The sequence below is a fragment of the Cynocephalus volans genome, chromosome 2 (assembly GCF_027409185.1).
Source record: "Cynocephalus volans isolate mCynVol1 chromosome 2, mCynVol1.pri, whole genome shotgun sequence".
NCBI lineage: Eukaryota > Metazoa > Chordata > Mammalia > Dermoptera > Cynocephalidae > Cynocephalus > Cynocephalus volans.
This window is the reverse complement of record NC_084461.1, coordinates 37,183,420-37,327,598: the sequence shown is the minus strand read 5'-3', so window position 1 is coordinate 37,327,598 and position 144,179 is coordinate 37,183,420. Positions and strand designations below refer to the sequence as shown.

At 37.1% G+C, this 144,179-nt stretch overlaps 1 protein-coding gene across 1 annotated transcript; it reads left to right on the top strand.

Moving 5' to 3' along the window:
* The first annotated feature begins 63,284 nt into the window (after window positions 1-63,284).
* On the top strand, window positions 63,285-120,949 carry C6 (complement C6). Its single transcript, XM_063087514.1, has 17 exons — window positions 63,285-63,427; window positions 65,034-65,187; window positions 66,416-66,560; window positions 70,714-70,855; window positions 77,390-77,528; window positions 83,707-83,907; window positions 89,946-90,186; window positions 96,797-96,919; window positions 105,700-105,866; window positions 107,193-107,418; window positions 108,471-108,642; window positions 108,942-109,053; window positions 111,118-111,250; window positions 112,080-112,268; window positions 112,979-113,069; window positions 115,457-115,698; window positions 120,768-120,949. The coding sequence occupies exons 1-17, from the start codon at window positions 63,285-63,287 to the stop codon at window positions 120,947-120,949; spliced, it is 2,802 nt and encodes a 933-aa protein (XP_062943584.1).
* The last annotated feature ends 23,230 nt before the right edge of the window (window positions 120,950-144,179 follow it).

Here is a 144,179-nt window from a genome sequence, read left to right as displayed (position 1 = left end):
ATTTATTCCCCATCCCAGACATCCAGCGAGTTACCTAAAAAGTTTTTTTTCCTCCTTCTTACATTAAGAAAAAAGTAGCTACTTTTTTCTGCCTTCATTTCCTTTTATAGAGAATCCCACTACCTTTGCCTGATTGACTCTGGGGACTATTACATTTAAAATGGCATTTTAAATGAAACATTAGTCATAAATATCAGGAAAGAGCTGCCTTTCTTTTTAAGTGATACTCTATTTTGAGTGAATGCCAGAGATAGTGAATCTAGAATATGGGATAAAGTCTATTATAATAATCTTCAAAAAATAGAAAATATTGCTGCTTAATAGGATTTATGAATGTATCATTTTTATAGATCTCATTCACAAAGAAAACAAATTAACTTGTTGCTTTCCTTTTAAAGAGCACTGGGAGGTATTTTTTTTTTTATCAGAATTTAGTCTGCTTCTAGAAAATTAGGGACAAAGTAACTGTATCACTAAACTGGATCTGGTATATTTAATTTTTAAACCTCTTAAGAGAAGATTTAGTAGGGAGTTTATATACAATGGCTTTAACCATTATTTACACTATGTTTTGTGTATTTCATATCTTGTCTCTCCAAATATACTACGTGCTCTTTGAGGAAGGGAGTAAATCTTTTTAATTCACAGCATCTGTCTCAGTGTCTAACATATAATAAATCTTAGGGAAATAATTGTTAAATAACTTGAGAAACTACAGAGAGGCAGCAATACGTGGCCTGGAGGAGAACCATTAGGCCCATATGAATAAGGCACTTTCAGTTAAGGATTAGTATCATTAAAAGTGAAATCAACTGAGTGTAAAAAATAATTTAAAAAGACTTGCTTTATTTACAGAGGAAAATATCAAATCTACAGACCTTAAAAAATGAAAATAGTCATTTATTAAATATGTGTAATAAATTCTAAGGCAAAGTAAACTACTCAAATCATAATCAATTAAAGCAAGGGATCTAAAGAGGCAGAAGAATAAAAAGGTTAGATGAGAAGGGGAAATAAAGGAGGGCAGGTTAAAGGAGCAAATTAATGAAGGGAGTAACAGGTGGGGTGTGCAGGGCAGAAGGGAAGATAGAAAGGGGTAGAGGCTTCCCAGATGCTGACTAGATGTACATTTGTATTGTTCATTTGGGTTGTGGAGATCAGAGTAAATTATCATTGATCAGCTTAGTCAGCTATTTGACATTTTAAAAGATAGTTATGGGCAGGCCCTGTGGCTCACTCGGGAGAGTGCGGCACTGGTAGTGCCAAGGCCGTGGGTTCGGATCCTATATAGGGATGGCCGGTGGGCTCACTGGCTGAGCATGGTGCGGACCACACCGTGCAAGGGTTGTGATCCCCTTACTGGTCAGAAAAAAAAAAAAAAAGAAGATAGTTACTACCTTTCCTTCCTGCTGAATGAGTTAGTTGACCACTGCTCAATACTCAACTGCTTGACTTGTCAGTGGTTAGCTGCTGCATTCCGCTACCAAATTACAGTAACACAGAACCAGCAGTCCAGTGTCCCTATGAAATCACCTCAAGAACTGACCGATGCCGAGAACTAGCTGGCCATTATCCCTGACTTAGTCTCATTCTGCAAATTCAGATTCGTGTTAAAACTATTATGCACCAGAACAATAGAAAAACTCAACCTTTTCTTCTCAATGGGAAAAGCAGTATCAATTAAGGTTGCTTAGTAACATGACTACCACGTACTTCTTTGAAGGCGTAGTGATTTGTCTTTTACATTCATCATCCCACTTCATCCTCCCAAGGGCTTTCGTTTTCACTGCTACAATCCCAAAGTCAGAGCATAGGTCAAAGAGAGCCTGATGGAGGTATGGCATCCATAACTTCTGCCCTGTTTGATCATAACTTCTGTCAAGCTGAGTAGGTCGATGCACCCTGAACATGCAAAGGGGTAAGAGTCAAAGAGAACTTCATTATGCTATAGCTGAGAGCAGAAAAGTCAGCGAGGCTGTTTGGGGCTGAGAAAGGATTAGCAGAAGTAGAAATGGGAATGAAGCTACCAAGAAAATCTCCCCAGTGATGTTGTGGCTAAGGGACTTTTCATCCCAAAGAAGCCTACTGTTTAATTTAAATTTGTTCATGTGTATGAGTCGACTTCTCTACTCTGATGTATTTCTGGAAAGTCTTTGGTCCACACAAAATTACCTTGCATGAGAGTTTTCTGGCTTTGTTTTTTTTGGTTTGCATTTGTTTGTGTGTGTGTGTGTGTGTGTGTGTGTGTGTGTGGGTGTGTGTGTGGGTGTGTGTGTGGGTGTGTGTAAAATAAGAAAAATATCCAAGTCCCACCTCAGGGATGACACAGTATGGAAGAGGAAAAACATGAGCAAGTGGATCCATCAAAACAGAGCCAACTGGTGGAAACAGGTGTCAACAGCCAGAGGCAAACATGAGAACACAAGTCCGTCTGAAGCACATGGAAATCTTGGAAGGGGCTCTGGTCTTCCACAGTCCAGGGAATGGGGCTGAGATCAATACTCTTTAGATCTAAAGGGCTCAGGAGAACTCCTAAGGTCTGGATTACGTATTTACTCTGACAAAGCTCTTTCCTTACAATTAATTTATCACAGAAACCACAGGCAAAAGTTTTGTGTGTCTATCGCCTGTTAGAAGGCGAAAGGAATATAGGACCATGCATCAATTCAATCTCCTGAATAAGGACTAGATTTATGGGCTGGCTGGTTAGATCATTTGGTTGGAGTGTGGTGTTGGTAACACTGAGGTCAAGGGTTTGGATCACCATATTGGTCAGTTGCCAAAAGAAAAACCCTTTGAGCTTGGTGATACAAGGTACTGCTATAACCAACTGCACTAACTGGCCAGCCTGGAATTTCATTTTTTAAAAGTAGGTTGGTCCCTAGAGAAACAAACTAGAGCTAATATGTTAAACATGTAAATATTCCTTGGAGCTTCAGCATTCACTTTTCTTGGAGAAAGTCACGAGACTTGAGCTATGGTAACATAGATGCACCAATATTTTTAGACACAGAACTTTTTCCTCTTGCTTCAGATAACACATTTCTATAAAAGCTATATTTGAATTTTCTGTAAAACAGTCACTGAAGAAATTGTCTGTTTTGTTATTCCCTATTTGTGAAAGAGACTGCTAGGTGCCTATCAAACATTTTTAGTGGTATACATTTCTACCCAGAAAAAGACTACATTTCCCAGCCAACCCCCTACACCCTTACATAGTGTGGCCATGTAACTAAATTCTAGACAATAAAATAGATGAAGAAGTGTTGCATAAGGGTCCTGGAAAGTTTTCTTAAATGGTAAGGGAGAAATAATTTTTGGAGTTTCTTCCTGTTTGCTGCAGCATGAAACTCAGATGTGACAGCTGGAGTTCCAGCAGCCATCTTAGACTACAAGATACTTTGGGGATAAAGCCACAAATCCTGATGATGATGCATCAGAAAATAGGAACCTGGGTCTTTGATGACACCATGAAGATTTCTCAAGCAATCTTTTACATGAGAGAGAAATAGCTAATTTGTTTAAACCATTTTTCTTTGGGATTTTCTGTTACATGCAGCAAATTTAACATGTTTGTCTCCTATATAAGGATATGTATTATAAGTTTCTTGTAGATTTTAGTACCAGGAAAGAGAACCTCTTCCCTAATAGGCCTACTTCATATCTCACTGTCTTTGGTTTTTTTTGGCTTTGTCTACTACGAAGACCAGAGTTAAATTTAGTGGTTGGTTGCAGTAATGATTCTTGTGCTAATCTGCAAGTATAATGTTTTCCATCCCTTACCTCTATCTCCAGCCTGACCCATTCACACATCTTCTGATAGTTTACTTCCATTTGATAATCCAGTTGCATTTTTATGAGTTTTGGAATCATGTTTTTAAAAAGTACAATCACAGTATTCTGTATGATTTACTGGTTAAGTGACCTACTAAATTTCAGAAAGGAAAAATACAGGAAAAGCAAACTGTGACTTCAATCACCGATATTTAAATCCTAAAATGATTTCATCTCCCTTAGCTGAATGATGTTTCCTTTCTGCCCACCAAACCAAACAAAGCCCAACAAGACTTACACATATTTACAAAAAAATTCCGATTATAAATAAATAAGTATAGTTCTTCTGCTGTTGCTTCCTTTGTATACACAGAACTCAGGAACCCAAGACATGGCTTTTTACAGGTACTAAATTGATTGGTGTTGGATAATAAATTTCCATCATAACAAGCAGGAAGAGGCAGAGCCGGGATCCAAACCCAGTCTATGTACATCCAAAGCCTCTGTTCTCTGTCCAGCACTGACTCTTCCACGCAGAAAATAATTATTTATAAAGCATAATTTCAAACAAAAACAAAAACAAACTAAAAAGATAATCTGCTATACAGCCACCATCTCCTTCTTTCTTCAAAAATTTTTTTTTTTAAATTAGAAGGATAGATAACAGAAATAAGCCTATGCGTATTCCACAGTTGCGCCTCTGCATCTGGTCTGAGATCCTGGCATCTTGAAACCACTGACCTCACATCCACACAAATCACCTCTTCCCTCTTCTCTTCCAGCTTCCTCCACGATAGCAGGAAACATCTCAGATCCACAGGGACTTGCTACAGGTAGAAATACATAGGAGAGAAGTGTGGGGCAATTTTCACCACATTATACAAATAAATGCAGAAAATAGAAACCTCATTTTTTCTAGAACATAGGTACAATTCTGATCCCTTTTGTGGATGTGTAAAGTTGTGCTCACAACAGATGATTTTGGTATATCTGCTGTCAATAGGAGGATAAACTTATATTACCTTCTGGCAATATTCTACTTAAACATGAACATTTTCTTAAGCAGATTATTCGGAAAACATAACTCCATAGAGCAATGTATGGGTATTTTTTCCCAAAGAAATATACCTGAAATAACTTTTTAAAAGCCTAGAATGTAAAAAGGTCATGCTAATTAAAACGTCAAAGGGATTCAGTAGGCTGGCGTGAATGGCCGTCTTTCATAAGACCTGGTCTCATCACTCAGCACCCAGGGCTTAAACACTGACTCCCTTTACATAGCAAAAATAAGGCACGAGTGTTTGTTAATCAGTTATTCTAATTAAGAAAACCTAATCTAATTATTCTAATTAGTTCCTATAAGGACTGCCAATTTCCAAGGAATTTCAATGTAATAAAATATATTAAACAACAAAAAAACCTCACTGTACATATATTTTTTCGAAATCCAGAAAGTATTTCAGAATTGCAGGTGGAGCATTTTGCACAACCCTGGAACATACTAAGTTCTTAATTTATGTGAAATCACTTTCTATATATATATATATATATTTTTTTTTTTTTTTGACCGGTAAGGGGATCGCAACCCTCAGCAGGTGTGGTCTGCACCACGCTCAGCCAGAGCTGCACTCTCCCGAGTGAGCCACGGGGCCAGCCCTCACTTTCTATATTATAACAGGATTTTTATGTTCAGACATGCCAGTAAATGAAGAGTATACATAATAGAGAAGTTATTATATTGAAAATTGGTTTTGATGTCATCTTCAAATGAGATTGGATGCAAAAAAAAAAAAATGTTATAATATGAAAGAGCCAGGCTGAGGAATAATTGACAAAGGCATGACTAGGTAGATCTATTTTTAAGGAACTTCTTTCAATAACATGACATCTGGATTCTACCTTAAAAAATCTTGAGCAATAAGCTACTTATAAAAAAACAGTAAATTAACAATATAAGGCAAAAAATAAAAGCAAAATCACAGGAACAGCCACAAATCTCTTTATTGGTCAGAGGCAGGAGAGGTTTCTTCTCAAAGCAAAGCTCACAGGTCAACTAGGAAGGTTAAATCATTCTACCTCACTGAAGCAAAAGCGTCTAGAAGTCAGTCTGTCCTCTGCCTCAGGTTCCAGGTCCTACTCCATCCTCAAATCCCACCTCACTCCCTTGCTCCTCTTACTGACCAAAACATACTAAATCTCCCAAGTTTACAATCCAGAACTCAGTGGATATCAGTAAGCCAAGACATATCTGAGACTAAATTTGCAGGCTAGTAGAGAGACTTGTGTGGCGGAATCAGGGATGGAGATTAACACACAGGAAGTTTATTAGGGAGTATTCCTAGGATCAACACCTGTGGGGAGGAAGAAGAAAGAAATATTAGACAGAGGGAGAATGTGGGCTTTTGTGTGTTTCAATCTCGGCCCCACAGGAAGCTCCAAATTTAGCTGGGAATCCTCAAGAATTATTCCAAGTTGGGTCAAGAGGCCCAGGCTGTTACTTCTCAAGTCAACAAGTCAGTGGAGCAAGCTGCCCTGAGAAAAGCGTGTGACCATAGGTGAGGTTGGCTTTCTTCAGCTGAGCAATCCTGAAAGGTGGACAGCAAGAATCAATCTTTCAGTGCTGGAGGGGAATCAGAGTGACAATGACCAGCAGTCCCACAGTTTACATATTTTTTCCACTTAAGTTTTCCAAAGTCAGGTGGTATTTTTAGAATTGATTTTACTTACTATATATACATACTCAATATATTGATGTCTCCTGATTAGCATTATAATTACCAATTTTAAGTAATAAATGTACCATAACTTTGTAGATGACAAAACTTGAAAGCATATCCTCTTTTTTTCAAACAGGATAGATCTCTCTTCTTTCTTGCCTGGCTGTTGTCAAGTAATTGACAGTTCACAAAAGGCTAACAGGGGTATAAACAATGCACAGATGTCTCCCTAATTTTCATTACTGTGTTCCTCTGGGAGGTGTTATGGAAATTACTCCTTTGCCAGAGTTTGCGGAGGAGGTTGATGATAATGGAAACGTACTCGTGTGCACAAGCAAAGAGCAGTCCTACTCTTCCTACTGGAGGAGATGATTGGAGTTGCTATGTCAAGATGCCACTCATCAATTGGACTTCTGGAAAATTGTTTCATAGAGAATTTAACTGGGACACAAAAGAAACCATTTGCATCACAGAGCAAGCAGAAATATAACAGCAGCTGGCTGAGTTTCTCACTTAATAACTTCTGTCGATTCACCAACAAATTTAGAGATAGAGCAATGAACACAACTGATACAGCTCGTTTTCATGGAGACTACAGAATAATGGAGTAAGGCAACATTTTAAACAAAAAAATACAATAAAATGCAAAGTGTCACAAAAGCATGAAGCAGCCTTCTAATTTAAACTAAGGGATTCTTACAGTTTTCCCAAAAAAGTGACATTTAACCTGAGACCTTATAAATGAGTGGGATTTATACTTTCGAAGAGGTCAGGGAAAAAGAATATAACCAAAGAGAATGGTATGTGCAGAGGTCTAGAGAAAAAAAGAGATAATGGGGTACTTGAGAAAATAATCAAAAGATCGTTGTATGTTCAAGAAATAGTAAGAAGGAAGGAGTGGAAGGTCAAGAAGTGAGGTGGAGGAACCAAATCATGAAGGACACTGTAAACCAAGCTAAAGAACTTGGACTTTACTGTGATGACATAGGAAAGTCATAGCAAGATTTAAAACATAGAAAAGATAGTACTATAATTTAATTGTATAAACAATGACTTTGGCAGCAGTGTGGAGAATAGACTGTAGAGAGGAGATGGGAGGGCAGAGAAAGACTGTGGGCAGAATCCAGGAAGGAGCAAAGGGATGATGATTGAGAAATGGACACGGAGAGAAATCGTTAGATTTAAGAGATATTTAGTGACTAGAATCATCAGGGCTTAATGATTAATTGGATCATAAGGGCAAAGGTAGGAGGAGTCAGGGAGCACTGTTGGGTCTCTGATTTGGGCAGTTTGGTGAGGATCAGTGCATTCACTGTGTCAGGGAAGTCTGGAAGGAGAGAAGATTCAGGGTGGCGCTAAAGAGTTTACTTTTGCACATTGAGGTTAACATACATTCGAGATATTAAAGGGGTAGAGTTTCCGTAGCAATTAGACTTTGCTTTGGGGGCTTTCTGGGCTGCAGATGTGCATTAACGCCATGTGAAAGAATAAGATTGCCCAGGGAATGTTTGAAGACCAAAAAGAGTAGGAGACTCAGGATAGAGCCATGAGGAAAATCAATGTTTTAGGGTTGGGTAGAGAACAAAAATTCACAGATACATCTAATATAGAGCATGAAAAGAGATAGGAACAAAACATGGAGAATTTTGGGGGGGCTGAAATTGTTAGCTGAGCACCAACCTGCTTGTTTTTCTTCCTAGACCGCATTTCCCAGCTTCCCAGGTAGTTAGGTGTTGCTAGAGTTTGTGAGCTCTGACTAATGGAATGTGAGCATCACTGATAAAGGCCACCTTCAAAGGTAATGCATAAAAATCTCCCACAAGAATTTGTCTTTTCTCCATCTAGTAGCTCTCTGTTGATGCCCAGAGGAAGCCAGAACCCTTCCTCATCCCCAGAAAGCACTATTGGACTTGCATGAGTGAGTAATACACTTTTCTTTTGTTAAGTCACCAAAATTTGGGCTTATGTAATGCAGCAGAAGCATTACCTTCACTTATACAGTGTGGAATCACAGAGGCCAAAAGAAGAAATTATTCCCAAAAGGAGGCGGTGTTCACCAATGTCAAAAGGCTACTGAGAAGTCAAGCAGGACTCTGAAAAGGGTCTCTTAGATAGAGCAACACATAAGTCCTGAGTGGCCTGCATGTATGAATATTTAATTCAGAAGTTTCCTTTCCTGAAACTGAAGATTTGGGGATAAACCTAAACCTATTTGTGATCTTGATAGAGGTGGTTGTTTTATGGCCATGTCTGCACTCATAAATCAATGCAACTATCTTGACAGACTTCGTGTATTGGTTGTTTTAAATGTCATTTTTCAGGTAAACAAGACTTCTGGGACTGGTTTCACAACTGGATTTTGATTTATTGACTTGGTCCTCAGTCTTCGACGGAACAAGTAGATTATTTGACTCTCTTGACTCAAATTGGATGAAGAAACAAAACCTATCCTATCTGTCAGAGAAAAACCTGGGATCTATAGTAGTCAATCAATGGCTGTTTTGCTTGGCAGCAACAACTACACCGATGGTGAATTTTCTGAATTTTTCTAAATCAGTGACTTAAACCTGAATAAAAACCTTAAGCCATAAGAACCTGGTTAAAAATGTAGAAGCCTAGATTCTCACATCCAAATATTTTAATTTAGTATAGGTCTGGGGCCCCAGAATTCATGTTTTTAACAAGCACTTCAGGTAATTCTGATAGATATGGCCCTTAGCCCATATTTTGCTCAACACCAATCTGCATCTACTGGAATGCTTTAAAATCTAAATTTGTTCTCAAAACAGGAGCTATAACTAACCCTCAGGCATTTGGCACCAAAAAAAAATTTTTTTAAATCCAAAAAGTATTATTTTTACAAAAGAATGGAAGGAAGAATTATAGAAGGCAATGTTATATTTTTTTCCTTATAAATTTACAAGTATTATTTTCCAATTTTTCATACATTCTCTCTTCACTACAAAATTTCAAATAAAATGGTAATTTAATAATGAAATTTTCTCTTCCAGAGCCCCAGAATATAATCAGTGGGTAATGTGGCAAGCTCTTGTAGTACTTTGTCGCATTATGAACTCATTATGGAAACAAGAATGGTTTTCACTAATCTTCAGTTTCACAGAAAGGCAGCTGACGATAATATCACCTACTACATTCTGCTGGGGCCTGAATCCTGTGCCATAGACAGCTCACACGCAGTGCCTGATTACCATTAAAATTTCATTTACTCTCATTAAATCAATTTCTGTATTACTGGCCAGTTATACAGACCAGTAATTTCATATATAGAAATTACTGAGTCTTCTAGAATCTTCTATACAAGGTTTATAGAGTCTCCATATTCCAAGCCTTGCCTGACTTTGTGCTGAACTAATCACAGTAATTAATCTAACTTGGGGGAAAAGGAAGGAAGGAAGGAAGGAAGGAAGGAAGGAAGGAAGGAAGGAAGGAAGGAAGGAAGGAAGGAAGGAAGGAAGGAAGGAAGGAAGGAAGGAAGGAAAGAAGGAAGGAAGGAAGGAAAGAAGGAAGGAAGGAAGACAGGCAGTTGCAGTTTATCAACTCCAAGTACCAGAATAGCAGTTTTAGTGATATAAGCCTGTGCAACGACTATAGTCCACCATACACAGCTTTGCTCCATATGCCACATCTATTGACAACTTGATTAAAAGCTTAAAAAGAGTTGCATGCACCTCGCTGAGTTAAAAAGGAAATTGGTCATGCATTTAACATGTGAGGCAAAGCTTGAAAACCAGTTGTAATCAAGTAAGGTCTTATGCTACCTTCTACATGATAGCTTCAGTCTAATGGAAAGTCACCTTTTAAAAATAGCCCTTCCACGGGTATAACTTAAAGAATAGCACTTCCTCCTCTCACCCCATCCAGATTCATATCCCCTTAAAACACTCATTCTTCTGCTGTTCATTTATTCTCTCCAGTCCTCCATTCCTTCATTTGTAAAAAGGAAATAACAATAGATCCAACCTCATCAACCCGTTCTGAGGATAAATGAGTTGATGTCTGTAAAAGGTTTAGAAAGAAAGCATTTAGTAAGTAATATAAAAATGTTTAAGAAAAATACTAGGCATAGGTATTTCTGCTATAACATTATATATATTCCTTCTCATAATTTGTAAAATCATATACTAAACATTACAGGGCTCATGGGCAAAACAGGGTTAAGAACAGATTTCTCAAAACATATGGCACTTTTCAACCAGGGCCCTGACAAAAGCAATAACAATTTCCTAAAGCTAAAACTGGCAGAGTTAAAGCTCTTCTGACCTTTGCCCCTAGAATCTGTCAATTTACCCTTTGATGTCTCAAATCCTGGAACTACAGCTTTCTCTTTGGAGATGCAGGTCTTTAAAAACAGTCTTTTTAATACAGACCAGTTATATCCAAAATAATGTGATTCAGGAGTTTATTCTTCTGCTGTTGTTTTAACATGAGAGTATGTCTTTCCAGGTTCTAACCTACACTTAGGTTTCCCCAGGTAGTTTAGCACCATGGACAGTACAGTGGGTCTTAGGGACATTAACCAGCCGCTTTCTTGAACTAAACAGAAGACATTTGGAGACCTTTCAGCTTAAAAAAAAAAAAGGAAAAGAAAAGAAAAAGAAATCTGTTGCTTTGCTTCCCACAGATTTGTCACCCCTTTACTCAAAGCCCATCTCTTCTGAGCAGCGAGATGCCCTGAAAAGGGATTAATCTCCCAGAACCAACCCTCAAAAGAAAGGTTAATTCCATTTGGGTAATTAACCATGAATTGGGGTTCTCTTCCTTCATTTATTCTCCAGACCAGGAAGTTCCAGGAAGAAACATAGGTGGGGTTTTTGCTAAGTACAGTTTAACAAGTTTAACAATAGAAGCTAGTAACATTCAGTAAGAAAAGCAAGGTGCCATTCTATAATGCAATTAAGTCAATCCACTAACAAAACTTGATTTTGGCAAACATTCTCTTCTTACAGCAATTTCCCAGTTTCTTTACATATCAATCAGTAACCTGTCAGTCTTTGAGCCAGTGACCTTCCTGTGTTACATTTCTTTACCTTACAACAGAGACTATATAGCCTGGGGAAAATTTCCTGTCCTTTGCAAGGTCAATATTTGAAACTGCAAGGTTTTGGAAAACCAGGCCATGTGAAGTACATTTGTTTTATGCATACTTCACAGAAATCTGCAATATTTAACTGTGGAAAATCTTACCCTTGATTGCTTCAAACCATGAACCCACTGGGAAAAATCATGTTTGGTTCAATCTATCTTCTATGTTATGCTGACATCATTCCCTTAATTACTAACTACATATGAGTCAATTTGCATTAAAAAAAAAATACATGTGGTAGAAGAAAAGACTATAGTTATAATTTTTTTAAAACCCAGAGGATTCTAAAATTGATAAACAGTGCTTTATGGGTTCAAACTACCCAAAATAGTCTTCTCAGAAGTGACTTGAGCCCAATTAAGGGCTAACAAACTGATCTGTTAGTGTGGAATAGTCTGGGCGCTGGCGCACCCTGGTGGTAAGCAAAAAGAGTTGGACTGGATGTATTCGGCTGACACCCTAACCAGGGAAGGCAGCTCTATTAAGTGCCTTTATATCTCAGTGATAACAAACACACACCTAAAACTCAACTCCGAACTTCTCAGAGGACACTCTTTTATTACTGCTGTTGTTTTCCTTCCTTTGGCTATTGCTCATCGCCCACTTTTCTCTTTCCTCATGTCTTCTTCTAAACTGCAGTAGAAAATAAGTAAACATTTCTGCTGTTGTTCTAAAGACAAAAACTGTTTTTCTAAAAGATTTTAGGCCTTGGACCCTTTGAGGGGAACTAATGGGAATGTGGTATGACAACAAGCAGCAGTTCTCAAACAGCTTGTGGACTCCCTTAAAGTCAACTCATGCTCCTACATCTATATGTCACACACAGTCTTCCTGCTCTTCAATATCGCCAGATGAAAGGCACACCAGGGACTGCTGTGGGTAAGGCATCAACTGCTGTGCCAACAAAAAGAAATAGTCTCATTATGCTTTAGGCATTTGTTTGGCTAGATGTGTGAGTACAACCTCAGGAACAGCACTGCATCCCAAGGGTAGAAAAATCACAATGTAAAACCTAGCTTACTTTGCTCCATCTTTGCATAGTCCCATGCTACACCAGGTTCTTTGGTCTTGCATCCAATCTTTTGATATATGAACAATAGGAAAACTAAGTGAGGATTTGCTGAGCTATTACTAGATAAAGTCAATGGAATGTTACCAGCATTAGTTGTGATCATTAATAAGAGAGAAAACAACAAACATCAGAAGAATGGAGAGCTCAACTCATTCCAGAAATTAGGAGAAATTGAATAAAGGAAAGGGAAGACCATCCCACCATAACACACTTAGAGAGAGGTGGCCTGTTTGAGCATGTTTGAAGTTCCTCATCCTCGCAGCCACTTCCCATGGCCTCAGTAACAATTATGTCGTTCACCTTACTTCACAGACACTCCGTGTAGACTCAGAACTCCTAATAATAGTGTCTCAACTCTGGCCACAAATCCCCTGAGAAGCATTCTTTCTAAAGCCAGTAATGATCATCAGATCCAACAGACAAATCCAAGTCCCCATCTGCTGATATCTCTGCTACATTTGGCTGATTGTCTAATTCCACACCCTCCTAGCGGAAATGGTCTTCTTCCCATGGCTTTTTTAATGGGTCTCTGTCTACTTCTCTCTCTCATTTTAACTCTGATTGCATGGTCCTTCATTTCCACACTTCTCAGCATGTCAGCTCCATGTTCCTACTCACAGACTCTGCAAGGCCTGTCTCATTTCTGCTACCCTGTGTCATTAGCTTCCTTGTAGCTTTGGCTTGTCATGAAGCCAGAACTTACCCTGTGTCTACATGACCATTTGATCCTGCGTACACTACTGTACAGCCAGGCATAGTCACTGACCATATCTTTCAAGGCAAATGTTTGAGATAGAGACTCTGCTTGGTGACAATCAAGACAAAAGATGGCCTGGTTGTGGGCCAGGGATTGTGGATGGCAGTGAGCATGCTACCCAATCAGTAGGCACTGCAGGGAGCATAGGGCAGAGGTTAATTGACTGTCAGTTCAGGGCATGAGAGTTCTTCACTCTGTGCTCCCAACCCATCTCCACCATAATCCATTATTTATTTCTCATTATCCCTTTGCCCTCCCCTTCAATCCTTTTCTATATCCACAATGGAAGTTTTGCTATTTTTGCTTTTTCATGCTTCTGCAGATGTCATTCTCTCTACCTGAAATGAACTCTGTCATTTCCTTGTCTGCAAAATTTATCTTTTAAGATCCAATTTCACCTTCTCTGGGATAACTTTCTCTGCTTTTTTAGGAACTGTTCCTCTTCTCTAAGTTCCTATTTACCTTCATATTTACTTGCATTTTAGTACTTATTGTACCTTGTGGACCCTGTTTGTCAATATATTTGTCTTCTCTCAGGGAATGCATGTTCCTAGAGGAGCATGTTTACCTCTTAGTCATTAAAGCCCCTTTGCCAGTGCCTGGGACTACCTTGAGAATGCAGTGGGGATTCAATCAATAAAAGTTTTCCATAAGAATCCATACATAAGTGAATGAGGGGTTTGAAGCAAAAATTCCTCCATGAAAATAGTAAATTGGGAATTAGGAAAAGGAGAAGAAAGACAATGACAGGACTCAGTCTGCATACGACAGTCACTCTCTCAGGATTCTTTCTACCAAACACACCTGTGCTAGGCAAATTTTTACTGCTTTAGTTGACTGGGCTATACTTACAGGAAAAGAAATTGATGACTGTAGCTTACATACCCCAAATCACATTAAAATGAACTTCTTTTCTATAAAATAAAGGAGTTAGCAGTAGCTTTCCTTAATGTTGGTATCCCAGGCAAAGTCTCAACACAGCAAAGCTTGAAATTTGTCAGCACTGTTAAATCTCTATAACTTGTATTCATCAGAGTTAAGAGTAGAAGGTCAGAAAAGATTTTGTTTATGAAAAATGTAAAATTATGTATTTTTCAAATAAGGAAGTGTTTCAGTTATTTATTGCTGCATAATAAACTATCCCGAAATGAAGTGGCCTGAAATAGCAACCTTTTATTATATCTCAAGATTTTATCTGCCACAAATTCAAGCATGGCTCAACTGTGTGATTCTTCTACTCCATGTGGCATCTACTGTGGTCACTTTGTGATGTCTGGCTACACAACGAGCTGCTCTGAAGGGTTCAAGACAGCTTTCTTCACATGCTTGGGGCCTGGGTGGGGATGTCTGGGCTCCTCTCAAGACCAAGGCAAAAGCTGCTCTACTCCTAACGATTAGGACCAGAACTGATGCAGTGTCACTCTTGCTGTCCCCTGTTGGTCAAAGCAGTGACAGGCTGAGCTAGATTTAAGGGTGTGGAGAAAAAGACTTCATCTCCAGATAGTGGAGTGGCATATGATACAGCAGACAAATAAAGGCAGCCATCTTGGGGACAGCCACCAGAGAAAATAATTTTATTACTTTTAGAAAGATTGAGGAATTTGATTCAGGTTGAAATCAATCAATGGATAGTTATTGGATTTTTATGTATGCCTTCCTCTTTGCTCAGTTCTATTTGGCCTGCTGTTAAGTCCTTAGAAGACCTGTTTTCATGAATAGATGCCATTGCTGATGATACTTTTTGAAAAAACAATCTCAATTTGGCCTTAAGAAAGAACTAGCCCTCCCTGGGTTGGGTCTCAGCAGAGGAAGATCCTCCACTCTAGCTACCTGTGTGACTGAGCAGTTTAGCAGGCCTTTTCAGGTTTCTGGTTTTTTATCTGCAAAATCTATTGAACTCATCTTTATTTAATACCTGCTCTATGTCTGTACTGACCTATGCATTGATGATACAAAGAAATGCAAGGCTGTTTATTCCCTCAACGAACTCTTGAGGAAAGGGGCATATTCACAAATAATCATGATGTACAGTGATGTGACAGTTGAACACTGATTGCTAAGGTCTCTTTCATGTCTAAAGTTATATGACTCTCTAAGTTCTAATTAACATAAATAATTTATATGTAAAGGTGTGTCTTTGAAGAACTTACTCCAGAATTTAAAATATGCATCTGGACAATTTGTTTACATTATTAATTTGTAATTAACTTCCTTTTAATCTGTTCTTACTGAGTCAGAAAGCTCTAAAACTGAAAGTGGCTAGGAAGGCATCCATTTCAATACCTGCTTTGATAGACAGGGAAACTGGGATAGAGAGGATAAGGGACTTGCTTACATCACACAGCTCATTATGGCAAAGCTGGACAGACCAGCATGTTTTGCATTTCACAAACGTGCTTGCCTGTAAAGACATTTTGGTCCAGTAACTCTTTCTCACTAGGGTGCTAGAATCCAGAGCCTTGTAAATTTTATTACGTTCTGTTTACCTTCTCCATAATTCTTGCGTTGTTTTGATGAAGATAACTTTAATCCCTCTACTTCCCAACTTTTGGAAACTATGTTGTGATATGTTGAAACATACTACTTTGACCACAGAGAAGGTCTCTAACTATGTACACACTAAGAAATACCACCATGAATTCTATTTCTATTTCCTCTGTAATTCCTAACTGGAGATTAGCTTAGAAAATACAGTTGTTCAGAAGTCCGAAAATTCCTCCATGAAACCACAGTATTATCCTTAGTTTTTATTACCCATAATCAGCAGGACATGTACTAAAGACAAGGCTTGTATATCCCTTTCTTTTCTTTCTTTGATGTGTCAGAAAGAAGCATAGATTGCCAGAATGTTGGCACTGAAAGGGATCTTAGAATAGTTCTAAGTCAATGTCCATGTTTTTCAGATGTGGAGGCTGAAGCCAAGGCATTAGCAATCTTTTCTAAGGTCCCAAAGACAGCTACCGTAGCTCAAATCAGAGTCCAACTTTTTGATATCCAGGTAGTGACCATGTCTAAATGAAAGAGCTTTGCTAGAGCATCTTAAGAAAATTGTGTTCTCATTTTGAATAAATGCAAGAATGCAATTAAAGTTATTCTCCTCTAAAGAGAAGATGTGCTAGTATTTGCTATATATCAGAGAAAAGCTTTCAAAACCCTCCTGCCCTCTCATTTACAGAGACATTGTCTTCTCAAGTGATTCAATTGGTCTATATGGATATGCCCTGGATAATATGTAAACATCCAATTTGTCCTAAGGAAAGTAAGACAGAGGGAAAGCAACTTTCATGTTTGACTCAATGATTTATTACTGATATCAGAATGGTTTGCTCTGAAATTTTCTTGTGTCATTCTTTTCTGCTCACAGATGGTTTCTTCAAATTTTTTCCAAATTAAGGAATTATTGATATTATGATTTAAGTATAAATGTTTGTGCAAACCAGATTTTCCTTTAACTTCAGTCAAGACTAAAGTGGACATGCTATAAACTAGAGCAGAAACTAGGGGGAGATAGCCACTCCTTGGAGGGGTTGTGAGAACTTTTGTGCTGATGGTGGTTATCAGTCTTCTTGCTATTTTTCTTCATTTGGTGCCAAGAGACCATTAAGTATTTCTGTCTAAGTCTTCTCTTGTTCACTTTTCTTTCTAAACATCTACTCCTTATCTTATTGTGGTCTTTCTCGTATTTTTTTTTTCTTGCAGGTATCAGTACAAATCTATCCAAAGACAAAACAATATAAGCATTTACATCATATAAGCAAATCATACGAGAAAAAGGGGTGACTATTTTACTTTTATTCTCTATGTAGTGATGTTACGTAGATATAGCCTGACCCCAACTGTACTTTGAGTTGAATAGAAAGGTTTTGGTTTTCTAAAAATAGGCTCCCAGTGAATAGAGCTGATCTCTTTTGACTTAATTATGAAGAAAACACCTACACCTTAAAAAAAAAAAATCCTGATTCTGACTCCCAGACAAAAATGCTATTGAATTAAATCTGACCACTGGGGCACGAACCTCAGAGCCTATCACTCATTCTTCTCAATGAGATTTGCTGATATTTTCCTCTGTTAATGGTGTAGCCTCAAGTCTCATCTTTAAGACAGCTTTTAAAAAATTAGAGAGTGAAAGCACAAAGCTAGTCTCAAGAACATAGGCACACAGAGGCCAGACCCATCCCTTTTGCAGGTTGAGAATTCTCTATTTAGTTGTGGCAGCAGGCCCAGTGAGAAGAAAGCCATTGATTAAATAAACAAAACATTGCCATCTGATCAGGGGAAGAAATATAGGTGGCAGCACTTAAGCCAACTCCTAACCCTTTCTAGGACAGAATTACACAAGTTCTAAGGAGCTGGTTTGGTTCAACCTACCGTGGACACTTTCTGAGAAAGAACTTCAGGGTATATGCTCCTGAATCGTTAAGTTCATCCTGCATTTTGGCTTTACCTTAGAGCCTAGAGTTTACTGTAACATCTTGGTTGCATCCTATTTTTCCAGAGTAGCATGAAGACATACTGAAAGACGGAACTACTCCAATGTCTAGGTTTTTGAGGGTACCTAACCTAACCTAACAATTCTCTTGGGCCTTTGCTTAGATGACTTTTCTTGCCAGCTTTCATACCTCCCTGGTGCCTGATGACCAGCCCAGGGAAGTTGGGACCAACTCACTATAGATCCTGTGTTCTATCAACTATACTTTTCATGGTGGAGACAGATGATGTGAACAGCCTTGATTGCTGTTCTTTCTTGATTATCTGGTCCCTAGCACAGCTGTGGTACCTCACTGGACTCTGGCCTAATGGTTTTTATGGAGTCAGATAATTATTCATGGGACTTATCTTCACTGAACACATGCTGGGGAGAAAAATAATAGCAGGATACAGGAAACAATATCTGCCTCAGATTCAAAATTGGATTCCAACTATTTTATCCCGGTTCATGTTATGAAAGGGAAATGAATAGTCTGCTTTTTGTTGCTAAACATGCTTTTCCTGAGCCCCTACCCCATAACTTCACAATCATACATCAGAAAAAGCAGGTGTTTCATGCTGTTTTCCAGTGATGGGAGGGATAATAGAACCATCTATATTGCCTCTGTTGGTTCTTGTTGAGACTGATGGCACGCATTTGTGCCATGATATTGAGGGAGGGGAGTCCAGTCTGTATTTGAGCTTATGTGCTCTGGCTCCAGATGAGATCTGTGAAAACATAAGAATGTTACCTAGAAGGTATAGGACCTCAATGAGCACTTTAACAGGTATGGGTAACATTAGGTGGCCTGAATCCAAAGCCATATAGAGAGGCAAGATTTTATGACAGAGGAGAAAACAAAGACAGATTTCTTAATAGTTAGATCTTTGTAGGTTGTAAAAAAAAAAAGACATTATTCACCCAGGAGCTGTCATGCAGGCTCTGAGTGTCTAGGCAATGTTTAGAAAGAAACAATTCAGAAGTCCAGGAGGAGGGGACCATAGGAAAGGTTGGGAGGAATGAAGGTGATGTGTGAGAAGACATGGCCACTGACAAATCTTGGCAGATGCTCACCCTTGATTTGAATTTGAACTTTGATGAAATCAGATGACCTTAAAGAGTAAACATTGTGCAGATAAGTTACTTGAAATTTGTAGATTTTTTTTAAAAGTCAAAAAATCTTAAAGGCAGCAAGTATCTTGCAGCCAATTTATCTGAAGTTTTGATCCATCCTTCTCATATGAAACAGTGGATTAAGGCCTATGAATTATCAGCACATGCTCACCTGTTCTATTGGTCACTGTCAGAATTGTCAGTACTTCCTGTGGTAAATGTTGGGTAGCCACCTCCATGAAATAGACTCCTGCTCCATGGTTTATTTTTCATTTTGGTCACTTTTCACCCTTGTTACTGACTTCATGCTTTAATCCAATCCCAATTACAAAAGCAAAGACAAAATACCACTGAGTTACATAGTCCAGCATTTCATATTGCAATAACTTTCTTCTTTAGGTTGGCAACAAAGAAAAGATGAAAACACTTTAGCCAAAATAAAAAATAAAACTAATTATTTGAATGCATGGTCCATGAGTAAATGATCAAGTACATAGAAGATCCCTCTGTCTGAAGAAATGTTTTTCAGGTAGTGGGTAAAACTGGTTTGTTCGGCAGCCTATACCTGTGTGTTGAATGTTCAAACTTAGTACCTAGCTAATTAAGTCTTTTCACGATATAATAAAGCTTCTTCTTAGAGTAATTCCAAACAGCAGTCACATGTGAAGTTCTGTCATAACCAAATGGGTCACAGCACACAGAAAAGTAAAATTTTTAATATTTAATTTCTCAATTTTCCTAAATCAAGGAATGCCTTCCAATTTTTACTAAGAATGGAAACACAAGAAAAGGTTCAATTTCACCCCAAAATTCGGAAATGAGTTATGTAGACTTTAGACTCTATCCACACACATGCACACACTCTTGAAAATGGTCTTTTAAATCATCCCAGAAGACATAAACTTCCTGCTCACAGTGCACAGCAGAGATCCTTGAAGAGAGCAAAGTAGTGGAAGCAGGAAACGGTAGCAAGATGTAGACTGGGAAGGCAGAATGGTCTCAGGTAGTGATTTCCTCCCTGATCTTCAGGCCACAGTGCAAACCTGAGCTCCTGCTCCATTTTACATTGCTTCAAGCAGCTTCAACCATCTTGTAGTGTGACTGTAGACTTTATAAATTTTGTTTGCTACAATTTTATTCCTCTTTATTTTGTGTTTATACTTTCTTTCTCCTCCCTGCCCATCTTAGTTCTTCAATTCCAGTTTTGTAAAACATACCTTAGGAAAAGTGGATTTTGAAAGGAAGGAAGGAAGGGAGGATAGAGAGAAAGAAAGAAAAAGAGAGGGGAAAAAAAAAGAATTTCCTTTCTCCCTTTTCATATATAGACAAGATTTTCTTTTTCTTTTGCTAGCAGTTTTTTCCCCCAAAGGAATGTGTCTTGCTTATTACAGTATTTAGTATATTTCATTTAATACAATGTTTTTTATTCAATTTCTGTGTATTCCAAAAACCTTTCAGAAACATACAGTTTGAAAAGTACATTGAAAGCAGAAAAAAATCACCAACTTCTGGTGTAGTGCCTTTGTTATTTAAAAAAAAAAAAGTCTCATTAAAAATGAAATGAGATGTTATTAATTTTGGATTGGTTAGTGACCATTAAACAATTTTAAACCTACTGTTTTTGCCAGTTGAAAATTTTAATTGTAAGATAGATTTTAAATATTTAGAAGCAACTCCAATTCAAGCCAACTTCTGAATTCAGGATTTTAAAACATTTAAGTGGAAAGTTTTTTTTCATGTTTAATTTGTATTTGTTTCCAAAAAAAGGCAACACCAAAAAATAAAAATAAACAGGAGGTGGAGGGGAGAAGATGAAACAGAACAACGCAGTGTGTTTCTATTTGCATTGCTAATTTCTTTTAAAGAGAAAACTTAAAAGTGTTGACATTTTTAATCAAGTCTATAGAATACAGGCATTTCTCCCTATAATATATTCAAGTCTCTCTTGGTTTTATATATCTTCAACTTAACATTTACTAAATTTTATTCTGAAACTGAGTTTTAAAAACTGGAACACTTTTGAAGAGAAATGCTTCTGCCTAGACATTTCAGTAATAATGAGATTCCTGATGAAAACCCATAATGAGGAATGTGAAACTAGTCACTCTCGGCTTGGCTACTGCTGTCCGGAAGTATCTGCTGGTATTAAGTGATACATAGATGGTTAAATTTTCCACTTTTTTCTTCTTCTTCTTTTTTTTTTTTAACTGGTGGGCATGCATGTGAGGTTTGTGTTTCTTCAAACAGCTGGTTAAAAAAAAAGATTTCCAAGTGAAAGTTTACTAAGGCAGTAGTTCAGTCTTATAGAACATATTTTTTAGTACATTAGTAATGGCTTTTTATAATATGTGATTGCTAGGTGACAATGTCTGGGAGGGGAATAGATTTCTTTTACACATTTGGAAAGCAAACCTTTGCTAAGTATCTCGTCATGACTAATGGAAGGGCAACCTCGTCAAATTTAACTTACTCATGTTTTCATTTATTCATTCTGTTTCTCATTTGCATTGGTGATTTGTAGCACTGGTGTTTAAGAGAAGTTGTAGATATTTGTTTACCGAACAATTCTGGATTTACTGAAGGGGGGAGTCAGAAATCATTGATTAAGAATTTTGATATTATGTGTTTGAAACTGACTGCCTCAAATATCACAGTATATTCTTTTCCTGAACAAAGTTGTGTAACTGAGTCACAAAGCTCGTGTGTGTGCCAGGTCATGTTACCACTTGGTCCCCACTTCATTTGTCGAGGCACTGAGAATTTGAAAAGCATTCAACTTGTATTTTATAGCTTATAAAAAGCTCGTGGTAGAAGAAAAACAAAATATTAGCCTGAATTACTTTGGAAAAAAAAATTAAATATAGAGAACTTTGGCTGTAACTTATAAATAATTTAGAAATCATTCTCTGTAAGTGGATAATAAATAGATATACTAAAAAAATTCCTCCTCAGAGGTTTAGAGTTCCAGCTTGGAGTGGAACTGGTTCCCTAGCGGACATTTGGGAATGTGTGGAGGAGTTTTCTGATTGTCATAATGACTGAGGACAGCCCCAGGCTTATAGTGGGTTCAGGCCAGAGATGTCAAATAACCCTCGATTCCTATGAGACATTCTGGCTTAATGAAGAACTGTCATATCACAATGCAAATAGCACCCCTATTGAGAACTGATGGTGTCCCTATTCTTAATAGGTATGACATATGGGCGATATTAGAGAAGTAGAATGGATGATTTTCTTCTTGTTCTTTTTTTTGTATTGAAGCCTCAGGCCAATAAAATAAACTAATTAGGAAACAGAAACCTCCTCTTCCTAAAATTAGAGTTAATGCCCACTTATAAGCAATAAGTGATTTAAAATTTCAATATTTGTGCTAAGAGGTGTGCTGGTTTTATGTAAGGTAGTAATGTGCTGGAAACTGTTTAAATCTTGTAGGAAAATAGTGCTATTATCTCAGAAAACAAAAGATTTTCTGTAATTTCGAGTGATCAAAATTGGGACAACTACAGAGTTTTTAATGGCATTGAACTTGACCTGAAAATAGAATTGAAAATCAAAGTTAACCCTGTCCAGGGCCAGGTTTACATCGACAATAATATATATATATCAAGGAACAGAAGTTAAATTAAGCCATGTATTTAGTTCATTCTTAGCCAGTTAAAAAATTTTTACCCTTTGTTTTCTCCGTTAAGAAGAACTAAGGTTGAATTCATATCTTGTTTTAAAATTTCAAATGTTAAGGATTTTTAAGTTGACTAAGTAAATATTTTCAACTCCATTAGAGCAAGATCCCCTAAAGGCAACACCAATTTATTACATTCTTTTTTAAAAAGCGTTTAAAATGCAATTTCTCATCTGTGACAGTAACCCTGCTCTCAGACACTTCATTCACACAAAAGTGTAATAATCACTAAAGGTTTTGAGTATTACTCTCTGCCAGGCTTCATTTAAATGGCAGAAAGTCCAGCTCATTCAGACGACAACAGAGAGCCAAGGTGGACTTGAGGGTGGGGTGGGGGTGGCTCTTGGAACCTCCCACTGATACTGCATCGTGAGCAATTGTTCCTTTACTCATTTGTAAAACCCGTTCCATTTTATCAAGGACAAGTGCTTTAATTAGAGGTTCGACCTGCTCATCAGGTACAGAACTTCAAGAGAAAAGAAGGTTGGCTTTGAATATACTGAGAAAGATTGAGGAAACCCCTGCATGATACAAAGATTAGCTGCTGCCAAACCGCAAAATTTCCTCCTCAGTGGGGCCCTGTGATTTTAAGTCACTGAAGGAGTGGAGTTGGGGGAAGCCTAGCAGTCTGGATTTTGCAGATCAGAGTGAGGTCTGCAGAATCTAGGATTCTTCACCTCGAATCACAATGCATAGCAACCTCATGATAGTAACTTTTCAAATTGATACTGTAATTTACTCCCCTTTCTGTTAACACATCTCCATTCACAGATGATTAGACATCTTTTCACAAAGATGTTTTCCTTCTCTGGGAACTGCTCTCTCTGCAGAAGCTAACCCATAAACATGGGCTGTTTACAGTAATATAATCTCCCCATTGGACCGTGGGTGAACTCCTGAGCAAGCTAGGCATGAATATTCCCTCCTCTGGGAATTAAGAATTGACACCGCCAATTTCTCTCTACCGTTGATAGACCTATAGCATGTACATTTCGTTGTGGAACACTGTCTTCCCTTCGTGGACTACATACAGGGAAAGCCTGTCAAGCAAGTCGGTGGAGGCGCGGGACTGCACATGGCAGACAGAGAGAAGTGGAAATGTGCTTCACGGTTTTCCGTCTCCCGATCAGAGCTCCCTCCCAAGGCTGGGCTCCATGGCTGCCATGGCTTCCGTGAGACACTCTCGTATCACTTACACAGTTAAAAGCCACTGTTTCTGTTACTTACAGCCAGAGTCCAATTTCCCTCTGCCAAACAGTATGAAATAATGAAAGTGGATCCTGTGTGTGGCACCATCTCAAGATATTGATCCTTTTTTAATTCTGATTTTTTAATTCTTTTGTAATTTCTGGTTGGATCCTCAAAGCATTCACTCTCTTGGAAAATGATGTGGAGAACCAGGATCAAACACGTGCAGATGTGGATTGAACTCTGGTCTTCCCCAATTTCCTGAAAAGTTTGAAGCAACCCACCCAATCTTTCTAGACCTGTCTACTCATTTGTAAAATTATTCTAGGAGACTAATATGCTATCACCGAGACCCACAGTAGCAAAAACAACATAAACCCATGACAGGACTAGTTACCACGTGCTCGCTACAAATCTCTTTCTAGATGCAGCTGTTCTTCAGCCAAAAATTCAACAAAATTAAACATTACAGAATTGATTAAAATTTATTCTAACACTGTGTAATGATATCCTTAACTAAAGGGAAGTTCGTAACCTGCACATTGAAGTAAAATACACAGTGATAATTTCTGATCCATCAGATTATGATTAAAATAATTCCAAAAGTGCTGTGAATAGAGAAATTAAGCTTCTCTCATAGCTATGTGATAAGGCAGGTTGATATGATCTATAGGTAATATGTTAATTAAACTTAAGAAGTGGAGGCTATAGATTTAAGTACTTCTGCCGAAACTGTTTTACTAGCTGAGGGAAAGACAAAGATAATACGGCTATTATTTCTATTCTGTATAATACATGTTTCATGTATATTACAAGCAGAGACTTTCTTTCATACATACAGCATCCCAAGAAACGTGCTAAATAAAGCCAACTGTGTGAAATCTACCCATATTTGCAACTTATAAGGGGGGATATACTTAGGAAACTAAAAACGTTATAAAATCCTAAATTACACATTGCCTTTGGCATAATCAATTATATTTTTTCATTGCTGCATACAATGTACTTTCATAACTCTAAAGTGCCATCAGAAAGCACTATCTGCTTAATTACAGCTTTGGAAAAACAATAATAATACTACCATATTTTTAAAAATACAGTGTTTGTTGATGTTCTTATAGACAATAGCATAAATTATTCTTACAATTACATGCTGCTTTGGGCCAAGAGAGGAACCACCCAGAATAGCTTAAAAACAAATTAAATGAAACCATGGTTTTTCAGACATTGTATCCCAGGCAACATAGGACAGTGACTCCTGAGAGAGGGAAAACAAATGAGGTGGGCCTTGCAATTGCCCCAGCTAACAGCCTGGATACAAGTTTCTAGGCCTCAAGATAGGAAGAATAAACACAAGTGGAGCCTGGGAGTCTCCCAACTTTGAGGAAACAGTTAGGAGTCCAAGAACATCACACCAGCTGGAGTTCACAGGGCAGCGTACAAAAGAGGAGAGAAAGATCTCACCCCGCAGCCTGCCAAGGGCCCTCCTCCTGTCTTTTCCTCAAACAGACAAGCTGAGCATTGATCAGCTCATCTGTGTGAGGAAACTACCTGAGGCCAAGCGAAGAACCATCTAGGAGGATAAGAGGGTGCAATCCACAGAGCTCAGACAAGGCTGGAAATATTTGTATTCCTACCAGTTGGAGAGGAAAAACCCCCAGCACAAGATAAAGAAAAGTACAGCAAGGTACTTCATAATCAAATACAATCACATATAACTCTTAGCATATAATGATGTTTCAACCTGAGTCCATGCCTTCTTCCGTTGCAAAATTCCTGTCAGCCAAGTGAAGTTCACACATTCCTTTGAATACCCAGTGATCATGCTTTCCAGTACTTTAGGGATGGAAAGCTGGTTGGTTAGCTCAGCTGGTTAGAGCACAATGTTATAACACCAAATTCCAGGGTTCAGATCCCTGGACCGGCTAGCCATCCCCCCACCCCCTCCAAATGACCAATACTTTAAGGATGTCCATTTATAAAATATAAAGGAGGGCTAAATTTGAAAGTCAACCACAGGATATTTGAAAATTGCCTTTAGCAAATCTCTTTGCACACACACATGTGGCATCTAGAAAACGCTGCTACACTATAAAATCATTTGCCTTAAGGTTTACTTAGGATATGATGTAGCCTCTTGACTCTCTCCTTGAATTTGATGACTTTAGATAGTCTCCTTACTTCCCAAAGCTCATCTCTCTCTTCGCAGAGACTTCACTTGCCTTTTGCTTCATGTTTCTAACCAGAGGTGAAATTTGCATCTCCCATAACCAGTCTTGCTCCAGGGATTCCACCCATGGTAAGAGCCCTGGTCTGCCTAGAATCCCAGCAGAAAAGGAATGCTTACACAGCTTAGTCTGTCTTACATTGCAGCTTTAAGGAGAACATTTACAAAAATACCTGTATTTGATGTTTGTCTAGCATTTGTCATATTTTAGATCTGTAGCATTAGAACCTTTTTCTTATTTGGGAGAAATTCTCTATGTAGGCATAAAGCTGAAAATGCTGGGACCTAAGCACTGCCCCAGACTTTGCTTCTGGAGCAAGGGACACAAGGAGGAGGAGGAATTCTCAATGGAGAATTCTCTTTGGTCATGGCTGCTGGGTTGGTAGCAACAAGGTCAAGTTTTCGAGGACAGTGTACCAGTAGTCTGGTAACAGCAGTAGCATTCAATGCCCAGTGCCAGTGGTGCCAGTGGTCCAACCAACTGCGTCTGGTGCTTGGTAGAAAAACCATGGTTCTGGGGTGATTTGTTGTACTGTTTCAGGCTGCTCCCAGCCTGGTTCTTCAGCCTGTCCATTGCTTACTTGAGCTACTCAACATGTTTTTTAAATAAATTTCTTTTGGCCTAAATGAGCTATTGTCAGTTCCTCTAAGAGCCTACATGTAAAAGCCTGCTTCGATACATAATAATCAAAATACTTATACCAGAGGTAGGAGAATAATATGTAAGATGAACCCAAAGTTTGGATTCAAAACTCAGAGGTCCTAGATTTGAATCATGGCTCTTCCCATTCGGTTTGGGTGATTTGAGGGAAGTCATAAATCCTTTTCGAGTGTCAAGTTCTTCAGATATAAAATGGAGAAAACAGCCTGGTAGAATGATTGGGGGAATTAAATAAAATAATGTTACAGAAAACCAGCCCAAATTAAGATCTTTAAAGGCTTTAAAAATGGACTCTTTTCACATTACATTAAAATTATTTGTGGGAAGATGTATTCTTTCCTAGATTGTAAGATACTATACTAGTCACCTTCTGATGCAGCAAGAAACAACCAAAAAATCTCAGTGGCTTACAACAGCAAATATTTGTTTCTCGTTCCCAGGTCTGAGGGCTGACTGGCTTGGCTGAGCTCACCTGGGGTCATCTGGTTCCAGGCTCAGGTACACTATGTGTGTTCACATTCTCGGGCCCAGCTAGAGGGCCAGTGGCTCTTGAGGGCAGGCTCTTTGCATCCTGGGTGACAAGAGTGCAAGAAGCCAAGTCAAACCTTGCCAGGACATTTGAACCTGCTTAGATTCACACGCCATTGTCCTGGCCCAACAGGAATGAGACAGGGAAGTATCTCCCTCACACAAAGTGGGTGCAGGGAAAAGTGGATATTTGCTGAACAGTAACACTATCTACCACAGCTAACAGTAGGCATATACAATACCTTGTTTTTTCATTTCAGAGTCTAAAACATAATTTAGCACAAATTAAGTGTTTAAAGGGTGATTGATAAGTGGAGTCATGAATTCCAGGGCCAAAACTGATAGACAATAGCTCTAAAAGAATTCTTAGATATCACCCAATCTTTCCGGGTAATTTTAAAGGATGAAAAGCTGAGACCCATAAAGTTATATGGGAATTTAATATATGCATGTTTCCAGCTAGTCTAATGCCTGTGTTGGTGGTCTTTCTATCCGGTAGCATAACTTCAAGTTCCCCTCAAGTCTGGAGTGTTGATAGGAGAGGAAACCTTCCATTCTGAAATGCACAGTCAACTCTGTTAAACATGGCATAATGCTGAAAAAGCCAGAGCCATGTATTAATTCCCTCTATTACTATTAACTATGGATAATTAGCCCCTGGTTGAAAGCTGTTAACCACAAGGTAAGAGAGATCTGCTCTGTGCATGTAGCTGACAAAGTGTAAATCCACCGCCTCTTAAAGAATTGGAGCATACAATTTTCTCCATTTAAGAGGGTAATTGCATGACTCATTGAAAGCTGTCCATCCATGTTTTCCTTTCTTCTTTCTTTTTTTAAATGTGACTCTCTGAAATACATTTTTGTGAGTTTTCTTAAAGGTACCATACTACAGTTGAATCTCAGATGAGCCCATTTGCTCTAAGAGCTCAGAGTTAACCAGGAATGATCAACACACATGTCTCCACTCAGTTCTGACTCCTGGCTCTCAGATAGAATATACTTTTTTCTCACATGTAAAACTTCAGCCCATTAGCAAGGGAGAGCTCAAATAAAGGGCATGATAGATCGAGCTATGAAAACAATTTAGCTGGGATTCAAAATGCACCTGGCTAATCTCTAATTACTAATTTCTCTTGTACTTTGCTAAAGATTATAGCAGAAAGATTAGTGATAAAAAAATCTCTGTGGCTCTCAAAATTACAGTTTTAAAATGCAAGTTGATTTACTATAGCAAAGCAAAGTAGAAGTTGGATATATATATATATATATATATATATATATATATATATATATATATATATATGAGCAAATATGAATGTGATCCTTCTATCTTAAAAGTGTTTACAAGTTTTTTTTTTATTTTTTAACTATTTTAGCATTATTTTAACTATTAGGAAAAAAGAAAGGAAATATTCAGATATTATTATTTTGTTTTTTAAAAAAACTTGAATTGACTTCTTTAGAGTGGAAGAACCAGCTTAATCTGTGACTCATAGCCTAGTCATATTATTTTGTATGACATGCAAGCACCAAGGGAAAGACAAGTTTACTCACATTCTAAGTAAAGATTAGAGTACAATATCTAACCAACATCTTTATTATCAATCCTTAACTGATATCCATCATTATTTCATGGATGTAAACTCTTTCTGAATCTGATTATAAGACTATTTTGTTACCTCTAGAGGTAAATTATTTCATTGAATTGTAAATATGTACAAGTATTGCTTTTATTTACTCCAAATTTTCCTTCTTAAGCTCAAACATATAGCCATCATTTCAGTTCTCATCAAGTAAGTTTGTTTGTCCTAGCCTCTTCTGAACCAAATAGAATTGCAGTTAGCTGCTGGGAAAAGAGATGCAATCACAGCAGCTTAAATGCTTAAGGGTTTCTTTCACTAAGGATCAGCTGAGATTTAGTCAGCTCAGGACTGGTTTAGGGGCTCCCCAGTGTCCCCAGGCTCCTTTATAAACTCTTAGATAGAAGCAGCCTAAGCCAGGAAGCCATCTGTGACAGAGCTGTCAATCTGATACAGTTGATATTGCTTTAAGAGGTATGACTAAGTTGTTTGCACCTGAAAATGACTTTGGACACTCTCTGCCTGCACATATGGCAGAAAGGCTTTTATCAGATCAGTGCTCCCACCAAGAATAATTTAAATACCTGGATGCAATTTCAAAAACATCTGTGCAAAAGCATCAGCAAAGATGTGAAAGACCAAGATCCCAGAGAGAAGCTGTATTAGTTCCGTTTCTGTTGCTTATAAGAGAATACCTGAAACTGGGTAATTAATAAAGAAAAGAGGTTTATTTGGCTCACAATTCTGGGACAGCTACATCTGGTACAGGCCTCAGGCTGCTCTTACACACGGCAGAAAACGGTAGGCAGCTGGCAGTGGGTACAAGCAGATAACGTGGTGAGAGGAAGCAAGAGAGAGAGAGAGGGGAGGTGCCAGGGTCTTTTAAACAACCAGCTCTCATGGGAACTAATAGAGCAAGAACTCACTCACTCCCCCCACCCCCACCCTGGGCATTCATCTACTCATGAGGTATCTGTCCCCATAATCCAAACCACTCCCAACACTGCTAAGTTGGGGATCAGATTTTAACACGAGCTTTGGGGGGACAACACATCCAAACTGTATCAGAAGCAAAGTGCAGAAACGAGCCCAGCATTTGGCCCAACATTAGCCTGGAGGCATTTGTTGGTTTATAAGCAGTGGCCTAAAAACCAAGGACCTAACAGCAAAGAAGCCAAGAAACATGGAAGCCAAAAGCAAAGTAGCACCAAGAGCCCGAGATGCTCAGCAGACCTTTAAACTGGGGGCAAAATTTAGAGTTCATGACTTGCCAAGAAGGAGGGACTTGGTAAATATCATAGGAGGCAGCCCTAGTCTTGCCAAAGATTAATCCTTCCAATCATCTCTACCTTCCAGAGGACCAAGATGAGGACCCACCTTCCAGAAGGAAAGGAAGCCTTCTTCAGGAGGAATGCTTCCCCATTCCTTTTAGGAAGCCAGCATAATCCTGACATCAAAATTAAGAGAACATTACCCCCCCTTTCCCCCCAAAAAAGGAAAACCATAGGACAATCTCTTTCATGAACAAAAATGCAAAACTCTGGAACAAAGTATCATCAAACTAGGGCCTGAAATAAGTAAAAAAGATAGTACCTCACAACTAAACCATGTTTACTTCAGGTTTTCAAGCTTGGTGTAGTATTTTTAGCAAATCAAACACTATAATTTGCCACATTAATAGAATCAGAAGGAAAATATATAATTATCTCAACTGATGAAAAAAAGTACTTGATAGAATAATAACTGATTGTAATTAAAACAATCTCTTTGCAAATTAATCTCTTTGAGAATTATGCTACAAAAATTGAATTCTTAACTAAAAACCTACCCATAGGAAAACAACCTCCCATGGCACAAGAGAAAACACTCTTGGATAACCTTTACAGTGAGGCTTTGCTAGATTTAGAATTTGATCTTCTTCCCTTGTTATTAATTTTCAGCCTTATCCAATATCTCTAATTGAAAGGGGTATAGTTCCAATAACTGTTAAAAAATTCCTTTTAGAGCTGAGAGAATACCTCTTTTGTCAGTTTTTTAGTTTTGGGTCAAGATTTAGCCTCTCTATTAGCTAAATACATGTTTAAAGCCATGAGTTATAATGTAAGAGATTAAAAGTCAGATTTGCCCAGCTTCCATGCTTTTTCTCACACTCGGGGTGCTAAGCAGAATTGGAAGCTACTAAGACATGCTCAGGAAAGCTTCAAAAGAGAATAGCTTCAAAATCCTTCTCTGTGACAATGAACAGTAGAGAGCAATGAATTCTCATGGATTAAGAGTTATGTACAGTTGCTTTATTATTATTAATCACTGTCAATAAAAGTTCACTCCATTGTCCTCCATTTGAGGAAAACAATGAGAATGTATCTGATGAACTGCAATCCTGGTCAGTATTGGGAAATTTTAGTGTTGTAATATCTAATTAAACCTTGAGAGCACTGGTTCTTGAGCACCACCTGAAAAAAAGCACATAAAAATTATTAAACAAAAAGAAAAGAAAAGAAAAGAAAAATCTCAAGGTCCAGAGGGGTTCACTGGTGAAGTTAAGTAAATTTTTAAGAAAGAAATAATGCCAATATTACATAAGCTCTTTCAGAAAAGTAGAAGAGGCATCAACACTTCCCAACTCATTTTTTGAGGTCAGCATTACTGTGATACCTGCATGAGGGAAGATATTGCAATAAAAGAAACCCATGGCACTAACGAAAATAGACACAAAGATAATCATTAATAATGTTAGCAAAGAGAACTCACCAAAATACAAAAAGGAAAATAAACCATGGCCAAGTGCAATTTATCCTAGGGGCATAAGGTTATGTTAAATTTGAAAATTAATCAACATTATTCACTATTTTAACAAAATAAAAAAGAGAACCTTAATTTCATTTGATTAGATGCAAAGAAAGCATTTGACAAAATTCAACAGTCATTCATAATTAAAAACTCTCAGATAATTAAAAAGAGAGGGTAATATCCTGGATCTTTTTTGTGTGCACTCATTGCATATGGTAATATAACTAAAGTTTATTATGTAAAAAATCAGATTTGGAGGGAAATATCATGTATTTCATTTTGAATGGTTTGGATTTAAAGTGCTCTTGCTTTGGGAACATATAAGAAGAGATTCCAACAGGACAGTGGTTGACAGTTCTGGAGGTCATAGACAAGGTATGGATTAGAATTATAAATGTGGGGGCCATGGCCATGCAGGAGGTTACTGAAGCAATAGTTACCGATGAGGTTGCACAGAGGCTATATAACATGGGGTTGATGGGTATGGGCTTTGGAATTTCATGGCTTGAATTATACCCAGCCTTTAACATTTATTAGTTATCCTGGACAAGAAATACAACTTCTCCCTTTTTCTCTTTAAAAGTGGGACAATGGTATACCAACCATTATGATACATCTACCTCATGGTACACCAAAAGGATGTTATGAGAACTAACATAATTTTATATGTAAAATGTTTAGAACATGGCCTGGCACATACTAAAAATTCTATAAATTTTAGCTTTTTCTGTTGCTGTTGTATCGAGAGAAAGGAAACAGAATAAAGAGAGGAACTTGTACCAAGTGCTTTGGTTTAGAACTCTCATATTTACATTGCTTGTGCATCCTGATTATAAAACTCTGTTCATTTTTTATTAGTCAATTTTGATTCCTTCACCATTTTAGATTGTGTTCTCTCAAAAGCAGACCCTGAGACAAGGAGGTGAGAGCATGTAGTTTACTTGGACGGTGATCCCAAGAAACATTGGTAGAGCAGTAGGGAATGAGACAAAAAGAAATGGAGCCAGTATAGTATATATTATCACCCTGGTTATTAATACAGGCAAATGTGACTTAATTTCACTGTGGAGACAATGTAGAACACATCTCAGAGTTACTCCAACTGAGGGTAGAGAAAGTGGGAGTATCTTTTCACTAACTTCCCAACTGTCCAAGGTTGAGAGCTCCTACAGAAAAGGCTTGCCTTTTGCACAGGCTAAGAGTTTTCCCAAGGCCATACAAAAGCCCTCTGGCAGAGAGTAGCATAGATCTGTAGAAGTGAGAGCTAAGGAGATATGGTAGGACACCCATATCTAACACTACACCCACACTCGAAATAGGAAATATAATAAATAGTAACACTTTTGTCTATTTTAGGAACTAATCTCATTGTTCTTGAAGGAGCTTTGTAAACTTTTAAAAATATGTATAAAGCAGCTAGATTCAAGAAATTCTACTCGAAAAGCCTCATGCATTTTTATGAAACACTACCCAAGTTTAAAGGGCCAAGGACAGCAATTTTTTAACATAACAGATCACTAAGTGAACAGTTATGTGCATGCCAGTAATGTTATAGGATAAGAGAAAAAACATGCATCCCTAAATCATGACATGTGAGTGTCAACATAAAAACCGTCCAATCCAGATTTTTTTAAAAATTACACTTGGTCTAGTTTTTTGCCTGAAGCCTGAGGAGCTTTCTGGTCCATCCGTCACTGAAACATTAAAATCAAGATCAGTCCTTTGTATGCTGTAGGTAAAATCTGTCCCACTTTAAACAAGCCCCCTTATGGTCTCTCTTTACCTGCTGTCCTTAACAGAACTAGACTCTTCCCTGACCTTTCCCCAGTAGCAGCTGCTACTCACCCAGTTTACCAGAAGGTCAAAGGTTAGTGTTCTCCTCCCCCTCCTGCACTCCTGACTCTTTCTTCTTCCAGACCATAATTCTTGCCCTTCTTGTAAAAGTCCATCTTTCTCTGTGGGTTAACTCAACCTCCTCCCACCACTTAGTTATGGTCCACTCTTTCTCACTTTCTAGGAGAAACTTCCCTGATCCTAGACCCTCTGCCCTTGCACTGCCATCCTGTATTTTTCTTTAACTAATTATTGATTATGATTATTATTGATTATTATTATTATAAAATTCTTAATGATTATTATTATTATAAAATTCTACATTCATCTATACATGTTGACTGCCGGTATTTTAGAGGGCCCTCAAAATTTTAGCAATGTACACTTATTTTCTCATTTGATTCTCATGATGACTAAATTTATTCCATGTTTGCAAATGAAGAAACTGAGGCTCAGTAGGGTTAACAAACTTGCCCACTATCACACAGCTAGAAAGGCTTGAGCCCGTCCAGTGTCAACCCCAAGTTGCCTGACTCCAGAGCTTCCTCTCCTACCCACAATGCTCCACTGCCTCCACAGCATTTTAATTTTGTTTCATCATTATTAATTATTTTCTATCTTCTTGCAAGATTCTAAGCTTTGTGAAAGAAGAGATTGTATCTAATTGCCACATACCTATTTCCTAAACCCATGCTTAGCACAAAACAGGTGTCTGATTTATGTTTGTTTCATAAATGAATGAATAAACCAGTCAATACCCAATCTTGCATTGCAAAATAACTAAAGGGATGGTGGGTCAGGAGTTTTATTTTCCTATGATAAAATCATGTATATTTACTAAAACAGGACCACAAAAACAAATTACTCATTACTAATTCATAGCACATGTTGCTTTTATATTTCTGTTTTGGAAAAATTTCATTTGCATGTGAATGTATCAGTTTAGACTAGTTGAAAGAAGGCCAGTTTCAATTAATGAAATATTCTTAAAGAAATAAAATTTTCTTGCTTAGATTTATACTGCAATAAACCAAGGTGATAAGATTTGTTAAATGGATCTGCATAAATAAATAAATTAGAATTAGCTTTTCAAATAAATTTTTAAAAACATCAACACATATGCCCAAGACCATGCTAAGTGTTGTGGGGAATATAGAAGTAGAAGATCCAAGCCTTGCACTTTATAATCCACTTTGATATATGAGACAAATAATGGACAGAACAAGCATATCTCTAATTAGATGGCATTTTGTACAGTACAGATTACAATGTTACAAATATTCTGATCTGGAAATTCTTCCTGCAGGTTGGAACAGTCAGGAAAATTTAGGGGAGGAAGATAAACTTTAGCTGAGAGAATACAGGCTTTTAATGAGTGGAGATGTGGGAATGTTAGGAGAAAGGCAAGGAAGAGTAAAGTAATGGACCAACAAGCAGGGAGCTCGTGAACAGAAACAGAAAGGCAACTTGCTTGCCACAGAAACAGTTTGTGGCAGGAAGAAATGAATGACAATGCTCTGTTACCAATGAGAATCAGTTGGCTGATGGAGGGCTGTGACCGCCAAGCTGAGCATTTAGACTCAGTGCACACATTAATGGGGAACTACTGTGGATTAAGAGCAGAGCATTTATATGATGATGCGGATACTAGGATGATAGCACCCACATTACTTTTAGAAAAATAAAGAAAGAGGGGAGGCTGGGGGTAGAGAGATCAGCTAGGAGGCTACCATAGTTATTTAAATATGAGGTGAAAGAGACCTGGATCATAGTTAAGGCAGGAGGAATCAGAAGGAATAAAGAGATGTAAACGACAGCATGAAGGCAGAATTGAAAGGGCCTCTTGACCACCTGGGCAGACAGATCTAGGGAAAGAAAGAAACAAGCAGCAAAGTTGTATATCAGAAGAACTGGACCAACTGTAATACCATTGCTAGACATGGAAGAACTACCTGTGGAATTAGTTGGTGGGGTAAACAAGGGAAATAAGAAGTTCAGATTTAGACACATTGCTCTAGAGGTGACAGAGAATCATACACGTGGAATTTCTTAAGGCTTTTATAAACATAAGAGAAATTTAAAGGAAAATCTTGGCACAAATTTATCTGGAAATAAAGTATAATATATAGAGAGTTTTTGAAAAAAATCTCCTGTTAAGTAAGTTTATTTGTCCATTTGTGTTGCTATAACAGAATTCCTGAGACTGGCTGATTTAGAAAGAAAATGAAATTTATTGCTTACAGTTTCTGAGGCTGGGAAGTCAGAAGTCCATCTGATGGTGGCGACAGTGACCCAGGTGTCTCACATGGCAAGATGGTGGAAGCAGAGAGAGCAGAGAGAATGAGAAAGAGACAGACTCTCCCCTTCTTTTAAGTCCTCAGAAGCATACCCATGACCACCATTTTTAATCCATTCACTACTGCAGGGTCCTACAATCCAATTACTTCTTCAAGGCTCCACCTTTCAATTACCATAATAGGATTTCCCACCCTCTTAACAGTCACAGTGGGAGCTAAGTTTCTAATACATAAAACTTGGGGAACACAATTCAAGTTTCAGGGAGTTTTGGGGGGACATAATTCCCCCAAAGGTGCATGCTGACTATAGAGAAATTGAAATTTACCTGCTAGAACTCAGATGTACCTCAAAAATATAACTTCATTTTCTGTGAGTTTTTCTTGCCTTTCCACAACTGTCTTAATGATTGAAGAAAAAATTATTAAACTTTTTAATTAATGTTATGGTTCAAAGTAACTATTCAGTTAACTCAAAATTTAAACTCCCTATCAGGACCGTTTTTGCCCTGTTATAGGTTTTCTATTCTACCTTCTTTTCAAGATTCATCCAAATACTCATGGAGTTGGTGGGGTGGGGCCTCTGATCCACAGACTGTCATTTCATACCATGCTAGCTGCTAGTGTAACGTGCTCTGTCCTAACTAATTACTAAACACCCTCAACCATGATTCATCTCGAGCCAGTCTTGCCATCTGGCCTTTTGAGGTTTCATATTAAAATAACACCCACTATGAAACCCATGTTCCCTGTTGTAGCATCTAGTCAAAGCCTATTCTGTTCTATCAGTTTTCTGAACATTTTCTTCTCACTCCATCTGGTCACACAGAGCTTGTGGATACCACAGGCAGGCCTCATGTAACTGGGGAAATCATTCCAGATCCATTCACTTCCTCCAACATTGTTCCTTTCTTGATCCCAGTCACGTATTTTTGCTGCCATTCTGAATTCAGGGTTTCTCTGTAAGATCTATAATCTCTTTTTTCTATGTCCAGGAAATAAGAGTTCAATGTCCAATATTTTTGGATTACTCCAAATTTATTTGGGTATGTTTTACTTCTTCCAGGGGTTCAGCTGAGAGAGAGAGTGAAGCCAAGACCCAGTGGTGTGCTGGAGCCAGCTCATACCAGCTCATAAAGGTAGACTGTTAAATTTTTAGGAATGTTGTAAGCCAATTATTAAATGCAGACATTATCTGAAATTATACGAACCTACATTTAAATTAATTATATTACAAACCAAGGTAATAAATACTCCAATTCATCATATCCTAATAATTTGAACACATTTTTGCTAATTCTTATTGGTATATTACTAATAAAATAGATTTTACTAATGTCTATGCCCTTCAGGTTATTTGCATGTATTTTATCTTTCCAACATGCCATTCAATGGCTTCAGGTTGGTAGCTTGAAATTATCCATCACCTGAGAATTTACACCACGGAAATCAGCAAGTGCTGCAATTGTTACATATTTACTAGCACATCACTACTCACATCTCACCTCTTGCCCATCACTTCCCTGAATTTTTTGTCTCCTCTCTCCTCCTCTTCTTTCCAGTGATCTAAGGGTTTTATTACTTCTGCTTCATGTGTGAAAAGACCTACCCCTGAATTGTCCCCTTTTTCTGGGTTAAAAAAAAAAAGCAATAATACTATCTATTACTTACTAATAAAGAAGGGCAGCAGAGGACCTGCACTTTCAAACATATTATCCTCATTGCTTAAATACTAGCTTCCCAAATCTCATCTTCATATTGAATAGAAGGACAAATCTCAGCCAAGACTCTGAATCATCCAAACCCAAATTAATAGGGTATCATTAGTGAGGATTTATTATAGCAACAAGTAGCAATAAATTGTCTTAAGTTCTGAATAATTCACAATTGCAAGTGTGCCTCCATATTTTACCACCTTGGCATTTTTGGTTTCTCATAACTTTCTTAGTTCTTCCAATAAAGCTGATTTGATTTAACTAGTAATTAGTGAACATGAGTAATTATGTTCCCTTGGCATCTGTAACAAATGGAATTACCTCAGTACGTCAATCTCAAGGCAGAGGATTTTTCTGCTCTTCTGTTTTCACAAATGGTACAGAGGAGGTAGGTGATTGCTTCATTAGTCATTAATAATCATTTATAAAATTGAATAAACCATACACTAATGAATTTTTAAGCTTCTTACAGCTCCTACACTCAGTCCTAGTCCAATTAAGCTTTAGACTAAATCTCTATTTTCTCACTCTATTGATTAAATGGACACTTTGCCAGATAGAATTTTAAAAAACAAGCATTTGTGAAATATACTTATTGCCAGATTCTCTGATAAGATGATTTCAGTTCCCAGACTTATGCAACATTTTCCAAGCAAAAACAAACAAATAGAAAATTAGAATAACAAAGATTCTCTCATTGGAAAATGCTAGAATTTCCCCCTGAACATTATGGGAAAGCAAGATTTCTATTATTAAGACTAAGAATATAGTCTGGAAGGTATCAATATTGATACCTTGCAATTATGTAGTGCCTTTTACCTTTCTCCTTCAAAAGAAGTAATGTGAAGTTCACCTGTGAAGACTGATCCCTGTGAGAAAATATTCTGTAGGTGATACTATGTAACTAGTTTTGTAAATTCTGGCTACCAAACCTTGACTCTAATGATTAAGCAAAGTCCAACCATCCAAGTATCATATATAGCAATAGTTGAAGGGTTTAATCTCAGGGATTTATCATGGAAAAAGACATATTTGTGGAAGTTATCAAAGCAATATGAGATATTGATAATGCTGCCAATATGCTTGTTATGACCAAAAGAAAATAATGAAGTAACTTAATAAAAGAGATAAATAAACTGTAAATGTATATATACACTGATGAGAGTCTCATATCACCTGACAATGATCCAGCAAAGCTAAAAGGAACAATCCAATTTCATCTAGATTTTGTGGCCACAGTGCTCTCCTTTCAAATCTTTTAACATGGGATAAGTCTTTCTCCTTTTCAGCCCTTATCGATAACTGCAATTATTTTTTTCTAAACTGTTTAACTAGAAGTAACTGAGTGTTTATTGCATTTCTGCAGAAATTTGCTTCCTTCAAAGTGCTCTACAAAAAGTGAATTGCCTACTTGGCTGTTATAGGAATAGCTGTATCTTGTTTTAACTTTATACAGTTGACCCTTGAACAACACGGGGGTTAGAAGCACCCACCCCCTGCAAAGTTGAAAATTCATGTATAACGTTTGATTCCCCCCAAATTTAACTACTAATAACCTACTGTTGACCCAAAACCTTACCAATAACATAAACAGTTAACTCATATTTCATACATTATATGGTTTTTATACTGTATTTCTACAATAAACTAAGCTACAGGAGAAAAAAAGCAAGCTAAAGGGAAAAAATAGTAAGCTAGAGAAAAACAAAGCTCCAAAAATTTTTCCAATATATTTATTTTTAAAAATCTGCCTGTAAGTGGGCCCCTGCAGTTCAAACTAGTGTTGTTCAAGAGTCAACCGCACTGTGTTCTTACCCACTGCTCCATGAAAGTCACCCCTCTGCCATGATGTAAATGTTCTATGTGTGCAGAGCTTCTCCATCTATGGTGGTAAAGGAAAGAGTTAAACTTTCCTTACAGATTTGAGATAAAAATGGATTTTACTTCATATAGCCAAATACACTTTTTGTGGACAATGCATCCACCAACAATGGTAGCATAGTTTAAGGCATCATTGTTTAACATTTCATGTCCAAAACCTTTTATGCCACAAGTTCCTTGCAGATTGGTGGTCTCACTTACTCTTGAAAATTATCAGAATGACTACTTAGAGCAGTTATCATTTCCCTACTTTACAGATGAGGAAACTGACTGCTGAAAATATTAACTGGCATTTCCAAGGTCAAAATAATTGGTGACTGAGTTGATATTAAAAACAAACTTGCATATGGGTAAACGTGTATGATATATTTTGAAATTCATTTTAAAAATACGGAAATAGCAAAAATGCACATGAAGATTATATACATAATAGAATATTAATTGAAAATATATACATAAAAAGAAGAAATATTAGTAGCAAAGCACATTTTATAAATATCAAATATCTGCTGTGTTCTAGGCTGTGATATACACTGGGTTTACAAAGATGAGCAGACATGGTCCTTGCTGCTGTTGAACTAATAACCTAATGAGGGAGACAAATGTTAATCAAAAAAACACAAAAATAAATATATAACAACACATTATGAAAAGGGTAAATGAAAAACAAGTGCTACGAATAGCATTTAGTTAATATAAATGAGGACTAATCTGACCCTGAGGAAATTCATTGAGGCTGAAAATAGAAAAATGACTAAAAATCAACCAGGTGAAGTTGATGAAGAAAAAGATCGTGGATGATTTAAAAACAATTTTTCTTTTTCGTTTTCTGACTTTCCAAATTTCTAAGAAAGCTAATGTTACTTTACTAATCAGAATTAATGTATGGCAGCTCTTTAAAAAACAAACAAACAAAAAAACACTGTGTTTGACTCCTGATTTTGTCTTTGGTAGAGTATTTTTTAATCATTATTACCAAACCTCCTAGCAAAAGCAACTCTAAAAGCTAAAATTAAGGAAAGAATAACAAAGACAAAAAATACTTTAGTAACATAGAAACCTGAGGGGAAGAAAATTCATTATGGCAAGACAAATTCTCTGCCACTTTTCTTTTTAAGGAATTTTCTAATTAATAAGTGAAGTGGGCCAGATTCTAATTAATAAGTGAAGTGGGCCAGAAAACCTAGCAAAAAGCAATAGATCATAGCTTTCCACTGCCTCACAGTGGTACGGATACAGAAGTGATTAAACACTACTAAGATAGCCAGAGCTGAAGGAATAGTCAGAGAGACGGGAATCACAAAGAAGCAAACTTAATATCTGCTTCAGCTTTCTCTCTAAGTACTCCCTCATTCCTAAAGTGTTCATGGTAAGAGTTAAAGAAGGCAAGCAGAAAACAGCAAATATGAGGATCTTTCATTATCAAGAAGCTAGAATAAAAAATAGTATGAATCTTTCCATGAACTTTTTGAAGACCATTTATATATCAGAAAGCTAAGAAGAACTTTTGGAAGTTTCATAGTTCTGGGGATACAACAAAGACAACCATGAATTAGGAGTCCTAACAAACACAGCAGACTTCTAAATGAGACCCTAGAAAAGCTAAATTTTAAAACAACAGCAACAAAAAAACACTTATAGGTCATCTCTACAGACAGCAAAATTCAGCTCAAATCATCCCAATCACGGAGTGAATCAAAATAATCTATCACTACTCTAATTGCTTACCATAAATGAATGAATGAATGAATGAATGAATGAATGAATGAATAATAAAACTTATGTCTAGGAAAATTATGTCATTAGCAGCATGTGTGATTTTTTATGCACAATATCCAGTATTTACTTAAAAAAAAAATCCCAGCCAGGACAGAACACAGAACCAAATGACAAATGAGGGGAAAAAAATATGTTAGAATCATACATGGACCAAATACTGGAATTATCAGACACTGTCCTTAAAATAAGTGTAATTAATATGTTTTGAAAAAAATGTCAAGATGAGAATTTTGCCAAAAAAACAGAATTTATTTTTTAAAGAAAATGAAAATACCCAATCTGAAAAATATAGTAACTTATTGAGAATAAACTAGATGGTTTTAAGAGAATATTAGCTTAGATTAATATATAATGATTGCATAAAATGAGTTGGGGGAAGCAAAAGTGTTGAGTTTTTGTTTGTGGTAAAAGTTAAGCTGCTGTCAGCTCAATATAGACTGATATAACTCTAACATGATTTCTGCAAGCCTCATGATAACTACAAAGCAAAACCTCATAGTAGATAACATAAAAGATAAAGAGAAAGGAATCAAGCATATGAGTATAACAAAATTACAAAAATTACAAAGGAAGACAACAAGAGAGGAGGAATAAAACAATAAACTATAAAATAAAAAACAATTCATAAAATAGAAATAATAAGTCCTTGGCTATCAATAATTACTTTAATTAAAAATGAATAAAATTCTCCAATCAAAAGACACAGAATGGCTAAATGAATAAAACAAAAACCAAGATCCAACCATATGCTGCTAAATATAGATTTACTTTAGCTTTAAGGGCATACACAATTTGAGAATGAAGAGATAAAAAAGATATACCAGTCAAATAGTAACTAAAAAGGAGCAGGATTGGCTATGCTTATATGAGACAAAATAGACTTTATGTCAAAAACTGTCACAAGAGAAAAATAAGGCAATTATACACCAATAAAGTGGTCAGTTCACCAACAAGATATGACAATAGTAAACACATTTGCACCCAACATCAAAGCAACTAAATATATCAAGCAAATATTAACAAAACTGAAAGAAGAAATAAACAGAAATATAATAATAGTAGAGGACTTTAATACCCCACTTTCACCAGTGGATAGATCATCCAGATAAAAAATCAATAAGAAAACAGAAGATTTGAACACCTTTACATACAAAATGACCCTAAAAGACACTTATGGAACATTCCCCTCAACAGCAGCAAAGCATATATTCTTCTCAAGTACACACAAAACATTCTTCAGGATCGATCATATGTTAGGCCACAAAAGAAGTTTTAACACATTCTAAAAGACTGAAATCAAATCAAGTATCTTTTCTCACCACAGTGGTATGAAATTAGAAATCAATAACAGGAGGAAAATTAGAAAATCTATAAATATGTGGAAATTAAACAATACAGTCTTGAACATGTAATAAGTCAAAAAAGAAATCAAAAGGAAAATCAAAAAATATTTTGAGAAAAATGAAAATGAAAACACAAAAAACAAACTTATGGGATGCAACCAAAGTAGTTCTGTGAAGACAGTTTATAGCAATAAAATGTACATTAAGGAAGATGAAAGATCAAAATAAACAAACTAACTTTTCACCTGAAGGAATTAGAAAAAGAAGAACTAAGCCCAAACTTAGCAGAAGAAAGAAAATAACAATAATCAAAACAGAAATAAATAAAATAGACTAGTAAAACAATAAAAATAATTGATAAAACTGAATTGCTCTGAAATAGTAAACAAAATTGACATTAAGCTAGACCAACTAAGAAAAAAAAAAGATTTGAATAAACAAAATCAGAAATGCAAGAGAAGACAACTGATGCCACAAAAATAAAAAGAATCACAGGAGACTACTATAAGCAATTATATGCCAACAAGTTGGATAACCTAGAAAAAATGAATTCCTAGAAACATACAACATCCCAAGACTGAATCATGAAGAAATAGAAAATTTAAATAGACCAATAACAAGTACGGAGATCAAATTACTAATCAAAAACTTCCCAACAAATCAAAATCCAGGACCACATGGCATCACAGGTGAATTCTACCAAATATTTAAAAAGAATTAGTACCAATCCTCCTTAAACTCTTCCAAAAAATTGAAGAAGAGGGAATCCTTTCAAACTCAATTTATGAGGCCAGCATTGCTCTAATACCAAAGTCAACAAGAAAGCTAGCAGAAAAGAAAATTACATACTAATATCCCTGGTGAATATAGATACAAAAATTCTCCACAAACTACAGGCAAACTGAATTGACCAGCACATTTAAAGAATCATTTACCATGATCAAGTGGGATTTCTCCCTGGAATGAAAGGATGTTTCAACATAGGTGAATCAATAAAATGAAGGACAAAAGTTATATTATTATATCAATGGATACAAAAAAAATTGCCAAAATTCAACATCCATTCATGATAAAAACTCTCAAGAGATTAGATGTAGAAGGAATGTACTTCATCACAGTAAAGGCCATATCAGACAAACCCACAGCTGATATCGTATTCAACAGTGAGATGCTCACTTCTTACTGCTTTTATTCAACAAAGTACTGAAATCCTAGCCAAATTAATTAGGCAAGAGAAAGACATATAAGGAATCCAAAATGGAAAGGAAAAAGTTAAATTGTCTCTGCTTGCAGATAACATGATCTTATACACAGAAAACCCTAAAGACTCCATCAAGAAGCCAATGGAACTCATAAATTCAGTAAAGTGGAAGGATATAAAATCAACATGCAAAAATCAGTAGCATTTTTATACAACAAATTATCCAGAAAATAAATCAAGGAGGAAGCACCCCACTTTTACAATAGCTACAAAAAACAAATAAACAAACCAAACTTAGGAATAAAGTTAACCAAGACTTAGGAATAAAGTCGACCAAGGAGGTAAAAGATCTGTACACTGAAAACTATAAAACATTGATGAAAATACTGAAGACACAGATAAATAGAAAGATACCCTTTGTTCGTGGATTGGAAGAATTAATATTGTTAAAATGTTCATACTACCCAAAGCAATCTACAAGGTAATCCCTATAAAATTCCAATGACATTTTTCACAGAAAAGGAAAAAAGAATTCTAAAATTTATATGGAACCACAAAAAAACACAAAATGCCAAAGCAATCTTGAGCAAAAAGAACAAAGCTGGAGGCATCACACTACCTGACATCAAAATATATACTACAAAGTTATGGTATCTGAATAGCATGATACAGGCATAAAAACAGACACATAGACAATGAACAGAATAGAGAGCCTAGCAATAAAGTCACACATTTATGGTCAATTGATTTTCATAAAAATGCCAAAAACACAAAATGGGGAAAGGATAGTCTCTTCAAGAAATGGGGTTGGGACCACTGGATATCCACATGCAGAAGAATGAAATTAGACCCTTTTCTTACACCTACAAAAATCACTGGAAATAGACTAAAGACTTAAACATAAGACCTGAAACTGTAAAACTAGTAGAAAAAAAGCATAAGGAAAAAGTTTCATGACATTGGTCTAGGCAATGATGTTTTGGATATGACCCCAAAAGCTCAGGCAACAAAAGCAAAAGTAGGTAAATGGGATTACATCAAACTAGAAAGCATTTGCACAGCAAAGGAAACAATTGACACAGTAAAGAGACAACCTATGGAATGGGAGAAAATACTTGCAAACTGTACTTCTGATAAGGAGTTTATATCTGAAATATATAATGAACTCAAACAACTCAATGGTAAAAAAAACCAAATAACCCAATTTAAAAATGGGCATAGAATTGGAACAGACATTTCACAAAAGAAGACATACAATGACCAACAGGTATATTAAAAAATGCTCAACATTACTAACACCAGGGAAATGCAAATTAAAACCATAATGAGATATGACCTCACACCTGTTAGAATGACTGTTATTAAAATGACAAAAACTGGGGCCGAGCCCGTGGCGCACTTGGTAGAGTGCTGCGCTGGGAGCACGGCAACGCTCCCGCCGCGGGTTCGGATCCTATATAAGAATGACTGGTGCACTCACTGGCTGAGTGCCGGTCACGAAAAAACGACAAAAAAAAATAAATAAATAAAAATAAAAATAAAAATAAAAAAATGACAAAAACTGAAAAGTGTTGGCAAGGATGTTGTGAGGAAAATAGGATAATTTAGTCAGGCTCCCTCAGCTCAGGTCTGGTTGGGGGTTGAGCAGTGCATTTCTTGTAAACAAGTTGTGTGTGAGTGGAGTTAGTGCACATGTGCACCCATGTATCTTTTTAGGTAATTGCTATTGTATGTTCTTCAGTTTGTGAAGCAGAAGCTGGCTGGCAGAGCTCATGTCTAAAAATAGAGCATGTTTACTCTGCTGGCAGCTGCTCAGTTTTTTCTTTGGACTTTGCCAGTAGTGGTTGAGTTTCTGAGTTTCTGTTTGTACTGCCTAGCTGTCAGATGTGTGTGTGCTTAATAATGACTATTCCTTCTTCAACCAAGGCTTCAAGGACACTTTTGCCAGTTATCTAGCTCAGAGACCTGCGTGTGAAGGGTTTGTGAATAGGCTTGAGGGGTTTGTGAGCTCCAGACCCTAGCCTTACCTCTACAGATGTGGAGAAAAGGAAACTCTTGCATACTGTTGGTGGGAATATCAATTAGTATAGCCATTATAGAAAACGATATGTGGGTTTCTCTAAAAATTAAAAATAGAAATCTAAATGATCCAGTAATCCCACTACTGGATATATATTCAAAGGGAATGATATTGGTATGTCAAAGAGATATATGTACTCCCACATTCATTCCAGCATTGTTCACAGTAGCCAAGATATGGAATCAACCTAAGTGTCCATCAATAGACAAATGAATAAAGAAAATGTTGTATATATACACAGTGAAATACTATCCCACCTTAAAACAGAAGGAAATCCTGCCATTTGAAACAATGTGGATAAACCTGCAGGACATTATGCTAAATGAGACTGACGCCTACCTACTGAGGCACCTATGCTAAATGAAATAAGCCAGGCACAGAAAGACAAATATTGTGTGATCTCATTTATATGAGGGTACTTCAGAAAGTTCATGGAAAATAAAATTAAAAGATAATATGAATCATTCCATGAACTCTTTGAAGATGCCTCATAGGTGGAATCTAAGAAAACCAAACCCGTAGAAGCAGAGAGTAGAATGGTGATTACCATAGGCTGTGAAAGAGAGAGGGTAGGATTGGGGAGATGTTTGTCAAAGAATAACAAATTTCAGCTAGACAGGAGGAATACGCTTAAGAGATCTACTGTACAACATGGAGACTGTAGTTAATCACAAAGCATTATACACTTGAAAATTGCTGACAGTAGATTTTTTGTTCTCACCACACACAAAAAAGTAAAGTAATAATATGTTAATTATCTTGTTCAGCCATTTCACAATGTATACGTGTATCAATATATCATGTTGTACATCGAAAATATACAGAATTTTTATTTGTCAATTAAAGAAAATAAATTTTAATATCTGTTATCTCCATATATGACCTTCTCAGACAAACCCAAAATGAGGAATATTCTAAAAACAAATGATGTTTATTCTTCAAAATTGTGAATACCTTGAATGACAATGAAAAATTAGTCACTCTCTATATGTATTTTTAAAAAAAATAGAGCGATATGATAACTAAATAAAACATGTGATCTTGAGCTGGTTCCTGTAGTGAAGGGAAAAAAACAATAAAGGATATCATTGAAATAATTAACAACATTTAAATATAAACAATATGAAATGTGTATTAAATAAAAGTATTCTATCAGTCGCTAACTTTTCTAGATTTGATAACTGTACTTGGGTAAGAGTAGAGTGCATAAGTAAACTGTAAAATTCCTACAATGAGGTATACATTTGTTGTCTCCCATACATCTACATCTAAAGAAACACTGACTTTATTAAAACAAACTGCTTCCCATACACCCTCAATTTGCCAGTTAGAAAAGATTGACCCAATACAGTCATGCAAAAGTCCAATTAAGAATATTTTACTTGTCAAGACAAGGTATTTTGTGATCCCCTTTACTGTGGGGCATGACTGTGAAGGTACCATGTCCAAGTTATCTTGAGAGTTTTGCTTGGTGACCTGGCACCTGGGATTGTGCACCTGCCCAACCTGTTGTGTAATTGGTCCCCACTGGTTTTCTCTTGAATCAATACAGAGAGAAGAGCAGAAAAGCCATTTATTTATTTGGTTGAAAAATAGTACAAGATGATAGAGGAGGCAAATTAACAAATACAAACACTGGGAGAACACTAAACTAAGATCACATAACTTCTAATGCAGCTTTTCATCTCTTCTTCCATTACTGTAATGGAAATTCCTTTAGAGATGTTACTTTATTTAGATTATGTCATTTAAGATTTGAAGATAGTTCTAGTTTCACTTAAACTTGGAGGAATGTTTATACAATTTCTTTGGGCCTTGAAGAAACAACTGATTCATTTCCAAGACAGTACATTTGGAATTAGAGGGAGACCAAGCTCCTCACACCATTTAAATAGATGATTCTCCCCACGGGCAGACTTACTCGTAATCGTGAGAAGAAGACAGCCAGCTTGGTGCTTTTTATTTGATTTTAACTCTGATCATCAAAAATATACTAGTTTTTTAGATGGCACAGTGTGTTTCTAAAGAAAGTAATTGATTTAGCCCTTTAAATCCCTGTTGGAACAATAAACAGAAGGTTTTAGCCATATCCTGGTAGGAAGTAAATTTCTTCTTAAGAGTAAGTTAATTCTTTGTAAGTAACAGGAACTTTTTAAATTCCTGAGGATACCATTTATCAAATTATTGTAGCAGTTTCCTTAGTTACACTCCAGGGTCCAGAAAGATTTAATGAGCCTTGGAAAGTTCCAAAGTTACTTTTAGGCAGTAATTTATAACTTGGGGAGCTTAGCCAAACACACTGGAATGTTTCTTTGGATGGCTTTGTAGATAAAGGCCAGATGAAAAAGGATGGATTCTAAATAGGGAAAAAACTTCTCCATGAGATAAGCTTTATTTTATCCTATCATGTAGCATTGCAAACAGTCATATTTCATATGTAATACATGTAGCAAAATGCCTTTAAACTGCTTATTACTTGTTTATATTTAGTCTGGTGTCGTAAGCTCAACAAGTATATAAACATCTTCTTTCAGGGTTTGAGAGATGCTTTTGGATCTCATTATGTGAATTTTTTATTGAAACATAATTGATTGTGCATATTTGTAGGGTACAGAGTTGAATATCAATACCTGAGTACAATGTGTGATGATCAAATCATGATAATTGGTATTTTCATCATTACAGAACATAATCATTCTTTGTGTCTGTTAACCAATTTCTCCCTAATCCTCCTCCACTCCCCCTTTCCCAGCTCTAGTAACCAAAGTACTGATTTCTCCTTCTGAAAGCTCAATGTGTGATTGTGATTGTTCTTTCTTTCTTTTTCTTTCCCTTTCTTTCTTTCCTTCTTTGTTTGTTTGTTTATTTTTTAGCTCCCATATATGAGTGAGAACATGCAGCATTTCTCTTTCTGTGCCTGGCTTATTTCACTTAACATAATTTTCTCCAAGCTCATCCATGCTGCTGTGCATGGCAGAATTTCATTCTTTTTTATGGCATTCAGGCACAGTTTCATTCAACCATATAATCCTTGTAGAATAACGAAATCACAGTTTTGTGACTCTAATTCTCTGGTGCTCTCTTTGTTTTTCTGCTTCTTCTGACATATATTTCCCCTGTGCCCTGTGTCGTAACAATACCTGTTAACCCCTAAATGGCAGCTATAGGAGAAACCATAGAAACCAAAGCATTTGTTTATTACAGTAATTCCTAAGGCCAGTTCAGCTTCAGGCTGAATGCAAATTTATCCCTCATAATAACATAAAATGTGTTCTTTATATCTGTGATCAAAACAGACTGGAAAGCTTAATTTAAAATAGAAATTCAAAAGAATTTGAGCATGTTAAAGTTTCTTAGGATGGGAAAGGAGAATAGGGAAAGTATCTGGTTAAATGAATATTATTAAGAGATTAAATTTATTCCCATTTAAAAGTCTACATGAATTTCTATTGAACATAATAATTGGTCATATGGGCTTATTTTGTCAATCTCCCATTACAACAGGAAAGAAATAAAATTGTGTAAACCCAAAGGACAAAGAGAATAGAGGAGAACTCTATAGACACAACAATTCAACAACTTTTGGAAAATATAAAGCAAATGGAAGAACAGTACCTGACTCAGATGAGCAGGGGAAGCTATAAGCTAAAAGGCATCAGAAATGGTAAATATGTGAATATGCATAAAAATAAATTATTTTTCCTCTTAATTTCTTTAAAATACATATGATAGTTTAAATTGAATTCTCAACCTTTTTTTTACTATTGCTCCCAAGAAGCCTTTTTAGGCACTTTTTCCCCTATCACTTCACCCTCACGTAAAATTTTTATGTCCAAGATATATTGCACATTTCTTTATTTGTTAAATGTATATCTGTGCTTTATACATAAAAAATAAACTTACTTTCTTTGTTCAATGCATCATTCAGAATGACTAAATTTTTAAAAGTTGAAAGTTAAATTTAAAATATTTAAAAACTAGTGGTATGTAACTTAACTTTGTAACTGCATGATCACTGCTGAGCAAATTTTAATATAATTTATTTACTCGTATAAATTATAATGTATAAAATTAATATGCAAATTAGCAACATATGTAAATACACAATAATCATTTTTGAAACTTAATTTTTGAGAAAAAGTAATATCATTTAAAAATTAAATTTCTTAAAAATTATTTTTAATGAACTAAATTTTTGCTTGATATGAAAAAACAACTTTTAACTAGATATTCATTGGATATTGTTGACCTTTTTTCAGCACTTGACATAATGATGAGGATGAGTTCAATAACTTCCATATACTTCAATATCTATTCTGAATAACTATTGAATAACTATTGAAAAACTATTTTTATTTAATTCTCAAGCCCAAGTTACACATAAAAACACTGAGGATAGGTAGCCAAGCTCAGCCAATAGACATGAGGAGGCCACCTCTTATATATGCCTTTGAGATAGAGCAATCAATTAAAAAAGAAAGCCATCTAGTCACCACAGTTTTGTAGCTCTAATCTCATATGCAGTTTGTGTATCTTCCATGAACTCAGTGTCAGTGCTGCTCATGACAAGAAAACCCAACAAGAGAGATTAAATTCTCAGGGTTGAGGTTGTGTCAGGCAGGGTTGAGCTTTATAGGGCCACAAACCATTGCAATAGCCAAGAATTTTCCACCACCCCACCAACAATCAGTTTTCATCCTCTTGAAAAAAATCCCATTTCTGTTGTGAATGTAGAACTTAAAGCAAAAATTGTTAGCAGTTTATCATGGAGTTTCCATGAAAACTATAGGGTGAGAAAGAGCGAAGTAGTGGCTTTGGTTTGCTTCCTTAAGTCTTATTTTCTCTCTCTCTCTCTCTCTTTTATTTTTGTTCTTCATAAATAGATTGGTGTAATAAAATAAAGAAAATATTTTAATAAAATATTAAAATTACATTGCCAAGAATGCATATTATATGTTTGCACTTTTTAAAATCTAGTATATAAAAAGTCCTTACTTCTGATTACACACAAAACATTAGTAAGTCTATTGAAGCAAAATAAGCATAACAGGATGGTTTGGGGTAGCCAGGGAATAATGAAAGCTAATAAAGAGCAAAGTAAAACAGGTTCCACCAGGGAGCAGAAGAACTCCAACTCCTCTAATAGGTCTCTCTCAAATGTCTGTCCTCCATCCTTTCCTGACATCCAAAACTAATTCCATTTTCTTTATACTTTCTCATAGTATCAAATTTGCTATTACATACTTTTCATGCATGTTTATTTAATAATTATCAGCTTTACCTAGTAGGCTGAAAGTATACTCATGAAAACAAGGATCATATTTATTTTACTGACAATTTTATTCATGGTTTCAAATGAACCTGAAAAACAGGCTTTCAAAATACTTCCAATTTGAAGGTGGGTTGAGAACTACTCTGAGATTCTTAAGATCAAATTTTGACACACTGGTAAGAGAAAGTGGCTATTTATCAGGTCATAAAAAGAATAAACACAGTTAAACAACAAGCCTCATTTTTGCCAGAGTTTGAAATACATGTCGAGAAATCAGGAGATTATGTCCTTATATCACACACCATCCTTTGTCAGCAGAAGTTTGAGATTTTTGTTACTATAAGATTGTTTTTTGTTCCTCAGAGTTTGTCTATTTTACAAAGCAACGTCCCCAAACGCTTTTCAATTTGTTCCTGTTCTTTCATTTTTCTCTCTTCTCTGGTCACAGTCCTGCTAACACATGCTCAGCACGTGTTGATGGGACTGTTACCCTCCCCAACATTTGACTGAGACAACCTCCCTTCTTGAAGAACTTAAAAGAAATTGATATCTCTTTCTATAATCCGTGTCTCAAAGAGAGGGTATGTTCTGCTCTCAGGGCCTTTCACCTTTTCACTGTTGGTAAAACTTGGAGTTGTTTACATGCTCCGACAAAGCATTTCTTCCTTTGCCTCGCAGCCACAAACCTAGCCAAGGGCCCGATAATCCCTGATCTGGACTTTTTTCTTCCTTCTTTCTTTCCTTCAGGTTTGCCCTGTGCCCAGAGGATCACATCACTATCATTAGCTTTTTAGTAGTTTTCCACAGCCTCTAAATTCAGAATGGGAATTTTCCCTCAAAACACTTCACCAGAGCTATTTCAAGGACCTCACATCTCCCTTTGTTGCTTTCATTGCCTTACTTATTAGCTACTCACAACCCAGAGAATATGCATGTTAAATCCAGCCCCCTCAAAGCTCTCTCAAGAGCCACATCTGCACGTAGAATGGCCTTTCTCTCTCAGCCTCCTTTTTCCATCCTATAGACTGATCCTAGAGGACCCTACCTTGAGGAAGCTGTCCTGATTTGGAAGCACAATTTTTAGCTTCCTCTTTCTGTACAACCGTAGGAGGTAGAGTAAAGCATTTTTCGTAGACATTTAACTAATTTATTACTTTCTACTATTGCTGATGATTGTACGTAGCACATAGAGAGCAGGCTATGTGCACCATTAACACAACTGTGCACAGGGCTCAGGGCTGACATCCACCAGGATACGGGGTCTGGATGACCTGGATAGCATCCATTCTGATTAAGTAGTGCCATGCCATGCAGTTGCGAAAGTGTTCGAATAGCTTTTTTGAAATTATTTGCAATGGTTTGAAAATCATAAAGTATATCTTAGTTACAGATCACTTGTTTGTAAAGTAACTAAAATATATGCAAACTTTCATAAGTGAAAGAGATAATTTATTGGAAGGAAAAGGTGCACCTTATGAAATACAAGGGAAGGAAGTACAGCTGGGCCTCACAAGAGACAACATTTCCATTCTCTGGGGCCACGTAGTCTCATATCTGCACATTTCTTTAAGTTCCCACCTCATTCTTTTTCTCTCTGAAGAAAGGCATTCTTTCCTTCTCCTAACATGTGGTGTAAGCAAGCTTCACATTCTGTTTAAGTAGAAACTCTGAGTCCCACTCCTTAAGCTTGACACATGAAATCCAACTGACCCGCACCCATTCTTGGCCTGTCAGCCTTGTCTAAGGGGCAGAACCCTGAGACCTGCAGCTAACTCAGCAAGTCCTGTAGGATTAGAGTTTCTGAAATCAGACCAGACAGATTTTCTCCAAGAAAGCATAGGGCCAGGAGAAAATAGAGGCAGAGATAATGACCTGCATTTTTAGAAGACACAATATTTGAATAAGTATTAAAGAAATATTTCTAAAAGAAAAATAATTTGCTTATGTATTTTGTTTGTTTTTTCTTTCCTCACCCCAATATATCATAAATTCCATGAAGGCAGAAATTGTTTTTTCTATTTTGTTTACTGCTCAAGTGCTTAGCGTAGCACCTTGCCGTAAATTTTTTGCAAAATGGGTGAATAAAAGCCTTTGGATAATGATAATGGTGATAATTACAGTGAATATGACCTAAAGACAAGAGAAAAAGTGGCTGCATCCATAAGAGAAGTTATGATTTCCATGACAGGTAGATTTCTCATAATCTTCAGTAGTTCTTACTTTTCTTTTCTTTCCAACTACCATTATTGTTGAGCTGAAGTTGTCAAAAGAACTAACCAAACTTATTTATCTTTAAATCTTTAAGTCCGAGTGTAATGCCTGATGTATAATAGGTGAATATTTAAGGATTGAATGAAATAGAAGAATCAAGATACTCTTGCTCCCATGGCACTTTGAAAAGTACTTTGCAAAGTATAAAACACTACCCAAATATAAGCTTGTCATTTTCAGCATAGTGGAGCTTTAGGAAAATTACTTTGGTAACAGTATTCAAGATGCATGGGACAACCATCGATCAAGAAGCAAACTAGAAAGCTGACCCAAGAGTCTAGGCAAGACCCACCTGACCTCAAGCTGCTTTTTTGTTGCCTTTTCCCAAATCTTGAGTTAGAATGTACTCCAGGTTTCTCTATAATCCTAGAAGACGCAAAACTTACCAAGGTTTGACTTATTTTATCTGATTTCTGTTACTGTCTACATTAGACCAATTTTAGATTAGGAGCCTCAATAGTAGTTTATTTTCTTTTCATTCTAAATAATTGCAAAAGGTTATGCTCAATCTACTATCATTATATGCATTGTTCAAAAATTTGGCAAGTATGTAAATAAAAATAATTCTTAGAGCACTTTGCTGCAGGAAAGATTGTTACCTCTTATGCCAAATGTTCGAGAACCTACATAGTGGAATTTAGCAAAGGGCACATATGTATAGGCATAATGTAATATGCAGCAATTTTCTCACAAATTTATTGTGTGTAGACAACTCATTCTATGTGGATCAAATATAAAAATGAATATTATTCAGACCTGGTCATTAAGGAACTTCGAATCTATTAGGTGGAGTAAGACAGGGTGGTTGACAATGAAGCATTTAATAATCATAATGTCTGGCAACACCAGGTGAGTTCCACTTGAGAGTTTAAAGGGTAGAGGAATCATGTTGTATCTGATCTAAAGGGTGAAAGCAATTCAAAAATTTAGAAAAGGTTTAAGAAAAAAACACATTTGCAATGGCCCTCAAAGAGGAGATACACAATACACTAATATTTCAAAATTCAAAACTGTGGAAGAAAAAGTTGTAAAGAAAGAATACAATGGCAGGAGAAACTGCCATAGACAATTTGGGAGACCAGCAAGTTGTCCAATTTGGCTGGATGGTGGAGCGTGCAAAAGAAGGAGAGAAAATAAGTCTAAAGAGTTAATGAAGGATCAAACTGCTAAGGGTTTCAAATATTAGGTACTGGGACTCTGTTCCTGATGGAGTTTGGATGTGTTGTCCCCTCCAAAACTCATGTGCAAATTTGATCCCCAATGTGGCGGTGTTGGAAACTGATTGAGTCATGGAGGTGGATCCCTCATGAATGGATTAATGCTTTCCCTGGGGGAGGGGGGATTAATGAGTGAGTTCTCAGTCTATCAGTTCCCATGAGAGCTCATTGCTTAAAAAGACCCTGGCACCTTCTCTCTCTCTCTCTTGCTTCCTCTCTCTTGCTTCCTCTCGTCATGTGATCTGCTTGTACCTGCCAGCTGCCTGCCACTTTCTGCCATGAGTAGAAGCAGCCTGAGGCCCATGCCAGATGTAACTGTCCCAGAATCATAAGCCAAATAAACTTCTTTCCTTTATAAATTACTCAGTCTCAGGTATTTCTGTTATAGCAACACAAAACGGACTAAAACAGTTCCTAATCCAGTAGTTTCCTTAAAAGAACGACATTGGGGTTTTGAGTAGGGTTGTGCCACTGAAAGGTGAGCTCTAGAATGAATAATCTGGCAAAGTAGTTTAGGAGGAATTACAGAAGGAGTCCTAAGGCTCAGAGACCAGCTGAGCCACTGCTGCAGTCTTCTAGGTGTGAGTTCGTAAGGGCCGGAAGCGGAGCTATAGCCACAGACATGGTGGTGAGGTGGAAACGATGGGGAGTGTATGGACAAGAGACACTGCGGATAACAGCTCCAAGATTTAGCACTGGGAAGGGCAGGGGGAGTGGGGGAGAAAGGAAGTGATCACTGTGATGTGGTGTTCTATTCATACAATATTAGTAAAAATTAGGATACTGAGACAGGTGAACTAGGAAACAATCAACACAAAGGTGACAGATAAACCCATAGATGTAGACGAAATCTCTAATGAAAGAAAAGAGGCTGAGGGTAGAATCCCAGATAGGAAGAGAATTACAGGGAGGCAAAAGAGGAATTTCCTGAGTGTTGAGAGCAATACATGCCTGGTATTGTGTCCAGGAAGCCGATAGTGGATTGAGAGGAGGTCGTTCAGTTTGGTGATTAGGAAGTTAGTGATGGTGACTGAGAGTACAGTTCATATTTATAACCAGATTGCAAAGACTGAAGTGAGTGAGGAGTAGATGGTAAGATACCAAAGTTTAGACTATCCTTCTAATAACAAGAAAAAGAGAAAAAGAGTGTGGTAGCCTCAGGTCCAAAGCAACTTCTATTTCCTCCACATTTGGGAGTTTTGATCTATGATTTCCCAAGTGAAATAGTTCAATGTGCCATTTCGCTTCATCTACTCACATATTGACTGACAAAGTACACTCTAAAGGGCTTGTGAAATAGATGGGGTCATTAGCCTTGCCTCGAACAAGAAATTATAGTATTTTTGCTGTAATAAGTTAGCATATAAATACTTAGCATGTGAAAGAGCCTTCAGATAGTGGCTTCCACTGTTCACTATCTTATATCTGGGGTTATTTTCTCAGCAGAAAATATCATTTGGCTGTGAATCTATCATCATTAGGAAAGGAATAATAGTTTGTAACAAAATGCATATTCTCCTTCTGGAAAAATGGTAATCGCTCCATCTTAACTTTCCATGTCCTGGCTCTAATTTCCTCCTACACCCTTCTGTTCCTTTACAACACCCTCTGCTTTCTACTGGTCAGTCACTAGCAACTTTCCATGTTATGAAAATACAAGGCAGTTTGTGTGAAAAGGTATTTCCTGTCACCAGCCAACACTTTAAAAATCCTGCAGTTGCTGAAACAGCTCAGCTGGTAAACTTCACAGCGTGCTTCATTTCTGAGCAGCACACATCTGAATATTGTATAGAGAGTACCTGTATTCTTTTCATGCCCAAAGGAAACCTGAGCACAATTGTACACAAGTATTCAATTCCTAGCTCTGAAAAAATTACCCACTCATCAGTCCCAAGTAGGACTACTTCTACTTCCTAAAGCCAACGGGACTCTGTGGTCGTATTTATCAGACCAGAAATCTTTCCCTCTGGGTTACAACTTTTTCTGTAAAGGGCTAGACAGTAAATACTTTAGGCTTACAGGCTTCATGGTCTCTGTCGCAACTATTCAATTGTACTGTTGTAATGCAAAAGCAGTCATTGATAATGATTAATTATGTGACTTTTTTCTAATAAAAAGTTATTTACAAAAACAGGCAGCAAGCCAGATTTGCCTCCCTGGCTGTAGTTTGCCAAACTTTGCTCCACAAAGGACTCATGAGTGGGATATGTCATTAAACCATCCATGAGAACACATGATGGAGAACCCAGATACATCATTGAAAAGATGCCGGATTTTCAGTTGATGACAAGTCACTTCTAGTACTTGGATGATAGACATTTGCACTCTGTCTCAAGAATTCCCCCATCCCACCTTCAGCTCCCTCCACCCGTGTTTTTCCCATGCCGTGGAACACAGCCTTCTTCTCTATCTTCCTCCTAGCCCACATTACTTAAAGACACTATTTAAGTTCATTCTCTTGGCTCCTGACTTTGCACCTTTCTAGGTTATGACTTCTAAAATTTGCCTTTAGCTCCAAACACTGTATGCTCAGGAAAAATGTATTTAATTTTAGGGCCTCAGAGATCACCTAGATAAAAACAGTATACAGACTTAAATGATATATTTTCGTGCCTGGTCACCAGATATTTCTTCTCCTATTTATTTTCTCAGGTTCTCAAGGTTGAAGCTGCTATAACTAGCTCCAAAGTGTCTTCAACAAAGGTCTGCAGCACACCATTCAGCTTTCCTCTTTAGCCTTAAATTTCAGTTTTAAGAGACTCAATACAGTATAGGAGAAAGAAAAAAGATGAAGTCAGATAGTCTATATTCTGGTTCTGACTTAGTCTGGCCTTGGGAAAGTTACTATCATGCATGCTAAAGTATGTAACCTTTGAGTGATGTTTTTTCCAGCTGTATTTCAAAGAATCTCTAGGCCTGCTGAATTAATCATTTCCTACCACATGGTGAAAATTTAAGTTGTTTGAAGAATATTTGTTTTAGCTGTTTTAAATATTGAAGATATAATGAATATTTTTACAAGAAGTTTTCGACAGCTTTAAAAAAAGTTCGAAAAACACTTATTTTACAAATGGGGAAACAGAGCTCCTATGAAGTAATTTACTGAAGATCACACAGCTGGTTAGCACAGAATCCAGACTAGAATATGTATACACATTCTCAGTCCCTATAGTTTTTCTCTTTTCTGTTGTGCTGTTTTGCTCTACTTCACCTTAGTATGATATCCATTTTAGTCCATCTCAAGCTATATTGTGATACTTTCAGGGAAACATAATCATCATTAGATACAAAGAGCCCATTTGACCATCGCTATGTTAAATATTTCCAAATTAAATTTTCTACTTGGTTTTGCTGGTGTATAGAAACATTTTTTTTTTCTGTAATAAACTTATATCCAGCAATCTTACTAAATTCGTTTATTAATTCTAATGCTTATCTATAGATTCTTCTGAGTTTCCTACATATAAAATCATGTCTACAAATAATATTTTCTAAATCTTTCTCAGTAAATATTCTATAATAAAAATATAAAAATCTATACATATTTTAATTAAATGGACACTTTCCTATGGCAGAAGGCAATTTAAGTTATTTTTCTAAAGGGTTTTTAAAAATGGAATCAGAGAATTTTTTTCCTCTGCAGTAGCAATAACTGTTGCCATAACCCTTGAATGAGAAAATCACTGAAAATTCAGGATCCTGGGTAATGTCTCATGCTCAGAGTTTCAGGGATACTGCTGACTGGAGTAATCTTTTGCAGAGTCCGAGTTTCCACAGAGTATTTATTTTGACAACACTCTTGGTGTTGCTAGGTCTCCGGGGAATGACAGCATTTGCTGTGTTAGCTAGCAATAGAGAAAGAAGGCTTGTTTGGACTATCATAGAAACCCTTTTCATTGTGCATACCTGTTGTTTCCTCGGTCATTTGCAGATTAGGACTATGGACACCACAAACTGTTTAAGGTGAGTGACATAATGATTTCATTTTTAATTTTAATATTTCAAAATTGTAGATCACATTTCCAAAGAACTTACCCTCTCCTGCATGAAAATACATAACTCAGACCATAGCTGTTTCTTTGTTTACCTTAAAATAAGAAAAAACTATTTTGCTTAAATCTCAAAAGAACCGACAGTTCATGTCCTTTCAAAAAACGTCTTTCCAGAGGACATTTGAGATCAAGTTTCTCTATGAGTAAAATAACAGTTAAAAGTAAAACAAACATACTCTTTAGCCAAGGTCAGTCATGTGTCTGGACTTCCCATCCTAACTCAGCAATGGTAAATATCATTTCTTCAGCCTCTGGGGCATGTACAGCAGAAAAAAATAAGAGACATTTGAGAAGCTCATAAGGAGATGGAAAGAAAGAACTTACAGTTTGGGATAAAATAGAGGACACTCTGAAATCCGTCAGGTAAGATATGCTGAACTGTCTTGCAAACAAATTCTTCGTGTGAGTAAAGCACGTCGGAAGGTGACAGGTTAGAACAAGACGGACTTCATTTTTAAGAAGAAATCTCTAAATGCTCACAAAGTCATCATCAATGGCTCAATTGAACCATTTCAATTGACTTTTAGAGAGTTCAAGAGGGACTGGCAATTACGAGAGTACTGCAGAATTGCTGCTCTTCTACCTTGCTGCTGAAGTGGAAGATTTTCTCCAAATACCTTCCTGTATTCACTGAACATTCTTTTGTTGCACATTTGTATGAAAATTGTATGGTAATGGGTAAAATGCCACTCGTAATTTTAGATACCTCCAAAATGCCTGGAGATGTTGGAATTTAGTAAGTAAGAAACCATATGATATTATATGCTGGGATGGTTAAAAAGAGAGAGAGAGAGAGAGAAAGAGAGAGAGAAATAATTATCTTTATTTGAATGAAAATTATCCTTTTAACATACAATTTTTCTCATAACAAACGTATAAAAGGAAAAGCTACCAATTAGCTCTTTTATTAACACCTCATCACGTAAGTTTTGATGTTAACACCTTAATTTATATCATTTTCCAAATTGCCTCAAAACAGTTATAGCCAAAGAAGAATATTTTATAAGGATTCTGTTCTTGTAGTTTTTGAAGATAATTGTGATAAAATCTACCTATACTTTTCAAGCTTTTGGAAATTAAAAGTTTCTGCTGAGAACTGTGAACTGGTAATCTCTTGAGGTTTGACTTCTTCTACATGTTAATTCAACAAGATGCTTTAGGAGTTTGTTTTCTCTATAATTGAGAAAAATAGTCTGAAAGATATGTCTCTTCCAATATGTAATAAGAAAAAAAAAAAACAAATAAACAGCAAAAACAAAACCAAAAAAATCTATTTAGTTTTTCTTGCTGAAAATGTCCCTGTATAAGAAGATTCCAATTTTGGCAGTGAGCGTTCAGGGTTGGGGGAGATGGTCTCTCATCTGTCTAGTGGCTGACAATTCCCAAAGGCCCTGAAGACAGTGAAAAATCACGCAATCTGGAACTCAGGTCAGATAATTAGGACTCACAGCATTCTGTCTGATCACAACCTAAATTCTATCTGGTCACTCTTGTCCCAATGTCCTCTGATTCTGTATTGCTGAGGAAAACCAGGAATAATGAGTTGCTTACCAGGAAACTAGAATCATCAGGTAAGTGGATTGATCTTTAAAGGAGCCTCTCATTTTTATGATTGAAATAGCCTAGGGCTATAGCAGTTTATCTATGACTTGAATGAAAAAGTTTGGATATAAAGTATGGGTAGTGTCTTCAATTTCTGTTTACCCTCCTCAGACAGTGATAATGGCTTCTGTTTCTTTGTATCTCACTCAACATCTAGAAGCAGACAATGGATATTCAGTGTGTGTCAATTCCATCTTAAACTGAAGAACATACTCAGCCATATGTCAATGGATTTGGGTATATTCTACCATTTTTCTCTGAGCTTGTGGAATTCAAAAAGCTTAATAATTTATTAACAAGAAATGCTCTAATTTCTGAGCATAGTGAAGAAACAATTATTATATCTGATCTCGAGTGTGTGGCTTGAACCAAATTTTACAAAATAATGAACCCCATTTTATTTTTACTAACGTACCCTTTAACACAATAAGAAATGTAAACAAACCACATAAAAATGTAGTAAGAAACTCACCCTCTGAGACACTTGAGAGAACCATATTTCAGTAGGACAATTTGGCAATATCTATCAAAAATGTAAATCTATATATCATTTGACTGAGCCATTCTACTGCTAGGAATACACCTATTTGGCCCCAAGGATACACTTCAAAATATGCTAGGATATAATTACATAGATACTGTGGTGTGTGTACTAAATATTCACAATTAGATGTAAGACTATGCAGCCATTTCAAAGAATGAAGCAGATATGCATCTATTGATACTGAAAAATTTTCAAAGTATATAATGAACTGAAAAAAAGCTAAGTACAGAGTAGCATCCACTGTGTGTTCTCTTCTTGTGTATATATTGAAACAATATGCATACATGTTTATTGTAAGCTGATACATGGAAGATTTTCCTTCCACTGGATACTTATAAAAATGAGAAAACAGTGATTAAATGTGGGGAGAGCTTCTGGTGATAGGTAGATGAGAACCCAGGTCTCATATATTTTTTCTATTCTGTTTAAAATTTTCAAATACAGGCATGAATTATTTGTATTTTTTTAAAGGTCAGCAGAAGGTTTCCAATTTGGATATATTATAAACCATCTTAATTTTCCTCATACATTTCTATATTCTTTATAATGCAATAAATGTTATCAAATAAATAAGAGGTGAACTAAATAAATACATTATAAGTGTTTTAAGAATACATCTGAATCTTGAAAGATCTAGTTGTTTATTTCAGTCAACTACTACAACAAATTTGGATGAACCAGTTATGCTCTAGTCACTCTTGCTAAGACAGTAAATGATGGTTGGGCAGGTGAGTTCAATTCTGAAGTCTGTGAAATCTCATAATCTGACAGAAATTTTAAGAATAGTATGATGCAGAAGTGGCTGTAAGTATGGACCTAAATTACATTATTCAAATTTCATTATGACCCATTTCTAAAATGTGTCCTAGACTCAATCAATTCAACAAATATTTATTCAATACAAACTGCACTTGCTCTCATGCTTTTAAATGCTGAAATGAACAAAACACGAACAAATCAACCACCATGGTGTTACATTCTAATGAAGGAGAAAGGGAAGAGGAGATACTTATTTAACTTAAATAATAATTTATGTATTAGGAAGGGATGAATAAAAAAATAAAACAGTGAAGGGAGATAGGAAAAACTAGTGGGAAATTATAATTTCAAATATGGTGGTAAGAAATCTAATGTTATTTCTAAGATGCAAAGTAGCTAAAGCCATATTTCTAAATATTTTGAACATAAATAGCCTTACTTAATATCAAAATACTTTTAGTCTTCACTTGATGTAATTTGGGATGCCCCTAAGTCTGAAAAAATTCATGACCAACAGCTATTATTATATTTACAACATTCTTAAAATTTATTACTAATTTGAAAAACTAATATTTATTGAGTGATAATTCTATGCCAAAGATTGTTCTAAGCATTTTATGTAAACTTTCTTATTGAATCCTAACAAAAGCCTTTTGAGGAAGGTATAAGTATTACTCTTATTTTATAGATAATGAAACTGAGTCACAGATAAGTGAATGGCATTTTACTGTTGAAAGTGAAAGTTACTGTATTAATTACAGCAGCATTATACACACACACACACACACACACACACACACACACACACACACACACACGAGGATTCATCAAAAAGTTCATGGAAAGATTCCTATTATCTTTTAAATCTATTTTTCCAAGAACTTTTTGGAGTACCTGCATATGTATATGCATATGTACTAATCGTGTTGCATGTTTTGTTAGAGTAAAGGTCAAATTGATGATGTTGAGGGGCAGAGATGGTTTTTCAAACAACTCATGGATCCTCAAGGCTCTGTAGCAGATGGGTAGGAACCCTTGTTCAAAGCTTTTGCTGACATTAGCTGGATAAACCCTTTTGTGGCCTGGGTGCTAAAGCTCCAGGCATCTTGATGCCCCGGCAACACATAATTAGTGTTGTTTGAAACTCAGAGTAGGGATGCACCCCATTCAAGAACCGAGAGTAGGAAGCTCCTACTTGTCACACAGCCTCCATGCTACTGCACCTCCTTAAGCCTCATTTTAATCTGCACAAAGTAAAAGAGTTTGACCTGGAAGTTTCAAAGACCCATCTCAGCTCTAACCTCTATGACTCTATACGTAGAGGCAGTTGCACAGTGAAGTCTCTTTAGCAGATTTCCAGGATGCTAGGAAATAAAATAGACCTTCCAGAGGAATGGACCAACCCCCTTCCCCAGTCCTAGAAAAGTATGAAAAATTGAAATGTACTGAGGGTACTGCCCACATAATATGAGCAGGTGTTTTGAGAAGTATGAGATTATATGTCTTAAATACATTCTGGAACGAAATGCGTTACACATATTCATATATACTACATACTTTGTCTTATAGCCTATCGTTAATAGTTAAGAGAAACTTACTAAACTTTAAAGATAAGATTTGCACTCATAAGCATGTGAATTTATAGGTGTTGACTTACCTTAAGGAAGGCAGAGTAATGCAGATGTTTTCTGAAATCACATTTTAGTGTATGACTCCGAATGACCCCAACAAGCATCTGATATGATGATATCATTCCATCTCAGGGCCTGGAGGCTTGCAAGGCATGGCTGGACACTCTGTCTTTTATATCATCCTGCTGAGTGCTCTGATTGACAAGGGCCACTCCTGCTTCTGTGATCACTACCCATGGACTCAGTGGTCCAGCTGCTCAAAAACCTGCAATTCTGGAACCCAGAGCAGACAGAGGTGGGTATGAGTGATGTAGCTTTCCTTTGTGACCTGAGAGACCTCGAGGATGCAGTCAGCAATGTCAGAAGAGCTGTACTAAGCAACGGAAAAAAATATGGATCTCAAAGTAAGAACTCACAAATTTGAATGAAATTTGATGTCTTTTTCCACATAAGGTTGAAATGAAGTCTATTTTTGTTCTCTCTCTAAAAACAAAGGCTTCCAATGAAATTTAATTAATAATCTGTGCAATATTTTCAGTCAACTATTTAACTTAGAATCACTACTCAAGCTTTTTCTCAGTCAGCATATAACTGCTTTCTTACAGTTAGTGAGTTAATTATAGAGAATTTTCTACTCATTAAACCAAGTCTAACAGGACCTCAATTGAGCAGCACTGCTAGCTACTAGCTTGATTGCTGGCATGCACAAGATAGCAAGAAAACTGTGTTCACTTGATAACATTTAATAATTCAACCTTTTCATCAATTCAGGCTACTCATCCCACAGTTTCTTTAAGTGTGATAGACGTTTCTGTATCATGAAATTGCTCACATGCTTGGGAGAGAAAGGCATATATTCAATGTGTTTTAGCTATTATAGCACTTTTTAGAGACTTATTTTAGAAATTATTTTTACATATGTACTGTGAATCTCATTACAATCACCAGTTGATTTCCCCACTAATCCATCCACTTAGTGGGGAAACACTAAGTATGTGAAAACAGATTTGTTTACAATACTCCTCTAAAGAGTCCTTCAGTAGCACTCTACTGCCTACCACATAAGTACAGCAATACATGCCACCCCTCTCAGTCTTGAACTTCTCCTCAGCTGCTCACACAAGCTCCTCCCCAGACAGCTCATGCTCTCTTCCATCTCTCACCTTTCCACATGTCACTCCCTCCAAACGTCCTTCCCTTTGTTACCTGGAGAACTCACAGGAATTTTTCAAGATGTCTCTCTCATGTCATTTTCTCTTTGCATCTTTGACCCCACAGCACCCTGATCCTATCTCAATCATTGTACTTATCACATTATGTTGCCATCTTTTAGGTAATTTGCCAGAACTTTCTTTCCTTTCTTACTTCTTTTCTTTCCCTTCCAGTCCCTTCCAAGTGATCTATCAGGGCCGACTTCATGGATGTGACAGGCACAGTTGCACAGGCCTCCACTCTTGGCTTAATGATCTGCCATCACAGTCTTGAAATTTTTAGTTTTTCTTGTTTTTTTTTTTTTTTCTTTTGTCGTTTTTTCGTGACCGGCACTCAGCCAGTGAGTGCACCGGTCAGTCCTATATAGGATCCGAACCCGCGGCGGGAGCGTCTCTGCGCTCCCAGCGCCGCACTCTACCAAGTGCGCCACGGGCTCGGCCCGAAATTTTTAGTTTTTGAACAAGAGGTCCCTCATTTTCATTTTGCACTGGGCCCCACAAATTATGTAGCCAGTCCTGAGTTCCATTAAGTAGTAAGAACTGCATAGATGCCAACCTACCTGCCTGATTCCCCATGAAAACTTTCTCTCCTTTTATTCACTGTAGTTAATGCTCAATGATATTTTTCTTACAGGCTGGAGCCACAGTAGAATACACTCATTCTAAGCAGTTTTTTCTTCACTATTCCAGACAAATAGTAGCAGATCAGTACTATTGGGATAACTCTTGTGATCTTTGCACCAAGCAAGAGACCAGAGAATGTAACTGGCAAACATGTCCTATCAACTGCCTCCTGGGAGATTACGGACCATGGTCAGACTGTGACCCTTGTGTTGAAAAACGGGTAGGTGACACATGAGCATATCCAGGAAATCTGAATCACAATAAAGTGCTTTGATTCCCTAACATGTTCGAAAACACAGAAATGCTGAATTTCTTCAATTTCTGAAAATAAACTGTCCCAGTTTCCACTGTGGGGAAATTCCATTGGGGGGGGGCGTATTCATTTTATGTATTTTACTGTCATATGAACATCAAAAGAAAATTCTGCCCCCAGTATTAGTATCACACTTAGCCAGTTCTGAATTCCACTGCATGTGCCTTCTGAGAATTCTGAAAGCAAAAACAAATACTAAAAAATGGGGATTTCAGTCCAAGGTTTAAAACCAGACAGAAATGAGGGAAATGAATCAGCAGTCTGACTCCTTGCCCTTCCTCCAAATTCCCTCTCCACGTGGGAAAGTCCCTCAATTTGTTTATTGTTCCCAGCTGCAATATTTACCCACCTCGTGCTCATTCCTATAAGGGCATTGGTCCATGCAAACCCCAGTCAGGGCCGTGCTGAGCATTTACATATTAGGGAAGAAAAATAAATTCCTTTGTGTAGCACCCACTCCCTGAGCGGAACTGTCCTAGGCCCCCATCATGTATCACCTTATCCAAATTTCAAATCATATTGTGTTTTTCTACCCATTTTACAGATGACAAAGTTGCAGCTCATTAGGAGGTTAAATGGTTTGCCAAAGAATTTTGAACTTGAATTTTTCTGACTTCAAACTCAGTACTCTTTAGTCCCAGCATATTTCTTTCCTTCTCTGACTCTCTGTTTTACTATTCACCATGTAAAATCTTTTAAAGTGTGAGGAATATGTCAACCTTGGTTTCCACGGTGATGCCTTTATGCAAAAATACCTTAAAATCCTTTCACATTTGTCACTTCGTACTATCTTTGAGTTATAGAAGGGCTATTGTTATTGCCTAGGAGAACTTAACTGCACCTGGAGACTCTCAATAAACATCTGTACATTTGATTTTGATTTAATTTAGCACCATATGATTTCAGAGTTAGAAAAGTCTTAGAAATGTTCTTGCCCCACTTCCTCATCTTACTAGTTGGAAAACTGAGGCCCAGAAAGATGGCAGCTTCCCTACAGATTCACTGTGTGATTGGAAGAATTGTCAGTGAAACTCAGGAAACATCACCACTGTGATTGAGAAATCCAGTTTTCTTAGATGCATTTTGACCTTGACCATGCCTTGGACGTACTCACCTTTCTCTTCTTTCCTTTCAGTTTAAGGTTAGATCTGTCTTGCGCCCCAGTCAGTTTGGTGGGCAACCATGCACTGAACCCCTGGTGACCTTTCAACCATGCATTCCATCTAAGCTGTGCAAAATTGAAGAGGCTGACTGCAAGAATAAATTCCGCTGTGACAGTGGTAATGTACTTTTGTAAAATGTTCAATCTCCACTAAAAACAACTTGACTAAATCAAAGTGATTCCAATCTGCTACCAGGAAGAGCCATGATAGAGAAGTCCTACCACATTTTAAGCTTGGAGGGGTGGGGTGTTCTGCTGCCAAAGTCCAAGCTGCTCGTGTGTGAGCTTAGAGTTTTCAAGTTATAATGATCTTGACCACTTACCTGATTCATTTGCTCATCGGGAAGGGCTGCCAAAGTCTATACTGTTATAAAGCGGGAGGAAGAGAGAAGAGGAGGAGGAGAAAGAGTAGGCAGATATTTTTAAAAGTTGCCTATTAAGAAGTACAAATACATAGTCAGGATAATTGAAAAAAGGGACAGATTGAAAAGATCTTTAATATAGTTTATTAAGACAAAATATGAAGGTATTGTGTTAGCAGATGACTAGAGATAATGTAGCAAATTTTCTTGACTGGCTCCAAAGGAAATTCCAAAAGACAAAATCGAAAATGATCTAAATTATGGCAACATTACCTTCAGGTCCAATACTCATTCACATGCATAAAATCTGGTATTTAAGTTTCATTAGATTTTAATCAAATCTTGAATATATTACTTAGTCATATGCATTCTCTTGTTAATTAACAGCTCTTCAGCACTCAACATTTTGAACAGTTAAGATCAGATTTCTGTAAACTTCATTAACAGTCCAAAAAGCATATGTTTTAGGTTTTTAGGCCTTACAGGCTACCTTGCAACCACTCTGCTCTGGTGTTGCAGCACCAATGCTGCCCTCAACAGTACATAAACAAATGAGCATGGCTGTGTTCCAATAAAACTTTATTTACAAAAATAGGCAGCAGGTTAGTTTTAGCTCATGGACCATAGCTCACTGACCTCTTATATAAACAGTCAACTTGAAGTTACAACAAAATTAAATTTCAGATAAATAAAATCCATATCATTCCTGTGTACTCTGGGTTATACTAAAAAGGAGAATATTTATAATTGAGAGCAAATTTCAAATTCCCTAAGAAATTGGCCAACAGCGTTGGAACTCCAGTTTTACCTCTTTTACTCCTTGCTTCCTGCTGTCCTTTACTGAATGTCAGACAAGAATGCTGGTCTCTTGGTTTTCCCTCTATGGTACCCCCAAACCTGAGATATGAAGGTCGGATGTGAATAAGGTCTTGTCACAAATTGGAAAACAGGGAATATAAGGAAAATCTTGATGACAATGGTTGAGGCGAATTACACTCAACCTGAGCATTATATCCAGAATATTAAAATCAAGATTTAGGACTATGCACAACTATTGGAAGCTTGAAAGACGGTTTTTACAACAAAACTAGTAAAAAATATTTTATTCAGGAGATGATAAACCTATGAAATTAATTACAAAAGAACTTGGTTTAGGCTAAAAATATTCACAAGTTTGAGAAGCCTTTAGATGCGTTCATGGTACACCAATTCATAATGAGCAATTTCAGAAAAGTTAGCAGTGCCAGCACAGCTGATCTCAAGTTCATCGGCAGCATGTCTATAGCCACCAATAAAAAAACTGAATTATTAAAATGCATCTATAATGGTTGGTAAACAGCTGCTACCTTGAGCTCCCTGAGTGGTCCCTGCTGTGCTGCCCAGACCCCTTCACACAAAATCCCTAGATCTTTTCATGATCCAGCTACTGACTGGTAAATTCCTGGCACAGATGTGGTTGGCATCCATTCTGACTGGATGATGCCATGGCCTTATGGTTGTTAAATATTCTGCTGAAGATGATACACTACTGTGCTCTCCTGAAAACATCCACTTAAGCCACTCTCGATGGAAATACTGAAGGCTGGATGGACCATTTTTTGTCTGACTCAGGATGATGTTTGTCCTCACTTAATAAAGAACTTTACTAAACAGATTCACCTTCTTCACTTTCCTCCCTCATGATTGTTGTTCAGAGTCTCTCAAGAGTCCCCAAGACTAAATGTATTATTTTAATGTAGACATGGATTTTTGAGAATTACCCATGAAGGTAATTCCCATGCACTATGCCAACTTCTCTCTCAAAGTCCTAATCGTAAGCACAGAAGGCTAGAAAATTTTCAGCTGGCTGTAAAAACAATATGTCATTGCACTAACATAAATCAATTCAAGTAGATAGGAAAAAATAATGTGAAAATCATAAAAGATTGCATAGCTCCAAGTGTAAGTGTATACATGCACATGCTGGCTAAAGCATGCTGACTTCTACAAATCCTGCAATACTTAAACTGCCTTTCATCTTTTCCTTCTTTGTATAGTATATTTATACATATGGCTTACAATTTCTGCTTCTTATTCCATTGAGTTTCTATAGCCTGGAACCATTCTCAGCTATGTCCCATTAGGTCTATATCATTCCTGTTACCTATTCCTAAGCATCACTCAAGAGGTATCCTCTTCCTTTCATCCCTACCGTTGCTAAAGGGCCCTCTCTTATATCCCCACAAGTACCAAATGGATAGTATTTTCACATATCCAGTACCCTGCTCACAAAGCTAGGCTAATGAGAACTGCACCCCGCACATGTGTACCTACCTCTTTCTAATAGAGTGTGAATTTTTAACATAGCCATATAAAAATTAGCTTTTGCTTAAATTTATAAGTGCCAGGTTCAAAACTTTCTAAAAATCTAATATAGGTTTATGTTTTTTACATAAAAATCTCCTCTATTTCAAACTAAATCACCCATTATATTCTGCCCTGTAAAAACAAAGAATCAAACAAACAAAAACTGTTTAAAAATAGAGGATCTTTCAGGTTATATTTTGGGATTGACAGAAATCCATTTTATCTATATTTTCAGTCTTAAAGGATGATGCTGCTCATAGCTATAATTCTTTATAGTAATGGTCCAGACACAATGAAAGATCTTGAATAATCAAGGAAGGTTTAATTATTTTCACTAACTCTACCTTCTAAGTGAAGATTATTAACCAACAGAGTTGAAACTAAGTGCTTTCTGGGAAACCCTCTATTAATGAAGAATTTTAATTCAATAGAATATTCAATTTCCCTGGGCAATTCAGTCAAAATAGTCATGCATAATTGTAGGGAGATTCTGATCACAACTTAAAATACTCAACCACATAATCTGAGTGAAACATTTCATCATTGTCAGTGAGATGTGTACACAGTGAGTGGTACAGATGTCAGCATCCCTGTCTACAGGCAAGACAGTGAGAGGCAAGAGAGGGGATATTGGTCATTGCACTGAAGGCATTTCAATTTCTGTAACATAGAGTTACACACTAATTCCAAGTATCCTTATGATATTCAACAAGTCAAAAGGGAAGGGAATTATTTGAGTACGTGGAGTTTGTACCATTTTCTAAATGCACTCCCTTGTTAATACTATAATACCTAAGCACTTAACTTATATTAAAAAAATTAGATTTAGCAAATTATATGTAGTAAAACAATTATATACAGTAATTACATACAGCAAAGTATATAGTGAATATATTTAATAAATTATGTAGTAATTATAGATTACAAAATAATTATATATGATAAAATGCATAGGACCTAAGTGTGCAATTTGTTTTTCACAAATGTATACAACCATGTAAATAACCCTCCATCAAGATATAGAAAATTTCCATAAACTCAAAAGGTTTCCTCCTTCTCCTTAATAGTTAATTCCCCCTCCCTATTCTTGAACATTATACAAAGGAATCACATGGCATGATTCTTATGTATTGGTCTTTCATTCAACGTAAAATTTTGGATATTCAGCCATGTTGTTCATTTTTAAAATAAAAACAGTGACCCTGAGTTTGCTATCCTGTAGCAAAACAAAATTCTGAACCTACTGTTAATTTTCTTCTATAGAACATGATCTCTACAGCAAACTCACTGAAATGGGAATGGGATTCTAGAATTACTACTGATTTAAAGAAAATCAGCCCAATGACAACTAAATAATCCTCCAATGACTCTTGTAATCTTAAAGAATAAAGGAAAATATCAGTTTATCACTCCATTTCCATATGTTCCTAGAAATTTATCAAAAATAATGGAAACTTACCCTTAACTTTTTCTGGAAGTTTAAAGCATTTGTGTTCCCAATTAGAAAATAATTTCTTAAATGATAATTTGTTGCAATGGTGTTTGTTTGCTTTTCTCGACTAGGCCGCTGCATTGCCAGCAGGTTAGAATGCAATGGAGAAAATGACTGTGGAGACAATTCAGATGAAAGGGATTGCGGGAGAACAAAGGCAGTATGCCCACGGAATTACAGCCCCATGCCTGGTGTGCAGCTGATGGGCACTGGGTATGTAACTTCTTGTTATCATTTTGGAGAGGAAAAGTATCTCAGAACTAATGAGTTGGAAGCCACAATGAAGCAATGAGATACATCATCGTCCGCCTTCCTCATTAACTTCTTACTGCTCCCACCAGCCCTGTCTCTGATACTTGGCTACCATGTCTAGGCAGCATGTGGACATGGTCTTCACTCTTAGGGAATAAATGAACTTACAATTTTCACATTCAGTTTGCGCCAGTCACTGTTATGGGCCCTTCATAAACACTGATTGTTTTAATTCTCCTACATCTCTCTAAAGCTCTGGAACGGATCATCAGGGCAGACTGGTGGGAGTCCATTCAAACTGCGAGGCACAGGGTAGATTCCTGGGGCTAAGCCTTGACTGGGTGAGTAGGTACTCAACAATGCCAGGAGCAAATGAAGAAAAAAAGTATCAGAAAAGTATGCCTACAGGTGCATTGAAAGTCAAAACACAGGAGAAGCAAAACCAATCTTGTGTGAGAAGCAAGCCGAGAGTCAATAACGGGAGACAGCCCAATAAGGAAAGGAGTCAAGCAAATGCAGAAAAAAGGATGATGAAAGAAATGAAGGAAGGAAGGAAGGAAGGAGGGAGGGAGGGAGGGAGGAAAGAAGAAGGAAGGAAAGAAAGAAGGAAGGAAAGAAATAAAAGCACAATGGTGTGAAAAAGTAAGAAAGAGGTGAAGTGAACATGGCTAGAGCTCCCTGTCCCATGGAACCATGTGAAGCATGGGTAGGTCAGTACAGTTTAAAGGCAGAAAGTCAGACCTGCATTACCATCTGTTTCTACTTGCTCAACTTACAAACTGAGCCTCAGAAAGTTTAAATAATCTGTCCAAGTCTACCAACTAGTAAACAGTAGAACCAGGATTCAAATCAAGACTTCAAAACCCAGACTATTTGCATCATTTTCTGCTGACTCAGGACAACATGCACCTTAGAATGAGAACATTCTGGAAGAAACCTCAGCAGAACATGCAGTCCTATCTTTGAATAGTACTTAGAAATGTTAATATTTCTCTTTCAAGACTATCCAATCATGAGATCAATGGGAGTTTAGCGAGGGGTTCTTAAACTTATTAGACTGAACCAGTGTCTTGAAATACTTTAAGAAATAAAAGCCAGTAAAAACAGAACTAAGCTTTAGTTCGAAGCATAAGAAAGATCAATGAAGATAACCTCGTGTGCACTCCCATTCCCATGATAAAAAACTCCACTTCAATTTTTGATGAGAAGACAAATAGTTTGCTATCGTTTTCTATTGCTTTCTATTAGACTTTTTTTTTTAAGTCTTCACTTATGCTGTCAGAGTTGTATAACATAAACCATTGCTGCACCAAAGATAAACAGCTGCAATTGTAAATGCAACCTCATTTGATTTGCAATAAAAACTAAATGACATTGAACCAGACTCGAGGATACCAGTAAAATGGAAAAAACAACAACAACAACAAAAACATTAGTCCGGAAGTAAAAGAAGTTGTATTCTAGACGTAATTCTGCATTCACTTCCTACAACACAGCAAAGTTATTTACCATCTCTGGGCCTGTTTCCTCATCTATTTGTTGGATGACTATAGACTGATTTGAGGTTCTGTCCTAAGAGTTCCTAATTAGGGCCAATTTCAATGTATGTACTTCAACATCATGTTCTTATCAATGTGCAGAAATGGTTTCCTTCTCTTCCTTTCCCTGGAAGAAAACCTCAGCCAAACACTCCCACTGGTAATCACATTTTTAACGTTCTGATTGATGAAGAATGACATTGCAAACTCACCTCTTGTTCAGTGGATCTAGACTCTAGAGTTACAGATGGGGAGGACCACATGCTATGTGTACTTTGGCAGAAGGACTGTATGGTCCTCTGCCAACCAGAGCTGTTGTCCCAAGAATTCTCAGAAATGAGCAAAACCTGCTAGCTCAGGGACAGTCAGTCCTCAATTTGCCTCTTTCCAGGGACTGAGAGTTTTGAGAGTTGCTTATTGTAACCTCTTTCTAATCTGCTGGCTTTAGAACCTCTGCCTCCTCCTCCTCCTGCCCCCTAATAAATTTCTATCCACAAAGGATATTTCCTGGGTGACTGTCCATCTTTTTATATGGCATCTCTCTAAGAAAAATTTTAACAAGACATACCAGAAATTTTACATCATCAACATCAGTCACCAGGTCCTAAATGCTGTCTGTTTTTTTCTCAGGCTCAGCCAAGGTACAAATGTATATGCATACACACACACACACAAACACACATACATTTATATTTATATGTGCACACACATGCAGTTTTTAAATTTGTATATATATATATTTTTTAATTTGTATATTTTTAATTAAATTCAAGAAGTTACAAAGTATGGCACATAAACCAAATTAAATAAAAGCACACTAAAAACCTAAAGTATTAAAGGCAACTAACTATACATTTGAAACACCAACATATTCAAAGTCAATCTAAACATTTCAGAGGGAAGGGTAAAGAATAGAGCCGAAACTTGCTGCCTAGTTGGCTTAGCTCCTAAAGGATTCCTCCCGCATGCCCTGATGGAACCACCTCCATAAAATCCCACCTTCAGCCAGTTGCTACCTGTGTAGGTTCCTCACAACTTGGGAGCTATTTTTCTCAAGCCCTTTCTTGTTTACATAAGTACATAGTATAAGGCAGTATAAGGTCAAGAGTTGTTGTTTTTTTTCTCATTGATCCCCTTTAACTTAGAAAGTGCAAATGAATGAGCCTTAAACACCTGTGTTTGTTGCGTTAAGTACTTTGGAAAATTCTTTGCAGACCAGCCCCTCACACTTCCTCCCTCAAATACTCATTGATACAAATTCAAATATGGCTGAGAACAAATCTCGAATTGTGCTTACAACTATTTGAGTATGATATGCATCTTACAGAATCCACAGGCATCACTCCTTTTAAAAAAAAAAAACAGCCTTATTGAGATATAATTCACATGCCATATAATTCACCCATTTAAAGTGTGTAATTCAAACGTTTTTAGTATATTCACATATTTCTGTAACCATCACCACAATATAATTTTAGAAATTTCAAAATCCCCAAAATAAAACCTCTTTACCACCTATGTGATGGCAGGCTCTATTTCTTTCCCCACTCTACCTCACTCCTGGCCCTCGGCAACCACTAATTCACTTTGTATAAATTTGTTTATTCCAGATGTAACATGTAAATGAAACCATATGATACATAGCCTTTTGTGTCTGCCTCCGTGCACACAGGATGTTTTCAAGACTCATCATGTAAAGCATATGTCAGTACTTCATTCCATCTTATGGTACAGTAATGATCCGTTGGATGGATATACTACATTGTGTTTATTCATTCATCGGTTGATGAACATATGTTTTTTTCCTACTTTGGCTAGTATGAGTAAAGCTGTTATAACATTTATGTACAAGTCTTTGCATGGATATGTATTTTCAATTCTCTTTGGTATATACATAGGAATAAAATTGTAGGGCATTATGTTTAATACTCGAAGAACTGCCATATATTTTCCAAAGTGGCTACATCATTTTACGTTCTCACCAGTTGTGTGTGATTGATCCACATGTTCCCAACACTTCTTTTTGTCTATCTTTTTCATTAAAGCCATCCCTTTGGGTGTGAAACGGTATGTTATTTTGCTTTTTATTTGTATTTCCTTAATGACTGCTAATGTGAGCATCTTTTTACATGCTTATTAGTCATTTACCTATCTTCTTTACAGAAATGTCTATTCATATATTTAGATCATTTGCCCATTATTTAATCAGATGATTTGTTTTTTGTTATTGATTTCTAAGAGTTTTCTGCTACTGATCTTAGGTGACAATAAAGTATATCTAAGGATGGAAAAAGAAAGAAAAGAAAAATAAGAGTTCTTTATATATTCTGGACGTAAATTCCTCATCAGATATATGATATATGGTGTCCTGTGAAGCACAACAGTTTTTAATTCTGATAAAGTTCAATACATTCATTTCTTTTATTGTATGTGCTAAGAGTGCTTTGCCTAACCTGAGATCACAAAAATTTAGTCTTATATTTTCTTCTAAGAGTTCTATAGTTTAGCTCTTAAATTTAGATCTATCATCTACTTTGATTAATTTTTTTTGTTGTGTGAGAAAGGGGTCCAACTTCATTCATTTGCATATAATTATCAAGTTGTCCCAATACAGTTTGTTAAGACTATTTTTCTTCATTGAATTGTCTTGGCACCGTTGTCAAAAATCAATTCATCATAGATGTATGGGTTTATTTCTGGACTCTTAATTCTGTTCCATTGATCCACATGTCTATTCTTATGCTAATGCCACACTGTCTTGATCACTCCATCTTTGAAGTAAGCTTTACATCAGGAAGTGTGATTCCTCCAAATTTGTCCTTTTTCAATATTGTTTTGGCTGTTCTGGAACTCTTGCATTTCCATTTGAATGTTAAGATTAGTTTGCCAATTTTTACAAAAAAAATGCAGCTGGGATTTTGACAGAAGTTGTTTCGAATCTATGGATCAATTTGGGAAGTATTGCCATCTTAATGACATAAATTCTTCCATTCATGAATATAGAATATCTTTCTATTTGTTGAGATCTTCTTTAATCACTTTCAATAGTTTTGTATACTTTACAGTACACAAATCTTAGACTTCTTTTGTTAAATATTTTCCTGAGGATTTTATTCTTTCCAATGTTATTGTAAATGAAATTGTTTTCTCCATTTTAATTTTGGATTTAAATTTGGATTTGCTGTTGTAGAAATACATTTTACTTTTGTCTATTGATCTTGCATCCTGAAGCTATCACTCTTAATCTTAGTGCAACTGCTTTAATAAAATTAAGAAACACATCCTTTAGAAGTGAATTGGGAGAATTAGTATGTATTATTTCCTCTCACAGGGCAGGCTAGGTCTGTACTGATTGTTTATTGATTCCCACAAGTACCCTAAGGAAGCAATTATTATCTCCATTTTTCAAGTGAAAAAAACAATTACAGAAGCTTAAAAACTATGTGTTGTGTGTGTGTGTTTTTACTTTAACACAATTATATTGACAGAGAATTCATAAGTAATCTATTTATATTAACCATTAATTTCTTTTCAATGTTCTAACATCATTTTTTAACTTTCAAATTATCCTTGTTTTTGTTGTTGTTGTTGTTTATTTGTTTGTTTGTTTTGATAGAAGGATATTGTGTTTGTTGGTTAGAACAAGTGCCTGAATAATTTATTCAATTTTCTACTTTAAATCCAAATGTTTAATAGCAGTTTACAAAAGTCCCACATGGTGAACCTCTTGTGGATTCCCTCCCAAATGGGTGTGTCTGTCTGTCTGTATGTGGTGGTTATGAAATTTAACGTTGTAACTGGTACCTTTAGGTACATTTTGTCTTGTGAATTAACACTATAGAAGTACAAGGGAAACAAACATATAAGTGGTAGATGATCTTCTTGAGGCTGTTTAGAGTCCCGTTGAGCCCTCCACCACTAATCAGAACAAGCAGGTGTACTTATGGATCATAAGGGAGGGAGAGTGGGATGCTATTCTTCTGCTATACGGAATTTCCCAATGATGGCATATAGAACTATGTAATGTGTTCTATGGAAGACAAGATTATCTAGTCAAATCTATTTGGAGGCTGACAATTTATATTTTTAAGGGCTCTGTCATGATGAATACAAAAATTTTATAATCTGTGTAATCCAGCATTACTGACCCTTTTGACAAAAACTACTTTTATTTTCAGAAAATACATATTAATATCTCAAAGAATGTGGAATAGTATTAGCATCTTGGAGAAGTTTTTATCTATTGTAAAACAACTTTTTACACACATGATTTGTGCTAAGCTAATTAATCTCTCCGTGCCTCAATTTCCTCATTTGTAAAATGGGTATAATAGTTGTATCTACACCATATGGTAATTATAAATATTAAATAAGTTAACATTTGTAAGGCACTTAACTAAGTTAATATTTGTAAAGTGCTTACTATTGTTTGGCCTATAGAAAATTGTATATAAGCATTAGTTAAATAAAATATACTTAAAATATTATAATTACAATTATTAGTAAACACAATACTATTAGTACAATTTTGTTAAAATATTGCTATTACTATTTCATTATTAGCTCTCTATCAGACTTCCTTTGCTGTATTGTATTGAAGAGAGTGAACCCAGAATGGTATTTATTATGTAAAAATTTATTTCATAATCTGCTTTCAAAGTTTGCACTGGCTTTGTAGGTCATGAAAGAACTGTAAACCCAAATTTTATTTCATGTCAATGCCAAGAACAATTAAGTGAGTGCAATGGGAGAACCTAATAGATCCAGTGGGGCTGAGTTTTGGCTTCTACTCCTCTCTGGATTCCTCGTGATGGACTAGGAGAAAAATGAGCTTTCCTTCAAGTCATTTGTCATCCATCAAAAATGTCTAGGAGAGGAATTTCTTTCATATAAAATAAGGTAAATTTTAAAGATTGCTCTACATCTATTGAATTCTTGAAAATTACTTTGTTTCTAGGTTTCATTTTCTGGCAGGAGAGCCCAGAGGAGAAGTCCTTGATAATTCTTTCACTGGAGGAATATGTAAAACTGTCAAAAGCAGTGGAGCAAGCAATCCATACCGTGTTCCAGCAAATCTGGAAAATGTCAGCTTTGAGGTATGATGCGATCACGGTGGCAACTCCAAGGCCAATGGTGATCTAAGCTAAATTTCTAATGGAAAATTAGTGATGAATGAAGAGACAAAACAAAGAGGTAGTGAAAAAATGTAACCACTTATTATGTATTTATATTTAATGAGGTTCATGTTATCATAAATTTATAGATGAAAAGACTAAGGTAACTAATTTGCCCAAACAGTTGGTAAGTAGTGGACTAGAGACCCAAGCCCAGATTTCCCTGATGTGAATTTGTGCTTTCTCCAATGAACATACAGCTCCAACGTACCCCCACGCAGATAAATCGCTTGGTTTATTCAGAATTTTCTCCTACCATAACTAGTTCTATTAGATAACTATGAAATTTAGACATAAAAAAGTGCCAGGCTCCTAAGAAACATCACGATTAGTCTAAATATAATGAGGTGGTTCTGCTCACCTTCCTTCCTATTTTGTTTGTTTTCCTAAGTAGTCATGAGCAGCATACTGCCTGCACCCAGAATCTACCCCAGTGCCTTACACATGATAAGTGCTCCATACCTGTTGCACTAAAGTAAGCAATCGATTTCTTTTAAATTGTGGTAAGAGAGACAGGGAGTACATGGTTTTGATGGTGACATCCATGCATACAAATTTGACATGCTGGAGAGAATTGCAGAAGTTCTAATAATATCTGAGAACCACTTTATGGGTAGTATGAGTTCAGCAAGAAATTATTCCCTTCCCTTCCTTTAAAAAGATTTTTATATGCATATAAATACAGGCATTTTCCAATTTAATAACTCAATTTAAAGCCATTTAATATACACTAATGGATGGGTAATGTCTTTGGAGTCCAACCGCCAAATTCAATCACCTCTGGGAAGACTGGTGGTACTATTTTGAGATATATTTTATTGAATAGGCTTTGTAGACAGAGCTAAAACCTAAACATTTACATATAACACTGTTCTGTTGGAGGATGCTTTCTAGCTCCCAAACTACCAATCCACAAGTTTACTTTCAAAATACAATAATTTCCCCAAAAAACATACTGTCTATATTCTCTGCAAGCATCTGTTTCATGCAGTTTTACAAGTAACAAATTAAACACAGTACATGAGATTAAGGGTAAATTTGAGCTTAGATAACACTTTACACTTGTAGGATACTTTAGAGTCTTCAACGTACTTCCCTATATTGTCTTACTCAATTCCCATAACATCCTCCCTAGAAGGGAAAAAAGAGTTTACATTCATCCTACTAATAGATTTAGGCTCTATGAAGTTAAGCAATTTTCTTAGAGTTTTTCAGCAAGTACATGATACAGAAGAATTAGAACTCCTGGCTCCTGGGTCTTAGTCAGGGCTGCCTATGGTAGATGAAACCTTGATAGTATTATAAAGAAAGACATAAACAACTGCAGTGGGTAGAAGGTCAGAACACCTTTCCTGTACTATCATTTAAAAGGTATCATTTGTGAGGTTCACCAGGGATGTGCTGGAGTCAAATCTTCCAGCTCACAAAAGCCAATTGTTAAATATTCAGGAATTTTGCAAGCCAATTCTTAAACATAGCTGTTATTAAATATTAAATCTATAATCTTTCAATTAAATATATTATATTAAAACAAATGTCATGATTACTTACAGTTTATCAGTTCTCAATTATTTTGTTATATTTTACTATTACCTGTGCTCTTGCAGTTATTTTTATCTATCTACTGTATCTGTATCATAAAAATACTCTATAATTTGCTACTGTGCATATCTTCCTAAGTTTGAATTCAGGGCATCACATAGGCAGCTTGAGATCAACCATAGTAAACAAATATACACCATGGATGAGGCAAATTCTATGGTACATGACAGCTTTTTTCCCTCTCCCAGGTAGCTGTTTGTTAAACATTTACCAACACATCGCTGGGTTCACCCATGTAACTTGGTTGCTCAAGCCAAGATGGTGAATTACATGAGGAAATACAGTCTGAAAATCTCATTCAGATTAAAGTAGACTCATTTCATTAACAATGTAGCTCTAAAACTTAGCAACTTTAAAGAAGCAACCTAAACTAATCTCTAACTATATGCCATTGAGTTTTAGATAACAGTCAACTGCAGAAGAACATCATGATAATGTCTCTTCAAACAAAGATTTGAAAATGATCAGACGCAAGGTCACAGCTATCTATTTACTTTTCACTCATCTCTGTATTACTTTATCCATGCCTTTAGCAGGCAGCTGTGCAAACCTAAGCTATACCTTACTGAAAATAGTAGAGAAGAAGAAATTCAGCAGGCATACGACTTCCCTTTTTCTGTAGTATTGGAGCTTATTATGAAATAGTCAGCTGGCTGATTACAGAGGCTCATGAAGGGAAGGGAAGGCAACTGGACAGGGAGTCAGAATAGAAGACCACAGGTAATGAAACACAGACACCAGGTAGAACACTTTATCGATCAGGATAGGTTAGGTTTTGCTGCATTAACAATTCCAAGATGTCAGTGTCTTAAAACAGTGTCACTCATACCACATGTCCAGTGAGAGTTAACTAGGAGGACTCTGCTCAGAGTAGTTGCTCAGAAACCCAGGGACTTATGAGGTTTCATCTTGACACATCCATCCATGATCAATTTCCAAAACAAACGGAAAGTGACATATTGCCCATCAATTATTAAAGTGACTGATATCACTTACACTCATACTTCATTGGCCGAGGGGGAAAGGTGACTATAGTATTTGTAAACAAACTGATGACTGACACAGTGGTCAGTCAGGAGGTGGTCAGCTTTTGGGGATTTGGTAGCAAGTAAATGGGAACCTAATCACAGAAAGTGTGATGCTGAAGTCAGACTCCAGTCTCTTGGAAAAGTATAAAATGAGGTGGGACTTGGTTCTAAAGATCAAGCCGGGTTATTGGAACTATGGTCCCAAGTATGAGGATGCATTTGAGCTGTATCCTACCCAAGGCCCAGGCACATCCAGGAGTCAGATCCCTGGCTTGCATCTGTTTATTAAGATGAGAAGAGACCTGTGGAGGGAGGTCAATCAGTCCATCAAGTGAACAATAAAGGCATTAGCTATTATTCCATCTCTGCAATGAGTGTTAATCAATATGTTAAACATAACTGATGGTGTGTGTGTGTGTGTGTGTGTGTGTGTGAATCTCCTCAATGTTTTATGTTTTGTGTAAGGACTTTAAAATGAGATCACATTAGCAGTAACTCTAGAATTATGCCCTTTAGGCATCCCCCAATTGCTAAAACCCTGTACCAGCCCCTGGAGTTATATCACTTACTCAGGAGTCCTCCTCTTTCCTTTCCTTGGAGCTGTGCTCCTGGCTATCTGTAAACTGCAGAGTCAGGTTACCACCACCAGACTTTCCTTACTGATATACTGACCTACTCAGACACTGCCTCTTGCTGCATCCCAAAGCCTTGAGGCACCTTAATAGCTCTGCAGTCTCTCAGTTCATCCCTACATCGTTTACAAGATTCACAACTTCAGGTTCTGTCTCTAGCCCTCACACCAAAAGGAAACTAGATGCCACCGTGTCTCCTCCACTCCTCATATCTCTCAAATCTCTTCTGCCTCTCCCCATAAACCCACCTCCTTTCTTCAAACACAAAAGTAAAAGTGTTGGTGCATGCATATTGAGCCCCCAAAGAGTTATCAGACCACCAGAGTGGGCTCAGCTGGAACATAGGCAATAATATGCAAAGTAGGGAACACAATTTCCCCCCCAGCCTCTGGTCAATGTCTCTTCCTGGGGAAATCTAGGAATGGAGTGTATCAAAGTCCACCTGCTTTTCCTTACACGCCCACTGAAAAAACTCATCTTCCTCCTTTAAGAAGTTGCTTTAAATTTCTATACAGTGGTCCAGGTTTCTGATATAAAATGGTGTAGTATTTTCATATAACTTATGCACATCCTCCTGTATACTTTAAATCATCTGTAGATTACCTACAATACCTAATATAATATAACTGCTATATAAATAACTGTTATACTGCATTGTTCTTAAGTTTGCATTATCTTTACTGATGTATTGTTATTTTTTATTGTTTTTGGCTTTTTCCCCCAAATATTTTTCATCCAATGTTGGTTGAATTCCCGAATGTGGACTCTTCTGACTGCATTCTCTTTCCCAGAATAACATTCCCATATCCTCTACACCCATCCCCCTCTTCCCCTCCCCCAATTGGTCAACAACTTCTGTTGTTTTATCTCCTCAGTATCTTTCAAACTCATGAGATTCCACCCAACCACCATTCCTCTAGACCCGACCATTATCCTATCTCACTTGGCTTATTGCAACAGATTTTGTTTTGCTTCTTTTTTTTTTTTTCCTTTTTTTTAATCTTCATTTAATTTTTTTTTTTAATTTACTTGTATGTATTTGCAGAGTATGGTGTGTTTGTTTCAACATATGCATATTCTGCACAATGACTCACTGAGTAGATAGCATAGTTTTGTATTCATGTAAAAGGTTTTTAAACTGTTCTCTTTGCTCCAACTTTAGTTAACTATGATTAACATGATCTTTGCAAAACACAAATGCGATGGTGACGGTCCCGATTTTTTATTCATTCAGTTAATATTTATTAAGAACTTATTATATGCAAAATCTTGCCTTAAGAATTAAACCCAAATATTTGAGCAATACATACAAGACCTTGCCCCAGTTTCCCAGTCTAATTTTTCACCATTGCTCACCCATAAACCTTCCCTCCCACCCAGCTATGGTATAGTCAGATTTTTTCTGAGTTTTTGCCCAGGATGCCCAAACCTTCTTCCTTACATGCTATATCTTTTCTTGTGTGAGAGCTAATTAATTTATAAAACAAAATATTTGTTGTCTGAGTATTTTTAAAAATGGTAAAGAAAAATAGGCAGCTATATTTAAATAAGATTGTATCATTTCCTTATTAATTGATGAGTTTCATTTTGTGGACATTTTAAGCACAAACTAGCATGCACTGCAATGTCTAAAAGGAACACTGAACTTTTGACTGTATTTCACTGTTGAGCAGCAGTCTTTTGCAGCTGGGTTATTTTGTCTTTCCTTGGCTAATTGTTCAAGCTACTTAATGGTGACATGTGGTTTGTCTTATTTTAATATTGAGTGTTTTAAAACAAGAAGAGATTTTTCCAGTGCAAACAAGATAAGCATCTTTAACAAAAAGAGGTACTTTTCAATCAATTTACATGTAACATTTTTTTTTACCATTTTTTTATTTGACACATAATAGTTGTGCATATTTGTGGAGAACAAAACCATACCTCAATGCATGTATACAATGTGTGATATTCACATCAGGATAATTAGTGTACCTATCACTGCAAACATTTATCATTTCTCTGTGTTCAGAATATTTGAATTCCTCTCTTCTAGCCACTTGAAAATATACAATAAATTATTAATTACAGGCATCTAGCACTACTACAGGACACTAGAACTTAGTCTTCTTCTTTAACTGTAATTTATTTTTTAATTCATCCATTGTTCTTTTATTATCACCATAAATATAACAGAGGTTTAACTTGTTCTTGCAAAATACTCTGAACTACTCACAGCTCAAGTCAAGTCCCGCTGGCTATATTTTCTCTTTTTCCCAGACTGAGTCAGTGAAGACTATTAACCACCCACCAGGTAGAACCAATGAATTAATTATTTGTCTTCTGTCTCCCAGATATAGCCAGTAGAATGCTGCAGCAAAGATCCCAATAAAGCTAAGGAGGTGGAGATGGAGCTAGAGCAGGCTCAGATAGAATCATCCCTCCCCTTTTCTGGGTCAATTTTCTAAAAGGTACTTTAAATTAGATTACACATGACACCAAAATTGCAGACAGACTAAAAATAGCCCTCATTGCTTATCAACCCTGTAAGTCTCATCTTAGATGTCATTTCTTTGAGGGAGACTTTACTGATATTGCCTCTCTGGGTGTCACATTTATCTGTTGGATGCCATTGGCACAACACTGACCACATTGGATTAAGTGTTGATCTGTCTCCCTAACTAAACTATTAACTCCCTGAGTGCAAGGACTAACGTCATGTTTTATTCTCTAGCAAAATGGGTCCTCAATAAATATTTGTTGAGTGCATAAATAAATGACTAATTATTGCATTAGATATTCACAAGTAGCTCCAGTATTTCCTAAATTATGTTTTATTTCATATGGATTTTTCTCCAGGTAAAAACTGAAGAAGATGATTTCGAAACGAATTTCTACAAAGATTTAATTTCTCTTGGAAATAATAAAAACAAACAAAGCTCATTTTCGGGTGAAAGGGGGAGCTCTTCTAAAGTACCAATTTTTTATTCCTCAAAGAAAAGTCAAAGTGTCAACCATAATTCTGCCTTCAGACAAGCCATTGAAGCCTCCCACAAAAAGGTAATAGAAATGTTTCCCAATCCCTTTATTCTTTCTTGAAAATTGACAGCAAAAAAATTCCAGCAATCATGCAACAAGGAGTTTTGATATCAGATCACTAGGATTTCTAACACATGTTTAAGCAATTTTTTGCTGTTTTATCCCACCTTAAAAGTTATAGAGGTAATGTGTATAATGATGCTTCCTTTTTGCACGCATCTGACCGTGTTTATTGTTGTGTTCTCTTTATTTTCACTTTTCTTTGTTATATTGTTGTAGGTGTGTTTCTTATAAACCATATATAACCGGACTTTGTTGTTTTATGCAGTCTGACAGTTTCAGGCCTTTGCTGAGAAAATTCAGCCAACTTACGTGTACTCCCTGAAATACCTGATCATACTCTTCTCGTCTTTTACTTTTCCTAATCATTTCACTTTGTTGCTGTTTCCTGTTTCCTTAAATTTGCTATTTTTGATACATTTCTATCTATTCCCTTTTGTCTTTTTGGTCATTTTGAAAGTTCTAGTGTACTTTTAAGTTTATACCTTTTCCTAGTTAATGAGCATAGTTAAATCTATATTTTTCTTTAATTTTATCACATGAAATCATATCTGTAGCTCCCCAAAAGACATTTTATTTATCTGTTCTCTACATCCCATCCCCACTATCTTCCTGAGAACACACTTGCTTCTCTACTCTTCCATCACTGGCTTCCAACATGCAATTTCAGTGAGATAGTTAAAAAAAACCTTGTGTTCCAAGCCACTCCTGGGGATTATTTCATATGTGCTTTTACATATGTTAGTTTGTATTTTATTTTGACTGTAATCTTCTCTATTTAAATATTCCTAAGATGGCCCTTGTAACTTCCAAGTTTATAGACTATGTTCTATATTTGTGTTATTTTTATATGTGTACTTGTATGTATGTTTTGTGTGCACACATGTATGTATGCACATGTATGTCTTGTGTGCACACATGTATGTCTGTGTGCACCATTTATTTTCTTCTCATCCTTCCTTTCTTGAGATGTCTGTTTCATTCAGTTATCATTTTTCAGTCTTTTCTTTAGGTAGGATACATGCAAAGTATATTCCCTAAATCTTTGTATATTTAAAATTGTCTACCTTTTTTCCGAGCAATAAGGATAAAAAATATCCTGGTTGTATCACAGTCCTCTTCTCTTGATAGCCAGCAGATGTCCTTACGTTGTCCTCTAATTTTCATTGTTGCATAGGAAAAATCACTCGCAAAACTGATTTTTCTAATTTTGTTTTCTCTGTCTGGACATTTATAAGAATTTGGGTTTTTTTACCCTTAGAATTTAGGGTATGTCTGAGTGTTGGACTTTTCCCATTATCTTGCCAGAAACTTATGTAACCCTTTCAATATGTAAAGATACATTTTCACGTGGTAATCTTTCATCTGTTCCTTTTTCTCCTATTATCCACATGTTCAGTTTCTTGGATATATCTTCCAGCTCTTAAGTGATTTAGGGGACAGATTTCTATTAGAAATGTTTAGACAGATACAAAGGTCTTTGAAAATAGTACCTGATCCTCTCTACAACCACCACTCTCAGTTGAGCCCTGAGTCATGGAGCCTGAGAGGGAGAAGGTGAAATCAAGAGATGGAGGTACCAGTGCTGCAGCCAATGAGACCAGCAGCTGGAGGGCACCATTTTCCATTAGTCATCCGTTCACACACTTATGTAAACATAAGATCTTACAGCACTTTTTAGATAATTTTTCTATGCATTTCATTCATCTTCAAAAGAACCCTAAGAGGTAATCAGAGTTGGTGTTTTAATGCCATTTTGCAGAAGAATAAACTGAAGTTTACATGTTTATTCTTAATTTATCAAATATCTTATCAAATACCTACCATGTGGCAGACACTACACTAAAGTCCGAGAAACTATGTCACTTCCAGTGATCTTACAGTGAATAAATGCCAGAGTTGGGAACTGAAATTAGTTGGTCTGATTTTTTCCCACTATTCTTATCCACTACATTATACCTCAACCTATTTGATTATTCATTTATTTATTCACTATTTCAACAAATTGTGGAAGGAATACAGTGCTGGTGATATGGACATGTAAAAAAATGAGAATAAAGTACATTCCTTTTATAACAAATATTGTTACTTCCTTTTTGAATGGGCTATGGGTCATATGATGTCCTCCAAACTCACCAAATTACATTTGTAAGACAAGGTAGTATCGGAATTACTAGACAGTAAAAATACACATGTCTAGGCCCTTCCTTTAATCTACTGAATCAGAATATGGGGTAGGGCATGTGAATCTGATCTTTTTTTTTTTTTCTTTTAAACTCCTCAGATCACTCTGATATAGCATCCAGGATTGGAAATAACTGCCTAAACATATAATCAAAGATAGAAGGGAGATGGAGATGTTGAATTAGATGGACATATAGGTATCAGCCCTGCCATTCAGACTTGCTTCACAGAATTGGTTTATAAATGTTTCAAACATGCTAGAGAATATTTGTAAAACCCATATTTGTAGATAAACAGCTGTCGTGATCCTCTAATAGTCTGCCCCAGAGTCTAAATATTTAGGGCTATTCACGATATCAGATTGGAACATATGAAACTGCTGTTGTTCAACCATTTTTGACTTATGAAATTGTCAGCCTCATATGGTTCAACCCAATATTATGACTATTGTTTTTGATTAGATCTGAACATAATACAGGAATCTCTGACTAAACAGAAAATGCTACTGCAACCCCTCTTTAGTCTTCAAGTAGTGAAAACAAGGTACCACAAACTTGAAAATTAATCCAAGCGCTTCAGTAGAGCTTAATGCTTTATTTATTTTGTCAATCACAGAGACATATGTTCGGCACATAGTCTTTTAAAGCAAAATGCCAGTTAACTCAATAAGATTCAATGCTTTTCTGATTCACTTCACAAAATTGAAACCACAAATATATGATTAAAATCAAGCAAGATCTCACAAATTATTGAAATGGATTAAATATGATTTAATAACCTGCTATAATATAATTATTTGTCTAAAATAGCCAGTTCTAGCCATTACGCACTAGAGAGTAGAACATCACAGAAGTGCTTCTGCTAAGTTCAGCTACCAAAGTTCAACTTGTATTTTCCATGACTTAGTTTTTAAAGCAACCTGGAAATTTTGAACCATGCAGAACAGGCATTTCAAATACTCAGGGAGTGAGTATGCTTCTTACTAAAAGCACAAAGGCCGTCCAACTTTTGAAAGCTATGGTTTTATGACAAAATTCAAGCATTAAACTTAAAAAGAGAACTAATGGCCGCTTACTAAAATGTAAGCTCCACAGTCTTGAACTTCGTCTGCCTTGTTCACTTCTGTATCCACAGCGTGTGAGATAGCTAAGCAATAAACATACTGACGTCAAGAAGGTAGGAGGGAGGGAGGGAGGAAGGGAGTGTTACCGACAGGCCAGGCTCAGCTTGCTCTCTCACATTAAACAAATGACCTGAAAGTCCAAAAGTTGGTGCAAGGATTGGAAGGTTTATTCAGATTACTGGTACTCAACTAAATGTCTAACCAAGCAAACAAAGAGAAAAGAGGAGCAGTAGGGTCCAGTTTATCCTAGTCACCATCGGTGGGGCCAACCTATTCCACTGACAGTAATTGGTAAAAGCAGTTCTCCCCACTGTTGTCGGCATAAAGAAGAAAATTATCTACTAAATTTAAATCAGAGGAGCAAAGCATAGCTGGGAGCTCTCCAGGGTGCACCTATACAGAACAGCAGAAGAGGGCTTCGAAAATCAGAAACAAAGCATTGCCGAGAGACCTCCAGGGTGCTCCTACATAGTAGTGGATACAATCAATCAAACAGCAGAAGAGGCTCAGAAAATCAGAGAAAGGTAAAGAGAATAAAATGTTGCCTTGTCAGAATTTAGGCCAGGGACTCCAGGAGAGATCTCACCAGCAGCAGAGACATGGTGCTGTGATATGAACTCAGCAAGAAAGACTCCAGACACTCAGGGGAGTCAGAGAGTTAGAAGGTTTATTATGTGTAGGACCCAGGTGAACTCTCGTTCTGAAATCCTGGAACCCTGAACATGAGTTTAACAGGGTTTTTATAGGCAAGTTTGGCAGGATCCATAAGCTCAGGTTTGAACTTATATCTTAAGCAAGCAGCTGCTGGTTTCAGCTCCTTTTCACCCACATGACTTAGATGAGCAGGCAAGATTACAGAGATAAGCCGGGGCGGGCAAGCAAGGTTACAGAAGCAGAAATGCTGGCAGGCAGTTGATTATTAACTAGGCTGAGTTCTGGGGGCCCTGGGAGATAAGCTCATTTTTCGAGTTAGTCAGAATTTAATTTTGAATTTTCTTAACAATGGGAGCAACATAGTCCCAGTGGCCACTTGCCTCTTGCAGCTAGAGTCTTCTCTGGTGCCCAAAGCTTTCCAATTTTGGCCAGCGATTAAATTAGGCTCTTGGATTCTGAAGTCATAGAAATGAACAATGTACCCAGCAGTAAAGCAAGCAACACTTTATTAAAAGAGGAGACAGACTTATGCATAAGCAGGGTAGTGACAGTAAAGCTAGCCCTCCAAGGGGAGCTGTTCGGAGTCTTTTAAAGGGAAAGGAGTTAAGGGGTACAGGCTAGTGTCACTGGAGGTGGTCCATTCTGTTCTTCCTTGTTACATCATGGGTGCATGCTCAGTAGGTCCAAGATGGCAGTGGTGTTCATCATTGTCACCGCAGGGGAGTTATTGTAGCAGTCACCTTGATGCTTTGTACGCAGGTGGGAATTCCTAAAAGGTCTTAAGGTTAATCTGCAACTTTTACAATCATGGTAAACAAGACTTGGGGAGGGGTTTTCCAACTCAGTAAATATCTGTTTCCTCTCTTATCTCAGTCTATTTTGTCAGGGCAGCCCATGGGGTAATCATTTACCCTGGGGGGATCTCATGACTGAGGACTGGAAACGTAACAAAGTGTCCTCTGCAGGGAAAATGGAGTCAGTTTGGTTCACAGGCCCAGCCTTACTCTGTCTCAGGAGGGAGAGGGAAAAGGAAAGAGAAAATGTATATATTATAACTCTTTTTTGATCTTTGTGATTGCTTTTTTTTTCTTTGTGTTAGCAGTCATTTTGTGTCATAATTATAGCATACAGGAAGATGGTCTTTTAATAATTAAGAGTTAAAATAAAGTTCTTTTGCTAAAACATGGTCTTCACTCTGTTACTATTACTCAAACACTACAATTTGTTAAAATTGAGAGATCAGATAAAGTATATAAATATTTTTAAAAAACCAAAACAGTGTACATGAATATACTCAAATCTCAGTGGCTGTGTAGAAGGACAACAAGGGAATGAGATTTTAAACATAACACCAACCACCTAATTCTTAATTAATGCAGCATAACAAGAAACAAGAAGTTTATAAACAAAAAACTTATATATTTATGCATATGGGTAAAGGAGTGAGAATATAAATAATTTTGTTTAATTTCACCCATCAAGTAATTTAGAATTGCAGCATTTTGGAGTTGAAAGAGGGTGTGAACGTCATTCAATGCACAGCCCTCATTTTATCATTTGTCATCTGAAGTCTAGAGGATTTAAATGCTTTTGGCAGTTAATAACAAAGCTGCAACTTGAATCTCAGTTGCATAACTTTCAGTTGAAAATCTGCACAATCCTTATTCAATTATTTGCACTAGCAAAGCATTCTAAATAAAAACTCAGTAGGAAATGCCTCCATGATTGGCAATCAAGAAAAAAAGACTGACTTTTCTGATAAATGATCTCTTCTTTGATAGAGAACATATGCCTCAGTCACACAGTTGACATTTGAGATAAACTTATCTGTTTAGCACTTTGAACATCTCAGGAAAAGGTACTAGAAAGTAAAATGAAAATTAAAACTTTGTATGTGAGAGCATGCATTAGAGTTAAAATTGTTGTAATACTATGGTAGAAATGAAGCTAATGATAAATTGATGACGTTTAAATGCTTGATACTTCAAGCTTTCATTACTTTTAATCATCGTTTTTTTACTCTTTTTTTTCCCATTAGGATTCTAGTTTTATTAGAATCCATAAAGTGATAAAAGTCTTAAACTTCACAGTGAAAGCTAAAGATCTGCAGCTTTCTGATGTCTTTTTGAAAGCACTTAACCATCTGCCTCTAGAATACAATTCTGCTCTGTATAGCCGGATATTTGATGACTTCGGGACTCACTACTTCACCTCTGGCTCCCTGGGGGGCGTATATGACCTCCTTTATCAGTTTAGCAGTGAGGAACTAAAAATCTCAGGTATGCTCTCTTCAAGCCTTCATTCTTTTTAACTGGTGTAATATCATGCAGCATCTTTTTTCCCATACTTTATCATTGTAATTATTCTTCTTTATTGACTTTATTTCCATCCTGCTTTACTTCCAAAATGATATGAAGAACAATACAAAACTTACACATTCAAGTAAATAGAATAAAAGCATAAAATTAGAACCCAAAACAGAAGGAAAAATAAGTATGCTTAACCTCTATTGCTGGGAATCACATTTGTCTCTGAATTTCCTGACATCTGGGAACATCATGAGCCACAGGATAGTGGAAATGCATGCCAAAACCTCAAGGAACCTTAACAAGTTTACCAGGAACTAAATTCTACAAGATAATTTACTTGTAGCATTTTAATAGAGATAATTTTATAGAGCAATAATTTATAGCAAATTTAATAGTGATCTTTTCTGTTTAATGATTTTAACTAAAAGCCAAGGGCAGAAGATGAAAGAACAATTAGGGACTGAATTAATGTGAGCCATATATGCACCTCCTGGTGATAAAACCTGCAACCAAATACGAAGTACTTTTGTATGGGGAAAGGTTACAACTTTATATCTTGATATATAAAGCAGATATATCTCCTCTTGCACATAAAGTAACAATATAAACCAAACATCTTGGTTTTTTAAGGATTATCTTAAATGGCCAATGTTAATTATCATCACAGCTTAAGCACCTTTGGATAAATTTGTCTGAGGCTGCTGTGTGAAATGGCACAGGGTCTGTGAGGATTTATCATGTGTCTCTTGAGAACAAAGTTAGGAAACTGTATAGTAACCAGAAATAAACTCACCAATTTCCCCAAATAAATCAGAATTATTCATCACTAAACTTTTATACAGCAGAAACCAGGAATTTATTTAAAAACACAACATCATGCTAGCCCTGGGGCCAACGGAGTTTCAGTCCCTCTCTTCCTATATGTCATTATGGCAACACGTGGTTGCCCTGAGTCCTTCCAAATCTTAAGAGATAGGGTGTCCCTCATGATCTGCTTCCTAACAAAGAAGATGGAATAAATACCTTTCAGAAAAATTTCCTTTAAAAAGACTTAAAAATTTTTACCTGAAATGTTTACTAAAATCCAAAAGATTTGTGCTTTCCGGGCTACCTGCCCTGTGTTATATCTTGGTTATCCTTTCCCCTGCAGCAGTGCTTGCATGATGAATTGATGTTTTCTTCCACTGCAAAGAGCATCAGCAACAAGGCTGAGCAAAAATGGCCTTGACTTGGTTTCATCTCACCCTTCAGATGAAATTATTCTGGTCACTGCTGCTGTAACCCTGACAATAACTGCCCATTTGATGAGTAGACATCATGCATTCAGAGCAAAGCATCTAAGAGTATAGAGGTCAGGTCAAAGAACTGTGTGAATCTTGAATCAACCATCCAGCATTTCAACAGTTGTAGCCCCATAACCAAATGAAGTAATGAGCTATATTTCCCTGCCAAAACATTGTCACCTTCTCTTTCTCTAGAAGCAAAGGTAGAGACTGACAAACACATACACATAATGAAGGAAAGAAAGGGAGTTTGAGATGTGATAGGAAACTGAAAATAAATACCCATATATATCTATACACACATATACACATGCACTTTACATACATACATACACACACATACACTATATAGTATTTATAGTTTGTATGTACATATGTATGTTTGTGTGTATATATATTCAATAATACATATTCAATATACTTATACTCCTAATAATCTTATATTTAAAAAGTATATTTATATAAATATATTTCTTTGAATCACAAAAATAGAATTGCTGTGCAATTTTAATCACAGTTAAAATATGGCATACCCAGACTGAAACAAATCTCAATAAAATGTAATTCTCCAGTGGGTGTGTTTACTCGTTTTTGCCCACTCTCTAGGTGAATATATATTCTGGCCTCCCTTTCATCTCTTTCTATTGCTTCTCCCTTTACTTAGCCATGCCAGAGTATAGATCTAGTTCCTGTTATGCTTTAGTCGATAAGAATTATATCCCTGTCATTAATTTTGAAAAATTACTCGAATATTTCATAGTACTTTCCCTCAAGAAGAAGAGAACAAAATTAAATTGCTTTTCATTTGTATCCCTTGATTTATTCCTCTATTGTTCAGTGTCCCAAAGTCAAGTTAAAATTTTTGTTGTTCTTGTTGTTGTTTTTATCAGTATACAATGTAGTTGATTTTTGTGTCTCTTTACCAGTTCCACCCTCCCCCTCCCCTCCTCTCCTCCCACCCATCAATAGCGTATCTGTTCACTTGTCTTAACAAGTTCAAGGAATTATGATGGTTGTGTCTTCTTCCCTGCCCCCCTCATTTGTTTGTGTATTATTTATTTATTTTTAGCTCTCACAAGTAAGTGAGAACATGTGGTATTTCTCTTTCTGTGCCTGACTTATTTCACTTAATATAATTTTTTCTAAGTCCATCCATGTTGCTGCGAATGGTAGTATTTTATTCTTTTTTATAGCAGAGTAGAATTCCAGTGTGTAGATATACCACATTTTATGTATCCACTCATCTGATGATGGACATTTGAGTGGTTCCAACTCTTGGCTGTTGTAAATAGTGCTGCAGTAAACACTGGAGTACAGGTATCCCTTCAGCATGATGATTTCCATTCCTCTAGATATATTCCCAGCAGTGGAATAGCTGGGTCATATGGTAGATCTATCTGTAATTGTTTGAGGAACCTCCAAACCATTTTCCAGAAAGGCTGCACCATTTTTCAGTCCCAACAACAGTGTAGGAAGGTTCCTTTTTCTCCACAAATTCACCAGCATTTATCATTCTCAGTTTTTGGATATTAGCCATCCCAACAAGTAAGATGGTATCTCAGTGTGGTTTTGATTTGCATTTCCTGAATGCTGAGTGATGTTGAACATTTTTTCGTGTGTCTGTTGGCCATCCATACATCTTCCTTTGAGAAATGCCTATTCAGCTCCTTTGCCCATTTTTTAATTGGGTTACTTGTTTTTTTGCTGTAAAGTTGTCTGAGTTCCTTATATATTCTAGATATTAATCCTTTGTCAGATGTATATTTTGGAAATATTTTCTCCCACTCTGTTGGTTGTCTTTTAACTCTGTTAATTGTTTCTTTTGCTGTGCAGAAGCTTTTTAGTTTGATATAATCCCATTTGCTTATTTTTTTCCTTTGGTTGCCCATACTTTTGGGGTCATATTCATGAAGTCTGTACCCATTCCTACTTCCTGGAGTGTTTCCTCTATGTTTTCTTTAAGAAGTTTTATTGTTTCAGGGTGTATATTTAGTTCTTTAATCCATTTTGAGTTGATTTTGGTATACGGTGAAAGACACAGGTCTAGTTTCATTCTCCTGCATATGGATATCCAGTTATCCCAGCACCATTTGCTGATGAGGCAGTCTCTTCCCCAGTGTGTAGACTTGGTGCCTTTGTCAAAGATCAGATGGCTGTAGGTATATAGGTTGATTTCTGGATTCTCTATTGTATTCTGTTGATCCATATGTCTGGGTTTTTTTGCCAGTACCATGCCGTTTTGGTCATTATAGCTTTGTAGAATAGTTTAAAGTCAGGTAGTGTTATGCCTCCAGCTTTATTTATTTATTTATTTTTTGCTCAGAATTGCTCTGGCTATTCGTGGTCTTTTGTTATTCCATATAAATGTCTGGATAGTTTTTTCCATTTCAGAGAAAAATGTCATTGGAATTTTGATGGGGATTGCATTGAATTTGTAGATCACTTTGGGTAGTATGGACATTTTCACAATGTTAATTCTTCCAATCCAAGAGCAAGTTAAAATTTTGAATAAAAATTGACATTGCTTAAGTGTGCAAGGTGAAAAGAATTTCAGGAATACAGTGAAAATTCATTAAACAATTAAAATATCATAATATACAAGATGGTATTTTTAAACTCCTTTTGTTGGGAAGTCATCTTCTGCTCTTAATTGGAGGTGAAACATTATTTCCCCCCTATTTATCAGTATGACATTTTTGACTTAACACTATATTGATTTCCGCTCAGAGTAGCCGAGGACATTATTGAAATACTCATCCCTGTGCCACAGCTGAGGGACACTCAGGTCTGAGAGGCTGGCTACTGCAGCATCAAGTAGCCCCTTAGTTAATGCAGACAGAGTTCAGGCAGCAACTGACAGGACATACTGCAGGGAAGAAAAGGCTTGCACAGCAATTCGTTGACAGAGCCCTGATATTTAATCACCGTATGTCTAATACATAAGAGGGATTCATCATTCAAATCTTCAAGAATTCACCTGTAGCCCTCAGAAAGGGAAATTAAGTTTATAGTTAATTCATTATGTTACAGCTAATTAACTGGACACATACAATTTAATTTTCACTTATAAATAATGCACACCTAATGAAAGGAAAAGAAAAGAATGAGTTGTGCATTACAGATGCATTAAATTGCAAGCATGGCTTAAAAATATGATTGACCCACTTACAAAAACAATGCAACCAGAAGAAAAATGAACCATATTTATTCAGCCAGACTGAAACAGCCATCTTTTTTGCAAGAGTTGAAGATACAAGGTAAACATGAGGATTCAAACTAAGAATTTTCTACTCCGAATATTGCATCTCTTCAAATGTGTCAAAACATTTTTAAAAAACTGTGACATAGGCAGATCCAGTTTGCATCTAACTGGTCTCAGTGATCTATGCCTTCAGGTGTTCATTTCAGCATCACGTCCTATCAGTGTCTCAAGCTCTGAAAACACTCTTCCTGCCTATTGTAGCCGGCAACCCTAAATACCAATATTTGATAAACTACTTTGCTTTAAGGTGCTTAAGAGCTGATATTAATAGCTCTATCTCCCATGTGCTTGCATTTTGCAAAGCAAATTTTAACTAAATATCAAAAGAACTGAATTTTAATTTTGGTGTTTCTGGAAGTGTTGGCTTGGGAAGCTGTTAAGAAAAAGAAAACATTGATTCCTCTCAGACGACCCCAGAGAGGTAGTAGCAATTCAGCCTTCACATATATGCCCAATGTGCTTCTGTGCCCTGTGTTTCATGCACATGCAGATTTTGAGGTCACAGAGGATGATCACAGGCATTGTGGTGGGAGTGATTCGGTCACTAAAATCTTCCACAAATTGATGGTTGGGAATTTGGTAAAGAACAAGGACAGTGAGTGCTAGAGGTATTATAACTGGATGGCCTGAGCCTCACAGAGTGTCGGGTTTTCACACGACTCATAAGACTGTGAGAGTCAACAACAGAAGCAGCACCAGGAAACTAGGAATGTGGGAATGGGGCAACATCAACCTCCCTGGAGCCAACAGGGAAAACAGTATCAAGTCCAGATTGGATTAAGATAAGGAGATAGAATAGCCAGGGAGGAGATTAAAAGAGTTTAAAGGTCAGAAGTCAGAATTTCTGAAATTAAAATAAAAAGGTTTTGGAGGTAGGGATGGAGTGAGCAGCTGAGTCAGACAGAGAAAGCACAGAGAAGTATGAGGATGAGTGCTCAGAGAAGGAGAGATGGTGTTGGGAAAACAGAATAGTTTAATCAGGCCCCCTTGCCTCAGGTCCCGTTGGGTGTGGTGCAGCACATTCTTTGTAAACAAATTGTGTGTGGGGGTGGAGTTAGTGTGTGTGTGCGCAAATGTATCTTTTTAGTTTTGTTGCTATTGTGTGTTTGAGAGTTGTGTGGAGCAGTGGCCCTGAACTGCTTGCCAGCAGAGCTCACATCTAAAAAGAGAGCATGTTTACTTTGCTAGCAGCTGCTCAGTTTTTCTTTGGATTTTGCCAATAGCAGTTGAGTTTCTGAGTTTCTCTTTGGACTGCCTAGCTCTCAGACATGTGCGTGCTGAATAAAGACTACTCTTTCTTCAACCAAGGCTCCAAGGACCTTTCTTCCAGTTACCTAGCCTGTAGACCTGCATGTGAAGGGTCTGTGACCCAGTCTGGGCAATGGGCTTGAGGGATCGGTGAGCTCCAGACCCAGCCCTAGCTCTACAGAGAGAAAACAAGATTCTCATTTTAGGTCATGAACAGGAAGCGAGTGATGTGGACTCAGATCTCACAGAATCAGCTGTGGCCTGGAAAGCAGGCCTTGTGGTGGGGGACAGAACAGAGCTTATCTTAATCTTGTGATGCACTACACATGGCAGTGGCCACTAGACAGGGCAAGCTTAGGTGCCCATTGTGTTGAGTGGCAACAAGGGGCCGACACCGGGAAGAGGCTTACATGAGCTCCATGGGATGGGCCACAGTGGTCTCGTGTGTGTTTTTGAGGGTCAGTTTGAAGGGAGAGATGGTGGAGATTCACAGACTTACCTCTGTCGTTCAGGATTATCTCAGGGCCTGTACAGGATTGAGTCTGTAGGTAAATCTGTTAATCATTCAAGTTTATGGGGACTGGGAAAATGGGGCCTGACATACAAGGGTACTTCAAAACATTAGTGGAAAAACAGAATTCAAAGATAATATAAATGTTTCCATGAACATTTTGAAGTATGCTTGTGTAGTATTGGTAGCTCCAGAAGTGACCAGAGCCTCATGTTCCTCTTCTCGAATTCTCAGTGATGCATTTTCATTGCTGTTTGTTTGTACTTTATTTTCTAGGTTTAACAAAAGAAGAATCCCAACGCTGTATACGGACTGAAACAAAGAAACGTATTCTTTTTTTTAAGACAACAGAAGTGGAACACCGGTGCACCACTAACAAGCTGTCAGAGAAACATGAAGGTAACAAACAGTCCTCTCTCTTAGCAGCTTATATAGTGTGTTCCAAGGCCAGCTGTAATTTAAATACCATATTGCCCATGACTGTGCTATTTTTAACTCTTCATTTATTTCATTTATCTGCCTCAGAGTTCTGTGTGTGGTGGGGGTAAGGGGCAAATAAAATGTCATTAGCACTATGCAAAAGGGGAAATAGTTAAGGTTTTCTTCATGTTATTCTTAGGCTGTTGAATATAATGAAACTCAATATTAGGCACTGTGAAGAAAATAGGGGCGTGAACAAGACCTTCTGATCAAGGATCTTACAAAGTAAGGATACATACAAACAACCATAAATATTCAGATGGATAAGGGTCTAAGAGAGTTTTATAGAAAAGAAAGGCTATGGAAGTACTATGGGCAGAAAATATTTCCTGAGATCAAAAGACATCAGGTTATATGAAGAGAATTATTTCAGGCTATGCACTGAAGATGGCAACAGACTTTGGAGAATGGAGAGAGAAAGAGAAACAAAATCCAGGCAAACTATTGAAGAAAGAAGATACAAGTCAGATTTGGCAGAATGATCTTACTCCTTCCCAGAGTTTCAGCCAGTGGGCTTTCACCCTGACATCCTAATCCCCAGCCCAGACAAACCTTGTGAGCTCCGGACACATACTGTCCACTGAACATCTCTACCAGAATGTTCACAAGCACCAGTACTTCACATATTCTCTCTCTGCTACAAACAGTTCTCATCACTGTCCAATGGCACAGCCTTTACTTTATAGCCCAATAGGGTTCTTGTGAAGATTAAACCACCCGATATTTATAATGAGCCTAACATAGTGACCAGTAACTGTCGGCTGCTTTTACCTTGCCTCTCCTTTAGCAGTCTCAGTCTTGATGAATGGAATTGCCCACAACTAAGTCTACCAAGCCAAAAACCTGAGTGTTGTCTTTGATTCTGCCCTCTTTCTAGCCTCCACATCCAACAAGTAACTGTGTATAATCACTCCACCTCCTGCATAACCTGTCCAAATTGTCTCCATCTCTTCATTTCCATGGGAAACCCTCCATCCATTATTTCCTACCTGGATTATCACAGAAGCCTCCTAACTTCTCTTCTTCCGATCTGTTCTACTTATTTCTGTGAAAGGAATCTTCTCCATAGAAAATCTTACTCATAAAACCCTCATGCTTTAAACATGCCATGATTCCCCCATGGCCTTAAGGATAAGTTCCTGCCTCTTTCTCTCCATAGCTAAACTTTATGCAATCTCCTAAATGAGTCATGCTTTCTCCTATGCCTTGCCATTATAAGTAACTCCTTCCTCTGTGTTAAATTCTCTTATTTTATTATGCCTGACTAACTGCTACTCACTCTGCTTGAGACAAAGGGGAGCAGAATCACAGAAACTCCCATATTTGAAGCTTACATTCTCATGGGAAAGACAGACAAAGAACAAATAAAAATTAATAATTATTATAATAATAAATAGATAATTTTTAATATAGTAGCAGAGCATATAGGTGGTCTACATATAGATGTCTGTGTAAAGCACTAGCAAAATGAAAAGAATTAACTTGAAAACTACACATTCAAATTACAGCAAAAAAAAAAAAAAAGACAAAAAGGAACACAGCATGTAAAATAGACAATCTAATAATACAAATCAAAGAATGGATACAGATTCTATACCAGTTTATCATGCAATAAAATAATTTAATAATAATATGAACTCAAAACATCAAGAGCTCAGAGATAAAAAGAGTAAATATAAGAACTAAAATGGGAAATTTCAAAGCTAAGGTATACAAACATTGAGAAGCATCACCATTATAATTATAAATAAATCAGTCACTACAAGGATAAAATATAATTGTCTGAAAATAAAATAAAGTTAATCACATATAGGAAAGATCTATTGTGATTACACAATTAATACAGAGAAAAATTCAGATATTATTAAAGAAAATCTAATGGAAGTAGGATGACAAACATAATTTAATACATGGGAATTATTGTCCCTGAAATAGAGAGCTCAATAAATAAAACAGAAAAACTGTATTTTTGAAAAAGCACTACATAAGAACATGTTCCTGAAATAGAAAGAAATTTTTCTTTATTATATGTACCAGAAATATTGTTCAAATATGCAACTTCGAGACAAAATTCTGGTTAATTTACTAAACCCAAAAGTTTTAAAAATGAATTCTACAGATATCTTGACTGAAAAAATAAGTCTACTACAAAACAACAACAAAATTTGGCTGGCTTTGGACTTCTCCATAACAAAATTCGATGTAAGAAGACAATAGAAGAATGTCCACAAATTTCTGAAACAGGAAAAAATGTGTTCATATGTAAAGGTAACTGGAACACATTCTCAAGACATGAGAGAATTCTGGAAATATACATTCTTGAATAGTTACTGAAAAAACTACTCAACTGTAAAATCTATGCAACAAAGTTATGAATGGGGAAAAAAACAACTGGAGTAATTCAGGTGTTCAAAGATAATTTTTGTTGCTGTTGTTCTCTAAAATGGAACTCAACATATCTCTCAATCCCCATTGCTTCTAAATGGCGAGAAATATAATATTGCCAATGTAATGTAACCCAGTCTTTCTGGGTTTTCATTTTCAGTTTTCAGTCAAATTCAGGATTCCCTCACGCTTCCCTTTTGTTGCTTACCAGGGATAATCAGTGTGTGTGTGTGTGTGTGTGTGTGTGTTGTGTGTGTGCATACGCATACACATGGTGGGGGGGTGTCAGGTAACAATCTAGCATCAGGGGAAGAATGGGACCTTTATTAGCATGTAGCCCTTTGCCTTTGCTGGCCTCAGCCAATACGTGATTTGCCTCCTCTGGTTCTCATCGTTAGGCACTTGCATCTACTGCCAATGTCTATGGTCCCACCTTGGCCTTTGGTTACTTGGTCCATATCCTTTGAATCTTTTGTATAACAACCAACATCAGGCCCCTGTGTGTCCGTAACCCTCTCTTAAGACTTTTACACTTTCTTCAGGGTTTGGGGCACTCCTGCCTGTGTTCTGCACATCAGAGAAGTATGGGGGCCTTTTTTTTTTTTTTTTTTTTTTTTTTTTGTCGTTTTTTTCGTGACCGGCACTCAGCCAGTGAGTGCACTGGTCATTCTTATATAGGATCCGAACCCGCGGCGGGAGCGTCGCTGCGCTCCCAGCGCAGCACTCTACCGAGCGCGCCACGGGCCCGGCCCTATGGGGGCCTTTAAGGCTACCCAAGAGACCACTTGCTTGGGCGCCACATTGGATATAAAACATTCTCTACAAGGCTTGTCATTCCCCTCCTACTACTAGAGAAAATTTAAATACAAATATATATGTTTCTATCAAATCTCTTCTATACCACTATTCCTCCAAAGACTCTCTCCAAATTAGTATAATTCTAAGCCTGCACTGAGGAACCCACCAAGTCTAAATCCTAGTTACCACATGTCCAATATTCCCCGTTCTCATCATTACTCAAAACCTTTTCTCCTTTGGGAGGGAAAATGGCTCTTATGTCATTATACATTCTTTTCATTCTGTGGTTGAAGTTATAAATTCTACGTTCTGAGTCTTAGCTGGTTTGGTTCTTGATATTTAAATTCAAGCATTAAAAACTCAAGAATTCTTTTTCTCTCTCAAGAGCTTGGTTCTTGACATTAAAACCCATGGCCTTCAAATCTATGATTTCTGGTAGATTCACCAAAGTATTTGACTCTTTTCTCTCTAAGTCTTGTCTAACTTGAGGCTACACATACAGAAAGCCCATAATGCAGCTTGAATTGGTAGAGATAAAGAGAGTTTCAAAACACATACAAAACTTAATATAGAGAGATGAACCCAACAGATAAATATAGAACTCAGGAATGAAGAAACAGTGGGCAAAGATGAGGCAATGAGAACTGAATTCATTCAACATATAAAACTAATACTAAATAAGAGGAATAATGATTGCATTTTTCTGTATTACTAAGTGTTTCATATGCTAAAAATGTAATATTTATTTTAAAGCAAACAAATCTTGAAATTATAATTTTTAGCAGACAGGGCAAGAAGCATTTTCTGATTACCACCTCCATCGCCATTCATAATTAGGGTTAGGGGCCCTCCTATCTGTTCCCACTGAAACCTGTATTCATAACATCATAGCACTCATTGCGTGTGCTGGGTTAACTTTCTATCTCTTCCACTAAGTTAAGACAGTGACATGGTCTTTACATCCTCAGTATCTAGCACCATGCCTTCCAGCATATTAAAAATGTTTTCTAGATGTGTTTCGATGAACACATGAATGATTGAAAGAAAGAATAAGTGAATAAATAATCAACACTTATTACCCTCTTGCTATGTTTCAAGCACTGTTTTAAGTGTTTTTGTGTGTTAACTTTTAATCCTTACAATAGACTGGTAAAAATATTATCCCCCATTTTGTGGATGAAGAAATGGAGGCACATAGAAGCAAAGAATGAATACATAAATGGATAAACCAATATTTCAATTCTGCTAAATTTGTGAAATAAAGCTGGGAAGGTAGCTTTGGTCCACATTAAACAGGGCTTATATACCTTGCTAAAAAATTTGGACTTTATCTTATTAAAGATTCTCACTTTCCTACATATGATCTGCAGGATGTTAATAGGTGTTCTGTGTGAAAAGGGAGTTCCATCTTTAGATTAGACAACTTTGAGTGTAAGAGGGTTAAAGAGAACTTTGCAGAGCTTTTAAAATTATAAAGAGAACTGTGCTTTTTTTCCCAAGAAGCTGATGCTATATACAGTTTCTTCCCAAAATACCTTACCAGGAGATTCACAGATTTAGTGTTGAGCAAAACACTGCTGCATTCAGCAGGGAAACAGTAATAATTATTAAGTAGGAAAGTAAAATGTCTTTTATAGAGATTATTTCTACCTATGATTTATTAAATATAGATGATGATTCAACTTATGATTTCTTGACTTTATGGGGTTTGTTAGGATATTAAATGCATTTTTGAGTTATGATATTTTCAACTTTACAGTGGGTTTATTGGGATGTAACCCCTTCATCAGTTGAGGAGCATCTGTATGTTGCATATCTGTTAAACTTGTAAGCCAAATCTGCATTCAAATTTTGTGTTTATGTTTTTTGGCTATGTAACCAAGGTCAACAGCTTAATCTTTCTTTGCTTTGGGTTCCTCATCGGCAAAATGAAAATAATAATAGTATTTACTAATTCATATGTGTATTTCATATATCTATCATAAAAATTAAATAAATAATCTTTGTAAAGTGATAAGTACAAAGCCTAGTCTATATTAAATACTCAATTCGTATCAGCTATTATTATTTTGTAGTTGTCCAAGTGACACATAACAAAGACATATAATGTAGGGAAATGGCAATAGAAATTTAAAAATAGGCAAAAGAATATATTTGAACTGCCAATAAACATGAAAATATGATCAACATTGCAAACTGGAGAAATAAAATTAAAACCATAAGGCACCACCTCACACAAATGCTGAAAAATTTTAAGTTGACAACTGTTGGCAGTGTGTAGAACCACTCAAACTGCCATATACGATGGGTAAGAGAATAAATTGGCAAAACCATTTTGGAAACTGGTGATATCGACTAAAGATGAATATATATGTGTGTATATAGAGAGTATATATATTTATAAATATATATATATATTTATATACTCAACCGAAAAATGCACAAACATTCAGCAAAAGAATATTCAAAGCCGCATTATTCATTAACTGGACACAAGTCAAATGTCTCACTAATAAAATAGATAATTATGACATGAATTAACTATTGATACATACAACATAGATAAATCACACAATCATAAGGCTGAGTGAAAGAAACCAGGCACAAAAGAATACTTGTTTTATGATTTTATATACACATTACATTCAAAAATAGGCAGAACTAATCTATAGCAATAATAAAATGCTGGTTGTACTTGGGAATTAGATAATGACTAAATAAAGGCATGAAAGAGGCTTCTGGAGTGCTGCTAGTGTGCTATTTGTTGATGTGGACAGTGACTACATGGGCATAGTCACTTCATAAAAATTAAGTGAGTTGAATACTTACGATTTGTGTACTTCTCTGTGTGAACATTATACTTCAGTAGAAAAGTTTACTTAAAAATATGAGACAATACTAGATTGGAACCAAGACTACTTAGGAAACTGAGTTGATAGTGGAATTGGAGTGAGAAAATGTCGAATATGGACCCCAGCTTTTAGCGTGTAGCAATGAGAGGACCTGCAAAATCAGACTAACGCAGTAGTCTCCGAACTGGGTTTTCAGTCATTCATTGCTACTCAAGTGACACAACACTGCTAATATTCCCGAATCGTGTCAATTCCCCACCTCAAAAACCTTCTTTGTTTCTAAAGAATGCATTGTTTCTGAACCTAGATAATGAAGTCCAATTTCCTCGGCTTTACATGCAGATCCTTTCAATTCTGCTGCTCTTCCCCTACTTGCACCTTCACCTTCATCTCAAACTGATGCCCATTTGCACTGTCTCCAGAGCATGACACATCTGCCCCATGCCAGGTCTTTGCCCATGGTGTTCCCGTGGCTTAGAAGGCCACCGTCTCTCTAGTATGTCTTATCTTTGCTTCCAGATCCACATCAGTACTCCTTTCAGAGTGCCACCCACCAAAACTGCCAAAGGTCACAGAATTCTTTCACTTTCCTAACTCAGGAATCATGGTTTTTACCACTCAGTAGCACTTAGAAAGAATTATTTGTCCTATCGGTCTTTTGGTTTCCTTTCCTTTTCTATCCCTTTTTCTCTCCCTTTCTCCCTCTCTTCCTCTTTATCTTTCCTTTTTTATTTCTCCACAGATTTGCTAGTATTTTTGTGTACCTAGCTTGTCTCCTTATTGAGAGTGTAAGTTTTTCAAATACGGACACCATATTTAATGTTTCTCAGTCTTCAGTGCCTGGCATATAGCAAAATCTCAACAAATTTTTATTGATGACATTTTGCCTAAAATCAAAGACACACTGAAGAGCAAAGCACACACAGGAACATAGATTTATCTATTTCTAACCCAGAGCTAGTTCAATTCAGTCATAGTATTTCAAACTTTTAAAATCCATAATATCATTAAAAATGTTTGAGGATAATCTCTCATATATGCATACTTACTAACAAATTGTACAAATGTTTTATTCTAAAAATATGTTATGCATGAAAAAAATACAAACATAGAAAATAGAAATTTCAAAGATAGCTTATATGAAATAAACAGAATTTTTCATTGCCTTCCTCATAGTGGTGGCTGCATACCCTTAGGACAAGGCTCGTTGTTAATGATAAATCCATATCTCACATAAACTCCTTGAAATTTTTGACATATTTCTGGTCAGCTTTGGTGTTAATCTCAATTGTGGCTTATGAGAAGATTGTGTAAGAAGTAGAGATTCCATTCTGCCTTCTACTAATTGCTTTCTTATGTTTGCATTACTGGCATCATCTTCAATCTGCATTTTCTTTCTGGAATCTTTTTAAGCTATCTGTTCACTTGTAAGCGTTAGTTCTCTTCAAACCAGCTAACAGAACAGTAAATATGTTTAACTCTCACATTTTCTCCAGGATCCCATGCCTATCATGGATAACACTTCCCAGTGCAATCCATTGATGAAATATATGGTGTCAATCAAAAAGGAAATAACTTGACAGAGCCACTGTCAATCAGTATATGACATATCGGCAGACATTAATTTCTCTCCTACTTTTATATGAAAAATAAACACAAAAACTACTAAAATTTTCTTCTTATACCCCTCCATATTTTCTTATGCACCTCAACTTGAGAACAAGCATACTACTTTCTTCATAGGTAGAGTATGTCACCCATTCATCTAACCAGCCTAGACTATCTTACTGTAGAATTTCTGAACAGTAGGTGCAAGGTTAATTCTCACTGGCCCTCCAAAATAGACACCAAATTAATGCCATGATCAATCACCCATATCACTCGCTTTCTTTTCATTTGATTTTATTTCTCACTGCAGTTTCCTGGTACTCAGTTCCTACTCATATTGTTAAAGTTACCATTAGTCAGTAGGGATTGTTTAGAAAATTTCTATAAAAGATTTGTGTTGTGTAGTTCAACATTAAATGCCATTGCCTCTAAAGAAACATTGTGCCAACATTTAACCTGAGGCTTAATATTTTTGTCCTTTTGTTAGTTGTGCTTTTACCCCTGTCTTTAAGTTTAAAAGCATTCTATCATTTTCTTTTTCTTTCCCTGTAATTGGAAGTTTCTGGCATGGCAGTCAGTTGATTGGGTATCAAAAGCCAGGTGATTTATATTATACCAAGGGGCCCAAAACATATGCTCATATAAAATAAAAGCTGGGGGGTTGGCATCAAAGAGTAGGGGGCAGAGCTAGGTTGTGTTTGCATCCCAGCACTGCTTCTTAGTAACCACATGCTCCAGGACGAATTACTTTCAGCTTCGATGTTCATGTTTATAATAGTACCTAATTTCTCAGGGTTGTTGTGAGAATTATAAAAGATAATGTGTGCAAAGTGCCTAGCATATATCAGATGCTTTATAATTGTCATCTTTTAGCGCTATTATCATTTCTAACATTAAACTCCCTGTAGGGATGAGGAAGAAGATGTTCTTCCATTTAGTTTACTTAATGGAGTTATGTACTGTACCATCTACTTCTTCCTCCTGTGCAAATAGGTTTTTCTTTAAAGTATGAATTTGCTAAAATTAAATGGGTGATTTTCTTGAACTACTTTGCAGGTTCATTTTTGCAGGGAGCAGAGAAATCTATATCCCTGGTTCGAGGCGGAAGGAGTGAGAATGCAGTGGCTTTGGCGTGGGAAAAAGGGGGCGCTGGTCCAGAGGAGAAAGTGTTTTCTGAGTGGTTAGAATCAGTGAAGGAAAATCCTGCTGTGGTTGACTTTGAGGTAAGATTAAAAAGTATCAGAGGTAAGAGAACTAAAGTAGCAGACCAAATTGCACATCACGCAAATTTTTTTCCCATTTTCTTTTCAGATCATAAAAGAAATGCCTTTCTTTAGTATTCAAGCACAGTGTACCTTTTTTTAAATGTTAAATTGCACATTTATTGCTTTTGCTATTCAAACAAGTATTCTATAGTATGGTATTTAGAATTCCTCACATACATGAAATATCAAGAAAATAAATTTAGTAAATAAAACTGCCCAAACTTGCCTCGAGTAGTACTTTTTACCTCCCCATGTATACAACAAATCTGGTTTCTGTGTTTTTCTTGCAACTCTTTATTTGAAGAGCACTCCTAAATCTTCATTTGTAGCTCTGTGAGATAAACAGGATTTTAGATCTTTTTGACTTCCTGTTTCTACCCCACTGATTCAATTTACCAGCTTTTTATTTGTTGTAATTACTTAAAAAGCTTTTTATTATTTATGGAATACTTTGCCCACATTATCAGTCATTTGTCATTTAGAATCAGTCTTGCCTAAAAGATAACCTAACTTTTTAAAAAAGACTCCAAAGAAGCTATTCTGTTTATTTCACTTAAATAAAGATAAAGGAGTTCAATCATTATGAAAATGGAATCATTTATATGCACTATGAATATGTATTGAGCTGTACGGGTTATGGCAGGAAAAATGAGACCCCGCCACTCACCCTGGGTGCTTGTGAGTAACTTACTGCACTAGACGGTCATTTCTCTGGGGTTTTAAAATGTTTATAAAATGAGCCCTGATTTATCATTAGCTCCATTATTTCTTACTGGAATTCTTCCACGCATCCTACCAGCAAGTTCATTTCTCCATTTTCTCTCACTCCACATTTTCTTACCTGACTCCACCAAAAGCTAAGACTATCCCTGGAAAAATGAAACACATGGGAAGCCTCTCTTCATCCTCTCTAGGTTTTCTTGCTTGAATCAAACTTTATGAGGTTTCAGCAGAGCCTAACTCTTGCTCACCTGTCTCAGTACTTCGATGTATACTTTTGATGCTTAACAAATAGCATGATATAAATGCAAGTAGTCAGCACCTCACACGTGGCTTCTTCCACAGTAGAAGTACAAGAAAGGTAAGTTCCAGATACATCATACCGGCCCTCAAATAGAGCGTTTTTCTCTACTGGTTCAACAGGCAGCCATACCATTTTCTACAATACCTTTGAAGTGTGGCACTTTCCAGGACTTGCCTGTCATTCCATGAGAACTGGGCAGTGGTGGCAACACGCTGCCAATGGGGAAGTGACTGGGCCTTCTCTCTTCCACCCGCGCTTAGCTCGCTCCCATCACGGACTTGGTAAGAAACATCCCCTGTGCGGTGACAAAACGGAACAACCTCAGGAAAGCTTTTCGAGAATATGCAGCCAAGTTTGACCCTTGCCAGTGTGCTCCATGCCCTAATAATGGCCAGCCCACGCTCTTGGGGACCGAATGTCTGTGTGTGTGCCAGAGCGGCACCTACGGGGAGAACTGTGAGAGACGGTCTCTGGATTATAAATCTAGTAAGTATCTGTCATTTATTGTCTGGTAGGCACCTTTCCCCCTCCAAAAGATATTCTAGGTTGGTCAATTAATAACAAACGACACTTCTATTAGCAACTTCCACTTTGAGCAAACTCACAAGGAAAATAAGCCTGCAAAACATTAGACTCTAAAATCAAACAGCCCTGGTGTGAGTCTCAGTTGTAACCTACCAGCTACACGACTCTGGGAAGGTTACCTAACCTGTCTATGCCTCAATCTGTTCATCCATAAAATGAGGATAATTCTCATATTTACCGAGTATTAAAAATATATATATATATTATATATATTATATTATATTAATTATATATATTATATTATATTATATTAATTTTTATATTATATTATATTATATTAATTATATTATATTATATTATATTATATTATATTATATTATATTATATTATATTATATTATATTATATATTACATTATATTATATATACACTCCTGTATCAAGAATACACAGCACAATGCCTGTAACATAAAATACATGAAATAAAATAAAACATAATATAAAATAGAGTATATGATACTGTTATTATAAGCCTAGTATGTATTGTAATGTAGAATGAGGACAGCTTTGTAATAAGGAATAAATTAAGCCACGATCAAAATTTTTATACAGGACTAAGTAATGATCATAGTTACCTCAAATCCTCCTGAGAAAAGGTATGAGGCACGATAATGAGAATATATTCTACTACCTTTAAAACACAATTTGATATATATTCTATTCAGTATATATATATGTAGATACACACACACATATATATATGTTTGCTGATAGTTGAAAATGATTCACAATTGTTGCTATTTTATTCAGGCTTATGGGAACAGGAAAGGGAAATCAGGAATGCATCAGACCTCTTCCTACATAATTTCTTTTAATCCTCACAATAACCCTATAATATTCCATAAAATAGGTCACATAGCTAAAATGTGAGGAGACCAGGTTGGCCCGGCTTCAATTGAGATCCAAATTCTCCCAGATGCACCCTAGTCCTCGGGTGGGTCTTTCTCTGTTCCAGATGCAGTGGATGGGAACTGGGGTTGCTGGTCTTCTTGGAGCACGTGTGATGCTACTTATAAGAGATCAAGAACCCGAGAATGCAATAATCCTGTCCCCCTACAAGGAGGGAAACGCTGTGAGGGGCAGAATCGGCAAGAGGAAGACTGCACATTTTCAATAATGGAGAACGAGTAAGGCCACGTGTGCTGCGTGAGGGGAAAGGATGGGTTGCTTCCCCAACTAACAGAAAGAGTACAGATATTTACTCATATTATCCTGTTGCTAAGTAAAGAAATAATTAGGATTTTACCTATGCCAACACAGCATTCTAGTAAGGCATTGAATGTGCTGCTGCTACCTTTTTTTCTCCATGTAATGTTTTCTCTCTATTTAATACATATATATGCATGTAATGTTCATGCGTATGCATACATGTATGCATGCACATACACATATAATGCATATGTACACATTTCTTTTTCCCCTTTAGTGGACAACCATGTATCAGTGATGATGAAGACATGAAAGAGGTAGATCTTCCTGAGATAGTGGCGGATTTGGGGTGTCCTCAGCCAGTTCCTCCAGAAAATGGATTTATTCGGGTAAGCATCCTGACCTTCACTTTTGTTTGTGAGTTCAAAATAAAGAACTCCAAAATTGTGGAATTTATTTTAATCAGTTATTGTTTTCATATTTTAATACCCTCCTGTTGACTTCAAAGTACCACGTAATGTTTGGAAACACTTTGCTGCTCTTCCTTCTTGAATTCCCTGAAAATGAGTTCATACCTGGTTGTTAGACCAAAGGATAGCAGGTTGCTCGTGTTCCTTGGTACTAATTAGTTCATATAATAATGGTGTATTTATGTGAATAGAGAATGGAACTTCAGCATAATATAGGTTTGGATGACTTGTAGGAACCTGCACGTAAGATCTGGCTATTTCTTAGTCTGGGCAAACTAATGACCTTATCTAAAGCATGTAATTGGAGAGACAAACTAGACATGGCTTTAAGAATAAAAGTTGTTGAGTCTGTATCGTCTTACTAGGTTAGAAACCTTTGGAACTCTTAAGCAGTCAATCGAATTTTAATGTACCTTTTAACTTCATTCTTTTTCATTAAGATACAATGTTTGCATGCTTTTAAAAAAATACTTTGTAAGACAGATCTGTGGCTTTAGACATAAATTTTTTAGGAGATATATAATATTTAAAATTGATCACAGAAGGCATGCTCCCTATTCATTTTTACTTTCTTAAATTAAGTAAAACCTTTAAATTAATCTTTTTCCAGCTGTATCATATTTATGACCAAAGATCAATAACACTTTATTCTCCAAGGCTAGCCCATAAATATCCAGGGAGCATAGTCTGGGCTAATGCACCTTTAATGTTCACTTGCCTTCTGCCAATGTCTAAAGTACCATGCCTAAAGGTTTTAAAGGTTTTTGAAGGAAGGTCATTTCAATTCAATTAGCCTTTATTCTAGAACAGAGGTTCTCAAACTCAACAATGCATAGGAGGGCTTGTTAAAGTACAAATTACTGGGTCCCGCCTTCGGAGCTTCTGATTCAATAGGTCTTGAGCAGGGCCCAGAAATTTCTATATCTAACAAGTTCCCAGGTAATAGTAATACTGATGCTGCTAGTTCAGAAGCCATACTTTGGGAACTAATCCTTTAGAACAGGGGTCAACAAACTATGACCCAAAGGCCATATCTGGCCTGCCACCTTTTTAAAAAAATAAAGTTTCATTGAAACACACCCACCCTCATTTGTTTACATATTATCTATGACTGCTTTCTGCAAACAATAGCAGACGGGAGTAATTGCTACAGACACTGTATGGCCTACAACTGACAAGCCCCATATAGAAAGACTTATGCTGGTCCCTGCCCTAGAACATTATCCTCAAAATTACATATTGTCAGATCCATATACCTAAATAACTTTTAACTTATTTATGCCAGCTGATTATAAAAATGGCAGGAGCTGAGGAAAGTAGGTTACAGTTAATATTCCAAACTAAGAAGTATAAGATTCATTTTATCATGAAAATTTTAGCGAGCCCTTCCCCAACAGTAGCTGTACTTTAATTATCCATTGATTTGGAAAATATAATGACCAAAGGGTTGCTAGAAATTGAGTAAAGTTTTTAAATAATTTGTAGTCATTTAGTCACAACAGCAACTACATATGTTTGCTGTATATATATATATATAATTATGGGGATATATTATTTATTCAGTTTATGGCCACTACATCATGAGTATATAGATTTTCTATTCTAGCAATAGTAGGTCAACCCATATATAGCAGAGAGCAAGTTTGCAAGTAAAAAAATATATACACACACACACACACACACACACACACATATATATATATATATATATATATATATAATATCAATTTAGAGCAGCAATGTGGAAGGCAGATGAGAAGAACGACCAATTAGAAAGCTGTCCTGAAAAGAGATAATGCCATGAACAAACACAGCAACAATAGCAAAAGAGAGAACTTTGAGAAACACTTAGAGGTAAAAAATTGAGAGGACTCTGAGTAGATACAAAAGTGAAGGAAAAGAAAAAATCCAGGATGACCCTGAGATGTTTAGAGATTATTTATTCATAGCGTTAAAATTTGCGGGTTTCTGTTTTTATTCTAGAATGAAAAGAAACTGTACTCTGTTGGGGAAGAAGTTGAAATGTCATGCCTTACTGGCTTCAAAGCTGTTGGATACCAGTACTTCCGATGCTTACCAGACAGGACCTGGAGGCAGGGGGATGTGGAATGCCAACGTGAGAACGGGGCAAACGTGGGATGAACATGCCTAATATAAGTAGAGCAAAATCACATCCTTAGATCAGTGCCTTTTACTATTTTTTGGTAACTTTGGTGAGAAGATTTAGTGAAGCAGAAATTAGGGCTCATTTGCTAAAATTAGATTTCAAAATATCTCCGTATTTCAGTTGTCCTGACCCTGCCTCACACCCACACAGGACTGTGAAGCACGCTCTTAAAAACAAATCCAGCAAGTCTCCAAACTCTGTCTAACCACAGCCTTGCCTGAGGTACAAAGGGAGACACATCGACGAGTCCTGAGAAGACCATTCTCAAACTCTATGTATCAGAAATGGGAGTTTATGTGAGAGGCAGTTTGTCTATATATCAGAAATGGGAGTTTATGTGAGAGGCAGTTTTCTCTGAGGCACTGCCCCTTGGAGCATGTTCACATCCTTTCCTGAGAAAGAATGAATAAGCTTGTAGGCTCTGCACACATCCATGCTACATTAAAGTATAAATTGAGATTCAAACAAGGCTCAAATGGGGACCCTGAAGATTTACTATGGGACACCATGAATGCAATGAAAGTTGGATGTACTTATAGCCAATTCCTTAGCAAGGGAATCTCAGTTAATGAAACTAAAGGGAGGTTTTCAGTGGAGGCAGCTCTGAGGAGAAGACTGGGATCCTTAACATCCAGGTTTTCTGATCAAAACAGGGCTCCAAAGCTGAACGAATGCAGTAAATCTCATTAAAATCATTTCCTGAGTTTCATAAAATCTGCCTACATTTATTGAGTATTCTCCTCCACTAACCACATCTGAAATGTTGCTCTCCCCACAGGGACAGGATGCCTCAAGCCAGTTGTGCAGGAAGTTCTGACGCTCACACCATTACAAAGATTATATAAAATTGGTGAATCGGTGGAGCTAGCCTGCCCGGCAGGCTTTGTCCTTGCTGGGCCATCAAGGTACACATGCAGTGGGGATTCTTGGATACCACCTATTTCAAACTCACTCACCTGTGAAAAAGGTGAGTAGCAGCTCAGGATTCTAGGGTCTGCTAAGGTGATGCACCCCAAGATTGGTAATATAGCCTCTACATTGGTGCTATTTCTTAAATGTGTTTTGGGGAGAAAGCAGAAGATTCCACTGAAAGGCTAGGTTTTATTTCACTCTGTGTAGATGATGTCAGGCAGCAAATAAGAAGTTATTGGTCAAGTGGTTATCTTCAAATTTTAGAAGCTGAGTTCAATTTTCTTTTCCAGTACAAAACTAATATTTGGAGGAAGTCTGAGCTCTCTCATCTAACAAGATCAGAATTGATGGTTAACCTGAAATTTTTGGTTAAAGTGAAGAGACATAAAAAAGTAGACACACATAATTAAGCATTTTATTTTAAGCTAAAGCAGAAGTGTACATTATTCACCAATTTTCTGATGTCTTTTATTTCCTAAAGGGTTTTCTATTAAGAGTTTCAAGTCTTCTTCAAATAAACTCATAATTCATCATCTGTTACCGTGTATCATTTTCTCTAAAACAATAATTTGTAACTCCAGGTGGGGGACTTCTTTTAAAATATTTGGAGAAGTCAAAATAAATGCCCTAACTCCAGGAGATAAATAGAACTCTTGCTGGGGTCTTCTCCTGAATTCAAGCTTATCACAAGGAACTCATGCTGATGCTGTGCACTATTTTGTTGTTGTTGTTTTCTTTTTTCCTCTCTCTTTTCTTTTGCTTCAGATATTCTGACAAAATTAAAGGGCCATTGTCAGCCAGGACAAAAACAGTCAGGATCTGAATGCATTTGTATGTCTCCGGAAGAAGACTGTAGGTGAGAGCTACTCTATGGACTGTCTCTGAAAATTGGCAAAATCAGTCTAGAGTAACCAGCTTGATAGAAGAGCTGGGCTTCTTGAAGCACAAACATGAAACATATTAATTTTTCACATAACTGATACCCCTGTGCTCTGTTGAATTCCTCCTTCCCCCCTGAGTAGCTAGCTTTCTTAATTATCTCTCAGTCCGCTTCTGTAAGTTTGCATGGCTTTTGTTTATTAAAAAGTCTTGTTTTATTTATAAAGACTTACTCCTGTTCATTTAAAAACTTCAAACTCATTTATATCAGAGCCTTCCCTTCGCCCACGGTTTATAGGAGAAGGTTATAACTCCAATAGCTTGGAGTAGAGAAAGTGGTGTGAGAATGGACCATGGACCACACACACACACACACACACACACACACACACACACACTCCTTTGCCACTTGGTTCTTTCATGCTGGGGCAGAGAGCATGAAGAAGAAAAATTATACACCCTTATGTGACTGCCATGTCTAGTTGGCTATCTCCTCTTTGCTGATATAACTGACTTTTCTTTACATGAACAAACCCAGGAGTGTCAAAGTTGCCTATTAATTTAAGGAATAGTTTCAGTTGAATTTAAAGCAAACCAAAAATTAGCATTCACTTAAGATAATGTTTTGTTTTCCAATCTCACAAAATGCTTGCCGAGGTAGGCGGTCCAGCGCTCACAGGGTGATTCTTTCATTTTAGGTAGGTCTGAGGATCCTTCCTGTTCTCTGTTCTGCAATCCTTAAAGTTACTTCATGGTCCAAGATTGCTCTGCTGGAGTAGGAAGAAAGGAAGATTTAAAAGAAAAAAAGGGAGTGGGGGACGCAGTCTCTCTTTTTAAGATTTCCTGGAAGACCTACACTTGCTTCCATCTCACGAACGTTCTCCTAGTCACGTGCCCAGTGCATCTGCAGGGACAGCTGTGAAGGGCAGCTCTGGCTGTATGCATAGCCACTCCGCACAGAATTAGTTAAGTTACTGAGGAGGAGAAACAATGAAAGTTTGGACAGAAAGCCAATGACTATGCAGAGTTCTTAATATTTCCCTTTTAACACTGATTAGGTCTCGCGTTTCTCTGTGCTACAGGTGAACAAAAGCTTGCAGGGACACATTTATTATCTTTTTGAAGAGCACTAGAGGGTCTTTTTCTGTATAATTCCACTACATCATTTAAGCCAAAGGTGGCTGTATTCACCCTTCTTGGGATTCACCACACGTAATCCACCAAGCAGCTCTGTGGCTAGAGGCCCCTTACCCAGCAGTTGGCCTTCTGGGTCCTACTCTTGACATTCACATTGTCTCCTTAACCCAGAGGCAACTTCTTTTTTTATCTGTGCAATAGCAAATCATGAGATTACGGGTTGCCCCCTGGAATGCCTATTTCAGCTCTGCCATACCTTTCCAGCCTCCTTCTGTCTGCCTCAGTTCTCCTTTATAAGAAATTGAAGTGTTCATGCCAGTGGCTGGCCCCACAGCATAAGTTCTGTGAACTGAAGAAGCGGCCTTTTGTTCTCAGCTATAATCTCTAGTTCCTGGAAACAGTCTTACACGCTGGTGCACTGATTGTTCACTGTAAAGTTGACATCAGAGAAGAAACTCAAATTTGGAGGAGTCAGGGAGATCTTGTCCTGTCAGCAAAAGAAGGGCTATGGCCACTTGTTACCTCTTGGTGGCAGGACCCATCTTTCTACTCAGAGAGATTAAGCAAGTTTCCCAAGGAATGACTTAAATGCTCAGGCTGCAAATACACAGTACAAACACACTTGAAACACTGTATAATGAGGTAAGGCTCTATGTGACATGTTCTAAATTGGTGTTGCAATTAATGAAGTAATAGAGCTTCAAGGAGGTACCAGGCTAGGTTGATGACATCTGTTTCAAAGTGTAGCCAGGAACTGAGCTGGACACAGACAGGCAGAGAAGAGAGACAATGCAACCCTGATTGAGCGGGTTATGGATGGCAGAAGAGGAAGAATAATCTTATCAGTGTAGAAAATGATCAACACAATTGTCAGGTGATAAAGGGGGATTTAGGACAATGGGAAAATAATACTAGAAAGGACAGTCGATTGGAGTCAAATTATGAATGATCTGGGTTACCAGGATTTAAGAATTCAGACTTTAATTTCAAGGCATTTGGGAATAATACCAAGAATAAGATGAAATTTTAGAAAGATGAATCTCAGGCAGCAGGCAAGATAAAATGAGGGACAGAAAGGAGAGAAATGGGATTAAAGAGAGAGTGCGAGCAGTGGGGAAGAAAATAGTGGGGTAAGTTAATATATTAAATTGGGTACATACCTTCTGTTTTTGTTTTGTTTTGTTTTGGGTCTTCGAATATAAATACTTGCTTTCCTTTCTCGGGCAGCCATTATTCAGAAGATCTCTGCATATTTGATACAGATTCCAACCGTTACTTTACTTCACCTGCTTGTAAGTTTCTGGCCAAGAAATGTTTAAATAATCAGCAACTCCATTTTCTATATATTGGTTCCTGCCAAGATGGTCTACAACTAGAATGGGGTCTTGAAAGGACAAAACTTTCATCCAGTAGCACAAAGAAAGAATCCTGTGGCTATGACACCTGCTATGACTGGGAAAAATGTTCAGGTAAGTGCTGGTAGTGAGCACGTGCTAGAAATTCTCTCGTTTTGCCTTGATCTCAGCTAGCATACCTTATTTGCATTTATACATCCTCTTTCTTAAAAATAACCTCTTAATCAAAAATAATTCTTTTCCATTGTACAAAATTTTATAAAATGATTTAAACAGAAAAGAAAAATATAACCACCCACAATTAGAAATAACTACTTTAATTCTGTTGTGAATCTTTCCAGTCTTTTTTCTTTGCATATGTAATCAGTACCACCCTTAGACCCCAATAAGAAGAGCACCTGATCTCAAGCTTCGGGTCTCCCTCCTTATCTCCAGCATTAAAGGGCCTTCATCAAAATTGTCTAAATTTTCCTCTGGTGGTTCCTTTAAGTCCTCTTCCAGTGCCTGGGACCTGCCAAGACTGGCAGTATTTTTCAAGCAGACTGCCCTGAGCCCAGACAGGGCTCCATACAGACACTGTGAGTCTCCCCTGTGGAACATTCTCCAACCCTCTGCTGCTTCTCTTCCCCACCATGCACAGGGTCAACCAGATGCTCCAAAGAGCTCTGGGACTTGTGTGTGTAGTAATCTCTGGCCCAGAGCTAAACCCTCATTCCCAGAGAGCAGCTTGGTGAGCAGATTGCAACTGCTGGCCAGCAGGGTACTCTTATTCAAGATTGTTTGAGATTGGACTGCCAGTATGGTGATGACACTCTAATTAGGGGTGACTAATTGTTTATAGATAAGCACCGCACAAAAATTTTGCCTTGAGGCCTCACACACTTCAAAGGTGGCCCTGTATATAATCATAAAATGAGATCATACTCTATATCCTATTCCGTATATTGCTGTTTTTCACTTACTATATCATGAAACTACTGCTATCTCATCATATATTAGTCTGCCACATAATTTTCAATGTCTGTAAAAGTCTATATGGATATTCTGTGATTTATTTTCTCCTGCATTTTGCTATTATAAACAGCGCTGTGATAGGTAAATCTATTATGAATAAATCTGTAAACTAAAATTATTTCCTCAGGATATACCCTAGAAAATAGAATTTCTAGGTTAATATTATTTTTGAATATAAAGTTTTTGTTGATACAGTGTATCAACTCACTTTGCAGAGACATTTTTTACCACATTATATTCCAATCTAAAATATACAATTAGGACTGCCCTTCCACATCGTCACCAAACCTTGGAGTTATCAATCCTTTTATATGTCTGCCAATTTGATACATAATACGTGGCATTAGATTTCCATTTTCTGTAAGTGCATTGACTATTGGCATTACATCTGTGAATTGCTTAGAAGCAGGAACTTCACAACAGTACATTTGCTCTAAGATACAGTTTGACCTTGAAATAGCCCACTAAGATTCCTATAATACACAAAGATGGCTTGGAGGTTAGGATTTAACACAATTCAAAGAGGCAGGTACATTTCTCTTGTAACACATTTTCAAAAAAATAGTTTAAATCAGGGCATAAATTATGCAGTGAAAACTCATTGAATTGCTACATCTAATTGTTACCAAAACCACTTTACTTTTGCAAAAAGAAAGACAAAAACCGTATTGTCCCCCATGTCTCCTCTTTCCCTTTCTGGCCCCATGTTCTCCAGCTCAGTCCTGGAAAGGGGAGAGATTCTATTACCAAATCCAGGTCCTTCAGCTCTCCTGACAAAAGTTTTCACCATGACAGAGGGTAGACACAGGTGGTGCAGTGAGCAGGCCCTCTAATGGCAGCAACCCAGAAGGTCAATATCTGGGGCTTCCAACCTTCATGCCATATGTGTACTAGGCAGTTCCACACAAGAGACAGCAAACCAGGGCCTGCTGTGTACATTGCCCTTTTCCCTGCAAAATGTAGTGTAAGGACATTGTTGTCAGAAATACATACAGAAAATAAAAGGAATTTGAAGAGCGGGGAGGATAAAAATGGTCCCTGACAATAGGTAGTCAGGTATTCGTGGATGTGTTTAATGTTAGCTTCCATTCTTCCTTATTTATCATGGAGAAAAGGTCTTCATGGAACTTTCTATTGCAAAGAATTTCTTTTCTTTTTTTTTTTCCCCCCACAAATTATTATTTTCAGATTAGAGTGAAAAATAATCAGCAGCTTACAATTTTATCAAAATATCTATCTTTACTATCACTCCTTTGCTGTACATATATCTAAATTCCCAAAAGCTCCAGGAGTCTAAGTTTTTCTAAAGCAGGATACTAAAAAATTTGAATATTTAAACAATATTGTTCAAATTAGCAGAATGTTTGGAGATAATCGAACTAACACATGAACATCTCTTGAGAGATTTCTATAAATAATTTAAAATATTGTTTGGTTCTACACACAATCAGAAAAGTCAAAGCATTTTTTTCCCTAAGGATACGGCCCACCTCTGCCAGCCTTCTTTAATTGGTGAGCAAAAGTCAGTGTCACAGAGAATCTTGTTTGGAGTAGCACTAGAGGACAGCATCAAGGCACAAACCACAGCATTTACGCAGGAAGAGCCAAACATGTATTTTATACCCAACCCACTCACGGCAAGTTGGAAAGTTAGCAATTTTGAATTGAATTGAATGTCACCTTGATTAAACTGTGTTCTTGATTACACTGCACTCTTTGCTATTCTTTTCTTTCTCTATCTGAAATGAAATAAGAAAAAATTTAAAATGGAACTTCAAAGTAACACGAAGTTTACTATTCAAAAGTTAGAACACAGCTGTCCCCCACCCCCACCCAAGGATCCCATTTTTATGGATATTAAAGATTTTGTCTGAATTTCAAAAATATCTAACATCCATCAAGGAAGGGGAAATTTATTCAGCTAATATCCATTTAACACACAATCTGCGGAAGCCACTGTACAAGGCATGGTGAGGGGTCTGAAGATAAAGGACCCTTTGTATTCCTGCAATTATTCACAGTAGTTGGAGGAGTAACATTACACAGTAATTGTATAAATTGCAATTTATACAGTTGTAGATTTTTATGTTTACAGAAACATATAAACAAACTAGGCTGAATGTGAGAAGAGCTGTAAGAGAGATAAATATCTTCTGTCCTGGAAGGGTTTCATAAGCATGGATGTGTGAGAACTGAACTCAAGGATGAATTAGTGGATGTGGTTGAAAGGGCTTCTCGGTGTTGGTAGTCTGAAAATAATCAGGCTAAGAGCGTTTAAGCCATAACCATACTAAAAGAATGGTGATCGTGGCCCTCCCAAAAGCCAAGGGAACCGATCCCCTCACCAGAGGTGCAACAGTCCCTTGTCCTTCACCAAAGCCCATCCCTTCCAACAATGGAAAAAAACAGAAACTTCTCAAGTTGGTTGACAGAGAGCATGGAAAGGAAATGCATGCTTTTTCATGAAGTGTTTCCTACTGAGGGCAAGATGCCTAGACATGTATGGTGCCTACAGGTGTCCTACCCTTACATTCCCTGTTTTCTCCCATCAGTTGAGACACATGGGAAAGAATGATGTCTGCCTGAAAGAAACTACTGATTAATGATATTATTGCTGAAACTCAGGCTGACTTAGATATTTTGGCAACATGAATTATCCCAGATCCATCAAAAACACTTCTTTTTGTATACTTGTACCTGCCCTCAAAATTCAGAATTTGAAATCAATTGATCTATCAGAATTAACTGAGCACCTTGTTTAGAGCTGAGTAGGACATACGTATGGATGGGCCACAGTTATTGCTCTCAAACAAACCACTTCTAATTGTCCTGAAGAAAAGACATTTGAAATGCTAATTAACAAAAAAGTATAAAAATATCAGATACAGTGCTGACAAATTTCCACCATTAAAGCTTAAATAAAAAATCAGGATGGGAGTAAGTGGCTATGAAATGTTTCATGGAAGAAGTGAGACTTTTAGAAACTTGGAAAGAAGTAGAAAAGAGTGAATCAGTCTAGCAAAAGAAGAGGATGGTGTGGGGGAAAGACAGAAACTAGAACACCTTCGGGGTCTTGTTTGGGAAACAGAGAGGACGTTAATCTACTTGGAATGGAGAAAGTAGAAAAGATAATGTTGGAAAGGAAAGCTGAGACCAAACTGCGGATGACCTTGAACTTCGACTAAAACATATATATATATATACACACACATGCACATGAGCTTATATCTCTTTACTCAAAATTGATTTAATGTACATGGTCTTGGTAACTTTACCCCTAAATGATTTTTTTTTTGTCTATTTCATGAGCACAAGATTTACATGAATATTTAAGTGAATGGGTGGTTCCAAAACCAGGCCTCATAGGAGAATCACCTAATTTAACTGCTTATTAAAAATAGAGACTCCCCAGGTGTAACCCAGTAATATTCCAGAGAGAAATGAACAAATGTGGTATAGAGTTATGTTAAAGAGCTCAGGTATGTGCGTCATTTATTATTTAAAACCTACCTCTACCATTGACTAATTGTCTGACCTGGACAAATTGCCTAACCGCTCTAAGCTTGGTTTCCTCATCCATAAAATTAGTTTGCTAGCACAGGTCATATATTTGTTGTAAGGATTCAATGAAATAAAGCATGCAAAGCATTTGGCATATTGTGTGGTTTCATAGTACATGCTCAATAAATGATAACTATAAATGTACTTAGGCAGTGCCAATGATAAAAGAACAGAAAGGACAGGCTGAAGACCTTGTGGAAATGGATTGACAGAACTAGTGTCTGATTGGACATGGACTATGAGCCAGAGGAAAGTGCCAGAGATGGCTCAACTCTGATTGGATTGTGGGCAGTGACTGAGAGGGAGGTGCAGGTGGCTCAAATCCTGATTGGATATGGGCAGTGAGTGAGAGAGAGGTGCCAGAGGTGGCTCAAATCCTGATTGGATGTGGGCAGTGAGACAGGGAGAGAGGTGTCAGAGATGACTCAACTCCAGAATCTTAGTGGCTTGCTAGTGCACTTTGCTCTCTTACAACCAGGTCCCTCCATTCAACCGCAGTTGGGTCTTTTAGGTCATTGCCACCAAGGAGCTCACCACTCTGGGGATGAGTTAGGTGGAACCAAACCCTAATGCACTGTGGTGAGTTACACTGTCTCTTTTCATTGCAGCTTCCACCTCCAAATGTGTCTACCTACTGCCCCCCAAGTGCTTTAAGGGCGGAAACCAACTCTACTGTGTCAAAATAGGATCTTCAACAAATGAGAAAACAATGAATATCTGTGAAGTGGGAGCTGTAAGATGTGCAAACAGGAAGGTGGAAATACTGCATACTGGGAGGTGTTCGACCTAGCACAATTACTGATAGGTTTATCACCCCAAATTAATCCCTACAAAAGAGCATTCTTGTACCAACAGCAGTCTGGCATGCCCAAAAGTCACTGACAGAAATTCATTTGTGTGAATTTTATATCACCAATCTCCCCCAATTCTTTTTTAGCATCCCCTACGCAGTTCCAGCCCATGACAATCTAGCAAACCCTGAGGTAGTAACTTCTACATTAGTCTAGTAAATTCTCCTGCTCGCATTGCACAAAAATAATGGGACTTCTGAGGACCTTGTGAAGCCTGTGGTATTAAGCATCCTCACAATTAGAGATAAGAACAAAAACCATAATCTTCTTCAATGAATCAATAAACAGAAATCTACAGAACACACAGGACACATTCCTGAAACCCAACCTTCATGTATTCATTCAACAAATAATTTCTGATTATCTACAATGTGCCAAGCACTGCTCAAGGTCCTGGGAAATCAGCAGTGAATGAAACAGATAAAAGCCCTTGCCTTCATGAAGCTCACACTCATGTGGGGGTAGACACACACACACACACACACACACACACACACACACACACACACACACACACACACACACACACACACACACACACACACACACACACACACACACACACACACACACACAAAAGATTAGCATGTAAAATATGCAGTATGTTTGATGGTGATAATTGCTATGGAGAAAATAAAGCAGAGAAGGTTGAAAACCCGTCCTTAAGCCTCATCTTATGCAAGGAAATTTTGCATAGTAAGTAAACATTGCATTTTAAGCATGATTGGAGTCAGGTGGAAATTACCTTGTTTAAAATAATTAAGGATGATCTTCCAGAGTTCCATTCTCTGAAGAAGGAGAAAAGAGATTCTTTACCTCAACTAAAGTGCATCACAAAGCTTTTAAGCTGATGTGTGTAACAGACAGAAAACTGTCAGAAAATTTTGAAGAAATTATTTTAAAGTCATATCTTTTTATTAGGCCATATAAAGAAGACACTTGTTTCTTAGAGCTACTAGGGTATCATTCTGAATTGTGGTAGAGAAGCATCTTTAGAACAGCAGTTCTTGATTATTAGGGTGCGTAAGAATCACCTAGGGGATGGGTTTATTGATGTCTGGGACTTAGCTTCTAACTCAGCAGGTCTGGGCTGGGGCCTGAGAATTTGTCTTTTCAAAAACTTTCCAAGTGGCGCTACTGATGATCATTAGAGAATCACTTTTTGAGAACACCTAGTTTAGAGACTGGGTCATCAAACAGCTAACCAACCCTGATTTAGTTGTTGATCTCCAAACCTTAGTCAGCCAACCTCCAAGCAGGTAAGTAGAAGCCAACTCCCTTCCTCTAAAACCCATTGAGCTGTCCAAGTGGCTGTGAGCCACAGGCACCCGGCAGCACCCTTACTAGACCTTATATATTAAATGCAGCTCCTCCTTCATCTCATTAATTATACGATGTTAGCAAAATCTAAAACATTTTGCGATATTAAAGGAGAAGTATGAAGAAGGAACAAAACCTAGAAACAGAAAACGCATCTTCCTGGTATAACAGAAGTCGAAGGTTGAGTGGGACGTTTTCTTTTCCCAGGAGTCAGTAGCCCATCTTTCACCCAGTCATGCCACCCCCCTCCCTTCTCCATATGACAGTGGTGCAAGGCCAACCTTGTAAGCCTCCTGTCTTCAGCACTTTCACAAGGCCAACTGAAGGCAAAGAGGCATTAAACAACCCCACACCCTCAGGAGAGTCATTTACCATTGAATCAAGAAACTTTCCTCAGGACTGAATTGACCTCGCTCTACCCTCCTGCCAGTCCCATAACTTTCCACGTTGTAGAATTAAGAACCAAGCGAGACAAGGAGCAGCCATGGGAAGCTGCAGCCACATGAATGCCATGTTCACAGTGGGAGTCCTATTCCTCTCAAGGTCCCTTTCCTCTCCTTGGTGAAAGGGCAGAGAATGCTGAAAGTTTCCACTGAAGCCAGGCAACCAAAGCCCCGAGAGAATCACTTGTGGGTGTGGGGGGATACTTACAGCTAGGACATACAGTGCCGCCCTTGCTGGCTGGATGCTCTGGAATCTTAGAGCTGCCACTGGTGAGAAGGTTTCTGGAGGAGTTCCTGGGAGGTGCTGACCAACACCAGGCAGTTCTCCCTTCCCTGAGCTAAGGTGACTTCCTGCTCAGGAGTACTGAAGGCAGGAGGCACTCCAGAGTGGCCTGTACCACCCTCTTAGTGAGAAGGGAGTGGGGTGCATGACTGAGGAAAAGACGGATGCAGCCCTTTCTCAGTCTTAGTCCCAAGGCACAGGGAAGGGGTGGAGAACTTGGTGGTTCCTGTGGTGGCTCCGTAGGAAGGTGCGCAGAGAAAAGGGAAGGCAGAGCTCTGAGGCTGTTCTGAATCTAGGACATAAGCCCATGGAAAGCACCCAAAGAGGACACAGCTGCCCGTCTCACAGGAAGTGCCCAGGGAGAAGGGAGAAGGGTAAAGCAAAGCACCACCCCAGCAAACGCAGGGACCACTGAGGACATATAGAACTGGACTCAGTAGGGACAAGTGACTCCCCATCACCGACTGTTACATAAAACAAGCTGTAGAGCTAGGGCTGTCTCTGGTGCTCACAGACCCCTCGAGCCCATTCACAAACCCTTCACAGGCAGCTCTATGAGCTAGGTAACCAGCAAAAGGATCCTTGGAGCCTTGGCTGAAGAAGGAATAGTCTTTATTCAGCACACACACGTCTGAGAGTTAAGCAGGACTGAAACTCAACTGCTACTGGCAAAGTCCTAAAAGAAACTGAGCAGCTGCCAGCAGAGTAAATATGCTCTATTTTTAGGTGCGAGCTCTGCTGCCAGCTCAGCTTCACAAAGTGAAGAACACACAATAGCGATTAACTAAAAAGATACATGGGTGCACATGCGCACTAGCTCCACCCACACACGACTTGTTTACAAAGAATTAAGAATGTGCTGCTGACCCCCCACCCGGACCTGAGTGGAGGGAGCCTGAGCAAATTATCCTATTCTCCAAACACAAATTCTGCCTACTCTCCTAGTCCCCTTCCTGGCTTCCATACCAGAGGAGCTAGAGCCAGAGGACAGAGGGGAGGGAGGTTTCCTAGAATTACATATGCCGCTCCCTGTCACTTCCACATGCCTGGAGGGGGGCGGGGGGGAGGGTGTACAAGAGCAATCGTAGCCCCTTCCCTACCCCAAGTTCTCTGACTCAAAATCCTGGTTGGCACTGGAGGGAAGGGAAGAGGTGAGATATAAATTGGACATGAGATTGGAGATTTAAACTGGATCAACTTTTAGAAAGAGAAATTAACCAAAAATCCATGTGATTTGTCCCAGACTAAACTAAGGGGAGAGGAAAACGGAATTTGGCAGAACATAATGAAAGCTGGGGCTGCCATAACAAACTGGGAGGCTTATGGCAAAAGAAATTTATTCTCACAGTTCTGGAGGCTAGAAATCTAAAATCAAGATGTGGACAGGGCCTTGGTCCCTCTGAAACCTGTAGGAGCGAATCCTTCCTTGCCTCTTCCAGCTGCTGGCGTTTGCCAGCAATTCTTGGCATTCTTGGCTTTTAGAAGCATCACTCCAATTTCTGCCTCCGTCATCAGGTGGCCATCTTCATCTTCCTTCTGTGCGTGTCTGCCCAAATTTCCATTGTCCTATACAGACACTAATCATGTTGGATTAGGCTCACTGAAATGACCTCATCTTAACTTGATTACATCTGCGAAGACCCTATTTTTAAACAAGGTCACATTCACAGGTAACAGGGGTTAAGACTTCCACATGCCGTTTTGGCAGAAACAATTCATCCCACAACACCATTAACTGGAAAAAAAATATTTCCTGTTTATAGCTCATAGTATAATCAAAGGGTTATATCAGCTATTACATTCATATTATTTGATTAAAATCAGTCACACTTGCTTTAAAGTACTTCATTCTTTTACTTGTAGTAATCTTCTCTTTTAATGGTGATTAGTTGGTCTTTTTACCACTTTACTTACCTTTGTTACAAAGAATTTTTTGAGTGCACTAATCTATTAAAGTTTGCATTAGGCTAATTTGCATACCATTTGCCAGGTGAATTTTTTGTACTCTGACAGTAATATTAATATAGCAATTTAGCACAATAAGTTTTAAGAGCTAGTGATAAAATTATCATCATGAAGCAGAAAGCAAAACCGTAACATATTAGATACCTGGAATTTGGATCTAGAATTTCCAACTCTGTCCTGGAAGATTAAGTAAATTCTGGATAAAAAGGTAAAAGCTTTATCTCTTGGGCTATTAGAGATGAGTACTAAGCATTCACGCTTGTAGCTTAAGTAAGCAGAAATCAATGCAGGTCTTTTTTAAAAATATGAATTTTAATTTTGTTGGTTCTGCAATATACTGACAAAATAAGTAAGACTCCCAGTTTAAAAAACGTTGTCAATAGACATGTTATATATTTCAGATGTCCTGGAAGCAGAGACACAAAAGCAGTTCTAATACTATGATTTTAAAATTCCAGTCCTCTGGTGAGGTGACATTCAAGCTTAACTAAAGATTTCCTATTTTTAGCAGTATTCAATAAAGCTCATTAAATTTTAGAATATGTTGTTATTTTTTCTCTTTCTACAAAAGCCTTCAACCCCCACAATCAACACTCATTGGTTTTAAAGACTGAGCTCCTCTGTTACTTCCAAAACACCACAAACTAGACCTACTCCACATCCCTTCCTAAATTCTAATTCTGGGTAACAAGAATCTGATCAATCATGATGTTTCTGGCTAGTGTTGGGTACCAAACTACCCTGAAGCTTGATTAATCAGACTCTAAATGACTGGCTCTCTCTAAGGTCACCTTCATTTTTTCTTGGAATACATCATGTGTGGAATCAATGAGGCATCAAGCTTCTAACCAAATAAATGGCCTGAAAAATTATAGTTGTATCCAGTCTGTTTTATGAACATGAGACAGGGCACTACTACCCTATCTGTCTTCCTGACAAGTTCTAGCTGCACAGCTTCAGTTCCACGTGTCAAATGTCAGTTAGTAGAGGTGTGTGACCAATCATGGGACTCCAAGGGACAGATGGTGCACTGAAAGTCAGGCTCACAAAGATTTATATAGAAAGGTGTTCATCACAACATTATTTATAACACCAAAAGGTGACAGACCCTAAATATCCAATAATAAATTATGGCCCCTCCATATGATGGAAAAGTATGAGGCCACTGACAAGCATCTTTTAAAAAAGTTTTTAAGGGACATCATAAAAAGTGTAAAACCGGGCTACAAAACTATATATGAATTCAGCTATAAAAATTGTGAGTGCATGTAAATGCCTTTAAACACAGTGATTGGGAAAACAGTGTCTGTCACTGGAATTTGAAGTGACTTATTTGCTTATTTGCATTTTTCTTTATTTTCTAGATTTTCTACAATCAGCATGTATTTTTTTCTTTACAATTGGGCATGAAGAGTCATTTAAAAATTTTTCTCTTCTAGGGCTGGCCGTGGCTCACTTGGGAGAGTGTGGTGCTGATAACACCAAGTCGAGGGTTAAGATCCTCTTACTGGTCATCTTTAAAAAGAAAAAAAATTTCTCTTCTATGTATGTGAGAATAGATTCTGCTTGTGTAGGCACAGTGATGGCTCGTATGGTATAGACACCCTCGTCTGGACTTGCCCAGATGAGGCAGGTTTGACAGGTTTCAGTCAAACATCTGAGCCTCACAGGCATCATTCATTCATCATAGGCATTCACTGAATACCTCCTAAGTCACAGGAGTTAGGTCCATAATCATGCAGAGATTTTGGAGTTACTTACAGTACAATGGAAAGATTTTAAAGATATACTTAAATAGTAGTATACAACTTAGAAAGAAGTGAGTTGCTATTAAAAAATTATAGTTACTTCTTAAGGGAATACATTTTAAAAACAGATAGTTAATAAAATAAAATCAAGCCTAAATTCCCAAAGTGTAAATAACAGTCCAGAGACAGAGTAGCTGTTTAAACAAAACTGTCTGAGACTTAGTTTCCTCACTTGAGAAATGGGGACAATACCAGCCAACTCCCACTATTTGTTCTGAAGATTAGGTGGGGTAAAAAAAATACATACATACATACATACATACACACACACACACACATATATATATGTACCACAACTACTACTAGAGAGCCTAGAACAAAATGTGCATCCAATTACTTGGGTTTTTATTGTTACTATTTAACATCAATGGAGAGGAGTGCTGGACTTCACACTTTATTCCTATCACATGACACACTTCTTTTGTTACCAATCTTGCCACTGAAGCCTCATCTACTAAGGAGCACATGGCTTACCTACGGTACTGAGGGGAGAGAAATGGCTGGAGAATTCAGAATCCGTATCAAATTAAGCTGATGAGGTGCGACTGTTCACTGTGCTCCTGCAGGCATGACCACTTGGATCAACAAATTCTCTTTAGAATATATCATGATTCGTGCCAAATAAATAGAGATGAGTCAATGTTTGCAACTGGAAAAACTGAGAAAAAAAAAACCCTAACGGTCTATGATGTCAAAGCAATGTGGACAAAAGACCCGTGAATAGAAAATGAGGAGGAAATTAGACTGGGTAGTTGGCGATACACTTCAAGGATTACTTGCTTGATAACCTCTCCCTCTTGTCCCCCACCCTTCCACTCCCAGCAGGCAAGGACATAGTAGATTTGGAAAAGTCTCTAGTTTGCCATTTTACTAAAATGTGACCCTTCATACGAGGGCAATGCCACATCAGAGTTTAAAGCTGATACTAGAAGCTGTTGTCCCTCTTGAAGATGTATTTGTAACAACACCGGGTTTTAGAGCAAAACGCTAACTGAAGCTTTTCCATTTTGTTGATCACAGCTGAAAACTAATTGTTAGGGGACACAACTCCCCTTCTGTTGAAAGGCAGTAATATACACTGATACATCTCTACAGTTGTCAAAAATACTGCTCACCAGTACTGGTGGCTCTCCATCTCCCAGGGACCCGTTAGAATCACACTTCCTGGCTCACGTGGGTGGGTTGGGGTGCCATGCAATTTGTTCAAACCAATGAAATGTGAGCAGAAGTACATGTGTAGCTTCTGGACCAAGCATGTAATTGCCAGCATGAAGATTCCCTCAGAGTTTCCCTTTCCTTATGGCACACTGCAGATGGTGGCTGCTCCATCAGTCTGAGTCCCCGGGTCACCAACACAAGCAGAGCTCTTTACACTAGATCAAATTTCTGTGTGAATGTGGCATGAACAAAAGATAAATCTTTCTTGTCTTAAGCCACTGAGATTTGGGGGTAGTTTATTTGTTACATCATTGCCTAGCCTACCTGTCGGATATTAACTGTGAGTGTAACAAATGACGTGATGCCATTAGAAACTGATCTCTTTCACCTCCTCACATAGCATTCTAGAACGCTTTTGCTTTTCTCTGGGCATTACTGAGTAGATAGGAACTGCTATTGCTTTGAATGTGGACTATAATCATTAGCATAGTTGCCGGGGGGAATACAGAAACAAATTAAAGTTCAAAGAGGGAAGTGATTATGTTCAGTTTTTAAATGCATTCTGAATTGCATCCATCACTTCATAGAGAAATTGATTAGGAGAAATTAAAGTTACAAAGACAGAATAAATCCTTGTATATTGAGCTTACCTGCTAGGACTAAAAAGAAACATAATTGCAAAAGTGGCAAACACTCTCCTAAGAAATTCTTTATAATATCTGAGAAATCTTATAGAATCTTAGAAATGTTATTTTTAAAAGCATTTAATGTTAATTGAGTCTTCTTCATATTTCTTGATTACTAAATCATTCCCATTCTATTTCACATCAATTGCTTGTCAAAACTGCATTCTAAATAACTTCAGGCATTTACTAATGATGCAGATATACAAAAATGGATTATTCATTCCAATTTCTAATGCTTTGATATAACTTAAAATCTAATTACTATATTGTAGCAGGTGTTATTTATAGCCCCATCTCCCAAAAGATCTTTTCACCCCCACCCCCACCCCCAGTGGCAAGTATTTAAGGAGCGGCTAGTCCCAGTCTCAACCCCAGACCCCAGAAGTAAATCCAAACTGGCTTAAGTAAGTCAGTGGGGTCCCATTTCTCCTCCTCATGTGGTTTAGACACATGCATGTGATGCAAGTCTGCTGAATGAGAGGTGAGGGGTATCTTCTGGAGGGCTTCTGAGAAGGATATACTCACTCTTCAAGAATTCACAGGAAGAAATGATCTCTGAACGTAGCCATGTTTGAATGTGTGATACGTGAAGCTGGGGCAGCCATCTTGCCACCATGAGATTTCCATTCATGGTCTAGGCCAACACATGGACAAGGCTCCAGGAGAGACGTGGAAAGAATTAGATCTTTGACGAAATTATCGTGCCAGGTCTGGAGTGTCCATGCTTCTGGTCTTTTTGTTATAAAATAATAAATTTTCTCTATTATTTAAGCTTTTTTTGAGTTGGGTTTTCTGTTGCTTGCAGCCATAGGTATCCTGATTCAGAAATTAATCATGTTTGTATTTTTATGATGTTGATAAATTAATGGAAAAGTTTATCTTTTAAAATGACTATAACTTGTATTAAAAAATGGAGGATTCCCTCTCTTGGTTTAAGATTCTTACATTAGGAAGAAAAAAAAAGATTCTTTACTTACATCTAACAAAGAGAAGATGAATCTTCAGAAAAGAACCTAGAAAGCAACAATTTAAATTTATAATGAATTTCTTTATTTCTCAGGAAGCCAGTTATTTCTAAAGCTTTCCAAATAACCAATAATTAATTATAGGCCTATTGAGTACTCATCACCATGTTTAGTTCTCTTAGAAAAAAAAAAAAAAAAAAAGCTTACTAAGCCAATACTGGGTGCCAGATTCATCATGTAATTATTTTATTTATCACTCACAGCACTCGAAGAGATATAGGTGTTATTGGCATCGCTTAACAATGAGGAAACTGAAGATCAGATGCCTTGCCGAAAGTCATATACCTCATAAAAGGGAGAAACAAAATTCACACCTGTCCAGTCTAACTCAATAACTCAGGGGATGACTATACTATATCACTGTCAAATTTATGGATTTTATGATTATACTGCGCTTATTGTAGAGCTTATAAAGATGGATGCAAATTATTTGACACTCTTCCCACTGAGATGGGGATCCTAATTCCCCTCCCCCTTAAAACTTGATAGAGTTTTGACTGTTCTGACTAATAGAGTACAGCAAAAGTAACACTATGTGACCTCTGAGGCTGTAAAAAAAGACCTTGAAGCTGTCATCCTGTTTACACAAACACTTGTTCTTAGTGCCCTGACCTCCCATGGTAGAAGTCCAACAACCCTGAGGCCATCATACTGTGAAGAAACCAAAGATACATGAAGAAGTCACAAGTGGAGGCCCTGGTCAATAGTCACAACTTAGCCAAGATTTGAGACATCCTAGTTCAGAAGCCAGACATGAATGAAGAAAGTTCCAGAAGTTTCTGTATTTCACGTGTCTGCAACACCTTAAAAGGTTTAAATCTTCCCGGCTGAGGCTCCAAACAGCATAAAGCAGAGATGAGATGTCTCAATTACTCTCACTACAAATTTCTAATCCATAGAATCCATAATCAATGAAAAATAACTGTTGTTTAACCACTAAGTTTGGACTAGTTTGTTATTCAGCAATAGATAACCAAAATAGCTGTGTAAGAGAATGTCTCTGTTCTTAGGAAATACGCACTGAAGTATACAAGAATAAAAGGACATAACGTTCACATCTTATGCTCAAGTGGCTCAGGGAAGTAAATATATATGCTACACACACACACACACACACACACACACACACACACAGCCACACACACACACACACACACACACACACACACACACAGCCACACACATACATACATGGTGGGGGGAGAGAGAGAGGAATAATAAAAAATGTGGCAAAATGTCAACAACTGGTGAATCTGAATTAAGTGTATATAGAGTTCCTTGTGTTATTCTTGAGACTTTTCTGTAAGCTTGAAATTATTTAAAAATAAGTTTAGAAAAAGAGAACCCATGGGCTTTCGACTATAACATGGAAGCAATGTCATATCTGTGTAAAACCATAGCTAACAACCCAAAGCAGTATCTAATTTTCTATTAAGCCCCACAGTATGGACCACATCATTCCATTTTTATGCATTCATATTTATCTGGAAAGGAGATATTATGAAGTAAAATAGAGTTTCTCTCTATCTTAGGGTAAGCAACAAGAATCACAAGAGCATTGTGATTGTATCCAAAATACAGGATATACATATAAGTATTTTAACCTTTACTCATTTTCTATCCAAAAGAAGGCTTGGTATCTGCAAAACACAATCCTAGCATGCTCTCCAAAACACCTGTTTGTATAACTATTTCAAGGGTAACAGGCACTGAAGAAACTGGGTATAGTTGGTGGCTCTTCAAGGAGAGTGATCAGTTGGACATGTTGTATGCTTTTGCAAATCTCAAAACCTAGGTGAAAGTAGATTGGAAAAAAATGCCCTTAAAAAGTCCCTTAGAAACTGGATTCCACTAAACTATGAACAAGAATTGTTTTGTGTTCTTCGCCTGGCTGCACAGAAGGGCTGACAACCCTGATCATGTTACACCGAGCACTGGCAATCACAGCCCAATTGTTCACAAGCTTCTAGTTACGGAGCTTGAGCAGAGAGAGGTTAACAGCAGAGCTATGAAGTTGAATTTCCTTTACGGGGTGGCTGTCTTCTTCCTATGATCAATATGTCCATCTTACTCACAACTAGAAATCTTATTTTTCAGATTGCTGTGACTTTTTGCTCTTAGGTTAAACAATGCCTTTGGTCGTTGGAGGACTTCATTGGCTGCCTCCCTTCTAAAAGAGTGTAACTGAGCAGGAATAAGAAGGAGGGCTGGCTGAGTCTGAGCCCGAGGCCCCCTGTCAATGCAAGGGCACCAAAATCAATGACCATAAGACACGCTTTTGCAGAACTGTGGGCAACTAAGGAGTGTGACTTCTTGGTCTTCAACGATTGGAAATCAGGCCCTCAGCACCACAAGACCAACCACTGACCAACACTTACAAATTCTTAACTGTGCCTTTGTTTTCACCTGATGCATTTGTTTCCTGTTGCTTCTATAAAAAATTAGCACAAATTTAATGGCTTAAAGCAACACATGTCTATTATGTTATGGTTCTGGGACTTGAGTCTAAAATGGATCTCACTGAGTGAAAAGCAAGATGCCAGCAGGACTGCATTCCTTCTGGAGGCTGTAGAGGAGAATCTCCTTCCTTGCCATTTCCAGCTTATAGAGGCCACCTGCATTCCTTGGCTCATGACTCCCTTTCTCCATCTTTGAGAGAACCTCTGCTTCTGTCATCACATCTCCCTCCTTCTCTCACGCTTTTTCCTCTTCCTATTTTCCCTTAAAAGAACCCTCGTGATTACACTGAGCCCGGATAATCTAGGATAATATCCCTATTTCAAACCCTTAACTTAGTCACATCTGCAAAGTCTCTTTGGTCACATAAGGTAACACATTCACAGGTTACCTTAGATTAGGATGTGGACCTCTTTGGGGAGCTATTTTTCTGCCTACCACATTTTATGTACATCAGATGTCATTAGCCATAATAGATTTAGGGTCTTCACAAACTTGGAAGGTTTTTAAAATTAATTATAAATCATTTGACAAAGCAAAGGTCAAGATCACCCCAACTAATACTAAGGGTATTCTGACCTCATTGCTTCTGACCCCATAAGATGAGACCAGAGCAGCTAGGACCTTCCAAAATACTTGGAGTTTAAATATTATCAGGACTATCTTTCTATAAGGACATATTTCTGTGTCCTTGCACATTTTTCTTTACTTCTTATTTCCACAGACAGGTTTCCTTCCATAAAAAAAACATGGCAGTCAGAATTAAAGGGAAGAAGACGGGGATAAACCTTGGTTCTCTGAGTCTGAAGATAAAACCTTTGAGAAGACTCTCATTAGTCCTGCTTCAGTGAGTTTACTCCTCGACCAATCCATTGTGATCACAGGGCAAGGTTACGTAAGAGCAAAGCAGCTCTGGCACTAACCCTCGGGAAGTGTGTGTGGTGGCAGGGGTGATGGTGGTGTTCCGTTCCCTTGAAATTGGTTACCATAATCATATAGCAGTGCAACATCACAACCAAGCTTCAAACTTTCCATTGACATACCAGACAATGAAGGGTCTTGAATGGTGTAATGATATCTTCTTCAGAAAATGCAGACATTGTTACAACAGTAAGAGATCTTCTGGTGGTGGTTCCCAAACCTGAAGTCATTTAGAGAGCTTTTTAAAAATATTGATTTCCAAGGCCCACCCCAGGCCTACTAAAACAAAATCTCTAGAACTTGAATGAGAGCACACACTCAATAGAAATGCAGTCAAGAAAACTATTTCAGATCTGGACTGAGGCAGGCAATTTGTATTAAGAATCATACCACTTGCCTACTCTGAATTTTTGAATCATTTTCTTAAACCCACGCTAAGGTCTCCACACATTTCCCAGGTTTGTGCCAGTGCAATCAGATCACATGGCTACCAGGACTTTTTTCTAAAAACTTGCTCCTTTCACCATCATGCCCATGTCCTCTAGCTTGGCCAGTTCTAACTTTAGCTTTAAGCTCAGGGATCACAAAAAGTCACACTCACTTGTTAAATGAACTGTTCCACTCTTGCCTATTATCTCTACCCTGCTTACTGCTCTACAATAGTGAGGAATAGTGGTAAAATAAAAAGTGAATAAAACTAGAGTACTATGACAGACTGGGGTGCCATGTGAGGGGTATGCAATTTACTTTGTAAGTCAGTATTTCTCAAAAGATGGTGCCAAGATCACCTGTACCATAATCACCTCAGGTAGTGCTACTCAAAGTGAACTATCTGTGCATTATTTATTGTGGTCAAGAGTGAGATCCACCACAATGTAAATCAGTAAACTACACTTTCATCCACAGAGTCTCACTATAAGAACAACAAAGTCAGCTAAACTAAGCCGTGCAATTAGTGATAAAGCTGGTACACATTCTATCACAGGCTTTTTGTCCCATGAAAACCACCAAAAATCTGTTCTCAGATAAGCACTTTAAGTATACTTGACCCAGGGTACAACAAAACAACAACAGTAATAATAATATACTTAACATTTACAATACGACAGGCACAATTCCAAGCACTTTGCTTGGAGTAATACATTTCAACCTGGCTGCAATCCTATGAGATAAGTTATATTATTCTCATTCTCAAAGACAAGGAAACTGAAACACAAATAATTCAAATAATTTGCTCAAGGCCAGGGCTCTGGTTTGATTGCCCCTTCCAAAGCCCATGCTGAAATTTAATCCACACTGTAACAGTATTAAAAGGTTAGGAAATCTGACTATAGTGTGTGAAAGGTAGGGCCTTTATGAAGTGATTGGATCATGAGGACTACATCTTCATAAATGGATTAATCCATTCATGGATTAATGGGTTAATGGATTAATGGTTATCATGGGAGCAGACTGTATAAGAAGCAGAGCAGCAGCATATTAGCACGCTCTTGCTCTCTTGCCACGTGATGCCCTGTGCCACCTCAGGTCGCTACAGAGAGTCCCCTCCAGGAAGACGGCCTTCAGCAGATGTGCTCTCTAGCCTTGGGCTTCCCAGCCTCCAAAACTATAAGAAATAAACTTCATTTCTTTATAAGTTACCTAATTTCAGGTATTCTGTTACAAGTGACAGAAAACGGACTAAGACAGGCACACGGTGATAGAGTGTTGTTTTTATTACAAATGTCTTGAATCAAAATCTCTTAGCTTAGAACTCAGAAATTATTTTAACTAAATCTCCAGGTTGTCATCTTTATAAAAGGAGTCCTTAAATATGTTAAAGCAGGAGATGAGAGAACTTGAATTTTAGATTAGAAAGTTAACTCATCCTAACATGAAAGGCTGGCTTGAGGTGGGAAGACTGGAGATCACAAAACGTGTTAGAAGACTCTTAACGATAAGTCCATGAGGACAGAAAGGGTCTCACCAAGGCATGGGAAACCAAAAGGAAAGGACAGATATCAGAGATGTGCTGAATAGAGTTTAGTTGAATAATCAGTTAAGCATCCACCATGTACCAGGCACCGCATTAAGCACTTTACATATGCAACCATGACATAACTAGATTCCATATGGATAGCTTTGTTTCACTCTAGGACCAGCTTGAAGCAGGAAGCAGCACATTATCACATTACTAATATAGATTTTGCTAAAGATTTTGCAGGACTTCAGGTGTTACACTTTATTCCATACAGTCTGGAGAGACTGAGGGATGATCATTCCGGAACTTTTCAAAAAAGCTGTTAAGTGCTGCTGGAGCAGTCACAATCCCTATTTGCTGGGCCTCTCACAACTATGCTCTTGATTTCCTGCATTTATGACGGCAACGCAGAATGGAGGCAGGTTGTCAACCTCAACAGACTCAGGGAGTACCATGTTTGTATCAACCAGATCTTTTTTCTAAGCAGTAGATAGACACTTTCATGCCTTCCTCTTGAATACAGTCTGGTTCCAGGCTACCTTCTCAAATTCATCGAAGCCTCAGAATTTGTTTTTCATATCTCAGCATGGATCCACAACTGGTTGCTTGTAGGGGTTCCACAGGTACTCTTGATTGGCCTCATACTCCTGCATGAGCCTTGTTCTGCCACTGACAGCAAAGGATGACGGCACCATTAAAAATCCAATTGATTACTGTCCCAGATTGTGTCAGGATGTGGCATTATGAAAGGAAACAAGCAAGACTGTCTGGTGAACGATCCCAGGGGCTCGGGTTCTCTGGTAATATGCTGATGAAGACAGGAAAAACTCATCTTCCACGGGAAGCCCTTATTTAATTTCTCCCAAGGTTGACAAGTCTCAGCAGCTACTATTCTCAGACATGTTAATGTGAACCACTGCAGCACCTAAGCCTGAGTAGTAAATTATCTGTGCACAGGATTGTTTTCGTGAAAGTGTAGAGAGTGGTGATAGAAGAGTGAAGGGAGACTGGCAGAGTTCTTCTCTAGAACACAAACCCACTAGCCCCTTAGCCCCACTCCTGCACGCCTCCTTTGTTGAACTTTCACTAGTAAGTTTGCTAATAAAACCTGTACATTAATGCATCATGTGAGACATTATGCATTTGCCTTTATTAATCTTGCTATACTTGGGAAAATTTTTCTCATATATTTCATATTTTACTTGGTCCATATGTTGACCATGTGAAGCAGATTTTAATATTTGAAACCCTCATTTTAAAGGTAAAGTTCTAAGAAGACAAATAACTTTCCCAAGCACACAAGTGACCTTGTTAGGATTCTAACACTGGTCTGTTAGGCTTTGGAAAATTAGAAGGACTGAGGATGATTTTAAAGTGTCTTGCTTCAGTATCTACAAAAATGACAATGATTTTGGTAGAAATATGGATTACAGCACAAAAATGTTTTGAGGTGAAAAAACTAATTTAGTTTGAGACCTCTTAAGTGTCATGTGTAAAGGGAAATTGTAAGATTTACTAACTGTGTCTCCAAAAATTGATCACAATATACATGAGGAAAGGAGCTAAGTTAAAAAATCTTCTGGAAAGAAAGAAACAAAGAATACACAAAATAATCAGAAAGCAATCAACAAAATGACAGGCTTGGAGCCGGGGACCAGACCACCACTCCCACATCCAGGCACACTGCCAGTGCCTCGGGGCCCCACCTGGGGGCCCAGGACATGGATCAGGGACCAGATCCCACCCCCCCCAACCAGGCACACCACCAGTGCCAAGGAGCATGCCAAAAACATCACCTCCATGTGGGTGGCCCACCACAGCCACCACAGTAACCACAGCTGCCGCAAAAGTGGCCACACGTCAGAACCACCATACAGATGGTCCACCAGCCACTGGAGTGCATTGACACAAGGACAGTCACCAGCAGAGACCAAAGAAAAGAAGAGGACATCTCTCTCCACAAAGCCCATTCCAGAGTGACAGAAGAAACAGCTGCTCTGTGATAATACTGGGGGACCTGAACATACCTCTCAGCATTGGACAGATCATCTAGGTAACAAATCAACAGAGTAAACATTACTCTTTCAGAGGGAGAGAAGAAATCTAGGGTTATCAGTGGTGGGAGTGTGGAAGAGGGGGATAGGGAGAGATTGGACAAGGGGCAAAAAGAATAAGCACAATTTGTAACAATATACATACTAGTAACATTGATTTGATCAACATATGTCAACAATGAATCCCCCAAAATATGTATAATCAATTATGATCCAATAAAAAAAAAAAACCCAAATTGGAAAGAAGGAAGTCAAGATGTCCCTGGTCAAGATGTCCCTGTTAGCAGATGACATGATTTTATATATAGTGCAACCTAAAGACTACTAAAAAAAACTCCTAGACCTGAAAAACAAATTCAGTGAAGTTGCAGGATAAAAAATCAACATACAAAAATCAGTGTCATTTCTATACACCAACAATGAACTTGCAGGAGAAGAAATCATGAAAGTTATTCCATTTACAATAGCAACAAAAAATAAAATAAAATATCTAGAAATAAATTTATCCAAGGAGGTGAAAGGTCTATACAATAAAAACTATAAAACACTGATTAGAGAAATTAAAGAAGACACAAAAAAATGGAAAGGCATCCCATGCTCATGGATTGGAAGAATCAATATCATCAAAATGACCATACTATCCAAAGCTATCTACAGATTCAATGTAATTCCCATCAAATTACCAATGACATACTTCACAGAAATAGAAAAACAAATTCAAAAATTTACATGGAACAAGAGACCTTCAATAACCAAAGCAATCCTGAGCAAAAAGAACAAAGTGAGGGGTTTCACACTACCTGGTTTCAAATATTCTACAACACTATAGTCACCAAAACTGCATGGTCCTGGCACAAAAACAGACACATAGACCAACAGAACAGAATAGAGAATTCAGAAATAAATCCACATACCTACAGCCAACTGATTTTTGACAAAGAAGCCAAGGATATACATTGGGGAAGGGACAGTCTCTTCAATAAATGTTGCTGGGAAAACTGGAGACCCATATGCAGAAGAATGAAACTAGACCCCCATCTCTCACCATATACCAAAATCAACTCAAAATGGATTAAAGACTTAAATCAAGACTACAAAATTTCTAGAAGAAAACATAGGGGAAACACTTTAGGGCACAGGACTTGGCAAAGATTTTATGAATAATACTTTTGAAGCACAGAGAACAAAAACAAAGATTAAAAATGAGATTATATCAAACTAAAATGCTTCCTCCACACAACGAAGAGACAGCCTACAGAATGGGAGAAAATGTTTGCAAACTATGCATCTGACAATACATTAATATCCAGAATATACAAAGCACGAAAACAACTCAATACTAAAAAAGAAAAAAAAAATCGGATTAAAAGGTGTGCAAAGGAACTGAATAGACAATTTCTAAAAGAAGACATTCAAATGGCCAACAAGCATATTAAAAAATGCTTAACATGACTAATAATCAGAGAAATGTAAATCAAAACCACTATGAGATATCATCTGACCCCAGTTAGAATGGTATTATCAGAAAGACAGAAAATATCAAATGCTGGTGAGGATGCGGAGAAAGGGGAACTCTTATACATTGTTGGTGGAAATGAAAATTAGTACAGCCCTTATGGAAAACAGTAGGGAGATTTCCCAAACAACTACAGATAGAACTGCCACAGAATCCAGCAATCCCACTACTGGGCATATATCCAAAAGAATGGAAACCAACAAGTCTAAGTGCAAGTCAATGTGCGGTCCCATGTTTATCATGACTCCGTCCACAATAGCCAAGAGTTGGAACCAACCTAAACGTCCTTCAGTGGATGATTGGATAAAGAATACGAGGTATGTATACACAATGGAATACTATTCAGCCATAAGAAGAATGAAATTCTATTTGCAGCAACATAGATGAGCTTGCAGAAAATTATGTCAAGTGAAATAACATAGAGAAATACCATGTGTTCTCACTCATATGTGCAAGCTAAAAAAGTTGACCTCATAGAATTAGAGAGTGGAATAGTGGTTACTAGAGACAGGTTGGGGGAAGGAAGGCAAGGGTGGGGGGAGGGTGGTCAGTGGATACAAATTGTAGAGCAATAGGAAGAACGGGATCTGTGTTCTATAGCAATATAGGGATACTACAGTCAACAACAAAGTACCAGGTATCTTTGAATAGCTAATGGAAATGATGTTTCCCCCCAGCACAAAGAGGTAATAAATGTTTGAGCTGATGGGTATACTAAGTGCCCTGAAATGATCATTGCACACAGTATGAAGGTATCCAACTATCATACTGTACTCCATAAATACATATAATTATCACAGGCCAATTAAGAAAAATAAGTTAAAAATAGCAAAAAAGAAAAAAAGAGAAATAGAGAGTAGAATACTGGTTACCAGAGGCAGGAAAAGGGGTGGGGGTGGGGAGCAGAGGAAAGGTTTGTGGACTGTAAAAAGTTACAAAGTTACAAAGGTTACATTTAGATAGGAAGAATACATTCTGGTGCTCCAGGGTGACAATATCTAATAATATTGTACTGTATATTTCAAAATAGCCATAAACGTTAAATGTTATAACCACAAAGAAATGACAGATGGTTAGGTGTTAGATACGCTAACTATTCTGATTGGATTATACAATATATGCATGTATTGAAACAACCAACTATATCTCATAAACATGTACAATGAAAAAAATAAAATATAATTAAAATCTTCTTGTACACCTCAAAATAACTGGCACAGAGCTTTTACACGGCAAGTAGTAAAAGCATATTTAATTGATTAAAACAAAAGCATAAAGAAATAAAGAAAATATGGGGTTAGAAACATAAAGTTGGAACTCATCTACCAGTGACACAAAAATATATATAAATAAATAATTTCTCTGAGAAATTTTCTTTTTTAAATTATTCATTCACTAATTCATTTCAGCATTTGTTTATTCATGCAATTGAGAACTTACTAAAAGTGCTATTAGGGACACATATAATTCTTATTCTCATAGAGCATAAGCCATCATGAAGGAGATAAAAATAAATTATTAATTATTAATAAATTATTACAAACTTCCATGTGCTCTAGAAAGAAAAAAAAAGAAGGCTGTCACAGAGAATAATGGGAAGGAATGACAAGAGAAGACATTCTTTAAAGAAACAGTGGTTAGAAAACATGTCTTTGAGAAGGAGACATTTGAGCTGAGAACTGAAGAGGTTTAAGAAGCCAGACACTAGAAGTCTTAGGGACAGTATGACAGACAGTGTGAACAGCACGTATAAAGATCCTATGGTGAGAAAGAGACTGGGGCTTTTCCAAGAAATGAGGTTAATTTGACTTCTGCTGTGACATAGGTAGGAGGCCAATATTCCACTGAAAACAAAAAGCCAGACAGATTTAAAAATTATATTTTTAAGGCACAAGAGAGCTGTAGAAGCAACAAGGACTAAAGGGAATAACATTTCAGGGAAAGAACCTTGGAGAAGTGAGCTGAGGATCTGCCATCATCCCTGGGGACACATGCTGAGCTTGGACATAGACGAGAAGCTACCAATCATGTCTAGGCACAGGCAGTGGGCCACTGCTGGGGGATAAAGGAGCCAACAGGATCTTTTGGTTGTGCAGAGCTGCAGTGACAAAATTGGAGAAGGGAAAGGCCACTTTCTCCTTCAAAACACTGACTGAATTTCAACGATGCAGAGCAGGAGGCTAAACCATGAAGCTGAAGCTGCAGAAAAGCAGAGACAGATTTCCTGTAGTCCCCAGTGCTTAACAGCAGAAGGTCTGGAGGAAAAGAACAAGTAAGAGTTGAGAGCCCTTAAGGGAGGGATGGAATGACCCTGGCAATGGCCCACCACTTTTTCCACAGGAGCATTTGTCATTATGGGAACGTCAGCACATCTAGAAGCTAAGAATCCAAGCTGGGTCCCCATCAGAGAGCCATTGGGGGTGGGGAGGGGGAGTGGTGGTGGTAAAAAAAGCCAGCAGAGCTTTTGGCAATTCTATAGGGCTGAAGTGACAAAAATGGAGACTTACAGGGCATCAGCACAGAATAAGACACCTGCCAATTGTGAAGCTACGTGGGGTAGGAGGCTAAGAAGCAACATGGAAAACCTCTCAGAATGTTCAAAAGTTAGATCATGGTGATGGCTGCACAACTCTGTAAATACACTAAAAACCACTGTGCATTTAAAACAAATGAATTTTATAGCATGTAGATTATTCCTCAATAAAGCTGTTTTTTTAAAACTCGAAATTAGAGTGAAAATTCCTACTTGTGTCACCACTGAGAAGTTCCACAGACTCTCAGTGAAAAGCCCCAGAAGACCAAGCCCTAAGAACGGCAGTGACCTAGAGGTAAACTGCAACCCAGCCTCCACCCGCCTCAGTCAACGAGTGGGTAAAGGGAGGAAGCCAGAGAAAGGCGGGTGATAACATTAACTGGAGCCTCTACTTTTTAAAAATATATAATGCTTGATCATTAATATAAAATACTAAGCATGCGACCAGACAGGACTATATAAATGATTATATAACTGAAAACAAAGAGAAAAAAAATTAGACAATAAATGTAGACCCTCATATGACTCAGATATTGGAGTTGTGAGATAGGACATTAAAATAACTATGATTATTATGATCAAGAATATTTTTAAAAAGAAGGGAATAAAGCCAGTGTGGCTGGACCATATAAGAGAATGAGATATGAGACTGAAGAAATAGGCAAGGGTTAATCATGGAGACCCTTCTAGGTCACAGAAAAAATTTTTAATTATTATTCTAAGTTGTGACTTTAAGAAAGCAAATAAAATAACCCAATTTGCATCTTTAAAAGCAGAATCAAGGGAACTATTTAAGAAGCTATAGCTCTTATCCAGGTAAGAGATGATGGTAGTTTGAACTGGAATTGTTGCAGAGAAGTAGCCAGATTCAACATATATGTTGGAGGAAGGATGAACAGGACTTGCGGATGGCTTGAACATAATTGATTGGAGAAAGAAAAGCACCAAAAATAACTTTTAGGTTTCTATCTTGAATCAGATGGGGTAGAATGGTAGGAGAATAGGTTAGAGAGCCAAGGGATGTCTCATTGAAGTTTGGATGTTTTCCTAAGATAACCAACTAGTTAGTAGCAAAACAAGAACTAGAATCTAGGTGTCCTAACTTTAATTCTCATACTCTCATACTAAATTAACTTTCCTTTCGGAATTCTATTCAGTAATATTATGTCTGTTTATGTTATATAGACACTGCACAGAAAAGTTTTGTGTTTAGGAGTTCACTTTCCAAGAGTGATCAAATATCAGTCTTGTGGCTTTCAACATGGGTGGCAAATGCAAATGCAAATGCTTTCAGAGGCAGGAAACATAAGACGGTGAAGATCAGGCTGTATGATCACAAAGAAGGGAGGAGAGGGGCTTTTTCCATGAACCTGCAGTGTATATACTACTTAAAGGCATTCAAATTCAGTTTTTAAAATATTTTCAATCACTTTCCCAGCCAATTAAAACAGATTTATATGCAGTTTACAACTCCTGCTAATTAGCTGTAAATGTTTACTAACGCGTTATTTTTGCCTTTGAGCATACGCAAAATATAGGCGCGTTCTGTCCAAGAACCCTCCTCTTATTCAGCCACTTATTGAAAATGGCAATGTGTTTCTAATTGCATGAATATTTTTATTTAAAACAGAAATCTAAATTTTATTGCATAAACAAACAAGGACTAAAAGAAGGCCATGTCTAAATTAATGATAAAAATGTATTGTGATCCAGGGATTATGATTAATCCAACCCTTTACAACTAAAATCCAAATATATTAATTGAATAATCTTGCTCAATGTACATATTGTTCCATTGAGATATGATGCCCGGATCCCTCAACCTCATCACCTAGGGAATAAGCAACAGAAAGAGAAAGAAAAGGATGGCCACAAAGTAAAAGCTGCCAGTGATGTATTAATATATGGGTACTCAACAAGAAACCAATGGGAAAAAATTGTGACAGAAAGAACTATTTTGCTCCTATATCATGAAATTGTTCAATGCTTAAAGAAAATGTTTAATCATGTATGTTTTCAATTGGGAATCCATTCAGCTTAAATGTTTCTTGGCAGTTTTATGATTTCTAAATGTATTAATATAGAATCAAATTTGGCAGGGTTTCTGTGTAATGTGCCTTTGACAAAATGCCTGAATGTCTTTTACATGTTTAATTCTTGAAAATGTATGTAATGAAAGGAAAAACTCCAATCAATTAACAATGGAATATCTTGAAAGCATATGACCTACAGAACTGTCATTATCAGGTTAACATTTTAGAATTTTTACTGTTACTTTGCATCTGTTTTTCATGAAATTTCATCTTTTTTGTGTGTGCGTGAAAGTTCATCTTTTTTTTGCCTCAAGTTATCGGCTGTGATTCGATTAATTTATTCCTTTCCCCATGCATTAGTAAAAGTGGGGAATTTGATTTATTTATCTGCTAAATTTATTATAAACAATAACTTTCATGTGACTATATGACTTTGGCAGTTTTTCCCCCTTTGCTTAGAAAAATATATAAATGTACATCAAAAATATTGTTGTGCATGTAAAAATTCAAACATTGGCTTTACAATAGTTCATATGAAAAAATTTGAGACCTTTAGGTGATGACAAGCTTAATGTGAACCAATACCGCAATAATCACTACCACTATGTCTACTGTTACTACTATTACCACTGAAAATATCAATAATGTTTGATTCTAGTCAAAACAGTATTATAAGATTACTCATTAAATAAATTCTATTATAAACATATAACAAAGATAAATAAAATATTTGCATTTACAGTAGTTTCCTCTTTTAACTGAAGGGGATACATTCCAAGTCTCCCAGAGGATGCTTGTAACCACAGATAGTACTGAACGCTGTATATAGAATGTTTTTTTTCCTATTCATACGTACCTATGATAAAGTTTAATTCATAAATTAGGCACAGTAAGAGATTAACAATGACTAATAATAAAATATAACAATTATATATGTAATATATTATATACACAATATAATGTAGTAAAATTTATGTGAATATGATCTCTCTCTCTCTCTCTCTGTT

Excerpts from the sequence above, each read along its gene's own strand:
- C6 (XM_063087514.1), top strand. The coding sequence starts at position 63,285 with ATGGCTGGACACTCTGTCTTTTATATCATCCTGCTGAGTGCTCTGATT. Across the intron at positions 63,428-65,033 it reads GGAACCCAGAGCAGACAGAG|ACAAATAGTAGCAGATCAGT; the intron begins GTGGGTATGAGT and ends TCACTATTCCAG. Across the intron at positions 115,699-120,767 it reads TGACTGGGAAAAATGTTCAG|CTTCCACCTCCAAATGTGTC; the intron begins GTAAGTGCTGGT and ends TTTTCATTGCAG.